General features: G+C 46.6%; 1 protein-coding gene and 2 pseudogenes across 1 annotated transcript; 2 read left to right on the top strand and 1 right to left on the bottom strand.

Annotated features, from left to right (window-relative positions):
• Positions 1 to 56,107: 56,107 nt before the first annotated feature.
• On the top strand, positions 56,108 to 66,998 carry LOC146188208 (ubiquitin-conjugating enzyme E2 S-like). The gene is made up of 4 exons (XM_084603082.1): positions 56,108 to 56,179; positions 63,641 to 63,829; positions 65,255 to 65,484; positions 66,860 to 66,998. The coding sequence occupies exons 1-4, from the start codon at positions 56,171 to 56,173 to the stop codon at positions 66,996 to 66,998; spliced, it is 567 nt and encodes a 188-aa protein (XP_084459208.1). The 5' UTR covers positions 56,108 to 56,170.
• Positions 66,999 to 82,299: 15,301 nt separating this feature from the next.
• Positions 82,300 to 143,038, top strand: LOC146188206 (putative sodium-dependent multivitamin transporter; annotated as a pseudogene).
• On the bottom strand, positions 87,040 to 91,494 carry LOC146188207 (uncharacterized; annotated as a pseudogene).
• Positions 143,039 to 144,179: the final 1,141 nt, after the last annotated feature.

The raw sequence follows: 144,179 nt of genomic DNA, 5'->3' as shown, positions 1-144,179 counted from the left end.
GAGGAAGATAGGAGCCTAAAATACACAAACATGCTGAAGGGAGTGCTGTTAGACATGCCAACGGAAGAGGCGCTTGTCCCAGGCTGGTTTGATGACATTGAAGCAACGCTGGATGCCTACAGCGTCCTAAATGAATGGAGAGCGGGCTTAGTATTGCCCAGACTGAACGAAAAGGCTAGGGGACTGCTCGGTCGGCTCTCAGCGGAGAAGCCCAGGGATTACGCAGCGCTCAAAGAAGCGATTCTCAAAGGGCTCAGGCTGTCGTCTGCTGAATACAGGCGACTTTTTAACTACTCAAAAAGGGTTCAAATGAATCATGGGACCAGTTCGCAACGCGACTGCAAAATTATTTTGCCTATTATTGCAACAGTTATAACGTTACTTCCCTGGAAGAGCTGCAAGAGGTCGTAGTGGTAGACAAATTGAAGGAGATGTTAAGTCCCGATGCTCGGGCCTTTTTTGTTCAAAATGAGCTACAGGGAAGGCGATGCGCCCGGATGAAGTGGCCAACCTCGCGGAACAATTTGATGAAAGCCAGATCGCTAAAGACCCTAATAGGAGCACAGAAGAATCGGTGGGTGGCACAGCGAGCCCGGTAAGGAGAGAGAGAAAAACAACTGACTCGGCTAGGACGCGCTATGACGATGCTGGACGATCGGCTCCATATGCCAGGGCACGTAGGCAATGCTACGAATGTGGCCTCCTTGATCATCTAGCCCGTGAGTGTCCGAAACGGCGGTCAGCACAGGCGAACTTCGTGCAAACGAACACAGATGAAGGAGGCTTAGTGGCTCGTGTTGCGGGTGCTAACTTCGGAAATGAAAACGTAAACGGTGGGGAACGCCCGTTCCGCGCCCTCAATACGGTCATGTTAGGTAGCGGGAAGGCCGAATTTGTGGGGCATTTGGATTCAGGAGCAGAGATTAGTGTAACCAGACGATCCATTCTGGGAGACCATGAACCACTTACAGGCTCAAAAATAAAATTAACTGGTGCATTTGGGGAGCAAGTGCTGGCAGAGTTGGTGTATGTGCCCGTGAAGCTATTGGGTACGCCTAAGGTCGTCGGTGCAGCTACGGCTGGCACCGAAATTCTTTGTGCCGGGACAGATAAATTGGCCCCAGGGATAAATGCACTTATCACGCCGGACACGCACGCACAGTTGCTGGAAGAGACACCTGCGGTGACAGCGGCTGAGGCAGCGCTAGAGAGCGGAAGCGAGGATGGAGTGCGCGGAGATGCGGCGGTGACCGCGGCTGTCACTACGACCAGTAGACCGCACAGTGATGGCGACGAGGTGGGAGACGGTGAGCGCGCAGGTGCTACCGAACATGAAGCATTTCGCCGCACGCTAATGGACGATTCTACGCTGAGGGATGCATGGGAGCAGGCCGGAGTGGGTAGCCATGGAATGGTGGAGAAGGACGGTTTACTTTATCACAAGGATGAGATCATGGGTCGCCCTTGTTTACAGCTTGTACTGCCAAAGTCGCGCCGTCCGGAGGTGATGAGGCTTGCCCATGACTCTGAGTGGGCTGGTCACCTAGGTGAGAGGAAGACTCTTCAGATGGTTGAGGGTGCCTTTTACTGGCCCGGGATTACTGCGGACATAAAACGTTACTGCCAAAGCTGCAAAGGATGTCAGATGAAATCCCGGGTGAGAACAAGTGACAGAGTACCGATCGTGCCAATTACTCGGCCTGACACGCCATTCCAGGTCATTAATATTGACTGTATTGGGCCAATCGAACCGTCTTCTGCAAGGGTCCATCGGTATGCACTATGCGTAATCGCTCTCTGCACCCGATGGCCTGAGGTGGTGTGTTTGCGTTCGCTCACTGCAAAGACGACCTGTGACGCCCTGCTCGACATCTTTTCGCGAATGGGGGTGCCGGAAACAGTGTGTTCCGATCAAGGGACCAATTTCACGGCACGCCTCACGCAGGAGTTCCTAGCGAGAATGGGGGCGACACCGCGATTCTCGACGCCGGAACACCCACAAACTAATGGCATTGTCGAAAGGTTTAACGGCACGTTCAAGAGTATGTTGTTTGATGTAATTCAGAACCATGGTAGTGACTGGGATCGGCACGTGCCTTTCCTGCTTTGGGCATATCGGGAAGTCCCGAATGCTACAACGGGAGAGAGTCCGTTTGAAATGATGTATGGCCGTGTACCTATCGGACCGCTAACTATCCTTCAGAAGACCTGGTCAGGAGAATGGGCAGTACCGGATGGCCTCAACACTCCTGGGGAGCAGTATCTTCGCGGGTTAAGGGATAAATTGGTGGCGACGAACGAACGAGCCACCGTAACAGCCCACATGACGCAGACAAAGTACGCAACAAATTACAACAGAAGGGCCAAGCAAAAGCATTTCCAGGAGGGCGAAACAGTTCTCATTCAGGGATCAGACAACGCTGGCAAATTCGCAGCGAAGTGGGTAGGACCCGCAAGTGTCGTACGTAAAGAGACCTCACAGTTATCTCGTGCAAACCGAGGATGGGTCTAGGAGGAGTATCCATGCGAATCGGCTCCGACCGTTTGTAACGCGGGTGAACGCAGTGGGCGTCATTTTCGAAGAGGACGAGGCATTCGGTGAAATCCCGTCATTTCCAGCTTTGCCCCACTTTGCTCGTTCGCGAGTTACGCTCGCAGTCGATCACCTTAGTGAAGAGCAGAAGAGTGAGCTCGGGACGCTCGTGGAGCAGCATAGCGACACGTTCTCACCTGGGAGATGCACAGTGGGAATGCACAGGATTCGTCTGAAAGGCGGTGGTGAGCCGAAGCGGGTTCATGCATACCGCGTCCCTTTGACGCTTCGAGATGAGGTTGAGAGACAGGTCAGGGAGTTAACGGAATGGGGTCTGATCTATCCAACTGAGAGCGGGTTTGCACATCCGATCGTGTGCGTTGCGAAAAGTGACGGCGGCGTGCGACTGTGCGTTGATTATCGCCGAATAAACTCAGTGACCGAACAGGATGCGTCTCCTATGGGAAGAGCGACTGAGTTGTTGTATCAAGTGGCCGGGTCAAACTTTATATCAGTGGTTGACATGCTGCGAGGTTACTGGCAAATACCGCTCGATCCGGTTGCCCAAGAGTATACGACGTTTGTGACTCACCGGGGACAATATGCATGGAGAGTGATGCCGTACGGTCTCAGAAATTCGGCTGCGACTTTCAAATGAATCATGAACGAGATCCTCAAGCCACATCAGGAATACGCGTGCGCGTACATCGATGATGTGGCGGTACATTCAAAGACATGGGAGGATCACCTAGAGCACCTGTCGAAAGTGCTGTCGGCCATTTCCGCGGCAGGGTTCACGGCAAACGCGGTAAAATGCAGGTTTGCGCAGCATGAGGTGAAGTACTTGGGACACATTGTAGGCTCTGGTAAACACGCTCCTGATCCTGTACGAGTGGTTGCCCTACAAGAGTGCCCCAAACCGACCACTAAAAGAGAGTTGCGGAGATTCCTGGGGTTGGCCAATTACTACCGGGATTATGTACCTGGTTATTCCACGGTGGTCTTGCCCCTCACAGATATGACAAACCGTAGAGTGCCTAGCGTAATACCCTGGACAGAAGAGGCGAATCGAGCGTTTGAGCAGGTCAGACAGTGTCTTGCGGAGGCACCTGTATTATTTGCCCCTGATTCAGACAAAGGATATGTACTCGCTACAGACGCTTCGGAGTTCGTACCGAATCAGCGTCGCTGGGCTCTCTGGGCTGGGCGATCATCTGGGCTCTCCAGTGTATGGAGACGTGGTTGTTTGGAGCCGAAATTACTGTAAACACTGATCACAATCCATTAAAGTTTCTCACTCTGACTTCCCCTCAGAGCGCCCGCCTAATGCGTTGGGCACTGGCACTGCAGAGATTTAATTTGGTGATTGTTCATAAAGCGGGATCACTCAACGCCAATGTTGACGCATTGTCGCGGTTTGTGGCATCAGCTCCATAGCTTCGGGTGTATGGCACGGGCGGGAGGGGGTTTGTGGATATGTTATATTTTGATTTGCCATGGTGTACTGAATATGGAGTTGCGAGGCATCTGCCTGTTTCAGTTTAGCGCGAGCGATGTTGAGCTCTAGAAGTGGGCTGCATTCCAAGAAGTCATGCATCACAGTGGCGATGGGGCTGTCGTGCGCGCTGTGTGTTGCCCCATGCACCGGGAGAACGAACGGTCGGGTTTTGAGTGTTTGTGTGTGCCGTGCGTTCCGCGAAGCGTTGGAGGACTGAACACATTCCCGAAACCAGGGCAGCCTTCCTTCTGAAGCGGCGGTGGGGATCCGAGAACCGGCGCCGGGAGGACGACAAGGAGGAGAAATTTATGGGCTCCCGCAGGGCGCACTGCCCGTGTCATCTGAGCTGGCCGCTGCCCGCGGCTGGGAGCGGGTGTCTTCAACGGTCGCCGGCTTCTGGGAAATGTTTGAACCTCCGATGAGTTGGAAGCTTGGGATGCGAGAACAGCCGTGGACCTGGCGAGGAGGACTCTCGGAGGGAGAGAAGGATCGTAGGGAGCACGGTGGACGCAACGAGGAGAGAAGACGACAGAAGGGACTGAAGCGGAGTGTCGTGCGGAGAGGCCGCACTCCGAGTGATACGTGTCATATGCGCGCAATATGTAAATAAATTCCTAATAATCAAGATATGCCAAGTGTGGTCGAGCTTCGTCGCGGAATGCCAGAGGGGCAGAGCAAGGGGCCTGCCTGACTATCGGCTATTAATTTTCACTAACATTAAAGTGCAAGTAGTTCGAAGACATCGTAAAAACAGCGCTTGGTAGCTGTCATGTTCTGGCAAAGAATTTTAAAGGCTTAAGGTTTTTTCATCATTGCAATTATTGTTGAGCAGTGTCTTGGGACGATTCTGTCATTTACTTCCAAAACAGGTGCCGGATATAAAACTATCCTGAAAAAAATGGAGTTCATCTTATCGTGTGACTATAAATATTGATTTATTACCGAACTACACACCAGTGTTAAAGCCTGTATGAAGCCATTCTACTCCCATTGTCAGAAAGAACCAGTTTGCTCTAAAGAGAGCACAGACGAAAAGGAATTTTACTGACTGTAATGGGCTACCAGTGTACATTGATCTGTGTGTATTATGTAATATTTAGTGTAACAGGTGCTGCAAAGATTTGTTGCTCAAGCGTTCGAGCATTTCTCTCAAGCGAAATGCGTTCATTACGACTGTTGCGGATGCTCAGAATCGTTCAACAGAAAAAGAAAGAAATAAAATGCATATATGGCTTTAGGGGCGGGCCTCGACGTTGTTGACTACGTGGAATTGTTTACCGTGCAGTCAAATCCCACAGCCGAGGAGCGCCTTATGAAACGGCGGCGATCGAACCCCCTTTCTCGAAATCAGCAGTCGAGTGCCCTACCACTGATAAACTTAGACAGAGGTTTAACAGCAAAAAACAAAAGTACTCAGACAACTCATTCGTGGATACAGAAAGCACAGAGTGGTTTGCTCAAACCAGATTATTCCATGAAGCCGTCTACGGTCGCATGTTTAAGTAGTTGCGGTATTCAAAGCAGAAACGAGAATATGCTATTTTTGAGCGTTTGCATTATGTTGTACTGACGGTAGCAACCTATTTTGCTTTGACATGGCGCCTAACGACAGCACCGCTTCGTTTGAGGCACCGCTTGCCAAAGAATCTCAAGCGCCGAAGACCGCGACTGATGAGGCCTTTTCCAGCATGGTATACTCGACATGGACCCAAGGGAGCCCTACTCAGGGGTCCGGGGGGTTCAAAAAGGAGGCTCATTTCGGTGGAAATGAAACGTTTTGATGACGATGATGATACTCGATATCGACAAGTATCATTTTTTAATGGGGCGTGGCGTAATAGCTTGTTCATATTTCTTTTGCAAGTTGCAGATAAGTAAGCAAAAGCGCACAGAAACCGCGAAACAAACAAAAACATTACAACGGTTCAACACTGCTGAACCAAATATTGAGCGAAAGCATTAGCTGCCGGTGACCGAGCGTTCTTCTCTTTTTTTTCTTGATGAGCCCACATGCTTTAACCAACCAATATGAACGTGCCTTAGTGGCAGCTAACTTTCTCCCCGTATATATATATACGGATGATGTGGTGTTCCAGATGGTCCGTTGATCCGGGGACACGTTGCAGGAAACGGACGGGACAACTTTTCGAACGCTACAGGCATTTTATTGCACTGGTCAAAAACACATTTTGCTTTCGCCAACACAGTTCGCGACTTCCTGCCACCAGTCGTAAGTCGGCAGTCAGTCTGTCTACCCGTCTGTCCGTCCCTTTTCTCCCAAACACCCGTCTTAAATATACATTTTCAACATCCTGGTTACCGACTTCGTGACCAATCGGAGGAAAAGAGCTTCTTCGAGCCAATCAGAATGGCAAAGCCACATTTCAAATAGCCAATGCAACATCGGCACCTCCGAGATTGGTCCTTCGCGAGCCCCGCGTGTCTCAAACCAATAGTTCGCCCTTTCCCCCTGTGGAGACGACGCAGATACTCTCTCAAAATCAGGGGCGAGACAAAACACATTAGCAGACACATGAACACCCTTTCACTTTCACCAGCAATGCATACACGTGAGAGGTCACACGGCTTCGCCCTTTCCCCCTGTGGAGACGACGCACAGATACTCTCAAAATCAGGGGCGAGACCAAACAAATTAGCAAAGACACGTGAACGCCACTTTCACTTTCACCAGCAATGCATACACGTGAGAGGGCACACAGGGCTTCGCCCTTTCCCCCTGTGGAGACGACACACTGATTCTCAAAATCAGGGGCGAGGCAAAACAAATTAGCACAGACACCTGAACGCCACTTCCACTTTCACCAGCCATGCATACACGTGCAAGGGCACACAGGACAGCAAGAAATACGAGGGTAGTGTCCGGACCCCGCAGGCCGTAAGAGCGGGAAAAAGAAGAGAATTTATTGCTACCACCTCATCAACACGGGCGCCGTGTGCTGCGGCGATGTTTCCGTCAACTTTAGAACCGACAGCAGCGGATGTGCCCTCCTGTTCTCCCGCGTCTTGGCCGGCTGGGCGAGAGCGCCGCGGGGATATTTATGTTCACGCGAGAGTTGAAAACTCGACGGCGCGGTGCGCGCCTTTCCGCTCGAATTCTACGAAGGCATCACATTAGAAACGCACCCCCGGCTTGCGCAGCCAGAAACACAAGACCGCTTGTGTGTAAACATCGCGCTCGCTTCTCGAGCGACCGTCCGTTTTCGTGTTTTGTTTTCACAGCTTACGGTTGCGTCGGTGCCGTCCCATCGGTAATGCGCTGAGCAGGTAAGTCATAAACCTTCGCCCGTGATTGGTCTGAGCTGACAGGTTAAACGACGACGCGGTTCGCTCTCCGCAGTCTCCGCGTCGCTGGCACGCCTGACTTGTACGGATCTGTCTTTGAAACTGAAACAACGTGTGCTACCCGTAAGACGACCCTGGGTTTCCCACGCGGCTGCAACAGCAACCAGCACACTCATCCGGTCGCACAGGCCAAAGGTCACTGTAGCGTGCACATTTGCAGGCCCCTTAAGTGGTACGAGCGGCAGATTCGGCGAAGGTTGTTTTTCTCGAGAGTCATAATTCTCGCGTTTGGCGCCGAGATGCCTATTCTGTCTCACGGTCCGACCAAAACCTTCCAAGGTCTCAGCCCCGAACTCCCGGTCAAATAACCTTTCCTCGCGTATTTCAAGTTCAACGAGCACCCGGACGCGGACCCATAAAATGCCCCTGACAACGAAGTTAACAACCAGAAAGAAAAGACAAACAGAACACGCGAGCCGGCTGTCATGGACCAGAATTCACTCTAATTGCAGAATATAGAATTTATTTACACTATATACAAATTGCAACACAACTTCAATAAGGGTGCGGCCTCTCGTCACGGCACCCGAAACGAGTCTCTTCAGGGTGTTGTCCTCAGCTCGTGCCCCGCAGCGCCGATGTCCTTGTCCGCTCTGCAGAAAGCCGCCGGATCATCCTGTCCGACTGCGCCAGTTAACTTTCTCCCCGTATATGTATATGGATGATGTGGTGTTCCAGATGGTCTGTTGATCCGGGGACACGTTGCAGGAAACGGACGGGACAACTTTTCGAGCGCTACAGGCACTTTATTGAACGGGTCAAAACCACATTTTGCTTTCGCGAACACAGTTCGCGACTTCCTGCCACCAGTCGTAAGTCGGCAGTCAGTCTGTCTACCCGTCTGTCCGTCCCTTTCCTCCTAAACACCCGTCTTAAATATGTTGTTGTTGTTGTAGTGGTTATTTATTGTATGTACAAAAGGAAAGAAAAGATGTTTGCCAGCCCCGGTATCTGCTATCTTATATCTGAAGCACCTGAACTGGGGCGGCGGAAATAAAGGGATAGCGAGGAGGAGATAGAGGAAATCAAAGAGGTGAGTGATAGGGAGAAAGAAAAGGGTAGGTAAAAATAAAAGAAATATATACACTATGGTACAGTATACAGTAGTTTGCTTGAGGCCCACCCGCAATGTCTTAAGTCACTGAGCACTCGGCCCATCGGGCGGGCCTCCGCAATAGCTCTGCGTCCAGGCAACTGTTCACAATGCACACACTGGCCAACTGTACAAAACACTGACGGCTGTCGTGGAAGATCGGCCGTTATTGTGGGAAATAGCACACGTGGAGCTTCAGTCCCAGCGCGCACTATCCGGCGAGGTGAAATATAGACGGGTCATCAAGCCCGCCTGTTCGATGTACTCACACAAGCTCACGTGAGCTCGCTCGCGGACGCGCGCACAGCCCGGCGGCCACAGGAGCACAGCTACGCTGTCCGGAATTACCCCCTGCGCTCTGTAAGCCGCCAGCAACTCACGTCGTGGTTCGGCTAGCGCGGTGCAGCGCAGTAGGAGATGTTCGAGAGTTTCTACCGCGCCACAGCCGTCAAACACGTCACAAGTGGCAAGTCCATGGCGCATCCGTCGTTCCCCAGCCCACACACATCCAATGCGTGCACGGAGGATCATTGCGCGTTGCAGCCGAGTCAGCGAGCGGCCGCTGACACTGTGAATGCGCTCACCTCTTGCGATGCGTGGGTCGGGGTGCTGCGTCCGGAGGTGATCGTCGATTACCGCCTGCACATCCTCCAAAGCGAGTTGCTCGTCGCTAGGAGGGAGTTCATGTGCTGCGGTCGCGAGCTCGTCGGCACGTTCGTTGCCCTCTATGCCGCAGTGCCCGGGGATCCACTGTGCCCGTATAGCGCAGCCACGCTCCGCCAAGCGTTTGAGACGCGCGCGAATCTGACACGGCAGCGGAGTTCCCCGGCCGGTGGTTCGAAGGCGGCTGAGGGCAGCTCGGGAGTCACATAGCACGGCACACCTGGGTGGCGGCGGAGTCAGTTCAAGCAGTAGATCCAGGCCTAGGCATAGGCCCAGCAGCTCCGCCGTGGTGGAAGAACAGAGGTATGACAGGTGCAGCTGTCTGTGCAGTTGCAGGGCGGGGATGGTTGCCGCCGCTGCTAGCGAGCAACTGTCTCTGGCCACGGAGCCGTCGGTGTAAACGAGGAGGTGGTGTTGGAGTTCCTCGTAGATGACGGCTCTGGTAAGCTGCTGCACTGCACAGGGTGGTGTGGTGCGTTTGCCCGCGATTCCGACAATCTCTCGCTGAACTTCCGTAGCAGCGGGCCAGGGCGAGAAGGCGTCGTAGGGGGGCGTTGCATTGGTGAGCTGCTCGTACTCGAGCAGCGCCGCTCCCATGCGCGAGTGGCGATGATGTCGCAACCGATGTAATAGCGGGCCGCCGTCCTTTGCGCGCTGTAGGCGATCGATGTGTCGGAGCGCCCGCCGCGTGGCCTGAAGTTGTAAAGGCCACGCACCTGCTTCGGCCAAAGTAGCTGCGCATTGAGAGTTCTGAGGAAGGCCGAGGCAAATGCGGAGCGCCTTGCGATGCTCGACCTCTAGCTTCTTCCAGCATGGTTTGCGCAGTGTGACGAGCGGTAGCGCGTAGAGTATTGCCCCCAGAGCCGCGGAGTTGTAGAGCCGTAACGCTGCTTGCTGGGAGATGCCCTGGCCTCGAGCAGTGAGCCTGTGTACGGCGGCGGTGGTTCTCTTCATCTGCAGGCAGGCCTTGATCGCCGCGGGTCGGAAGGAAAGGCGCTGGTCTATGTCCAACCCCAGGTACCGCACCGAACGTCGCCACGGCAAGAGGGTCGCGTCCAGTGTGAGCGGAGGTGGTCGTTTGCGCGAGCTCGGAACACAGGCCATTGCGACGGATTTGTCCGCGCTGAGCGAGAGACCTAGGCCGCGCAAACAGTCGCTCACCGCCGTCAGAGCTGCCTGCAGGCACGCGCGCACCCGTGCTGTCTCGCCCGGCGGTCCCAGGCACCACAGGGCAATGTCATCTGCGTATATGGAGATGTACACATGATGCCGGCAGCCTGCAGGCAGGCAGCCCGGCACCACCGACATCGCCACATTGAACAGAAAAGGTGACAGGACAGAGCCCTGCGGCACGCCTATCCCGACCGGGCGAGGCGCCGAGAGAGCACCCCCCACGCGAACGCGCATGGAGCGCGCCTGGAAAAAGCTCCGAACGTATTGTAGCAAGCGTCCGCCCTCGCCAGCCCTCTCAAGCGTCGCGAGAATGGGAGCGCGGCGGACGTTATCAAACGCGCCCGACACGTCCAGCAGTAGAAGCAACGCAACCTGCCTCACTGCCTTCGCGTGCTCGAGCGCGCTGACAACATCGGAGATGGAATCCGCAGTGCACCGCATTCCGCGAAAGCCCGTCTGCCGCTCATCAAACAAATCCGCCGGAGCAGCCTGCTCGTTAAGGCGATGTAAAGCCATGTGTTCCATGAGCTTACCAGCCGCAGATGTTAGCGCCACTGGACGGTATCGCGCGAGCTGGGTTGGTGGGCGTCCTGGCTTGAGGATGGGGCAGACGACTGCCGTGCGCCAGTCCTCCGGGAGTGTCCCGCGTTCCCACACTAGGTTGATCTGCTGCAGGAGAACCAGCCGTTGATCTGCGTCCAGGTTGCGCAGCATCTGGTAAGTCACCCCATCCGGCCCTGGCGCCGAGCGACGGTGGCAGCGCTGTAGCGCATTGTTGAGCTCCGTCACTGTGAAGAGGGCATCACAAGGGTCACCAGGAATAGTAGCGCTGGCTCTGTCTCCGGGACTCACAGGTGAAGTTTGGCTGCCTGCGTTCGCGGGGCTTTGCGGCGCAAAGCGGTCCGCAAACCGCTCAGCTAGCTCCTCGTAGCTAAGGCCGCTAGAGATGGCGAGAGCGGCCAGCGGCTGCGGGTTCGCTTGTGGCGTTGTGATGCGCCGCAGGATGGTAAAGAGCCACCGCGAGCTACAGTCCTCCTCCATCTTCCTGCAGAGTGATGCCCACTGCCGGCGGTAAAGTTTGTTGGAATGCCGCCTCGCTGCTGCGTCCAGCCGATTGTATACTGTCCAGTCGGTTGGTCGGTCCGTCCGCCGTGCTCGTCGCTCAGCTTTGTCGCGTTTTTGTCTCAGGTCGAGCAGCTTGTTGTCGGGCATTGGTTGCCCTGCCCGAGCCTCTACGCGGCGAGTGGCTACGAACGCGCTACGGACGAGACTGGAGAAGAAATCCGCGCCGGACGTAGCTGCGGCTTCTACTTCGCTCCGGAAGCGGTTCCAGTTGACAATGGAGTAAGTGCGCGTGGCGCGAGCTTCCTTGGCAGTGGGCTCAATGAGGATAGAGAAGTGATCAGAGCCCCAAAGTGATGGTGCGCGATTCCAGGTCGCCTCGATGCCGCTGGACGAGAACGCAACGTCTATGCAGGAGCCGGGTGTGCCACGTCGCCGGAAGGTGGGCTCGCCGGTGTTCAGCGGTGTGAGTCCCAGCTGTGTTGCCATGGCGTGTAGGTCGTCTCCTCGCGCGGTGTTTCGGGCACTTCCCCACGCACAATGATGGGCATTGAAATCTCCGAGGACGATTTGTCGAGTGGCACAACACGAAGAGACTGCACTGAACCACTGGGCATTCCACTGCACAGCTGGGCGCACGTAAACACTAGCCACAGACGTGTCCACGCCACGTATGCGGACTGTAACAACAACACACTCCTGCACATCACTCGTCGCCACCGCCGAGTCAACGAGGACATGTTGGACATCGCGCCGCACATAAACCGCGCACCGAGATTTCCCTGGTTTGTGCTGGGGATCACTGCACGGCACTGCAGCACATGTAACCTCCTCACAGGTTGTCGGGGAGTGGTATCCGACGTAGCCGGGCAGCCGCATTTGAGGGTCCGCCTCTTGTGCACGAACGTACGTCTCCTGCAGCGCTACAACCTCAGGAGACTCGTTAGACACTCGTAAGCGCAGCTCTGAATAGCGCGCGGCAAGAGAACGTACGTTCCACTGCAGGATGGAAGGAATTCGGGGAGGTGTCCGGCGACTAGCCATGATGTTGGACATCGTGTAAGGAGGCGCTTGCTGCTTCTAAGCAGACGCGCCTGTCGGGAGAGTCCTCCGGGATATACCGGGCGAGGACGCGAATTGCAGCCATCAGCTGCTCGATCTTTTTGTCTCGCTCGTCCGGAGAGGTGGTGTGGATGTTGCCCGCACCGAAAATGGGTTGTGCGGTGCGAGCTGTGGTCTGGGAGCCCCCGGGGTGCTGCTGGCGTTGCTGCTGGCATGGCCGCTGCTGACGCCCCTGCTGCTGGCGCGGTCCCTGCAACTGGCCCTGGTCCTGTCGGGGCTGCTGGGGCGGGCGCTGGTGCGCGCCGCGGGAGGCCATTTGCGCATAGCTGGGAGCACGCTGGTGCTGCTGGCCACCCGAAGGAATAGTTCCCTCACAGACAACCGCGCGAACGGCCCGCCGGGAGAGGGGCACTTCTGACATCGCGAGGATAGTGGCCACGTGCCTCTCTCTCTGCCACGCAGGGCAGACTGGATTCGTGGCAGCATGGCGGCCTCCACAGTTTGAGCACCGCGGCTTGGCTCTGGCACATTCCGCACTTGGATGTGGCCCGCCGCAACGGGCACAACGCTCCATGGAGAGACAAGCTTCGGTTGCGTGGGCCAGGCTAGAACACCGAGCACACTGTAGTGGGCGAGGACGGCATGGTCGGACCGGCAAGACCCGGCCGTGGATGGATATATGTGGCGGCGGGGCAGTAGCGGCGAACCTGAGCCTCAGGGTGCTGCCGTCCAATGAGGCCGCTTTCACTGTCACAGCAGAGTCCACCGCTGCAAGGAGCTGTTCGGCCGTGCGGCGGGTGTCGACACCAAATACCAGCCCGCTGCACTCGTTGAGCGGGGCTGGTTCCTTGGCCCGCACGGGCAGGCCACGGATGACCGTTGTGGCCAAGAGGGCATTGAAATTGCCCTCGTCGGCCACGTCCACGGCCACTACGTTGCGACGCGTGTTCACGCGCACTGCTAGCACGCCAGGGCGTGGATGAAGCTCCTCCGCCAGGTCCCAGCCTTGTTCTCTGGTGAACCCAGTACCCCGGACTGCAGGGCGGAAAAGCACCGTCTTGTGTGGCAGCGCGGTGGGGGCCACCACAGCCGACGCAGCCCTACGAAGGGCCGCCTGACGGCGCCGGTGGGCCTTGGTTGTCTTGATTGTCCAAGGCACCAGGTTGGTGGGGTCCACTGCTGCCTGTACACACGCGCTAGGCAGCTGCCGTTTTGTGCTGGTCTCCGCCGTGGAGCAGGTGCTGGAGGTTGCCGGTCGCTCCTGCTGCCCCAAAGGCATCGCTCCAGCAGGTAGGGTGCTGGATATGCCCATGACTGGAGCGGCTTCTACTGGGCCTGCAATTCCCTCCGGTGGGATAAAGCGGGAGAAGGAGCCAGAATCAGGGGGCCGGTGGGCCTCCTTCTTGCCACCTGCTGCCTCTAGACTGTCAGTGTCGCTTCGTCTGGGGCTGGGCGAACGCCGCCTCTTGCGCAACACGGAAGTATCCATTGCGGAACCTGCGTCTTCGTCTTGGGACGCCATGTTGTGCACTGAAGTGGGAACTGCAGTGTCTGGTAGTGCCTTTTCTACTTCTGGTGCGCCGCGCGAGGCTTGATCGGGGGCGCATACACTGAGCCCGTGTCGCGTGACGATAGCAGACGGGATGTTGGACGAGCGCAAAGAGCGGAGTGCGTTCTTGGCGGCCTCCGCTGACTGGGTCGCCAGCATCTTCCGTTGTGCAGCGACAAGGAACTGCTGAAGCAGATCGGAGCACTCTTCAATCGCCGGGCGGCACGCGCTCAGGGCTCTCCTGGCTGTGGTGACCTCTGCCTTGCTTTTGCGAGCCCTGCCGCGAGACGCCCAGGAAGGCTCCATTGGCAGAACTACAGGCTGGCTTTGAGCGAACGCTGCTCAGCTTTGCGCGAACGCCACGCCGCGCAACCGCAGTCGCTACCCTGCGTCTCCACAGCTGTTAGGGTTAGCACTTGTCCCGCTTTACGAGGAGTCCAACAGGTTCAACGCCGAAAATAAAGTCACTCACACGCTCGCTGGAGGTTCCTGGCGATGCCGAGTGCAGAAGGGAGCCCGCTGATCATGAATATTTGATGATGCACTGCTCCAATCCGCCAAAACAGATAATTTCAACGGAGCTCATCCAGAGCGCGCGTTCATTCGCGGCATATTTTCAACATCCTGGTTACCGACTTCGTGGCCAGTCGGAGGAAAAGAGCTTCTTCGAGCCAATCAGAATGACAAAGCCACATTTAAAATAGCCAATGCAACATCGGCACCTCCGAGATTGGTCCTTCGCGAGCCCCTCGTGTCTCCCACCAATAGTTCGCCCTTTCCCCCTGTGGAGACGACGCAGATAATCTCTCAAAATCAGGGGCGAGACAAAACACATTAGCAAAGATACATGAACACCCTTTCACTTTCACCAGCAATGCATACACGTGAGAGGTCACACGGCTTCGCCCTTTCCCCCTGTGGAGACGACGCACAGATACTCTCAAAATCAGGGGCGAGACCAAACAAATTAGCAAAGACACGTGAACGCCACTTTCACTTTCACCAGCAATGCATACACGTGAGAGGGCACACAGGGCTTCGCCCTTTCCCCCTATGGAGACGACACACTGATTCTCAAAATCAGGGGCGAGGCAAAACAAATTAGCACAGACACCTGAACGCCACTTCCACTTCACCAGCCATGCATACACGTGCAAGGGCACACAGGACAGCAAGAAATACGAGGGTAGTGTCCGGACCCCGCAGGCCGTAAGAGCGGGAAAAAGAAGAGAATTTATTGCTACCACCTCATCAACACGGGCGCCGTGTGCTGCGGCGATGTTTCCGTCAACTTTAGAACCGACAGCAGCGGATGTGCCCTCCTGTTCTCCCGCGTCTTGGCCGGCTGGGCGAGAGCGCGGCGGGGATATTTATGTTCACGCGAGAGTTGACAGCCCGACGGCGCGGTGCGCGCCTTTCCTCTCGAATTCTACGAAGGCATCACATTAGAAACGGCACCCCCGGCTTGCGCAGCCAGAAACACGAGACCGCTTGTGTGTAAACATCGCGCTCGCTTCTCGAGCGACCGTCCGTTTTCGTGTTTTGTTTTCACAGCTTACGGTTGCGTCGGTGCCGTCCCATCGGTAATGCGCTGAGCAGGTAAGTCATAAACCTTCGCCCGTGATTGGTCTGAGCTGACAGGTTAAACGACGACGCGGTTCGCTCTCCGCAGTCTCCGCGTCGCTGGCACGCCTGACTTGTACGGATCTGTCTTTGAAACTGAAACAACGTGTGCTACCCGTAAGACGACCCTGGGTTTCCCACGCGGCTGCAACAGCAACCAGCACACTCCTCCGGTCGCACAGACCAAAGGTCACTGCAGCGTGCACATTTGCAGGCCCCTTATGTGGTACGAGCGGCAGATGCGGCGCAGGTTGTTTTTCTCCGGAGTCATAATTCTCGCATCTGGCGCCGAGATGCCTATTCTGTCTCACGGTCCGACCAAAATCTTCCAAGGTCTCAGCCCCGAACTCCCGGTCAAATAACCTTTCCTCGCGTATTTCAAGTTCAACGGGCGCCCGGACGCGGACTCATAAAAAGCCCCTGACAACGAAGTTAACAGCCAGAAAGAAAAGACAAACAGAACACGCGAGCCGGCTGTTTTGGAGTGCTCCCCTCCTCCACAACGGCCCAGTAACTTAACAGTGGCCTATAAGGGTAACGTGAATGCCAGGGTCCTAGCAGACTGATTCTGACATAATGTTCCTTGGGAAACGAGAGACCCAAGTTGGCAGCTCCTGACAGCCCGTGTGTCACGTGGGGTATGACGTCACAGTGTCACGTGGCGTGCAGTGGTTACCGCCGGGACCACGCCGACGAGCCGAGCTGGTGTCCAGTTTTTCCTCCGCTCGGTATGATGTCACTACGGACAACGGGAACGAGAGACCCAAGTTGGCAGCTCCTGCCAACGTAGGTTCGCCTCTATGTTGCTTAGTGGCGACTCTGCTCTATCTCGAAGCCAATAGATCATATCTTTGTGTATTGCCGTGATGCAGTTGTTTTGTTTTTGGACATTCTTCAATGGAATCTCAAGGAGATTAATATTACACCCTATACTACAAGTTTTTTGCCTACAATGGAAACTCCTGAGGCGCCATGTGGCCTCCTTATGCTCATGGGACTTTTTAGCCTGTGATAGAGCCACATGACAGACCGCCACGCAGAGCCACCTCGTTCATTCAAGCCTCTGTTCAGAGATCAGTATGCTATGGGGCGGGTTTATGCTGCGCAGGACCGGCCTCCTGCTTGGTTACGTTTACTCGATGCATGTATATGTTACCCGGAATTTTTATGTGTGGGCCAAGTGAGAGCTCAGTGCTGGTGCCACTGTGTATGAAAGGCTGCGAGACGCGACCTGGTAAAATCGGTCCTGAAATATAGAAAGAAGCAGTAGGTGTTCGAGGTGGAAGAACAAGCGCTCCTTTATCGAACGTAAGGATGGTTGTCCGATTCCTGGCGGTAACACAATTTTGTTTCTTACGTGTCAGTTCGTGTGGACACGCTCTATTCAAAGGCTCTCTTTACAGGCTCTGTCCAAGCCGCTGATGATCGAAGAAACATTTTGTATCAAAAAGGATCTTTGTGACATAACTGTGAAGACCTCTGGCGCTGCATAGTTGCACACAAGCACAACACACACATAAGAGATTACAGCAAGACGTTCCCACCGATAATGCGCTCATTACCAACTGGCTGTTATTTGTGATACGAAGAAGAAGAAAGCATTACAAAAAGACGTATGCAATAAGAAGAAAGCAGAAAATTCAAGAAAAATGCGAAGGAAAAATTCACAAGCAAAAAAATAAAACAAAAATGAATGAATGAGTGATATCATTATTAACTCTCACAAGGTTACATGAGCAACAAAGCAGAGAGGACGCAAGGCAAAAGCTGCATTATTGCAGCTTGAGAGCCACCCTGCGCCCTCTGCCGGCCGATATAGTTCAGCAGCTGATCACAACAGCAGTGGAAGAGCGCACTCGCAAGCACAAAAGAAATACATCCACAGAATATATACATTAACATTTGCATAAAGTTATGCCTCTATTATAATTCGACATAATTTGACAAAAGGAACTACTCAACATGTTTATGTACAGAAAATGCATTTATAATCAACCGAGATACAAATCAAGTAGAATGAAGAGAAACAAAGCTGTACATATATGTTTTAATCACGATGTGAAAACTATGCACATTCAAACAGAGGGTATAAGTGTTACTAATTTATGCCGTGAAGTCTTTTCTAGTATGATGTTGTTCTTGTGCAGAATGTTGAGGTAATGGAGTAGATTGCATGTCAGTGACTGCTTACCGTTTGTAGTGCGGAAGAAAGGTACGGACCATGACATTTTGTTCCGTGTGTTATAAGATGGAATCGAGCGAGTCAGGTTGAGACTTGATAGGAAGAACTCATTCTTAGCTGAAACAGCGTTTTTATACATAGAGATTAACTTGAATGGGAATAACTCTAAGATTTTCATGATATTGAATCTTGCAAAGTAGGAACCAGTATGAGTACACCACGGCACATTAGCTATTAATCTAATTGCTCGTTTTTGCGCCGCTAGAATTTTTGTTTGGTTTTGCTTTGTGGTTGTCCCCCAGTCCATGAGACAATAAGTTATATGTGGCAATATAAATGCATTGTAAATTAATATTTTCCCTCTAGGCGGAAGTGGGTGCCTCTGGCGGGATAGGATGCCATTAATCCTGCTTATTTTAGCGCAGATATTATCAGTATGTTTATCCCAATTAAGTGATTCGGTCCAAACAACACCAAGACATTTTACATCTGGCACGACATCAATTTTTTTGTTTGCTAACCAAAGTTCAAATTTGCACCTACCATTCTGTTTTTCGCTCGAAATATTATTGCTTTGGTCTTCGTGATGTTTACCCTTAGGTAGTTCTGAAAGGACTATTGACGCAGGAATTCTAAAAACTGATTGCCGTGTTCTAGTAGGTCTCTTTGTGTGTTACCTGAGGAAAGCACTGTGAGGTCGTCTGCATACGCTATTATGTTTACAGGAAGGGGAGCAGAAAATATATCATTATTGTAAATATTAAATAATAATAATGGCAAATTGCCATTATTTCACATTGCCATATGAGAGGCTTGGAGAGCATGCTAAGTCCTTGAGATCATGCAGTGACTGAAAATATTTTCTCGGATGCAAACAGAGCAGTAATATTAAATAGAAATAACAGTGCCAACCTCTCCGTTCCACGGTTATGGTGCGCGCATCCGATCGGCTGGCCTTGGAAACCTCCTAAGATTAGGAAGACGAATGCTTGTATGAAAAATTCATCAGTGGAGCTTCCCAAGAAAGGAGTGCATTCCCTAAGTGGCCAATAACAACCGCTGTTCAGAGGCCTCTCTGTAGGTTTTATTGTTTTATTCCGCGTGTAACTGCTGAGCTTTATATGGTGCAATTTGAATTTGTGTCTATCACGTATGCTTGTTGTAATTAGGAGATCTGGGCCCACCGGTTTGTAAATGTTTGACTTGGCACTGTATGCATGGTCGTTATTGCTTATTAGGGGAATGTTTGGCTTCTGAAAATGTAGTTCAAAATTTGCGTGCGTATGTTCATCTTTATGTCTTTGGCGCCGTTTTCTTGCATATATGGCTTCACCAAAGTGTCCCAGTAATCTCCACTGCCAATCCTGGATCATTGCCCGTCCGCATACTATATGTTAGTAGTGTTGTTGTAGAGAACTGTAATAAATTATGCAATTAGAATGGATTCATTAGAGTTCTCTTCAACTGTGATTGCGCGATAGCCGGCACCAGACATACGCATAATTCTTGCGCCACCACCCTTGTGTATAATGCTGTTAGATTGGGTTCGTAAATATAAAAGAACCCATTGAAATGCGGTTGCACATTCTATGGCGAAGGCATCACTTAAAGATTCCGCCATAATTCTCCTCCTCACTTGCAATTACATTGCAGCGGTTTGCTTCCACAACGCTAACGTGCGCTGGCGACAAGCTTGCCTGGAGCAGTAAATGTTGGGGAACACAGAATTCACATTTCTTTGACGTCATACGCTGTCGCGTTTCAAAACGTAAAGTTCATCCTCTGTAAATCTACTTCGGCAGTTCTCCTTTTGCGGCTGTAACAGCCATGAACGGTTGCAAGATTAACCTGTAACATTCCATCACTTTAGATGTCCTGACACCGCATGTCCTCTATTTCAGGAGGTGCCTTGTGCAAAACGCATACCTTGCCAGTATAAATTTGCCTAGAGTGGTTGTTCTAGTAGTGACTGTTTCTAAGTTTGGACAAATGAAGTCAACAGCTCCTAACCCATGCATCATATTAAAACCTTTACAGCTAGCCTGACATCTGTTAGAATTGTTATTTGATTCTGGTGAAGCAAAAATTGATTCTGTATCAAAGTGTCCACTACTGTCTTGAATTAGTTTTTTTTTTTTTTTGCGGAATACATTTTTGAATATTCATGTCGGCGTCTTTTATAGGGCACATCGCTACAGTGTGCTACGGGCTATTCCTCGTGCTGGTACAGCATTGAGAAAGATGGTTATCATAGAAGAGCGCAGGACTCCACTTAGCAGACAATATTGAACTGAGGTATAACGGCAACACGTGCTTATCAGTCACACGCAAGGAGCCTCAACTACCCGCTCTAATCCTTGTAGCCCATTTCTATCAATTTTTTACAAGCCAGAGTTTTCTTATCGGCGAAATTGAAGCCTATAATATAAGCAGATATTTATTACACGACATCCACTGCTGCGAATGCGCGAGGGTACTGATCGCGCCTGCGCCCTCATTAGCTCGCCGCTTTCTAAAGCCTTTCTCCGTCCAGAAGTGGGTCGTAAGCCGGTGGCAGAGTCGTCCTAATGCACGGAGTACATTAAAATTTTGTTGCCTTTTCTAGAGCCAAAAACAATGCCTAAGATACAAACTAGGAAAAACTTTGGGGGACACATAAGCTCCTAATTTAAGCGTATCACGTCATAGTGCTAAGAGCTCCTTTTTACCGCCCTTCTTGCGCATCCTGAATTCTTTAAATCTACTTTGTTACTCGCCTAATTTTATACCTTAAATTTTTTGCTCCTATTTCTTAGCACATAAGTATTACCATACAGTCATACGCTACCACATCATGTGAAGGACTACCCGCCATACATATCTGCAAAATCTGGTTTCAACCGAGCCGTACGAGCTTTAATGCATGGCTTAGAGATAGCGTGCCCTACTGGCATAACATGGAAATTGATTCGAATTCCAGTCTGCCATCTCGAATGATCAACGCGAGTTGACAGCTGCGTCCAACTTTGCGAGAGCGTGCGTTCTTGTTATTTCGCACAGTTTATCGTCGAATCAGTGTTTGATCATACCACCAGGCAACGCACCATCTCCACAACCATGCCCGCAAGTTTTCGTTCACAACGCCAAAAACGCTGAAAACGACCGATATTTTTACGGAACGCGGCTTATAATTTTGTCGCGTTGAAAACATGGCGGAAAACTCCGGGCACAAAAGGAGGGAAGAACCAACCCTGAACCCGATGCGAAGCTTCCATGCCTTTCATGATATTGCTTACTAGAGCTTTCAGTCAGTTCGATTGCCACCAAGCAGTTTGAAAAAGTAAAGCACACCGCATACCAGGACGCGCAAAGTGCTGAGTTTTTTCGGTATCGTGAAGATTCTTATGAAAAACCTTATTACATCAGAGTTTCACAGTTACATTCCTTGCCATCCCAAGGTGCATGCCACAAGGCGAGTAGTTTCAGAGGTGCTTAAAATAGACGCACATTTAAACATATATAAACCTAACGCACGTGACCGAACCAAAATACTAAAAGTAAAGCAGCAAAGAAAGGCTTAAGACTTGTGTCTACAATACACGCTGAGAATGCATAGAAGTATGAAGAAGGGCAGGGAGCATGATTATTAAAGGTCCAAATGTATACTCGATTCGGCAAACATTACGAGGCAAAGTTCAAGTGTCCGTCAGTTCCGCTGTGCTGACAATTTCACCCGCGTAGACAGGCCAGGCTGTGAAACTGATGTTCTTGCTCCCTGATGATACTATTTCATGTCCGAGAGCGGTATATTCCATTGAGTCTGTAGCAATCCTCGAACCATTATTTTGCAACACATTGGATTCACCTTGAGTTTCCTCGTCGGCCTTAGTTGGGTTCCTCTGGGCGGACACAAGAATGTATATTATGGCTGAAACCAGCGCAAGCACCATAACCGACAGATAAACCACCACGCAGAGCAACCGCAATAAGGTGCCGCTTCGTTCTGCGCCAGCGTCCATTCCAGATGGCAGTATTCCTCCACAAGAGAGTCCTGCAGTAGCCACTCGTACTTGCCTAGACGATGAATGGGAGGGGGCAACACGGGTGCCCTGGCGGGCATCCTGAGGGACAGGAGAGGCACAGACCCCGGTCTTGAAAACGACCCAGGAAGACCGCCGCTTTTCATGGAGTGCACGGATGGGGCCCACTGCAGCGGAGGTTCCACCGACGCCAGGTCTAGGAGACTTAGCGGATGGTATTCGTGGAGGCAAGTGCTCTAAAGACGTCACATAAACAGTTCCTTGTGGCGTCCGACCTGCTGGTCTACCGGCCATCTTCTTCCTTAATTCGGCTCAAGCTTCTTCCTTTTTTACAATTGCGCGTTTATGTCCAAGTAACCTGGGGAAATGATGGCGAAATGATTATTGTAATATTCCCGAGTTTGTATCTATTCGCTCATTTGGCTATGAAGGATGCTGTAGTGGGTGGTGAGCAGTAGATGTTGGTACTGTTTAGGTAATAATGCAAAAAGCTGACTTTCCTTCATGCACACGTGTACTACGCGGAAACAAAGAGAAGCGTTCGTATTGTGTTCTTCTACTCTTGGTCCTCGTTTTTCGCGCTACCTTCAAAATGAACCAGATTCAACTCGCCCAACATTCACCTTACAACAAAGAGAAGCTGGCGAAAAGTGAAGGAAAACGAGGTTTTCGTGTTGCAGCCATGTGTCAAAGCAAGAATAGCCGTGCTTAGTACTTTTCGGTGATTGCTAATGGAAAAATATTGCTAGCGTCTGAGGTACTGATCATAAACATTAATGAGATATTTATTACCTAAGCGCGTAAAAGACGAATGCAAAAAAAAAATAAGAATCGCTGAATCAACAAAAAAAAATGCTGATGGTGGCAGCATTGATTCAACCTAGTTATATGACCGAATGCTCTGAGAAGCATGGTTTTCATTGTTTGGGAATGTTGTACACGGTTTGACAATTTTATTTTATTAGACGCTCGTTTCGCCTTACGAGTAGACGCGACAGAGCTTATGCGTTTCGCCCCAATTAAAAACCGAGCTTCAATGGAGGCGGAACACAAAGACGTCCTTGTCTTTTAGATTAGGGTGCACGTAAGATCACCAGGTCGTAGAAATATTTCTGAACGATTCGACTACGCTAACATTTTTTCTACTTTTCTGTACTTTTTCGTTCACCCCATCTTCTTCCCTTTTATTACGGCGCTATTTAGGTGTCCAACGACGATAGTGAGAATCATTGTAATCATTCCTGTAAAGGGGATCTAATTTTCTATTTAATAGTTTGGAGGCTAATTGAAGGGGCTGTGTTGGGTATTATTTGATCGTACAATCCATGAACAATCGCACTGAACATTCGCACAAAGGTTCACACAGGGTACCTAGAGCGAGATAAATATGTACACGAGCACATAGGAATTAATGATATATGACGGCCTAAAGATAAGCATAATATCTTGTTTAGTTAGGTTTATGGGGTTTAATGTTAAGCCACAAAGGCTATTTTTGCCGCCTAGAGATCTTTAACGACTGTCTGAAAAAGAAACCTCAGCACACAGGCGTCTTGCTTTTCACCTCCACCGAAAAGCGGCCGCCGAAGACAGGATTCGATCCCGCATCCTTGGGCACAGTAGCCGAGCGCCGTAACCATTGCACCGCCATGGCTTTAGTTTTCCTTTATTGGCTGTTCTGGATACATTTTTAGCGATTTTTGTGAACTGCACCACCATTGCGGGTCGCAATGTAGCCTAAACTCCAGGCTGAGACTGTTGTCGACTCCGAAAATAAAAGCACTAGACCATTTTCTCAAACGCTCCTCTTCTATCAGGAAAAAAAGTTCTGACAAGTAACTAATACGTTCACCAAGTAGACGACTGAAATGAAACAAAATGAGACTACTATCAAATGCAAAGGACAGATACATAAGAAGAGATGTTGGACATGAGCGACGCTATTGTCAACCATAAACCCTGACTGCTCATTGGAGGGTCAAATTATAAAGTTAAAGCTCAGCTACTTTGGTCATCTGATGAGAAGAGAGGAGTCGCTGGAGAAAGATTTGATGTTGGGAAAGGTTGAGGGTCGCCGGGGAAGGGGTAGGCAGCGAACGCGATGGTTAGATGGCATCCTCGAGGCACTGCAGATGAAGTTATGGGATGTTAGGAAGATAGTGAGAGACCGGAAAGCGTGTCGTGACATGGTCCATAGTGTCAAGAAGAGTCGGACACGACTGAACGACTGAACTTGACTGAACTGGTACTTAAAACTAAGTTTCGCATTTGTACAACTAAGTTACACAGTTGTAAGTACCGCGTCGTTCGTGTCTAACGTCTCATCTCGCTTACGCGTCTTCTGCATTTGATGGTAGTTCTATTGGGTTACCTTTCCAGAGGAACCAGCTAGCCCAACAGCTTACCCTTGAGACCAAATATGGCCGAACGGCGCTGACCCCACCAAATACGGCTTCGCAACGAATTCACCATAAACTGAACAAACCTACCAGTATTAAAGCGCCTAACCAAACTGCCAGTGGGACGACGACTACGTGAAACAAATGAGGCAATGTCCTGTTTGCGCAATCCTGCATGAACCGCGCCTAAATACACACGCACCCACGCAGGATTCATTCCATGTCCTTTAGACCAGCCGTTAAAATCTGACAGCTTTACCTAATGCGGGACTAAGGGCATTGTATAACAGCATATCAATAGCAATTCAAAGAACAAAATAAATATGCGAAATAAAAAAACAACGAAAAAGACGAAAAAGATACGAGCAGACTACTGGAAAATTTCAGCTATAACATGGAAGGTGACTAGTTGGTGTCAAAACGTTTCGCAATCTCTACATGAAGCAATATCATCTGGTAGAGCAGATCATCCGGCTGTCGCATCTGAAAAAAAAAAAAAGTTTTTCATTGCTGAAGTGTGACCAAGCATCAGTTATTGGGTGACAGGGCTGGGCAAGATACTTCGAAAACGTATCTTCGATATCGATACTCGATACCCTGAAAAATTGTACTTCCGATTCCGATAGAAGATACTGCATCGAAATCGAGTTTCAATACAGATACTCGGCAGTGTATCGTCGATACTCTGATACATCACTGAAGTGCTAACACAATAATTGTGTTGATACCAATAGCTGCATTAGAAAATTTTACCGTTCTTTCTGGAAAGTTTAGAGTATTCCTGTAGCATACTTTTTATGAAAGGCGTAAACAAATACGCTAGCACGGAGATATTTTTTGGGCAGCTGTCCTTGTCGGAACATCACATTGAATTGAAGGCATGGTTACAGTTTAGCGATTACTTCACAAGCAGCTTAGCGAATTTTTAAACTAATGATCTTCATGCGAACCGAAGACACCCTGATGGGCTAGTTGGTCCATATCAGTGAACAAGTAAAACTGCACTACGAAAGGGACAGAAAAAGCACACACAGGCACAAACGATGCGCAGACTTCCAACTAAATTTGTACACGAAACAGCTGGCTTGCAAAGCCTCTCAACAAATCAAGAATGACACTATCGCGAAAACTGCTCGACAGTTATAACAGCACATTATGGCAGAATCAAACAGCACACTATGGCGACCCCTATCTAGATAAAACCGCTTTCCTCGGTAGGGCATGGGACAAGACTGAAAGGGAGGTCATCGAGGCCTTCCTAATCGCCAGAAAAGGTGACAACGAACTGCGTGAGTTCGCCGGCAGTATACCTATAGAGACAGAAAATTGAGTATGTAGAAGGGCATGTTTGGGTTTCACAGTCGCTTTGATTCTGCCCTAATGTGCTGTTGTAATTGTCGAGCGTTTTCGTGCGGTCGTGTTTCTCTTGTTTTGATGACAGGCTTTATAAGCCAGCTGTTTCGTGAATAAATAGAAGTTTGAGTCTTTGTTTGTGCCTGTGTGTTCATTCTGTCCCATTTTTCGCGCAGTTTTACTGGTTCGCTTAACGCGAACCGATCTATGAGCACTTAGCTATACATACAAATACAAAGGTGTAACTTGCGTGCGTTTAAAAAACTGAGCAGTCATATTGCAATTAGGGCTACAACTTTTGCAGCTCTTTATATTGTTACAAGCTAGAAGGAAAACAAGAAAAATAAAATGGCTGAACATTTAATCCGGAAAGAGGGCGATGTGGCTAAAAGCGACGCAAATGCGAAAAGCCTCTACATACGCACATGAGCACACCGCAGTGTTGTATTATATGAATATGCCTTTTATCAGCATTTAAGAGTAAACCATTGTCACGTTGACCTAAGCATCCTGGAGGTAGTTAGGAAACTCGAGGTACACTATTGTCGCTGGATAAATATGGCTTGTAGATATAAGGTAGAATTATCTTTTTTTAACAGAAAGTGGCAAAGATGGTGGCAGTCAAATTGCAGATTTCAAAAATTACCATTATTTTAAGATAGATATATCTTTACAATTCTTATTCAAGGTTTGCTCAATTATTTTTCGAAAAAATTGTTTGACAACGCATATATTGTTATTCGAACTGTGCTGGAAAATTGCATTCAAGGCTTTCGTGTCGTGCCTTTCAAAAAACTCTAAAGACGATTTTTTTTTTCAGAAAAAAAAAGTCTTGTGGAGGCCTGTTCTCTGTGCAGTTACAAAGATTGTATTCGGTTTCCGTCAAACGCTGTAACTACAATATTGTGGTTACCCGACCGCGTCGTGGTGGACTGAGGCCTTGGAAGCTAGTGTTCGTGCCACCAAGTAGAGCCGTCACGCGGAGCCCAGGGGTTTTGGGAAGGGTTGTGCATAAGTTACTGCGTTCGACAGCATACCGAGGGCACGGCTTGGAGAGAATCAAACGCCGGAGAGACAGACAGGGGTGAGGATGTGAAAGGGTGGGAAGAGCGGAAAGAGGTTCAACAGTGTGACTGATCCCTACTGCGTGTTAGTCTTCCGTTTCCGCTTTGTTCATATCTCACTGTGTCTGTTGAAGGCTTAGCAGCTTCGTGGTACGCACTCGGTGCTCAAACGTAAAGCACCTACTTGCCGTTGCCTCCTTCAGTTATAAAGACAGGGAATCTGGAAATGTGGTTGATGAAGGGCCGGGCATTTCTAGGGAACGCAGGCAGTATCAGAAGCCTAGCTGTATCAGGGCCTGTACTACTATCTGAGCGAGTGCCGTCAACCCAGTCTCACAAGGGTGTCAATATGTGAAGTTTTCTTTAGTAGCGAGTATCTTTAAAAAAAAAACACGATACTTTAAAAATGTATTTTCGATACCTATACTCCAATACTTTTATACACGATACCTAATAGCGATATACAAAATGTATCTAAAGATAGTATCAAAGATACATGTATTTTCGATACTGCTCATGACTGTTGGGTGACTGCGGTTAATGCGACGGGGCATTCTTGGGAACATTGAAGGACAGGGTGCCGGTTATGAGGGTGATAGAAAAAGAGTGTAGAAAACAGAGGCGTGACATGCTGTGGCGTACGTTTACGTCACAGTAAGTTATGGTGCTGTCACGCTGGTTTCGAGTGAGTACTGTTACACTGTTTTTGATGGCTCCTTCATCATCACCGATATATATTAGCAAAGGTGCCAGATGGATTAAGCGTTTCCGGCACACATAAGTTTGGAATGAAAGCTATATTTATTTAAGCTGATGCTGATTATTGGTTTCTTCGCAAATTATTCAGAACACGCGAAATCGGCGAGCATATCGATTCAATAGGACTGAACTATGATAAAGACGATGTCAGGTTGACGCCAAAATATTTGTAAAGTGAAGTTCGAACAAAGGGAGTGTAATTTCTGTGGCATGTGTTGTTATCAGAAGTGTGCTTACAAGAGAATGGTATGAGTAGATATTTGTTTAGTGTAAGCGGCATATGCCATGATACCTTGTGGCGTACTCAATGTAGCGACTAATGTGGAGATGTGGCCAACCTTTCTGCCTTTCCTTTCAATAAATCCATCTATCTTAGTTTGTAGCGTAAGGGTCTTCTTAGAGCCTTTGATGATCTTTTAAATGGCACAGTCATTCACGAAAAGTCAAAGTATTGTTTCAGTGCTGGTTAGGAGGTCGTTTTTGTAGATAAGGCATTAGGTACATTATAGCTATGGTAAATGGGATTGAGGAATCGATCCAGCACCTCTCTGATCAATCTGACGACATTCTGAAAAAGCTTGATATCAAAACATTGAATTTGTGGATATGAGAAAGAAAGTCGATACGATCGAATCAGGATCATCACCAAGATCTAGGCAGATAATACAGCAGCTTAGTGAAGTTGAATCATATAGCCGTCGCCTGAACCTTGAGATACATGGTACTTCCCCGGAACTAAATAAAAACCTTCCTGGTAAACTAAAGGAATTAACTTTCAAATTCGATCTTCCTGAACTCGAGAAAACAGACATCGATTCTCTTTGTCGGTTATCTTTTGCCGAGATAAAGACCCGGTCGTGATAGCTAGATTTTAATAAAACTGCCTTAAGCAGAAGTGGATGCAGTCCCGCTCCCGTCAAGAAGGAGTCTGACCAGATGTTCCACGATAGCTTGACTCCCAAAAACAAGCGACGTCTCGGCCTGGCCCGTGTGAGGGTAAAGAAAATTATTATTATTTCGTGTGGCAAAAGAACACAAATATTTTTTCACGGAAAAGCAAAGGGGAAAGCGTCATTCGCATGAGCGACAAAACGACCTTGAAAAGATAACGGCAACAAGGATAGTGTGCCGATGTTATGAAAGCGGCAGTTTCTGTAAGGTCACATATGGAAGAAACAGGCATTGCAAAACGTTTTCTTTGTATCACCTAAATGCGCGTAGCTTACTCAGCAAAGAAGATAAGGTTCATACTTATTTATTTTCGTATTTATTTATTTCTTTCTTATTTATTTTTTCTTGTTCCATTCATACCCAATACCGTTTACTTAACTTTAGCACAATTTCATAATGTCCAACGTCTCCATCACCTCAGTAACGAGCCCCTCCTTTCTGTACCAGATTACCAACACCTCAGGTGGCCTTGGCGTGGCCCCATGTGTGTTTCAATGACATGTGAGGTGTCTATGACTCTCTTGCCCTGCAGATTACCGAGACTAAAACTGTATTTATGTCGTTCGGGGCTATCCGCTACTAACCTCTGTGAGTCTTGTAAAGAAATTGAATCCATCGATCATTTTTTTTCTCTTCTGCCGGAGGTTCGCATCTCTCCGCAAAATTTACTTAGCAACTCCCCTTTCGAGATTAGGCCTTCCTCTAACCATTCCAGTTCTCCTCTCCTTCGGAGCAAGCGTCAGGGATATGCCTTCAAGCCAGTTTGCGATTTCATTCATGATTACGTAATTTCAACAGGTAGATTCCTATGCTAGGTACGATTTCAACTTTTCCTTTCCTTTTTATTTTTTCCAAATTCTAGTTAAAGATCCATATTTATCTCAATACTCCAGTCCTTGAACATAATTATTTACAAACTACAATGCACCCTGGTCAAGCCCCCGCCGTGGGTATGTGCCATTTTGTCTCAGGTCATCATCAGCATCATCATCATGAATCGATGTTCCGCCTTCAGTGAGAGGTGGCTCACTAGCGTAAATGACGTAGTGCATTTAGAAGGGCACAAGAAAACATAAGAGCAAGAGTTGCGCTCTGTGTAAGAAACAGTATTTCAGACAAGACTGTTTCGGAGTATTACCATGTGAACTCTGGCTTTGAGTCTCCTCTTACCAGTACCAGTTCATTTACACTTAGCGTTGTTTATCGGTCACCGCTCGGCTCGCTGGACGAATTCTACCGTTTTCTTGACATTCGTAAACTACCTTTTCTCACTGAAGACGGCCGAAGTAATACTCGGGAATTTTATTATTGAAGGGACAGAACATTGAAATTTAGGCCTCAATTTTTTTTCGGCGCAAAGGAAAGATTAATGCCTAAAATGTTCGATTACATAGCGGTTTTGGTAAAAACACTAAAAATTGTACCTATATTTTCTATCAGTTAATGCGCCCATTTTTATATATTCTGATGCTGGAAAACTTGAGCAGCAACCGCAATGACCACTGGTGGCAAACAAAAATGAGCGTACCGAAAACTAATAGAAATTTCACTCGCGAGACAGTAATCAGATATTTTTTTGCTTAAAGTAATGTCCCTTTTTTTTACTTTCTCACTCAACGCTGTTCCGGCACAATAACGCACGCCTCGACGATGAAAGTTTTAGTGGGCACTGTCACTGTTTCATTCACGTGATTCCAAACACTGTGGTGCCATCTAATGGCAAAACCTGAAAGCATGCCTCTCGCGGTGCGAACAGAGGGTTGGTTTTTATTCCTAAACGCAGTGGAGAGAGAGCAAAATGGTAGTAGTAGTAAAGTACATTATTTTAGAGCCGGAATCAACTGCTCAAAATGAAGTTCGCCGGCCACACCAGACTGAGCTGGTCCTCTTCGTAAGGAGAGGCCAGCCAGGTATGCCAAAATAGAAGCCTGGGCGAGTTGGTATGTATACATTCTAAAACAGCGCAAAAGAACAGGGACGAGAGAACAAAACGTACAACACGAGCGCTGACTTACAACTGATTTATTGAACATAAGTGAGCAATATATAAGAAGAAAACTGGGTGATAAAACCAGAAGTAGTCGACGTCAAACACGGTGTAGGGGGCCGTAAAAGCGATAAGAGCGTGGTAGGTTGATGAGGGTAAAAGGCGATATAATCTAAAAAGAGATGATTGGAGTGAACAGATACATTCGAAAGATGGGAAGCAGTTAATGTGACAAGGTGTAAAGAGCCATAAAAACGATAAAAGCGAAGATTGAAACATGATAAAATTGATGAAATATACAAAAGGAGTGGAATGCATAAAATTGACAGGTTACTGCTAAAAACTGATTAAACTTTAACGGCGAGTTAAACGATGGCGATCAAAGTCCTGCAGATAGAAACCAGATAGTTGTGTAGTTGATTGCTGACCAATTGCCCGCCGCTCTTTCGGTCCGAAAACTTAGAGGAAATCCCAAACAAGCATAGGTTGACGCGAGACCATACCTTGCTACATTAGAGGAGCAGACAAAACGTATGAACGAAGCAGTACCTATTGCTGCTTTATGCGCGTGATAGCCAAACTTAAGTTCGGCTCAGCAAACTACGTTCGCAAAACTACGTTCAGTCTGGAGCGCACGAAATCATGCACCGCTGCCGTCGCTTCAGTCATATAATCGCAAAACCCAAAACGATTCGATTGCGCTTCACTGCTCACACCGAAAAAGAGCCTCTTATCTGCTGCTGTCTCCATCTCGCCTCCTCCGCAGCCGCGTGCGCTACTGCGACTGACTCCCGAGCCGAACTTTGCGTTTCTGTAGCGCCTGTCCAGCAAATGACTGGTGACTGCTTCATATTATTTAGTGCGAGCCCTAAACTTCTGCAGGAATGCGCCGATTCGCGGATTGCGACCACCAGCGAGCATGTTTACATAGCTTTTGTAATGACCGGACGTATGCTGAAATTTACGGCGGCGCAACAAAGGCACTAACAAGAAAGGGACACCACATGCGCACACTACTAACTATTGATTAAACGGAAACGTAGCATATTTATGCATTTAGTTCCGGCATGAGACTCATCGCATTTACCGCTCCAAACACAACACGTGGAAAACAAGCGGCAAGATCAGGATAACAGACAAGAAATCTTTAACCCCTGCCGATAAACTAACAGATTCTGATAAAAGAAATTAGAAACGAAAACAGGGCCATCTGTTAGCAAAAGCAGTGCCAAACAATTGTAGCAACAGCAGAGTCATGCATGAGAAGCAACAGTAGCCCGACACCTAAAACCAGAAATAAAAAAAATAGATAAGAACAAAAGACAATCGTAGCACAAGCAGCCAGGAGCCTAGAAAACACAACAAAAAATTTGTCGACGATAACTTTTCTTTCTAATCCAAAATTTGAGCGCAGTTCACCATCTGTTTCACCTATTTCGATAGATTGAGGCAAATATTTCGAGCAAGAAATGTGTGTATAATTGCAGACATTTTTTATTTTTCATACATAATTCTTCGAAAAACACTCCACTAAAGTTCTTGGCTGTCATGAAGGAAGCTTTTTGGTCGGAGAAACGAAGAGAGCAATTAAGTTATCAGGAGGTAGCGGGAGGCAGCGCGTGGGCTCATATAGGAACGTTGCGCGGTGAAGAGATAGCAGCGACTGACAGATGCCACTGACACCATGTATTTTTAGCCTCGGTATAACAAACAATATTTATCAAACTTTCATTGTAGCGAAATTTGGTGCTGAAAAATTGTGCCTTGAGCAAAAAAGTGTTCAGTACAGCGCGTACAGAAGCACACATCGGTGTGTGTGCGTAAAGATGCGTTAACCGCGGAACGCAAATTAAATAGGGACATGTCAATTTCGGGCTGAAGAATCGTAAAAAAATCATCTTTTCAAATCTATTATATTTAGATCCACGAGGTCATGAAGGTAAAACGTTCACCTATTTCTTATTGCATTCCATGGGGATTCTAGATCATTTCTGATTGCTAAACATTGGTGTGGCTTTTGTTGTTGCATAATTACGTTGTCCGTAGCACAGCTTTTGGATCATACGAGTTGCGAAACTTCGCTTCAAAAAATGACCGGATTTTGTACGGATTGTTTGAATGTTTATGTATTGCTGCGCCATCTGGAGGCGCTCAGTACAAGCTTTTTGCTATTGCCGGCATTGCCTTTTGGAAATCAAATTTTCTCTCCTCTTTTTCATCTTAATTAAATATATGGCCGTTATCTTAATAATTTTTACCGCTGCAAGTCTCCATCTAAGTTTATTTTACGTAATAGTCGTGCATTTATCAATAATCACAAAGTTTGGAATTTAGACGCAGTTCCAGTTAATGCCCACAGGTGCCGCCACTATACGTAAACGCCCGAATTTTGACCAATCAAAATCGTCGTTTGATACATGGGCCCATTGCAAGTTTCGCAACTGGTTTATTGAGGAGCTCTGGTCTGCATTATTCACACGGTGATTACGTAATATTTCGAGAATGGATTGTTTCACAGAAAAAGTAAAATCATATTTTAAATCGGCACATTTCAATGCCTAAGCTGGGAATGTTTCCCATAAATACTATCAAGAAAAAAAAAACATAGTTCTAAGAGAGGTGTTCCACCTAGAGAGCGCGTGGGGGCGGAGCACACCGCCGGCAATCTGGGTCAGTACTATTGAGGTTTGCGAACGTGGTGTGGGCGACGCCACAAGGCGGCAAGCAATACCTGAAAAGCTCTGGCAAAATGTTGCAATCTGTCGCAGTCCTGCACGAAACACGATATAAGCAGAACTCGGTCGGGTGGGTTGAGCCAAGAATAACTGGGCAAGAACTTCGCTCTGCTGCTTGCACCTATTGTGGAACTTTAGGTACACCATATATACTTGTCGCAGCACCCCCAATTCGGCAGCCAATAATTAGGGGAGGGGAAAAGGACAGAAACAAAAGTCTGTTTTCCTGTCCGCATCTAATTATGGGTACTTAGTTCATTCCACTGGGGGCCAATGGATGATAACTGCTTGCGAGGCTTAGTACGTACATGGGTGTACCATCTCGTGTACTGAACTCTGCCTTGAAGTGCGAACGCGTGATACTGACATCGTCGCTGGTTGAATGGGGGCAGCGCTGCTTTAAACCATTGGCCCAAGCCATCACAGTTGCCAGATGGTAACAGCCTTGGGTCGCTTGACATTTGCCAGTGAAGTAATACAATGGACCAGCCGATCCTTGTGTCCACTTTGCGACACACATCCATTGCACAATGCATCGATGCAAGGAAGAAATGCATCGAGGCTGTATCGAATCGTCATGAGAAATATCTGTTACTGCATTAACAGCCCACTCTTATGCGATTAAATATGGTAGCTACCCAAACAACGTAGCCATCCGTTTTTCAATAGCTACAACTTTTGCATTTACACTTTTTCTCTCAGGCCAAAGAAACAGCTAGTTATTTTTCACTAATTAATCAACTGTAGTCAACGAAAAAAATACTGGAGGTTAGCATAGGCGACTCTGAAGATCTGTGAATTTGTTTCACTGTGCTAAGGCGAACGGTATCTTTTAAAACCTCGATCCAAGTTAGATGGGACACCGAATATAGAGTAAGCGCCAAAAATTTCCAAGCTTCGCGCGCATGCCTTTCCTCTCTCACCGAATTGAGCGCCGCCATCTTGGTCTTGTTTTGTTTGTGAATTCTTGCGCTGTGTTTTGCCGCCCTTGGCGACGACGACGCAGTCGAGGCATGTCTTGCTTCCGTTTGGGAGCCTCGCAGCAGCCTTTAAGTTTCCCGCGCTCGAATTCAAGGCTGTGATTAGGCGAAGCAAACGCTCTGAGAAAACGCAGGGGATGAGGCGACTGCTATTGGCTGCTGCGCCCGCTGACACGATGGTCTCCACCGGCTGCCCCCACGCATTGTCTGCTCCGGCTCTTTGCTGTCGTTGACTGTCTTTGCACTTCGTGCCTTTTGTTCGCTTTCTGCCATCTTTTGTTATCTCCGTTTTAAGATCTCCTGTCGTGTCCTCTGAACCGTTTCGTGCAACGTGTCGAACGTTCCGTGGCCGCTCGCGAGGCCTCAAGATGCGACACTCTTTCAGTGCATATGGAAGCGAAGGCTATCCACATTGTGAAGCTCGTCGTGGCCGACTGCACCGATGCCTGCAGCGTCCTAGCATCTTTAAAACCTAAAAAAGGGCCTTGTCTTGCCCTGTGATACTTAGCCAGAAATTACAACAATGAATTTCAGAATGTCAACACATTCCGCAAATTCTAAAGGCCTGGACCTATGTGGCCCATATAATATACTCCTGTAACTTGAGAACCTACATGCATGACTTTAAGAAACTTCGTAGTTATTCAATTGTCAATGCTATAAGCCTACCCTAAAAATTTCATTGAGATATCCTGAAAAAAAATATTAAGGTAGCGTTCTCTCAATCTTCTAGGGCAGCTTTCTCAGAATCATCAATTTTTCGCCTAGTGGGACTGCTTAGGACAGCCGTATTTCGGGAACCGCTTATCAGATTTTCATAAGGTTTTTATTTCCATACCTGAATAAATTTCTGAGGACAAGATAATTTTCTTTAAACACATTGTGTCTGGAATAATGACAATTAAAATTTGGCTAATGCAAGTCTGATTAACAATACTGATTCTGCTGCTGTGCTAACGTTTTTCAGTGAGGAAACTTAAAAAAAGGGAATTATCTTGCCCAGCGATAACTACCCAGGAATGGCCATAATAAATTTCACAGTGCTAGCACATTTTGCAAATTCTTCATGCCTGTCCTAAGGAACCTATGTAAACAATCTTGATATACTCCTCTAACTTTAGAACCAGTGAGCCCGGCTCCATGAAACTTGGTAGTTCTTGAACTGTTTGTACTATGAGCTTACCCTGAAAAATTTCATTCAAATACCTCAAGAAATAAAAAAGTTGGTTCTCAGGTGTAGCCTCGCATTCAAGTGGGAGAGGTGGGGATGGGAGGGGAATGCTTTTAGTTTTTGGAGTATAGCAATGAAACTTGGCACACTTATTGGAAAGTGTACAAAATGAATAAATACAAAGTTTCACTGATATAGCTGAAGTAGTTTTGACATCAGAAATGTTTATTTGCGTCACTGTTATAACAAATTTGCAGAAAGCCTGGCAAGACGTCAAAACAAGGTAGGAGCCTGCAGTTGCTTTTAAACCTCAGCCATAAGAACAGTTCATGCGGTGGCATTCTCCAAATCCTTTTATCACAGACTTTTCAGAGGGAATACAATATCCATGCTTACATAAAGCACTCATTTTAACCATATCAAAATAGCTAAAAAACAACATTGAAACTATATTTTAAAAATATGGAAATGTCACTGCATAAAGAATTTACCATGGACTATAATGCACCAAACCACATGAAAATCCATCAAGCTACTGCCATGCTACGTTTTCTGCAAGCAGAACAGTCTGGTGAAAAGGCACTTTTGAGGTAACTGACACTAAAGTTGCACAGCCACTTTATGTCCATCAAAACGCCTCGGGGTTAAATTATGTATCACAGAGACTGCACGCTTCCTTCTTGGCTGTTTCTGAGTGCGCAGAATGAGGTAGGTAATGCAAATCTAGTTACGCAAACATTTGTCGTAGACCTGGCAGCACAGCACTCACTATCGCGAAAAGGTAACCTCCCCTTCTCAGAACTGCATCGCGGCTAGTTGATGGAGCCGGGGCCTCGGATTCACTGCTGCGAATCTATTATGGGTGCAGGTGCCGCAGAATGGTGCTATATTACAGTTACGCAAATGTTCGCCATCTTACTCCAGCTCGCACCGCATCAGCATCACTCGCCGTCGCAAAAACGAATCTTTCCCCGTGTTGGTGCTACCCCACGACGTCGATGTTAGTTGGCAAAGCCAGGTCTTCGGGTTCACTTCCTAGCGTGCAGGTCGGTCTTCCACGGCACATCTCCACGATCTTCACCGAGTGCACCAGCATATCTGCGTGGCTGCGCGATTGCATCAGTTGGCAGCTTGTCGGCACACGTAGAGACTTCCGTTAGCTGGAGCTGTGGCGTGTCGAAACAAAGTGCTATGCTTGTCGCTTTCTCCGCCACTTCCGTTTCTTTGTCTTTTGGACAGACTGCGCTTCTGCGTTGCTACTTTTCATATTCGGTTCATCCAAATAATTTGCTGCCGATCACTTGTTTTTCGGGAAAGGAGGCTTGCGTTTACACTTTCCGCATGCATACTTAGTCCTATACTTCCTCACCGCCCGCTGCTGCATCGCTGGCACATAGACGAAGCCTCACGCAACAGTGGGGTTGACGAGAAATGCAGAACAGCAGCCGCTTATTCACAAACTACCACGCAGTTGACGAAAGCGTGGGCAAATGAGGCGAGAGCAGACGCCTTCGCATTTTTAACGTATTTTGCTACCAGCGGTCAGGAAAACAATTTTTGGCTCACTTTGAGGCTATTAACAGCGTAATTTTTTCGCAATCTGATTGAAGGGGCATTGAAGATTTCGAATCTGATCTTTTCTAAAATTTGAGTTTTCGCGAAGTATTTGCGATTCGATCCCCGCGTCTCCCCTTAAACGAAAAGCAGGGTGAAGGTGTAGCCATAGAAATTTAATGGAGAAATTGTAGTTCTGTGTAATGGTTGGACTCTGCCAGCAGCACCAAAAAAAAAAAACAACTATTGGATCTCTAACATATGTGCACATATGCAATCATTTGATTGCCACTTTCTGGACCCTCTTTCAGGAACCTTCTTCATCAGTTGTGTGAAAACTCTCTTCCCTGTACAGGAAGTGGCCCAAGGCGACATCGCGTGGCCCTCCCCCTGGCCAGGTGGCTGGTGATGGGCCACCCCACCCAGGACCAGGTGGTTGAGCCCCTCCTCTGCCCCAGCAACAGCAGACCCCGCCGTCGCCTTCCACCGAGATGACCGTGATTGGCTACTGCTACTCGGGTGAGACGGTCCCCTACCGGACTACGCTCGCCGGACGCAACAAAACACTGCGCCAGTTCAAGTGCCTCATCAGCAAGAAGGGAAACTATAGGTACGCTCACTCCTCATTGCAAGGGGGCAAGGGGGACATGTCATAAATGATACAATGCTGAATGAGTGAATGAGGCACCTTTTTTTACTATTTGGTACCTCGTAGTCAGCCGGGGAAGCACAAAATGTTTTTGAGGCGTGGAGTACGCAGCAGACGCCATGCTGCAACTGCACTCACGCGTGTGAGGCCAGATGTTGGCATAAACGAGATGCTGTTGTGCTGAGCCAGAAGCTGATTGGCAGTGTACCAGGACTGAAAAGTGGCGGTTGATGAAGAGCCTTGGAGCAGCGAAAGCAGCACCTGTAACAATGCTAGAGGATGGACTTTCAACTTTCGTAACTGTCTGCTCATGTGTGGTTCATGTTAGAAGGGCCACTTTGGAGTGACGGCGTAGGCAGCATGACCATGAAGCGGCCACCTGCACGTGACACTTGTTTAGGCCGTTGCCTTGTTCAGCCAATTAAATAATTAAGGGCACCATTCTCCAGAATGTCCATTATTGACGTCAGCATTGGTATTGTGAACGAAAAATCATGAACATGGCTCTGACAGGTGGCATGGCCAAGTACTTATTGGTCGGCAGGTTGTGCGAGAAACTCAGCTTTGCCCATTGAGACGGGAGGGTAAAATGGGGATTGAACGTCCCTTAGCCACAGACGACGGGTGACAATTTCGTGTCTGATTCGGTAAACAAGAAACCCGTACACACATCCGCAGTGCCTACAAGAGCTTCAGTTTTGCATAGTGACTGAGAATTGCTTTGTGGAATGCCTGACCTTATTCGTAACCTCTAGGCCCCGCATCACGTCCATATTGTCTTATACTGTGCTGGGTGACCTTTTATATAGATTAGTAGCTAGCGGCTGTATGTACCCTGCCGGGGTGGTGCAGTGGTTAGGGCACTTGACTACTGTGCCGAAGGATGGGGAATTGAATCCCAGCTGCTTTTCAATAGAGCCGAAAAGCTAGGCACCTGGACCCCTCCACTCTCAATGCCCGAGTCACTTTGCGTTGTTAAACCCCCTAAACCAACGTTATGACTGTAAGTTTATAATATGTGGGACTGTAGAGGTACGAAATAAGGGATTAGCGATTGCCATAAAAGCCTGCATTTATTACGAGAGTTGAATCCCGTTACAATGAACACCGCTTCAACGAAATTTTCGCCACAACGAAGTATATTTTGCAATCCCCGTAAAACACCCATAGGACTTAATGTATTAAAATTTCCTCAAAAACAAAGTGCTTTGCGAGCACATGTTCGCTTCTACGAATTTTGTTCGCGAATTTGTTCTAGTGAGTGGCCCCTCCGGCTTGTCTTTCTTCAGAAGGTGGGTGCTGGAGAGCGACTTTCTCGTTCCCGCCGTTCATTTTTTTGCATTGCAGACCGTTGGAGAGGGGGGACGCACCCATACCGCACAACCTCCTTGCGTGAATCGCAGACCGCTGGAGGAGGGGGGCCGCACCTATACCGCACATCCTCCTTGCGCGCACTGCTCGTTCGCTTTTCTTTTTTTTCTTCAGATGCCACGTGATTTTTGAAGTGACGTCACGATCCGCTCATTGGCCAACTTCGTTCTCGGTGTAAAAAAACGAGTCGGCCCTTGCCTTTGCTGGTCTTCTTCGATTGATGCAGCTCGCGGTGACCGTGCTCGTGGTTTCCTGCCAAGCAGGAAAGCACGTCATGATCACGTGCGAGCGGTGTTGGCTGGCAAGCGTTCGTTGCCTCCAAGCAAAGTGGGGCTGCTCGAAAGCGCGCGTAAAATGCACCAGCGCGTAAATATGACGTCATCTGCTACCGTCTTCTGCAGCGTCGTCAGCTAGGAACCGAGCACGTTTCAGGCAGACTGAGGACTGGTGGGCGGAGCTTCGTGCCCTGTGAGAAAAAGAAAAAAACATGCGAGGCGGGTCCTTGTCGTTCGTGAGTGCATCGTTCAGGGTGGTCTTGTCTCGTCTTTGCTAGTCGCTACTAACTTCGTAGGATGTCAGTGATGTCCGCCAACGAAGAAGCGGACGTTTTTTTGCTACAAGAAAAGGCGCATATTATTGCTAAAGCAGAAAGCGGGAAGAAGGCGAATATTGCCGCAGATTTTGGCATCGCGCCGAATTTGTGGTCTCCGATACTGAAGAGCAAAGAAAGCATCGGCAAGACACTTGCGTCGGGCATTTAAGCTCAACACAAGAGGGCGACGCAGCCAACATGCGAGGAGCTTGATAAGGCTTACTGCGCCTGGTTCGTCGAAACACAAGCCAAGAAGTCCCACTTAGTGGAAGCATTGTTCAGCAGAAGACCTTTATTTATGCCTGTGTGCTAGGCCTGAATGACTAAGGCCAGCACAGGTTGGCTGAATCGCTTCAAAGCGAGGCACAACATCGTGGGAAAAGATTTGTGAGGTGAATCAAGTTCCGTGGACACTGGCGGCCCATCGGAATGGGTGGTAGACAACGTGGCTGATATGAGCGGTTACATGCCATCCGATGCTTACAACGCAGACGAGACGGGCCTCTTTTATGAGGTGCTGCCAGCGAGGACGCTAAATTTTAAAGGGCAGCGTTGCCAGGGTGGCAAGCACAGCAAGAAAAGGGTGACTGTGCTGCTATGCACAAACATGGACGGATCGGACAAGCGTCCCGCGTTAGTTATTGGCCAAAGTGCCAAACCGCGCTGCTTCAAGGAAAACAGAAACCTTCTCGTCAAGTACGTCGCTAACGGGTGGTCGTGAATGACCCGTGCCATATTTGCAGACTGGCTTACCGCATTTGACCGCGACATGAGCAGGCAGAACCGAACGGTTTGTTCGCTCTTGGACAATTGTTCTGGCCACCGAATTGACGACGTCAAACTGTCAAGCATCGAAGTGCGATTTTTCCCACCGGGCTGCACTTCGATCATTCAGCCGCTGAATCAAGGCGTCATCCGAAGCGTGAAGTGCGCTTATAGGGAGAGGCTGATTCAGCGGATTCTCTTGAACCTCGAAACTGGCAGGGAGACAAAAGTGGACCTATTCATGACTCTTCAGATGACGGCTGCTGCGTGGAACGTGACCCGGTCCACCTTGATCTACAACTGCTTCCAGCACGCTGGGTTTGTTGACCAGGAGGTGACCAGCACAGCTACAGCCGCTGAAGATGACGCCCCATGATCGTCAATTCCAGGTTGTAGTACGGCCTGGAAATCCCTCCAGGGTGCAGGAAACGTTCCTGGCGATATCAAACTGGACGATGTCTTCAACGCTGAAGCTGATGTGCTTGTCGACGAAGAGCTAAGTGCTGAGGACATCATTAAAAGTGTTGGCGAGCCGGAAGAGCCGCCGTCCGATGCTGAAGATGACTCCGGCCAGGATTCACCAGCCTTGGCAACCTCGTCGCAGGTGATGGATGCCTTCAATGTTATTATGAAGTTCCTGGGCTCTCACGATGACCACGTTGCGATGGCTCTCTTAACAGAGTGTGATAGTCGCGTGACGCTGCTGCTGGCAATGCAATGCAGGCAGACAAAGCGTTTTCTCTTTTTTTTACTTAAGTTGTCTGTAAAGGTTCCACAACGAAATGTTTCTTACGCCCCACCGATTTTGTTGTAGCAGGATTCAACTGTATATTTTTCCCAATTTTATCGTGTAATATTACTGCCTCGTATTGTAAGCGGACCTGAACAAAATTCAGCTTAAATTCGCAATTCCGGACTCGTTAATAATAAGCGCCATGAGCACCAGGCTTCCAGTGAGAGGAGACTTTATTTAGCGGGGGTGTCAGCTGACTGTTTCGGCGGTTTCTGTTTCACCACGCTGACCTCACAAACCTTGCGACCAGAGTGCCCGTGATGCGCGCTCGACCGGAAGGGGGTCGATTGCACCTTGCACAATGTATGGATGGAGAAAGGATCCCGTGGCACATTGCACGGATCTCTCACGTGCTTTTCTAGCTGTGCTGGCCATGCCTTACGGCCGAATCTCAGACGCTTCATTAGTATTCCCAAGGAGCTCCTTGGTCACGCTTTCGAGAAATGCGGGATACCGAACGCGTCTATAGGTAGATAGAGTTTCTGCTGAAAGGTGTCTCCAGCAAGGGACTCTCGGCAGGTGATACGTGTTCCAGATGGTGACGATCACCCTGAATCTGAAAACATTTCCTGGGCGCACATGTCATGCATCCGTGCGGTGGTAAGCAAGCAGGCGCGAGCATGGCGCACGAAGGCCGCAGCTTGTGCGCTGCCATCCTGCATCCGAGCTGGAAGCGGCCTGCTGGATTTAGAACAACCGGAGGACCATGTGGCTTTTGTGATTGCTAGGGTCAATGTGAGCTGCTCTTCTTACAGTCCAGGAAATTCTCCGACTAAGCGGGTCGGCACGAAAAGGGGGGCGACCACGTAGCAGCGAAATGTAATGCAAATCAGTTTTGATATCCCGAAATTACATCTTATATTTATGTGGGTTTATGTTATACAGTAGAACCTCGGTGATACGAACCGCTTGGGGTCGCGAGAAAATTCGTATCATCAAAACGAAAGAAAATAAGCATGCACAAGCAAAGGTAAGGCTCTCACGCATGCCTGTTTACCACCGAAGTTTGTTATTGTTGGGCGGTCACAGCTCGCCACTCGCGGCGCACACAGGGCGACAGGCGATCATGAATGCTGACGATGCGTACAGCATCACTAACGATCGCGAAGTCTATGATCTGTGGGCATGCCGCGTGCGCCGCTGCAAATTTTTTGCGCCGTGGAAACAATCGCGATGCTGGCGATGAGCGATCCGTCCTTCTCCAGGTACTTCTCGCGGCGCATACTGCATGGCAGGAGATGGCGACATGCGGGCCGTACGGTGCTGCAAATTGCCCATAGATTGCGATTGTGGAGCCAGTGATGTGCGGTCCGTGAGTGCACGCCGCGTACGCCACCGCCAACTGCTGTAGTTTCGACGTCTGCGGTTTGTGGGCCGCACGCCGGTAAAAATTTTCGCGCCGTGAGCCCGAGAGAGAATCGCAACGTCGGCCTGGTGCACACCACGCGTCGCCGCAAACTGCTCGTGAAGCATACCTATAGCGCGGCTGGTGCTCGCGGAGTCAATGATGTGCGGGAAGTGCGTATTGCTCAAGGTTGGGGTCGCAGTTTGCGTGTTTGTATCGTGTAGTGGCGCGTTGTTCGGAATGAACGAAATTTGCGCATTGCACACAATGCACTCCGGCCGGGGAATTTCATGAAGTCGTAGCAACCAGACTATCATCTGAGATTTTACCGTACGTGGGTTCTTACGACAAGTGTGCAGCAAACTACATGTGTGCAAACGAGAATATGCAAGAGGAGCTGGCAGTTGGTGGAAATCATTAATGTTGTCGGTTCATACCCTGAAAGGCGAAGCTGAAGTTTTAATTTTTTAAAGCTTAGCTTGTGGGGGAAGGATTATTGTCAAATGGAAAAAAAAAACATGATTTCATATCAGAAGTATAACGTAATCGCTTCCCTTGTGCCATCACTCTGCTAGTCGAGCTAGAAGCTAGTTGGCAGCAAGGGTTCAAACGGGCGACATTTGTGTCGTTTATTGTAAATGTTCTGGCCCACGGAGAGAGAATAGCACAGTAAAAGCTTTGTGGAGCCAGAAGGAAGTTCTTATCGAGTGACTCTGAGGACAGCCAACGCATCTCCTCCCAGAATCTCGATAGAATTGAACGGGAAAGAAATTGTGCAAGTAGATGAGATCCGAATTCTGGGCATGCTCATAAGCAAAACAGGAAACAATCCCACGACTATAGCTAAGCTAGACACGCATGCAAACCAAGTGGTAGGCATCATTAGAAGAATCTCGGCCAGAGGTAGAAGGCTAAAGGAGAAGAAGAAGTTGAGGCTGGTACAGGCCTTTATCTTGAGTCTGATCTGCTACTCAACCCCATTCCTTAACATCAAATAAACAGACAAAAAAAAGTTAGACGCCATAATAAGGAAATGCACGAAACGAGCACTGGGACTCCCAATCTCGACCTCAACCCCGGCATTAGAGGGAATGGGGGTGCATAACACATGGGAAGAGTTAGCGGAAGCAACGAGAACGGCGCAACTCGAACGCCTAAGTCTAACTGAGACAGGGCAACAAATTCTAAGCTGGGTAGGACTACAAGGGAACAGAGGCACTAAACACCAGACGTTCCACATTGAGTCCAAAATTAGGAAAGCCCTCACGATCTCACCGATACCCAAGAACATGCACCACAACACGATCAGAAAAGACGCCAGCACAGAGCCAAACACTTGGTAACAAAACTAAGCAGAATGCCACCCGAGACGGTTGCCTACACAGAAGCCGCTTTTGACGATGACGGGAACTCTGTCTCGGTGGTAGTCGACGGGTCCGGAATAGAGCAAGGCAAAATATATACAAGCGGAGTAGACGCCACGGCAGCGGAGGAAGCGGCGATCGCCCTAGCGTGCGTTAGTACGAACGCGAAGGTGATCATCAGTGACAGCAAATCAGCTATAAGGAATTTCTGCAAAGGCAAAATATCACACTACGCGCTGAACATATTATCGAAAAACATCATAGACAGAGGGATCACCCTAATCTGGGCCCCCGCTCACACCAACATACCAGGAAACGAAGCGGCCAACACCCTTGCCCGAGCGCTCATTATCCGGGGGGGGGGGGGGGGAAGCCGGCCTCAACCTAACTTTAAAGTCGAGACGCTCGCGACCTACAACGAAGTCATTGAGCACTACAAGTTAGGACGGCGGAAATATCCACCCCCAGATAGGTCCCTCACATCCACAGTTGCAGTCACCTGGCGCCGCCTACAAGCCAAGAACCACATGTCTCCCAGATGGAGATACCTCACGCAAAATGGTAATCCGGAGGACCAATTCCGCAGATTCTGTAGTGATATAGGAACTTTAAAACATATCCTCTGGGAGTGAAGCCACTCCCCGGGCTACAATTTATTCAAGGATGCAGAAGCATGGGAGACCGTGCTTTATAGCGAAGACCCGGCGACACAGGCCAACATTGTCCGACTGGCAACCAAAGCGGCGAGCGCTTTGTCTACTAGCCCCTGCCTCTTGGGGTGACATCGGGCTCCCTGAACGCCTGCGAGCGGTGCCGGAGCTCCGGTGTCGCCTCTTTAGGACAATAAAGGTTTTCACCACCACCTGAGAAAACAAAGGAAGAACCACAGAAGAAGCATTGCATTCCATTTATTTGATGAAATATTTGGTAGCGGTCGTATGCTTTTTAGACAAAAACAAGTGTTACAATGACTAGTTTTTTTCCCCATTCATTTTGATTAATGCTTTTATTGCACACACAGTGTAGGGGCGGCCTCCGCGGCATCATTCAGGATGCATCGTGGTAGCGACAGTGCCGGACCACTCCAAACACTCCTTTCGAACATCTTATCGGTTTAAGTGGAGCTAAACTCCCACTAGTTTTATTTTTTTTTACTGAGGTGATGTAGACAGTCCCCCTTTATCGGGAGAGAGAGAGAGAAAACTTTTAATAAGCATATAATCAGTAAATATTCGCAGGAGCTGGGTGGTCGGTGCCCCTAGTCCAGGGCTCCGCTGGCAGCAGCTGACTTGCGGACTAGCTGGATAATCCAGGCTTGCTGGTCCAGGTTGTCGCTGCTCAGGGCCGCCTCCCACTGCTCGTGTGTCGGGCATGGCACTATTAACGTTGGGTCAGGTTTGTCCTGGCATTCCCAAGAGATGTGAAAGAGTGTGGGGCTTGCACCGCACCAAGGACAGTAACTCGTGTATTTTGTTGGGCTTATCTTATTTAAAATTTGAAGATTAGGGAATGTGTTTGTTTGTATTTTTCTCCAGTCTATAGCGTCCGAGGAAGGAAGGTGTTTGTGTGGTGGTGAGAAAATTCTTCTTTCTAACCGTAGGTGTTCCAGCCTGTCGCCGTAGGGTCCTAGGAGAGGGGTGAGGTAGGGATAGGGATCCGCCCGGTTTGTAAGAGCTCGGGCTAGATCATTCGCTACCTCATTTCCTTGTAGGCCTTCGTGTCCAGGTGTCCATGTAATTGTGTGCGTCTGGGAGATGGAACGTAATATTGCACACGCTCTTTTGTGAGGTTTTCCGGCCAGATAGTCCCTGCAGGCTGGTTGGGAGTCCGTCACTACGTGTGATGACTTATTTTGGTTGTCTTGTGTTTTTATGGTGATGGCTATTGCCAGTGATTCCGCTTCCGCAGGATCCTTGGCATAGATCGAAGCCTGAATAATTGGCCTCTTCTTGTGGTCAACTGCAGCTATTGTGAACTTGCCACGTTCGCCGTAAGCCCCTATGTCCACGTAGACAACTTCCGCGTCTTTAGACAATTGTTTTTCCAATGATTTGACTCTGGCTTTCCTTCGACCCTTCTGTAACTCATGGTGCATGTGCCTGGGTATCGGGTTCACATAGATGTTGTTTCTTGTGGATGTCGGAATTTGTGATTTGATCTGAGAAATTCTTAGTGCCTGCCATAGCCCTAGTTTTGACAGGATTTCCCTACCCGCCTGCGTTGTTGTTAGGCGTTGTTTCTGACTCTCTAGAGCCGCCCCCTTGAGCTCCTCGAAGTTGTTGTGCACTCCGAGTGCCCAAAGACGTTCCGTTGATGTTGTTGGCGGGAGGTTTAGGGCCGTTTTATAGGCTCCTTTTATGATAGTGTCAATGGCCCTTTTATCAGTGAATCTAATTTCGTGATATGGGAGCCCGTAGGTAATTCTGCTAACGACTAGGGCCTGTACAAGGCGTAGGGTGTCCTCCTCCCTCATCCCTTTCCGGTGGCAGGTCACCCTTCTAATCATTCTGGAAATTTGGTTGACTGTGGTTTTGAGTGTTTTGATTGTATAATCCACTCTCAAATTGCTTTGCAACCACAGCCCCAAAACTCTGATCTTGTCCTTCTCTTGAATTATCTGATCTCCTAGAGAGAGCTGAATTTCTCCTGGGGACTTGTAACTTCTTCTGTGTAGCCTGATAAGTTCGGATTTTTCTGGGGAGCATTGAAGACCACTCTCCCCGGCAAATTTCTCGACTAGGTCTATAGCGGCTTGCAGAGCTTCTTCTTTTTGCGCCAAGGATCCCTGAGTAGCCCAGATGGTGATGTCGTCCGCGTATAAAGTGAAGCCAATATCAGTGCGGGTCAACAGTTTTTTTGCTAAATTTATCTTTGCTATATTAAATAGCATTGGAGAGATTATTGAACCCTGCGGTGTACCTTTGTTCGGCATGGGTACTTTTGGTGATCGGATCTCTCCAATTCCTATGGTGGCTGTGCGATCTGAAAGGAAAGCCTTCACGTATTTGAAAATTTTCTCTCCGCAGTTGATATTGTTTAATTCTTGCAATATGGTTTGGTGGCCAATGTTGTCGAATGCTCCTTTGAGATCTAGTGCCAGAATGAAATTTTCGCCTTTTCGGGGTATGGTGTTGATTACCTCTTCCCTAATCCGGAGGAAAGCATCTTGCGTGCAGAGTCCCTTGCGGAAGCCCAGCATGCAGGAAGGAAAGATGTTGTTTTCGTCGATGTAATTTTGGAGCCTTAGGTGGACTACTTTTTCATAGAGTTTTCCCAGGCAAGAAGTGAGGGAGATAGGACGGAGACTCTCCACAGCCGGTGGCTTTCCAGCCTTTGGTATGGTGATGATATCCGCGTGTCTCCAAGCTGATGGGACCTGTCCCTTCTCCCACAGTTCTTCGTTGATGTACTTCGTTAGGTCTTGCAGATGTTCGGTGCTTAAGTTCCTAATCATAGCGTAGGTGGCTTTGTCTCCTCCAGGGGCAGTGTTTCTTGTAAATGTACGGGCGGCTGAGTAGACCTCCGCCAGTGTTATGGGGGAGTCAAGGGAGGGGTTTGGTTGACCCGCATATGAAGTTTGGCAACCCGGAGTAGGGTCTTTTATGTATTTCTTGTGCATGGCGGTGATCAACTCTGCATCTGTGCCCGGGTATTTATGGGCTATGGTGTGGAGGGTTCTTCTTGTGGCCGTTTTGGTTTTTGATGTGTCTATCATGCTTCTTAATATTGACCATGCTTTAGCCGTGCTTAGGGTACCTTTCAGTGAATTGCAGAAATCTGCCCAGTTTTGCTTGGCGAGCTTTATAGCATACTCTTGTGCTTCAGCCGTAACCTGTGCTATCTTCATTTTAAGTTTTCTATTTAATTTTTGCAATTTCCACCGTTTTAATAGACTTTTTCGGGCTTCCCATAAATGTAGGAGATGTCTGTCTATTTCTGGGGTTTTTGTCGTTGTGTTGATAGTCTTGGTCGTTTTTGCATGAGCATCCTTCAGACTTTGAACCCAATCTTCAATTGTTGTGATGCCGTCGTGTGGCCGTCTAATTTGTCTGAACTTATCCCAGTCTGTTAATTTAGTAGAGCCAATGTTCCTTTTCATACGGGTTAGCATTAGGGATAAGCTAAGGATTTTGTGATCGCTGCGAAGTGTTTCTTCTAGATTGGTCCAGGTGCAATGTCTTATGTTTTTGGTGAAAGCTAGGTCTGGGCAGGTGTCTCTGCTTACACTGTTTCCTATTCTAGTGGGGGACATGGTTTCCGTCATAAGACAGAGGTCCAGCTGCTCAGCCGCTTCCAACAACTTGGTTCCCTTCGGGGTGTCCTTGTGGTAGCCCCATGTCGTATGTACAGCGTTTAGGTCCCCCATAATATTAAGGGGGTTCGTTCCCGCTATGCGTGTGCATTCCAGTAAAAGTGGCTTGAAATCTTCGTGCGTGTTGCTTGGAGGACTGTAAAGGTTTAGAACAAACACACTCTGCTTTCTTCTTTTTTGAGAGATGATCTCGATGAGAACTTGATTAATTTCACTGAAGGGAAGGTCGTGCGGTATGACTGTTAGTGTGGGGGCCACTAGTGTAGCTATTTTAGGTGCCGTGTCATGGGTGTATGTAAGGTATCCTTTGAGGTATGATGTGCATCCTGTTTCTTGGAGACAGATGACGTCCGGAGGTATCGGTTGATTTTGAATAAACATCTGCAGGGAGCTGCGTTTCCTCTTGAAGGAGCGACAGTTCTACTGCCAGAGCTCTAGGTGGTTTGGTTGCCGGTTAGGGGAGGCAGCCATCAGCGTTACTCGCCACTGACTCGCAGTCGCTGAGATCTGTCATGCCAGCGGACCTTCGGTGGGTTTTTAGTCGAGGGTCATCGGGGATTCCCGTGCGTTTTTGCACCCCCTGAGTTATTATTTGGATTTTCGAATTGAATTCTTTTTGAACTGCCGCAAATTGAGTTTGCGTGGCAATCGGGAAAGACTGCCTCAGAACAGCACTTTGAAATGAGATTAAACAGACCACATTTGTGCAGCTGGCATTGAATTTTGAAGGCTGAACATATAGGCTTATTTGCGTGCAACTTTATGAGTCCTTGTGCTAAGAAATACATGTGTCACAATATTTCTACAATTGTGCAATTCCCAGCCTCCAGATGTCGCCTGTAGACGAAAAAAACTGAATTCGAATATGACATTAGTAAAAGATAAATGCTTGCTATTTCTCAGCTTATGAGACATAGCCTGTTTAAAAAGTATTAGTCTGTAAATCATTTCGGTAATATAAGCCTGTTGATTTCTAATGCCATGTTCTACGCTTACAGACAGATGAGAAGTCATGCACTTGCGAAAGAAACACGCACAGTATGTGCGAGCTTGAGCGGCAATTCGCTGATTGTAAAGTCTGTTTTTAACTTTGTTTTACAATGCTACATGCTTTTATTTCACTGAACAAGTATAGGGAGCAAACTGTAAGCCTTCCTACTCTTTCTCTCTCGATTCTAGGTACGTCTTTCGGCGCTCGTGCCAGGAGTTTGGGACAGACGTGGCTTCCGAGGAGATCACTGATGACAACGACATCCTGCCCCTCTGGGAGGGCAACAATTCCGCCATGGTCGAGCCCATTGACTGAACAATGATGGAAGCGAAAAATGCCAATCACGTCATCTTTTTCACTGCTGTGGTTGCCATCCTTTTCCCCCTGCCTGCCATGACGAGGGTTCGTCGCTGCCAGCACAACACTGGAAGTGCTCATGCAAGCTCTGTTTGTGCTGCCACTGCCGCCAAATTGTGAAGCGTGTCGACCGTCCGGTTTGCCGTTTGCTGTGCCATGGTGCGTGTCACAAGTGCGGCGTCGTCGGTGCCTGCGCTTCTGCCCTATTGTCTTCCACTTAACAAGTGCTCCTGTGAATACCCTCAGTTTCTCTACAATATGTTTTGTTGCAGAGTAATTCATTCGAGTGTTGCAAGGCTGGGACAACTCTGCGCGCACGTGGAAGAGGCCCGTCGCTTGCGTCTGTGACATTCGTGTACAATGGCTACTTCCTCTAGAAGTCCCAGAGAACGAAAGGGAATTTCACGCTTTTTGTCTGCTTTGGGGAACTGGCTCTGTCCACTCGCTTGCACAACCTGCCCAGTCGCTTGACCTTTAAAATTGTGGTACGACCTTGACCTGAATAATCAGTGTAGGTGTCTACCCAAATGTATACCGTGCCTTCCTTTCCTCAAAACCAAACGTAAAGCCCGCTGTGGTGGCGCAGTGGTTACGATGACTGTCACGAAATCGGCGAACATTTTTATGAAGCCGGTGTGGCGCGAGGCCCACGCGGCACCGCATCGAAGGTTCTACAATGTTCCAGCAAAATCTTCTTCCCCAAGCGAAGTGTCTGTCCCATTCTCTTGTGTAGGCTTCGAGCCGTTGCGATGCACCACTTGAAGATGTCAGACCAACAAGCCCTCCAGTTCATGCTGTAAAGCGAAGCTAAGTGTGCGTGCGCGCTAGTCTTGGTGCGCTTTAACAGACAGACGCGGCACGCCTTCTTTAAAATGGCAGCGTTTGGGCGAGTTGGTTAGACATGTTAAACCTGGAAAGCGCATAAAAAAGACGCGGACAACAGCAAGAGACAGACACACGAGCGCCCTCTTTCAACTCAAGAGACAGACACACGAGCGCTTACTTCCAAAATAAGCCCTATTTATGGAGGCCGCGCCGCTTGTGCAGTCAGTCAGTCAGTCAGTCAGTCAGTCAGTCAGTCAGTCAGTCAGTCGGTCGGTCGGTGGGTCGGTCGGTCGGTCGGTCGGTCGGTCGGTCGGTCGGTCGGTCGGTCGGTCGGTCGGTCGGTCGGTCGGTCGGTCGGTCGGTCGGTCGGTCGGTCGGTCGGTCGGTCGGTCGGTCGGTCGGTCGGTCGGTCGGTGATTTCGGCGTGTTGGCTAGTGCTTCGGCTGGACTCCCGGGGATCACCCGCTGCTGGAAAGCCCACGGACCTGCGAGGGAGCGGCGCTCGTCTTGCATGGCGGCCACATCGTGACTATCAAGGCGTCGGACTGCAACAGTGCCCGGTGAACAATTTTGTTTCTTTATTTGACTGTCTCGTGTGTTGTTCTGTATTGTAAGCCTCTGTGCTATTGAATACCTCTTTAGTTTTATGCTTAGCGTTTGTTTTTCTGTGAACCTCTCGTCTGTCATCATCATCATCATCATCATCATCCTGATTATACCCACTGCAGGGCGAACGCCTCTCCCATATTTCTCCACTTAACCCGGTTCTGTGCTAGCTGCATCCACTTGACCCCTGCGAACTTCTTAATCTCATCCGCCCACCTAACTTTCTGCCGCCCCCTGCTACGCTTTCCTTCCCTTGGGATCCAGTTTGTTACCCTTAGCGACCATCGGTTATCCTCTCTTCGCAGTACATGTCCTGCCCATGTCCATTTCTTCTTCTTAATTTCTACTAGAATGTCGGTAACTTGAGTTATTTCTCTGACCCACTCTGCACGCTTTCTATCTCTTAATGTTACCCCTACCATTTTTCGTTCCATAGCCTTCTGGGCTGTCCTCAACTTAAGTAGAACTCTCTTGGTTAGCCTCCACGTTTCAGCCCCATAGGTGAGTACAGGCAAGATGCAACTGTTGTATACTTTCCTCTTGAGCGATACCGGTAAGCTGCTAGTCATAATCTGCGAGTGCTTGCCAAATGCGCTCCATCCCAATCGTATTCTTCTTGTTATTTCCTTTTCGTGGTCCGGATCTGCGGTTACTACCTGTCCTAAGTAGACATATTCGCCTACTACTTCCAGTATTTCGCTACCTAATGTAAACTGCTGTTCCTTCCCGAGGCTGTTGAACATTACCTTAGTCTTCTGCATATTGATTTTCAAGCCTACCTTTCTACTTTTCCTGTCTAGGTCATCAATCATTATTTGCAGTTCATTCCCTGAGTTGCTTAGCAAGGCAATGTCATCAGCAAATCGCAGATTACTGAGGTATTCTCCATCTAACCTTATCCCTAACTGCTTCCATTCCAAGTCTCTGAATACTTCCTCTAAACAAGCTGTGAATAGTACTTGGGAGATTGTGTCTCCTTGCCTAACACCTTCCTTTATGGGAATTTTGTTACTTTCTTTATGCAGAACTATGGTTGCGGTGCAGCCACTATATATATCTTCCAGCACTTTCACGTACGGCTCGTCTACCCCCTGATTTCGCAATGCCTGCATCACCGCCGAGGTTTCAACTGAGTCAAATGCTTTTTCGTAATCAATGAATGCTATGTATAACGGCTGGTTATATCCCGAGCATTTTTCTATCACCTGATTGATGGTATGGATATGATCGATAGTAGAGTACCGTTTCCGAAACCCTGCTTGATCCTTTGCTTGATTGCAGTCTAAAGTTGTCCTGATTCTATTAGCGATTACCTTAGTAAATACCTTATACGTAACAGACAGTAGGCTGATTGGTCTGTAAAGTTTAAGGTCCTTAGAGTCCCCTTTCTTGTGAATGAGGATAATGTTTGCATTCTTCCATGGTTCAGGTACCGTCGATGACACCAGGCACTGCGTATACAGGGTGGCCAGTTTTTCTAGCACGATGTCCCCCCCCCCCCCCCCCCCCCCCGTCCTTCAGCAAATCTGTAGTTATCTGATCCTCTCCAGCTGATTTCCCCCTTTTCATAGTTTCTAGTGATTTCTTGACCTCGTCCTTCGTCACTGGTGGAACATCTGATTGTTTTTCCCTACCGCCAATCTCATTACGGTCCTGACTACTATTGCTACTGTAGAGAGCTGTATAGAACTCCTCGTCTACATTGACTATCTTTTCCATATTAGTGATGACGTTGCCCGCTTTGTCCCTTATCGCATACATCTGGTTTTTGCCTATGCCCAATTTCTTCTTTACCGCTTTAAGGCTTCCCCCGTTCTTTACAGCATGCTCAATTTTCTCCACGTTATACTTTCTTATATCGGCCACCTCGCGCTTATTGATTAGCTTTCATATCTCGGCCAATTCGAACTGGTCTGTTGGATTGGAAGCTTTCATACTCTGGCGTTTCTTAATCAAATCTTTCGGCTCCTTAGACAGCTTGCCGGTATCCTCTCTAACTATCCTACCGCCTACTTCTACCGCGCACTCAGTAATGACACCTCTGAAATTATTGTTCCTTGCCTCTAAGGTAATGTCGCCATCCTCAGTTAGAGCTGAAAACCTATTCTGTAGCGAGATCCTGAACTCTTCTGCCATCCCCCTCACCGCTAATTCGTTGGTGGGTTTCCTTCTTACTAATCCATCGTTCCATACATCGTTCTTAGCGTTCCATCGCCAACTCATCACATTATATCACTGAGCCTTCATTTTGCCTTATTTGTCTTATATATACATTTTTATTAAATTTGTTGCAGCTGTTAAATGTCTTGATGGGTTTTGTTTACTTGTGTTTGCCTATATACTCTTTCCGGTTTTTTTTTTCCTTACCATTTTTTTAAGCGCCATTCGGGGCACTGTGTGCCGCTTGCTGTTTATTGTGCCTAATCTGTGTGTGTACCATTGTGCTTTAATCTGTGTCGCGTATTTCTTTTTTTAATGATATAATAATTTTCGCGTCGTACTATTTTGTTTGTTCATATATCAATTACCTTTGTATTTTTTGCCTGTTTCCTTACATTTTATGTATATATTGCACTGTATAGATTTTATGCCCCCCTTACACAATGCTTAATGGGCCTGTAAGGTATTTTCAAATAAATAAATAAATAATCTGTTGCGTTCCTTCTTCAGATTTAGACTAATTCGGGACCTCACCATCCTGTGGTCACTGCATTACACTTTCCCGATTACCTCTACATCTTGCATAATGGCGGATGTTGAACACATTATGAAGTCGATTTCATTTTTAGTCTCTCCGTTAGGGCTTTTCCATGTCCATTTCCGATTCTTCGTTTGCTGAAGAAGGTATTCATGATTCGTAAGTTATTGCGCTCTGCAAACTCAACTAGTAACTCCCCCCTGCTATTCCTAGAACCAATGCCATAGTCACCTACTGCCTTGTTTCCTGCCTGTTTTTTCCCTACCTTGGCATCGTCTGTACATTTGAACTGATCGTGTGTATTCCTCTGTATCATCTCTTGCTGTTTATAAAGTTTGTTTTGTTTGTTACTTTCGACTCCGACCCTTACTCTGCCTTGAACCGGCGAAAGCTGGGCACCAAACGACCATCCCCTTCTGTCACTACAAGGTAGTTGAATTCCGGCTGAGCTTGCCACGCAAGTCGAGGGCATCTCCTTTGCGACCGGAATAGCTACCCCCACTCATTCTAAGGCCCTCTGGGAGTGTGCGCACCGTTAAGGGCGCATCGTTAATAATCATTATAATTGTTAACGGGCGACAATGACCAACTACTATTCCGGGGTACCCTGGTTCAAACGAAACTGCTGGCAGATGAGGCATTCTTACGCTTTGCAATGTTGGTGGTTATTGAAGATTCTCAAGTGGTTGAAATTACTCCGTCGATCTTCACTATGCAACTTTTTCCACTTTTCTTCCCACCTTCCTCCCTTCCCTAAGTTCCTAAACATGCACCAGAGAGCCGAAAATACTGCTGCACAGGTACCATGCATGTATTTAGCAGAATCAGCCTTGCAATGCATACGCGTTTTGTTCTGCCGGAGTACCCGGGTTCGAACCCGGCCTCGGCGGCTGCGTTTCGTTGGAGGCGAAACGGAGTGGTGTCCGTGTGTTGTGTGATGTCAGTGCACGTTAAAGAACCCCAGGTGGTCGAAATTTTCGGAGTCCTCCACTACAGCGTCTCTCGTAGCCTTAGTCGCTTTGGAACGTGAAACCCCACAAACCATGCCCGTTTTGTAACCAGCAAAACGCAAGGCGACCGTGCCCCGTGGCATTTTGCAGCACGTTAAGGAATCTCCAGTGGTAGAAATCATAAGAGACATTCACTGCGGCATCCCTAGTAACTGATGTCCCATATACGATATTATGCCATACCAGCTATGCTGTTGGGGTTTTCATTTGCGTTAGAGAGGTAGACTCGTTCTAGTGTGTCTAGAATGCCAGCTTGGAAGAGTGAATTCTAGAATTTTAATGCATGGCCCCTTTGTGAAATATGAGAGATTATAAGGTCTCTGATGGCAGACTGTCATGTAATGTCCTCAAGTGCTTTTTCGAAGTTCTCTGCCACGGTGGGGCAGGGGTTCTCAAGACTGAACTGCGGCTTTATACCAAATGCGATGAAACAGCAGTGCGCCAAGCCTTGACCATATCTTGTTTTTTTTTTATATAGTAGTGTCCTTCATGGTCGTTGTAGCTTTGGCACGTAAGCTCACCCCAGAATTGTATGAATATCTATTCACTCACGGTGGAAAGGCACAGGTTGAGTTGGCCGTTGTAACTTTTATGCAGTAGGGTGCAACTCGAGAATCGATGGCAATGCCCATCTAACGAAAGCCTTCCAGCCGTTAATATCGGTTATGTGGGCGTATCGTGATGAACTCGAGCACGCCGTGCGGTAGTATAGTGAAGGTAGTGAAAAGATAGAGGCAAGAAAAAATACTGACCACCTCTGATTTTTGAAGTGCGTTAATATCGCCGATAAGGGCTACTATAACAGCGGCACGCTGTCGATCACTTTTACCTCCCGTGAGTCTGCGAAGTGCATAATTTCGATTGCCTGAAAATTATAGTGCGATATCGGTTCACCCGGGCCTTAGAAGTCAAATTACTGCAAGAAGGTGAAAAACTGGACATGTTGGTATAGATTCACCTTATTGTGGCACCACAGGGACATATGACATGTCCAAATAAAAGTTTGTCAGTTGATAGTAGAGCACGTGTTATTTCTCCGCTTCTGTCCTCGTCCCTGTGATGTCACAAGAAGATCAAACTACAGAGCGCTAACCCTCCTCCCCGAGACTGAAGCCACCGTGCGGAGCCCTGGCCCAGCCCTGCCCGAAAGAAATTTCTGATGTGTCGTGCACTCATTGCAGCAAAGGCCATGCATTGGTCCTCATAAGGAAGGTACCGGACCTTAGAAGACGTACGTCAATTAAGACCTTCCAATATCTGCGCTATTTCCTCTCCTCGAACAAACTTTCAAGCGTTTCCAAGGTCTCGCGGAAAGATCCCAGCACTCCTGCGCTCGGCTGAGAAACAGCCGATTGTCACATTTCAAGTTAGCGAAACGCCCGTCTCACGTGCACTGGGCGATGCGATGCCCAGGAGGCTCCTAGAAACGCCAACACTCAAGCCTCTCACTAAGCGCTTCGTTCTCGTTTCTTTAATCATATTTGAAATCGCGCGCTATTTTGAAGCAACAGTTTCCGGAGTGCGTTCACCGGCCAATCTTATTGGTTCGGTTCAAACTCGACTTCCTGTCTTCGGCTCGCTTCGATTTACAACGGTTTCTTCTTTCACCCGTGCCAGGTGGTGCTGGCGGTTCGTCCGACGCTGTGAGCGTAGCTGCTCGCTGTACCGAAGGTGCTTGTTCCGAAACAGACCGTCGTCGGTTGGTTGGCTGGTTTCAACATGTCCAGTGTAAGTGGGCGTACTTATTTGTTTTCCAAATTGCGTAGATATACGCGCGTGAAGCTACTGTGCTGCGCGAGTAATGTGCGCTTTTGGTTAGGCTTAATCACCGACAAACTGTTCATCAAACTGCAAATTTGTCACTTCCCCGTTGTATCGAGTGCATTGCATGTTGAAACTTGATTGCAGCTGTTGCCCAGTCAAGTTTTAACATATAGGTTTTAAAATGCGCCTGTCGTCGGGTTGGCCGCTTCAGCGGTTTTCGCAGTCTGCTCTGAATCTTTTGGTCGTCGGTGCTACGTTTCGATATTTTTCTCCGTGAGACGTCGAACTAGCTGAAGAGTGCCGCAGCTAACTATGCGTGCATGAACCCTTGCGTATCGGTACAAGCGAAAGTGTTTGTCGAAGGCTTGCGCCTCATTTTCTGTGTCTTCCTGCTCGCGCTTGCGAAGCCATTCCTTCCCTAAGTTCGTTACGCGTCCCGACTTTCGCCGCTTTAATTTTCGCGCGCATCTTTTGTCAGAATGTTTGCTGCAGCGCATGTCGGCCTTGTGATAAACCGCCTCCCATTTGGTTTCAAATACGTTGCAAGGATGCTGATGAAAGTGCTTTTTGTGGAGCAGCCGGAATAGTTAACGAATTGATGGACTACTGATTGCTTCATGCTTTTTGGAAGTCCTCATGCAGTCCATAGTTGGTGCGCCGTGTTTGGTGTTTCTGTGACAGTTTTCATTTATTGGGTGATAAGGATGGCACAACATTTTAGCAAGATGTCCTTTGCAGCCTTACTGAATTTTTCAAATGACCAGTGGTAGCATTGCTTTCAAATACTAGGCTTGAATCGATTCAGTGCATTTGTGCTCCTCTGCGGCCATCTTACCTAAACGCTTTGCAACAAATGATGAGAAAAAGCATGTCAGATTGGTTGATATCTCCACTCATAACACTGCAGTACACAAGTGTTGGCGGGAATAACTCGGACAATGTGTAGACTGAAAGCTGAGGTTCAGCACTGGCAAGATTCACAGGCATTTTCGTATTTGTTAATTGTATATTGTGACATTGTTCTGCCGGCAAAGTGCAGGAAAATGTGCTACAGCCTGTTATCCTGTTGGATTGAGCAAGTAGTTTTCAATTGGGGCCAGATATGAAGGTGGGTGTGAGGTCCAAGAATTAGTTGCAAGGAAACTGGGGAATATGCGTCAAATATCAAGACCATAGATTAGATAAATTAAAGTTATGATCAACTAAAAGGGCTGCATTTTGAACTAGTCTGTAAAGTGATGTGAATAAGCTGCTCACAGCTGAAGGAAGGTTATGGTCACTGCTTGCTTCCGAAAACAGCTAATTCAAGGTAGAGAGTAGCCGTACTGCCATCATTTCTGAGAAAGGTAAACTTCATTTTCTCCCTGAATACTAACTTGAATTTTTTTCTGCACACTGATGCCCGGTTTTTTGGCTAAACTGCAGTGACCGTTGAAAAGAATATCTTAACCACCATCATTTAAAGCACGTGTTTTAGGTTAACTACATTATTTATATAATGCACAAATGCAGCCCGATAAATATGACGATACAAATAATTAATGAATTGGCAGCAAATGAGACCACTTTAACATAAAGCAGACTGGTATATAAAAGTCTCTAAGGAATCAACACACAACATCACTGCGTTTCAATCTCCCGGCATTGTATGTTCAGTGTATTTTCTCAGCCCTCTGATGCATTACCAATGAGTCTAAACTCTGTAACATCCTTGAGGGCTCACGTAAGCTGCCTGTAATTTCTGACTTCGGATGAGCCCAACCCATGTGATTTGTGGCATTTTGATTCGCAGTGAGTAAGGCTTGTCCCTCTTTTTATTTTTTTTTTCAGCCTACAGGTTATGGTACTGGCACTGAAAGATGATTTTGGCTCAAGCTTCGTTAAAGGTTTAAAGATTGGCTCCGTAGTTTTTCCATCATATTGAGTTAAGTGTTGTGTCGCATTCTTTCGTGTCCCCTTTTTTCATCATATTGAGTTAAGTGATCACATTATTTGGAGTCACCTGTCTCCAGCACAGAAGCTATTTTTCAAAATTTCAAGAATTATTTTAAACAGACTGGAACATCATATTGAAACTGAAGCTCTGTTCATGTTCAGAAACTATTGATGGTCCGGTTGACAAATTGATGATGTCACTTACATTGTTAGTAAAACACTTGCACAATGGTTGAATGGCTGAAATAGCCGCTAGAAATGATACAGTTTATAAAATGCCTAAGACGTCCAAATACAAGCTCAGACTTTGTTGTTCATGATGGGAGCAGGCGATAACGCAAGGATAATGTTTGCAATGTTAAAAAGGCACCATTACCCACAGAACTTTTCAGAAATGAGGTCACAGAAGCGGCATAATTAATCTCTTTTGCGCACTAAAGAAGTATCGCATGGCTCCCAAAGTTCTTTAGATAGAGTGAAGAAGGGGGAAACCCTGCAGTAAAGGTTTGTGATGTTGCAAAGTAACAAGAAAAACATTTGTAAAGCTCCAAGCGCCACTTGAAACCAGCATTTGATTTTGACCAATTTGCGGTGTTCTGGATATTTCAATACAGCTTGGGTTCACCTTGATAGGCTTAACTGGTGAGTTTGAGACAGTTTCAGCCATTATTTCTTCTTAAAGTTCGAATAAGAGGTATAATTTTTATTCCTTCAGCGAGTGTAGAGTGAATATTGACAGGTGTATGAGTCGTGATGTGGCCACATTCTGTGGTGCCCGCACAAAATCACTTTTGATCGACACCGTGGAACGGAAAAATCTTGTACTGAATGGAGATATCTCCTGGCCATGAAATTTTGTTTATGTGATGCCCTTCGTTGCAGCTTTTGTTTAATATTGTGGTTCGTAAATGGGTTGGGTAATTTAAGGGCACCAAACACGGTTTTAATTTTCATGCTGTATGGGCACCTGACCTGATTCTCTGCACATTTCTTATAAGCAACATGCATGCATGGGAAACGTAGCACGAAAGCTGCATGAAGATGAGAAATTGTGCTGCATTGGTTGTAATGACCCAAAGCTAAAGATCAGCGATTGAAGACTCTGCAGTGGAAGTCGGCTGCAGAATTATGTAGCATATTAGAACCAGCACCCTTGCCACCTTCCTGAGAATGTGCATCCCGCCCACTATAAGGGCACGATCCCTCCGGCCTGGACATGTTCACTCTGGCCACAGTAACTGGGACCTCACTCACTATTGCAACCATATACTCATCATCATCAGCAGCAGCAGCAGCCTGACTATACCCACTGCAGGGCGAAGGCCTCTCCCATATTTCACCACTTCACCTGGTTCTGTGCTAGCTGCATCCACTTGACCCCTGCGAACTTCATCTCATCCGCCCACCTAATTTTCTCCTGCCCCTGCTATGCTTTCCTTCCCTTGGATACCAGTTTGTCACCCTCAGCGACCATCGGTTATCCTCTCTTCGCACTACATGTCCTGCCCATGTCCATTTCTTCTTCTTAATTTCCACTAGAATGTCGGTAACTTGAGTTATTTCTTTCACCCACTGTGCACGCTTCCTGTCGCTTAATGTTACCCCTACCATTTTGCGTTCCTTAGCCCTCTGGGGTGTCCTCAGCTTAAGTAGTACTCTCTTGGTTAGCCTCCACGTTTCAGCCCCATAGGTGGCTACAGGCAAGATGCAACTGTTGTATACTTTCCTCTTGAGCGATACCGGTAAGCTGCTAGTCATAATCTGTGAGTGCTTGCCAAATGCGCTCCATCCCAATCTTATTCTTCTTGTTATTTCCTTTTCATGGTCCGGATCTGCGGTTACTACCTGTCCTAAGTAGACATATTCGCCTACTACTTCCAGTACTTCGCTACCTAATGTAAACTGCTGTTCCTTCACGAGACTGTTGAACAATACCTTAGTCTTCTGCATATTGATTTTCAAGCCTACCTTTCTACTTTTCCTGTCTAGGTCATCAATCATTATTTGCAGTTCATCGCCCGAGTTGCTTAGCAAGGCAATGTCGTCAGCAAATCGCAGATTAGTGAGGTATTCTCCATCTACCCTTGTCCCTAACTGCTCCCATTCCAAGTCTCTGAATACTTCCTCTAAACAAGCTGTGAATAGTACTGGGGAGATTGTGTCTCCTTGAATAACACCTTTCTTTATGGGAATTTTGTTACTTTCTTTATGCACAACTATGGTTGCTGTGCAGCCACTATATATATCTTCCAGCACTTTCAGTACGGCTCGTCTACCCCCTGCTTTCGCATTGCCTGCATCACCGCCGAGGTTTCAACTGAGTCAAATGCTTTTTCGTAATCAATGAATGCTATGTATAAGGGCTGGTTACATTCTGAGCATTTTTCTATCACCTGATTGATGGTATGGATATGATCGATAGTAGAGTACCGTTTCCGAAACCCGGCTTGATCCTTTGCTTGATTGCAGTCTAAGGTTGGCCTGATTCTATTAGCGATTACCTTAGTAAATACCTTATACGTAACTGACAGTAAGCTGATTGGTCTGTAATTTTTAAGGTCCTTAGAGTCCCCTTTCTTATGAATGAGGATAATGTTTGCATTCTTCCATGGTTCCGGTACCGTCGATGACACCAGGAACTGCGTATACAGGGTAACCAGATTTCTAGCACAATATCCCCCTGTCCTTCAGCAAATCTGTAGTTATCTGATCCCCTCCAGCTGATTTCCCCCTTTTCATAGTTTCTAGTGCTTTCTTGACCTCGTCCTTTGTCACTGGTGGAACGTCTGACTGTTTTTCCCTACCGCCAATCTTATTACGGTCCTGACTACTTTGGCGACTGTAAAGATCGGTATAAAACTCCTCGGCTACTTTGACTATCTTGTCCATATTCGTGATGACGTTGCCCGCCTTGTCCATTATTGCATACATCTGGTTTTTGCCTAAGCCCAATTTCTTCTTTACCGCTTAAAGGCTTCCTTCGTTCTTTACAGCATGCTCAATTTTCTCCACGTTATACTTCTTTATATCGGCCACCTTACGCTTACTGATTAGCTTTGATATCTCGGCCAATTCGACCTGCGGTGCGGTGGCGTAGCGGTAGAATGTCCGCCTCGCATGCAAGAGGACCAGGGTTCAAATCTCGGTGCCGCGCGATTATCCACCGGATGAAAAAAAAACAAAAAATCCGCGTGTCGATGGAATTGTATAAACAGGTTTGGGGTGCGACCTGATGCCGGTGAACACCTCTGGCAACGCACTCTCTCACCAGAACAGGAGTTGGCAACCCTGGTGCAGTAATTGGCATCAACCTCTAATGATAAGCTCCATAAAACCCCGTCCCTCAGTCACTAGCGGCTGGGGAACAACTGACCACTGCGGCGGTCAGACCTGTGACGCAGCAGGGGGTTCTAAGAATTCCTGGCTCCGCTGGACAGGCCGCCATTGGAAACTGACCCTGGCAACATTTAATGCTAGACCCCTAGCTAGTGAAGCTAGTTTAGCAGTGCTGTTAGATGAACTAGAGGGTATAAAATGGGATGTCATAGGGCTTAGTGAGGTTAGGAGGCCAAATGAGGCATATGCTGTACTGAAGGATAGCCATCTACTGTGTTTTCGAGGTTTACCAGATAGGCGACAACTAGGAGTAGGTTTCCTTGTCAATAAGCATATAGCGGGTAATATAGAATAATTCTATAGTAATATTGAGAGGGTGGCAGGCATCGTAATTAGGCCTAATAAGCGGTATAGACTGAAGGTTGTACAAGCATACGCACCTACATGTAGTTATGATGACCAGGCAGTTGAAAGCTTCTACGAAGATGTAGAATCGGCAATGCGAAATGTTAAGACGCAGTATACTGTACTAATGGGTGACTTCAATGCTAAGGTAGGGAAAAAGCAGGCAGGAGACAAGGCAGTAGGTGACTATAAAACTGGTTCTAGGAATAGCCGGGGGGAGTTACTAGTTGAGTTTGCAGAGCGCAATAACTTACGTATCATGAATACCTTCTACCGCAAACGGAAGAGCCGGAAATGGACATGGGAAAGTCCTAACGGGGAGACTAAAAATGAAACCATATACTCATCTGTCCTCCAAACAACGGAGGAAGCTGCAGTGGTTTCCAGCGCGGCGAACGGGCAGCTCACGCAAGGGCAGCAAGGAAGCGCTGGCCGGGCCATGGACGCCTCTACCTTGTGGTCTGCAAGACAGATTAGTTGCATTTTATATTACCAACTGCTATTTGCTCAGCATTCATCTTTACCAGCACAAATCCCTAACGATGAGGTATCAAATCCCGGCTGCGGTGGTTAGATAGAGGCGAAAAGCAAGCTGCCCATGTACTGTGCAGTGCACATTAAAGAACCTCAGGCTGTTGAATTTTCAAAGCCCTTCACGGCGGCTCCACTCATGGCCATAGTCGCTCTGGGGCGTTCATGACCAAACCAAATCCCTAATGAAGGCCTAGAAAATTGTTTTGCGATGGTTACAGACTTGCTCCTTACCCAACCCAGCAGTAAATTTTTACATATATACCCCTCAATATTCTCACACCTCACTTGTGAACATAAAGACAAACTAGATGATATACTTAGAATTGTCCGGAATGACTACCTGTGTTTCATTTCTCAGTCCCTTTTAGCTGAGAGGTGAAAATTTTTGGTAATTGTGCTCTCTTCTTGATTGTAATGTACGCCCAGTCAGGCGAGCTTCTATTTCTCACTGACAGGAAAAACAATGCAATTGGTACCATCTCTCCCAGTTTGAAAAGTAAACTGCATGCGTTGCTGGAGAAGTTTTCGCCTGTATTCCAGGGGCTTTTGCTCTGTCCTTCATTCTAACATTGCAGGAGCCCTTGTTTTTGGCAAGGATGTCCCATGTTTGAGCAGACTAGCAGGAAGATTTTTTAATGCAATCAAAAAGAATCAACTTTAGAAATGTAATTAGATGTAGCTGTCCTTTAGATGCACCCATCGTCATTGCCCCTTTAGCAGTTTAGTAGAACACGGAGAACACACTAGGCGCCGAGCTGGAGTAGTGCACTCTGGGTGGTGCTGGGGTGGTGAGGGCGCTCGACTACCTTGCTCGAGGATGCGGAATCGTACTTAAGCCATGGCAGCTGCTTTTCCATGAAGGTGAATAGCTAGGTGCCCATGTCCTGTTTGATGTCAGTGCAGATTAAAAGAAACCCAAGTGTTTGAAATTTCCGACGCCCTCCACTACTGCGACTCTCATAGCCACTACTGCGACTCTCATAGCCAGAGTCGCTTTGGATCATTGACCCCATCAAGCAAACCAGAACACAGTAAGCCAGTATAATGTCAAAATTTGTCGGTAAAACTTCAGGACACAAGGAGTCCAAATTGAAACCATTTTGATGTGACTGTATGGTGTGACAAGTGTTTTTGGTTTTGCTGTATTTCCCCATACACACCATTTCTTCGGAGTGGTCCGGAGTGAGGCATATGGCTTTGCTCTGTCACGTGCAGAGCTCGAACGTCGAAAACCTTCCACCGCAAGTTCTGCGGCAGGTGTCGCGGGAGCTCTGCGAGCTGGTTCGTCAACCACCCGAGGGAATCCGGGTCATCGTCAAGGAAGAGGACGTCACAGACATTGAGGCCACCATCGAGGGACCTCAGGGCACCCCCTACGCTGGCGGTGTCTTCAAAATGCGCCTGGTAAAGTACAGAATTGGTGCACTTTATTCGTGAACTTGCTTGCCCATTTTGATGCGTCTTGGTTTTCCTTGTATCTCCTGGTAGCAGGTAGCGGTCATTCCAGTTTCCCTTGTGTGTCACGTCGCTAATAGTGCTCGGTTTCAGACATAGCTCGAGACTTCAGGGAAAATATTGATGCCCCTCAGTGAAGGTACTCCTACCAGTGGCATTGGACGGTGGTCGGCACTGCCAGCTGCTTTGAACCTATTACTTTGGCGCTACCAGAGGGGGATGGCAGGTGAAAGGTGATCAAATGTAACATAACTGGCCTGTGCCATTCGTTGAGGGCCTTCAATGATGAGTGTTTGCTGCAGGGCTTATTTAACATTTTGTTTACTTCCACCCCATTCAATGGCCGTAGTTGAGTTATATTAGACTGTAAGCTTGACAAGATTTATCGGAATAAATCTGAAAACTAGGTCTTTATATAGCTGCTGCGTTCTGAGCGGTTTGTCTTTCTGACAGCGAACAACAGCAAGACTGGTGATTGCTGGTAGGTGTACAACACCTCTTATGTAGCTTGTAGAGAAACAGATCGGACAAATTTAAACTAGTTGCATCCAACCACTAGCGTGTATTATGATGTTTCCTGGTGTACCCTGCTGTTGTCGGAAACCAGTTTTGAACAAAAGGGCAGCCTTCATTGCCAAGGGAGAATTCTAGGAGTAAGTGCAAGGAGGACTTCCAAGTGAATGCCGTTAGTGTGCGCGTTGATGTCGCACCATTATGCGGTGCTTAGGTAAGGAGCAAATTACTGGGACACAAGAGAGGTGTGAGGGCAGCACTAAAGCATAGAGTGCTAAATTCAGCTGTGCTCTAGTGCCAAGTGCTCAGCTGGTCCGCATGGCACTCCAGTTTGCTAGTCACTGGTGGGTTTGCAGCAGCAGCAGGGTCAGTTTTTATTTGGAGGCTTCGTAACGAGCCTTGTGAAGACGCCAAGGAATTGTCATTACGTTAAGTGCATAATTAATTCATTAGAGGAATATATCTTTTCACTTTGGCTTTTAGTGAACCTGGCTTGATTGTGTGCCTTGGCAGGTGAATAGTTTTAATATTTTTGGTTTTACGTGATTGTTATGGCAAACTAGCCAAATATTAGCTTGTGCAGGTTGAAATTTTACCTGCTACTTTGGCAGCACGTTGCCTTATCTCAGAATGTTTGATTACTGACGACAGGTGGAGATGTGGGAAGATTCAACCCGTGCTCAGAACCTTTAGAGAGGGCTTGGAAAAAAGTGACCCTGTTGCTACTTCACGCGATTCCGTTACACACTCAGATGCATACATGGTGCCCAGCCAAGTGAAAGAGAGCCGGTTCAGAGTGCATTGGCACAAGCTTGAGCAGTGAGACAGATTGGAACGAGAGCATGTTGTCGTGCGGTGTAGATGCTGCCGAAGGACTTCCCGGCGTCGCCGCCACGGGGTTTCTTCACGACACGCATCTTCCACCCGAACGTGGCCGTTACATCAGGCGAAATATGCGTCAACACCCTGAAGAAAGACTGGAAGCCAGACCTGGGCTTGCAGCAGATCCTGCTCACCATCAAGTGCCTGCTCATCGCCCCCAACCCAGAGTCGGCGCTCAACGAGGAGGCTGGCCGCATGCTACTCGAGAGGTACTTTATACTTCCGTGAGGTTTTGTGGGTACCATTCTGTTCTCTAGTTAGGCGAGGAAGAGTTCGTCAGAAGTCGCCTGATGTAATTCTTGGCTTATGACATCTTATTATGTGTGTTGCAGTATTCTGCATCCGGTTTGCAGCCACTAGTGCTTATCTACTGCAAATTGACAACACTCATGGCAGGTGGTTGCACGGGCACGGAAAGGCCATTTTGTAAACAAAAATGTCCCCTAATGCCCCAGGTGCTGTGCAGTTTAAGTGACCCTGCTAACAAGTTGAGCTCTGCCTATAGGCGACTTTAGTTTTAATGCCTGAGTGCTACATCGTCATTTCTTGGATGCGCCCTGCAGGAGCCAAACAAGAAGAATCCACACAGATTCTACTCGACATCTTGGGCTGTGCGTGTGCCGTTGGTTGTGCGGTAGTGGCAGTGTACTGTGGCTGCTGCCTGCTGCTCGTGAAAGCTGTCTGGCACCTTAATTTTATTTTGTGTTTTGTTTGAGCGTGCCAGCAACCCTTGAAACATAGGTCTTTTATGGTGGAAGTTGTTGACTCCAGTAGTAGCAGCCAGCGCACCTCTGAAAGACAACGCTCCACTTCCACAGACCGAACTTTCATGAGCGATGAGTGCCACAGTTAACCATGAGGATGTCTCAGTTTACATTTATAGTTCGCAACTATAATGGTAACTGTAGACACAAACGCACAGCGAAGAACTCGTAAAGGCAGCTACCAAACGCTGGATTTGCTACAAGAGATGCTTTCCATTCATTGCCGCACGGGTTTGCCGTGAAGTGACGCATTACGTGTCTTGTATTTTCTCTCAACAGTGCCTTTTTGATATTGCGCTGCCTTGATATCGCATTAAAGGATTTGGTGCTTGTTACGGAGCTAACCACTACTATTGCGAACCAAGGTTGGCGAATATTGACGTGTATGGTGTGCCGACTCCCGATAACGTAACGCGTACGATTAAGCTGGCCCACTAAAAAACTTGTTTTTACGCAAAATCACTTTTCAAGGACTGCACATAAAACAAGCTTGTCTAGAGTACCGTCCAATGTTTTCAACCTGTGAGCATGTCCAGCGGCACGGCAACAGCGCAGCCCTGTACCGTTGTTGCAGCATTGTTTGTGCGGTGTGTTGAGCTGAATGTCTTACGGCTGATCTTCCCAAGCCCTCCACTACGGTGTCTCTCATAGCTAGAGTTGCTTTGGTACGTTAAGCCACATAAACAATACCGAACGTCTGAAGCAAAGTGGCACATCTTGCGCCTTTTTTCAACATTCAGAGTTTTGAATATGCCGTTGCTAGAGTCGTTCCACCATTGATCGTTTCTCGATCACTTCTTCTGTCCCCTTTTCTCTGCAGGTATGATGACTACTGCCGGAGGGCACGGATGATGACTGAGATCCATGCGCAGCCTGCGAAGCACAAGGGCGGCTCCTCACCACAGAGCAAGACTGTCAAGCTGGCCAAAGAAAAGAAACGCACCCTGAAGCGGCTATGATGGCAGACACGCGCGCTCTTTTCCATCTCACACCTCTGTAAATACCGTATAAACTAGTGCCAGGGCCAAGCTGTTCCGTTTTGAAATTTGGGTATCAATTTTAAAGGTGTGTCTCACGGAAAGCAGCTCTTCTTTTCTTTCTTTTTGCATTGCAAGACAACACTAATTGTGGCCGTATGGAGATGTTCGAACTTAAGGTTTTTCTCTCGGTCAGTGTCGGTGGCCTCGGGGCTGGAGGCCGTCTGGTCCGTTCCCCTTGGAAGCACACTTATTCGAAGGCAAGCTAATTCTCTGTGCCATCAAGTTCATTTGGGACTCCAGTCACTTTGAATCTCTTTAAAATGCTGCCTGAAGACGCTAAAGTTCCACATGCTGAAAGGATGCTCTCTTTGAGGTGTCTGGTAGAGTGTTTTCATGGCGGGCACTTGCCATTCATTTCTTGTCGCCCTGATAGAATGCAGCCTTGAACAGTTTATTTACATCCACATCCAGGTTTTGCAACGTACCAGCTGCTGTCCTTGCACGAGATTATACGTTAGGATGGGACATTCATGGCCACCACAGCAAAAGGAAAAAAAGAGTAATAAAAACAGTGCATCAGCAGTAGATCTGCAACAAAAGTGCTAGTCACGTGGGGTTGGAGCTTTTCTTTACGGAGGCCGTATCATTGCAGTCAAGTTATTGTCATATATTCGGAGGATAGATTGGTAGTGGAACTACTGTCGGTACGGGAGAGGGCCACTTCATCTTAGAAGAGCGTCTTAATGTGGGAACTCCAATGGTGAAAGCAGATGGTCTGATAACATCCCACAAAGGGAAACATGCACAGGTGACCACCAACTAGTAGCCATGCTTGCATGGGCAGGAAAGCAGCAGGTGAATCACGGTGGATGTAAATTAGCGTCATGTATGATGCTTCAAAGGGTGCTGTGTGGCAGTTATTGGCTTTCCAGGTACCTCATTCTCTACTCTGCGAACATGACTGTGGCTTAGTTTTCCAGTGGTCATGCTGGCAGCTGCCATATCCATGTGCCTAGCTTGCGATATTGCAAGAGGGCACTCCTCGAAGAATGGCACCTTCGCTCAGTAGTTTTTCCTCTACTGTGGCCACTTTGCGAGATGGAGTGAAGTTCGTGGCCCCCTAGCAAATGCGGCCGGAACATGGCACCGATGCAGGATTTCCTCTTCTCCGTAATTTCGCTTGCACCAGGGAGTTGGGTGCATTGTGGGGAGTTGGACGCCGGTTGTGTGACCACCTGTTTTCCTTCTTGCCCTGAGTTCTGGGACGATTCATTTCTCTTGAGTTTTTTCCCTTCCTAGTCGCAGGGGCGAGCTTTCTTCTGTTTTGTACAGCAGCGATCTACTGTCCAATTGTAAATTCAGCAAGTTCTTCATTGTCTTGGCCATTGACTGTTTTTGTGTGCTGCTAAATATTTGTTAGCTTTTCGTTCTTAACCTTGAGTGCGTCTCATAATTGAGATGCAGGGGCAGAGAAAGTTATTTGTTCAGGCGGTGTTTGTATGTTTATTTTTACTGTAGGGCATTATCGCGGCTCGAGAAAGTTTTTTGGGTAAATAAAGTCTTCCACGGTCTGTGCCTGTATTTGTGGCTCATGTGTTGTCTGCTTCGTCGTACGAAGGGGGAAGTTGTCTTCTTTATTCGGCTTTAACACTGAAGCTTCTTTAGTTCTGTTTTATATACGCAATTGTCTTCCTCATCGCACAAGAAAACTGGGAACGCTAAGAAGTCCTGCACTCTGTGTAAACAGTGCTCAGGGGTGAAAGTGCTGCCCCAATCGCACCATTCTGTGCCAATCTGACTTGTTGCACCAAGCTGCGCCATAACTGCATTTTACGCGATGATTGACCATCGCAAGTATACAACGCCAAATTTAGCCTAATATCGATAGTTGAGCAACACTGCGCTCTCACTATAGAAAAGCACGCAGTCGCATCACACATTTCTTTCATTCGAGGTGTTCGTCATAAAGCTGTTATCGCCACGGCTTCCACAAAAGGTAGGTGCATTGAAATCAATAACAGCTAATCTATTCCACTGCCGCTTGCAGTAGCTATCATTTCTCTTTTTCTTACATGAACTCAAGCAAAAATCCTTCGAATTATTGCAATCCTACATAATTCTGGTAAATGGGATACAGCATAAATGTTCATGCAGTTTTTGTACTAAATTCTTTTTGCTTCGCCTCTCGTTAATTTCGAAAGTCAGATAATTTGAAATAGGAGCGTGATTGCAGCTGATGCCCACTTAAGGGAACACCTGTGTTGTGTTCTCGCTCCGTCTTGTGTTGGCGCTGTTCCCACCATGACGTGCGAAAAGCGAGCGCTGTGTTGTCGTTCTCTTCCTGTGTCTGTTTTGAAGTGCGCTAGTTTGATTTCCAAGATGAATTACCAACTAGCCCGTTCTTCCACCCTTGCGAGTTCAATTAGATGCGGCGCAACGGCTGATCGCAGCTCTTCGCCTGCGTTCAGCAGGCTAGATGTTAATCATGGGCGGCGCGGGGCAGACATACCGGTGTTCGGCGACACGTTGAGGTACGCCTCGCTCCGCCAGCAGTCACCCTCTCTGAACCTGAATTGCATGTAACTGTTGTGCCTGCGCATATTGTGCGCGCTGTGTCATCAGGTGTGATGATGATCGGAAGTTCGCCATTTCCGAAATAAAGCTCAATCGTATAGTTTTGGATTCGCCTAGACTGCATGCTATTCCGCGGCTGCCATTGGACGTGCTCATCCGAAGCTGCTCGGGCCGTCGCTGTTCATTTTGTTTCAGGATGGCGTCGCATTGTTCTAACACATACGTCCCACGTGTGCATCCACATTTTGCTTCCAGCTGATGATACTCAGTTTCACCGCAGAAAGCACATAGCCGCAGCGCTTTCTGCAGTGAAGCATCCTCAAAACGCAAAGGGTCGATTTGTGCAGAAGTATCAATGCAGCCGAGTAGCACTGCGAAAGGATAGTGTCACAGCTCCGGAAGGGGTGCGAGACACCTTCTCGAACCGAGGCAAAGGGGTTGGAACTTTGACGTCCAGCGTTGGCCGGTTATGTTCAGCGTTGCGAATGAGAACAGAGCCACGATGTCAATATTGGAAAAACAGCGATATATTCTGAGTATTATACACAGGATTATACGACGGAAGCCTTTACAGGCATTTAAAACAACACAATTAAGGTAGCGTACCTGGACATCTAGCAATTACAAATACATCCGTCAAAATTGTCACTATCAAGCTACATGCAAATTGAACATAGACGTTTAAAATGAGATAAGACGACTGTACAAAAAGTTCAGAGGAAATTAGGAGACGGGCATATTGTCCGACGAGCGCGGCGGCACTCAGCTCACAAATACGACGCAGATTGGGAGCTTTCGAAGGCGATTGTCCTTCCGGAGTCCTGACAAGAAGTCTTCGTGGTACGATGCGGCGGCGGTTCGGGAATCCCGGAGTGCTTGGAGACGAGAGGCACACTTCCGTTGGGCCCGAGTCGGCTTCTTTTCTAGCCGTTGGTTGAAAATGCACAAGACACGCCCACTAAATATTTCCCTCCCCAAGTCAGAGTCCGCAAAAACAAACACGCACAAGTGCACACACAGGAAGGGGCATGTAGGTCCCGCAACTTCCGCACTGCATGGCCGCCACGTTGCGGATGAAAAAAGTACGTCACAACCAAAACAACCAAAACAGGATGCACGTACGCCAACAACTTGGGTCCTGCTAGGGGTCACTTTGTAAAACAAGCAAGAAGAACGCCCCGCTCGCGCACTGCGAGGGGGTTTGTCTAACTGTGCGGAAACTACCCAGCGAGGAGAACGTGCACGTACGCGTGCTTTTGACATGGCCGACAAGACAGAGGCAAACAGAATACAATGACATATCTGAATCAACTCTTCTAGAATACTACATATGGTTGATTGCAATATTATAAAAATATAAATGCTGCCCCTTATTTGAAAGATAGGGAGGCTTTTACCGTTTTGAAGCAATCCTTCAACCCTCCCGCCCTACGAAACAGGGAATAGCTGTATTTTTTGTACTTGTTTTTTATGTCAAATGCAGGCAGCTGTCATGTAGGCAAAATCACTGTAGTACAAACAGTTTTCAGCAATTTTTTCGATTCGTACTTTCGGCTAAATTTAGCATTTTTTCTGCTTTATTGCAGGACAAAGAGAGCTTTCTTTAGGTATGAGGAGAAAATGCGCTCAATAGCATTTAACACCGTCAGCCTACTCCGATATAGCCTATAAATTGGCCTGCTCCGAAATCTGACGTTTGCTGCTCCAAAAAGAAAATTTTTCCGCTCCCGTGTCTGCTCCAAAAGGACAAAGTCTGCCTAAACCCCTGAGAGTGGGAATCCGGAGCAGTTTCTAAAAAAAGAGGGAGAATCTTGACTTTGCGCTGGACTTGGGACTTGTGGAGGTATATCGAGGTTGAATCTGGGCTCCGCACAATTAGATGATTCTGACTCTGATTCTGATGGAATGGTATGGATTTTGTTTCAGAATTATCCGTTATGGCAACCCTGGTGCAGGCCTTATATCTCCCCAGCCCGTCGCTGATGCACAGAATGTATCCCGAGACGCACCCGACAGACAAATGCAGAGTCTGCTGAACGGAGATGGCTGGCTTCTCACTAATTCTGTGGAATTGCAACAAGTACCAGGAAGACGCTAAGTATGGGAGGATACCGCCGCGACTGGAAGCAGCCGCAGGGGGCGACAATCAAGAGGAACAACTCTGGGCCGTCCAGCAGGTCATCAAGGCGCTGGCCCGGCAGGGAACCAGCGAGCCGGTCACGGCGAGCGGGGACCCAGGCCGCGCGGCCGGTGCCCAGAGGACGACGTAGGCCCCGTCCGATGCGCGCGCGCGCTAGCGCCCGTTCTACTGCAGGCCCAAATAAACGTTTTACCAATCAAAACAATACCACTCGCAACTCTCATTTCTCTTGTAAACAGAGTCCAAACTTCCGTCTATATCACCACTTCGTTTTGCAGCTTCCCAAGCTACCGATTTGGAATCGAAAGACACAGTATTTACTGTAACAACAGGCACGCAGTCAATACAATCGTAAATAATTTGAGAGATAGTATAGTTTTAAACAGCCGGGGAAAAACTTTACAACGCAGCGAAGTTTCAGCTGCTATCTGAGGAGTTCCTGAAGATGGCGTTTTCTATTGCTGTGCGATACCGATGGGAATAATGCCCCATAACTGTCCCGATCCGTTCTCATTAAACCTTCCTACTTTTCTCTACCTTTTCATTGCTTAGCGACTGGCTGGTAAGCGGTACCTTTGTGAGGATTTAATTATGCAAACAGCGATCACATTACCGCTCCCCCCCCCCCCCAGACACCTCCCCAGAAGCTGCAGAGAAAGCCGCCATTGTAATAGTCATAACCCACCCAGTACATTTTTAACATATTCAAAAAGAGCGATTATAAATTTTGTACAAGATCGAGTCCATGTCCCTGACTTTAGTGTACTGGGCTCACCCGATGCAGCCCCGCCCCGCCATGTGGAGCTGATATGGGTGCTTGCGCACCCCGGAAATCCCGGAAACGAGGCTGCCAACCATTTGGCTCGAGGTTCAATAAACCGCGATAGGTGTCCTCTAATCCAGGATTCACGAAGGAGCTCATGCATTCGTTAAGCGACCTGACGCGGGCCCCCAGAGCCTCGCGCAAGCGCTATCCCCGCCCCAACCCTCTATAGAGATAATAAATGCGCACCACTATGGCGCGGACGGCAAACACACTCTCTTCCTTCACCCTTTACTCTATCCCACTACCAACCCTCCTTCCCCACACCTGCCTGTACCCTTTGCCTCTTTCCTCCACATCCTCACCCTCTGCCCTGCGGACTCTCCCCCACGGGGCCTAGAGCTTTTTAAGACGTGGGAGGAATGGGAGTCACTGCTGCGCTCGGAGGACCTGGCCGTGCAGACCATCGCCACAGGCCGGGCTGCCAGTGTTATGAGCCTGAGCCCTGAGGGACATAAACACGAGTACCAGTGGGGTCGTGCAGGGACCCAAGGGAAAGATTTTCTCTCTGTCTGCGGCAGGATGACAACGAAGTTTACTGTTTTTTCAAGACAGGGATGACGCCACATCTCGTGGCGTCAATCAACTCCAAATACGAAGCACCTAAGGATGGAAGGTGCTCCTGGGAGAAATAAAATTCTAGGGGTAATTTGGATCACTAAACTGAGATGCGGTGGAAGTCTCTGTTTCTCGGTGGTCCGAAGCCCTCCGCTTCGGCACCACTTTCTCTCTATTTCACTCCCACTTTCATCTTTTATTGCGAAAGCAATACTACGCCAAGTCTAATAGCTCATCGCTGCTTGCCGTGTCCGTGGTCCCCGAGCCGGCGCTGCGCCTAACAGGTGGTGTGACGTCAGAAGAAGAACAGTCGGTCACGCGCAGCTAATGCTTTCGCTCCATATTCGGTTCAGCAGGGTTGAACACTTCCTTATTTTTTCCTTTCAGGCTTTGTTAAGGTGTCCGCGGAGAAGTGTGACAGATACTGTACCTCTTTTTCCTGTAATAATAAAAATACCAATTTGAAACACCTCCGATGTTCGCTGTACTGCGTCTCCTTTTGCATCCTGTGTGCTACGCCTGGTGAAGTCAATCCAGTCGTTTCGTCATCATAACGTCAGTTCCGATTATTAGACATGGCCGGATATGCCGTATGCCGTCACATCCGGTCATGACGTCACGACTTGTCATGACGCTACCAGGTGATGACGTTATAGTCAATCATCTCTGTCATTATCATCATCACAGTCACTAACTACCAATAACTATCATTACCGATCACTATCTGCCACCAACTAGCGGTGGCGGTCTCCATGGCAAGGAGAACTAAGATACGTTTCTCATGTACTCGGCGTGGCTGTCAGTATAATTGACAGATACAGTGGGACAGGACGCCGGACACCGTATGAGGCATCAAAGGCTTTCGCCTTAAAAAATTGTCCAGTGGAAATGCAACCACTGCCCTCTCGGTCGTAAACCTCTAATACCAGCCAGAAGAGCTCGTTTAGTGCGATAGCTGGACGCCTTATGCTACTGCCTAATAATAATAATATTTGGTTTACTGGAAAGGTAAGGCGCAGTATCTGCCAAACTTGTTTCTGTGGGCACCTCAACCGCGCCGTAAAGGAAGGGAGGAAGGTTGCAGTGAGATTACGTTGGAATAAGACCGCTAATTAGCACTAGTAATTAGTGCGACTAAGTAATACTACTTACCTGTGCATTTCGCATTTGTGAGGAGCACTACTACAGAGGCCTACCAATTATCACTGCTAATTAGTGCTGCCACTAAACACCGTTAATTTTAATGAATTATTTCTATACGGCAAAGTTATTGTATCAACTCTAAATGATACTTAAGCATGCCCTAATTTTTGTCAAGGTATTCCTAGTACACCATTCTCTATAATCAGGCCTTAATCTTTGAAATCCTTCATCCCAGCAGCATTTCACTGCCGATCTGAACCTCTTCTTTAAACAATAAATCTCTCCGAGTCAGGTACGAGGGCACAGTTGCCCCTAAAATTTAGACAAAACTTCCAGGTGATCGCTATTTAAATTTGTTGCATTTTTGATACGAAGTGCAGACGCAAGATCGGGGATTTGAACCCGCGACTTCGACCTGAAAAGCCGAACGCCGATGGCATTGCAAAAACGCGGATCTCCGGAATTGACTTGTTTCCTTAGTAGAGGTTACAAATGTCCGCTGCGTAGCGGTCAGTGGCGATGGGCTTCAAATATTTTAACCGTCAAGTCTCAGATACGTTCCAAATGTAATCTCTTTGAAATTAAACAACCCCCCTAACCCCTCCCCCCTCCCTCCCTCCTCGCCCTACTCAAGCCGGCTTTCATGCCTGCTTGATGGCACGAATAAGAGTGGGCCGCTTATCAGTGAAATAAAGAAAAACCTGATTTGCTTTGAATACTCAGGATGCGATGCCTAAAGCGAAAAGCGCAACGGAGCAGCTGTAGCATCTGCGTCGGTCAGATACGTCGAGCGAGAAACGCGTGTCTATGTTATTGAGCAAAACGAACACGGCTAGCTGTTGTGCACGGCGCGTGTTTGCGTATCGTCGCTTGGCGGACTCGACTGCTTATCATTGCCATGGCTACCAGCGCCGGCGGTTTTAAAGACTTTTGTCTGTCTTACGTCTCTGAGCCTTGCTGAGTGCGAACAGTACTTGCCAGCGGGTCGAATGTTTAGGGGAATCCCCCAAGGTTGAGTAGATTCGTAAAAAGACAGCAATTATTCATTGACATCCACCCGATGCACAGCCATACGAATAACAGGCAAAGCTACACAGCTTCTTCAGCCCCGCCGGGGTGGCGCAGTGGTTACGGCGTTCGACTACTGTTCCCAAGGATGCGGGATCGAATCCCGGCCTCGGCGGCCGCTTTTCGATGGAGGCGAAAAGCAAGGCGCCCGTGTGCTGTGCGATGTCAGTGCACGTTAAAGAACCCCAGGTGGTCGAAATTTCCGGAGTCCTCCACTACGGCGTCTCTCATAGCCTGAGTCGGTTTGGGACGTTAAACCCCACAAACCAACCAACCAACCAACCAACAGCTTCTTCAGAAACCTCGTAGTTAAAGAAGAATTCGTCCTGGTGCAGGGCTGGAGCCAGGAACCATAACTCTGCTGAAATCAGCGCCCAGGGTAAGCGCAAAAGTATTGCGAGGTAAGAAACTCTTATTTATCCGCAGATTTCACTTAGCGCGTTTCACCTTCTTTCAATATTTAATTTAACTTGGAGCAAATTAAAAAAATGCCCCGATTTTTCGTGCGTTACGTAGCATGTGGCATCGTTCAAGAGTCCCGAATAACCTGGTCGTGGATAAACAGCCATTGACAGTAAATGAAAACATGCACACGGGTTAGGAAGAACTCATGCAAACTTTTGCAGAAACTTAAACTCTTCAATGCGACTTGAGATTTACGGATTGTGAACAGTCATTTTTGTATTCCTCGATGTTTGTTTATTTAGTCATTCGACGTAGCACTGCCCCATGTGTGTTAAGCATAGTAACGGTAAGGTAACTACAGTCTTTGGTGACTTCCCCGAAAACAGGAGTGGCTATGAGTTCCATACAAAAAGTTAGCGGGCAATAAGGTGTTCTGACTAAGCGGCCATGTAGATTTTAGGAAATAGCCATGTACACTAATAGGCACGTTATTGCGATTTCCACCCAATCGAATAACAATGCGGGTTTTGTTTTAAACTGAAGTGGAGTCAAGATGTAGGTGGGCTATTTCTACAGGCTATGAAGGCTTCTATAGCCCCGTATGTTTCTCTCAAAACAAGCGTTGTATGGAAAATACAAAACCGCGATAATTTTTGGAAATTGGTCAGTGGCCGCTTTTAGCTGTTGGCCAATTTCAACAATACTGTTTCTGCTCACGGTCAGAAGCACGGCATTTGATATGAAAACACATCTGTACGAGAAATGCGACAGACCGTTTCCCCAGTTATTTGTAAAATATATCAGAGTCCTTGATTCGCAAGCTGCCCTTTCCCGGGTGCAAGCGAACCACTTGTAAAAGGAAGTATTAACACCTGATGCCCTCGCAAGGACGTCGCTAGAAAGAAATAAAATTTGGAGGACGCTTAAGCTTCACCTTCAAGAGTGGAACGCGATAGCGTTATTGCACCTCGTTCGCACCGCCCACTCATTCGCTAGGTATACTCTTGAGTCACACAAAGACATAGTTTTCATACTCATTACTTCTAAGTGCACTGTACAACTTTTTTCTAATTATTTGTTCAAACAAGTGCTTCTCACAACCTACATTATCGCACTGTGTTGTGCGCACTACAACGTTTCTTGCTCCCGTGTTCCTTTAGCGTTCACACGCACTGAGTATGTCGGTCAGTCACACATCGCAGGGGACGCTTTCCCAGCAGAAGCGCTACGGCGCAACGACCACGTCAGAGGCGTCCGGCATCAGAGGATGCACCTAGCAATAGCGCTGTGAGCGGAAAGAGGAGCCGCGTCGCCTAAACACCACTGTTCGAGTGACGCACGCTGGATGTTGGAAGGGGAGAGAGCGAGAAAACTTATTAAGCGCAAGGGTATTGGGGCATCCTCGCACCGGTAGCTGCGCGGCCCGAAGGGGAGAAGCGGGTGAGCGAAGATAGTGATCTAAAAAAAGGAAAGACGCTTGATTCTACAACACGTGAGGGTGCACGGCGAAACGACAGGGGCGAGTGGCGCGCCACGTGTCGGGGCAGAGCCGCACATTGCGAGGAGGGCAGAGCCGCAAGATGGCTCTGCATGTGCGCAGAGCGCAGAAGAAATATAGCGGAAACGTACTTCGCTACTCGTGTAACTGCGACTTCTGTAAGTAAAATGCTCATAATTACCGATATACACCGCAGAATAACGTTCTACGGCACGTTTCTAAGGCAACACCGCATTCACTAGAAGCGCTTTTGTACCGCTTTCAAGCATCGAACTCGTGGCTGAGGAACAGTAGTCGAGCGCCCTAACCACTGCGCCACCCCGGCGGGGTAGCGATGTATGTCTCAGCAGGCAATAAAAAAACAATCTCGTGGCTGAATGGTAGCGTCTCCGTCTCACACTCCGGATACCCTGGTTCGATTCCCACCCAGCCCATCTTGGAAGTTGCTTTTTATTTATGAAGTGCATGCCGGGATTTATCGCTCACGGCCAACGCCGCCGACGACACCGGATTTTCTGCGACACGAGCTCCTTAACGCTACCGCGTTAAAATGCTTTGGCAGTGCACGTGCCGTCAGACCCATAACACAAGTTACGAAACGATAAATACATATTAAGCGCTACAGCGATGCACCTGTACACTTAATACGGCAGCCGCCACCCATGGTGCCGTGAATAGACGATTTTCTGGGTGTATCACAACAGCCTGAATTGCAGTATGATTCGACCCTCCTTATTTGCATAATTTTCTTTTGCAGATAGTTTGAACATACGAGCTTTACACGTTTACAAAGGGAAGCCGTCACTGAAGGTCTGTCTAGAGTAATTTTGTCGGTTGTTTCTCAGGACCACCAAAGTCACATGACCCGTACTGACTCACTGCCACATATTTTAGCCGCAACACATGAATTATACACAAAATTGCAAAAACAACACATGGTAAAACAACCATGGAAATGGAAGTAAAAGCAGTAGTTTTGTTCGTGAATCTCATTTCTTTCCCTGAAGAGAAATGCCTGCAGAGCGCACTGCCAATGCAGTGTCGAGTATGTTCCCCTATACACCAGGTGTGCCTGCTAAATGTAAGCAAACATTTAAATTTGGCGGGGGTCGTAGCCCAGTGATATCATCTGAGGCCTGTTAAGAGTTTCATCGCCTAGTCATTGGCACTTTCTCGTTATGCAAAGATTAATTATTTTCAAACAGTACTGTGAAACATATTTATTGGTTAAATACAAACAAAATGCGAATTCAGAGGTTACACAGATTCAGAAAAAAACACCTGACGACAGTGCTTACTCTGCGGCATCATTTAATTAGATTAGTTGTCTTAAAAAAATAGTGTCGCGTAATTAGCTGATAATGCATACCTCTCCCTCAATAGCATACAAAGCGTACCTGTAATGTAGTTCACAGATTCACAACACTATACTCAGGCAAAGACTTTCTTTCTAGTAAAAAGAGGAAGGTTTATATATGGCGCGTTGAGAGACGAGTTGAGAAACTTGCCTAGAACTCTTTTTCCTTAGTAAAATTCTCAAAACGCTGACAACTGTGAAAGCTGTACATCAAATATGGTGACGCAGGGCACTGGAGCGCATAAAATAGGAAGCATTTTAACCCTTTTGAAGTCTAACGGTTTTTCAACATACGCTAGTTCATGGAATGAATTATGCCAGGTGCATGTATTTGATGGAAATGAGATAAGCACGGACAGACGCTTGCAAACTCAGTTTGAGGCCTGCATTTTCAGGTTCCGTTCAGCGTTCGCTCCTGCCTGTTTCATTTTGTTTTATTGAACTATTAAGTGCGAAGTAAAAAATAAAACAAAAAATTAAAGTGCCACATACGTTTAGTTCTCTATGAATCCAAAACGTATTCAACTTTGCATGGATTTTTGTGAAAACTGATAATTAAGCGAATTAAGTGCATCTCTAGTAAGGTATAGTTGGGGTAACTTAATTTTAAAAATGCAATAAGGGGAGAGCAAAACTTTATTACAGGGGCAGTAATTACATCGCGTGAGAATTCAAACGGTTCCGGACGGGTTTCAGCACTTGGAAAAATTTGCCCACGCAAAAATACAAAGCAGTCGACCATAAGCATTCTGCAGCTCACTTGGGTAAATAAATACTATCGGAAGAAAACAAAACTTTCTTCACATTCACCGCTACGAAACGTCCTTAAATACCAACCGCATTTCTTTGTTAACGACATGTTTTTGTTTATACAATAATTTAACGTAAGCGTTTAGTCGTTCTGCTTCTGCTGTAAATATGTTTTAAAGTGATGCAACCAAAACATCTGCTGCTACAGCTTACATTAAATGGAATGATATTGAACTTACTGCGGTGTTCAAAGGAGAGATAGTTTCAGACTGTAGGAGCTCCAGTGTGCGCTTCAAACGGAGTGTCAAGATAAATGCGTTCTATCTTTTTGGAGCCTCAGATGGAGCTGGCGTGGAGTGAGAGGTCCATGACATGTGTTAACGACCTGAACGGGAACGGTTGGCTGGTGTATTGAGTTTCATCGCTTGTCAGACCCGAATGCTCCGATATGGCTCCCGTGAACTTTGCAGACAACGCCAATTTCGCTTACCTGACGTCTTTTAGCCTGGGTGAGTCAAAAGAATTGTCCCCGGCCATCTGGAACCCTCACCAAGCATATCTAACAAACGCCCTCGAAGCTGTGCAGAACAGGGCCACCAGATTCATTCATTCCTCGTATTCATACGACGTTAGCATATCATCTCTAAAATTGCAATCAGGTCTATCTAATATTTCTGCTCGCCGTCGCACTGCCACTCTCGTCTTATTTCACAAGTTTTTATATTCGCCACTACGACAAGAACCTTGACATCTGCGCCCCCCCGCCGCGCAGATCCCATCGCATCAGTCACCGTCTTCAAGTTTTGCGCCCACGTGCCCGTACCACTGTTTTCTCTAATTCATTTTTTTTGCCGAGTAGCAGCTGACTGGAACGGCCTTCCCCACGATATCGCTGCCATCACCTGCCCTGGAACATTCATGACTGCTTTGAACACCTGTACTTCATAAAACCCCACCGATTATGTAACACCCCGCAAGGGGTCTTTAAGGAAAATAAAGTGATGTGATATGATGGGCATAGTGCTGATTTCAGCAGCATGGGAAGGGCAAATTCTACCTCTCATGATTGCTATCCTTTTCTACTACGATCGGTGAATCTTTTAACTAATTGTAGCTTTAACTACAACTGATAATTATGACCATGTTTAAAAGCAATAGTGTTAATTGAACATCCGCCCGAAATTCGTGGCTTCCGCGCTCTGAGCGACAAATTGCGGGCAGGAGGTGGATGACAGGTGGTGGCAGGTGGCAAAGCAGTGCATTGAGCAGTCTTCGGGTTGAGTGGCCATACGAGACAAATGATGGCTTGACCGAGTTGGCAGGTGCAGACAACTCGCCACGCTGCCTCTAGGCCTCGCAGGCACGTTTGTGTGGCTTTGGTTGAAGCCGGGGGGTTTATATATCTATTTATTGGGCTCTTTCATATAATGTGGTAAATTGCTGCTACATGCTAACGAGTAAGGGGGGCTAATAGATGCTCGGATGAAAATATTAACAATATTGTTCATCAAAACGTCGAAAGCCCAGCTCGGACATTGTGCAGATTGTGCGGCTGAAGCCGTACTACCAACGATAACGTACGGCCACGCCCTGTGACCACTCTCTTCCTTTTCACACCGTTCTTACCGGCCATCTTCTTCTTTTATTTCATTCTTCTTTTTTTCGGAAGGGGGGGTAATTTCACCTAGCATTGCCAGGTGGCGCATGACTGAGTGAAGGAGGACGAAGCTGGAAGGACGACGAAGTGTCGCTTGCGCGTTTGCGTTTGCGCTCCTCGCTGCCGTTGTGTCTGGGCTAACCCTTTGCTATTCTTGGTATCCTCAATCACCGTGTACGTGACAATATCAAGCAAGTAACAAATTACATGTACGCGTAAGAGCGTCTGAAGGAAGATTCGGCAAACAGGAAGCATTGAACTGTTGCGTCATATCCTTAAAGATGGAGCTTAAGTATCCCCTCGGCTTTTTTTTCTCCCTTCGATAGAAATACAATGATATGCTGAACAGTGACAAGGTTTAACCCTTACTGAACAACAAGAGGTAAGGAATAAATACATGTCCCAGGAAAGTACCCTCTAGAGTTGGCCTTCCGGAACGCCAAAGCAACCCAAATCCGCGCTAACAAAAACGAATTCTAGCTTCCACGTTACTTTCGGAGGATGTAAATGCCACATATTTGCAGAGTTTGGCGCCCGACATGGGACCTCATCATTGCATGTAAGGTTATCATGTTCTGTCTTCACTAGGCAGTCGCAAGGACAAACGCAAGTACGAACGTAGTGATGCTAGTTGTGAAGACGCAAATGCAGAGCAGCGGGCTAACGTATGCTAAGGCCGCCCGAGGGAACGTGAACATCCGCAAAGCTAGGCGAAAGTCAACAGTCTAAATTATGCTTTAATGCCCTTAGACTTCGCCCTACCTGTTCGAAGTTTTATGGCCTGAGTGGCCAAATAATGCGCACAGAATTTGTAGACGTCGTAAGTATTAGCCATATTCGTTTTTAGACTTTCGAACAGTCTATTACCCTCCGCGTTGGAGACCAGGAGTGTTCGTCATAATTTTTCAAGTATGGGCATATAGACGAATGATGTGGTTTTGGTTGTGGGTGGCACTGGATACATCCAGTGACGCTTCCAGCGATTCGTTTCTGAAGCGAAAGCTTCACTATGCCACGCAGTTCGAGCCGTCCGGCATGCAGTTTTCACCTTGACGGAGATTTAGAGGTCAAATTTACTTGTTAATCCTGAAGGTCATAATGTGACTTTGGGGCATCTCACGAAGCCGCCAAGCGACCCGTGACCACTGCCTGGGTCAAGGTCACGTGACCCTGTGGTCGCCATGTGACTGGGGCATGATCACGTAGGCCACCAAGTGACCTGTGGCCAATGTCAAGGTCAAGGCCACGTGAGGTGACGACAGTGTGACGTGGAAATAGAGGGCGCTAGAGGGGCGACACGTGTATAAATGAGCCCCCGGGCTCCTACCAAGGTTGCATCACTGCGCGAGATGGAGGAAGACGAACATCCTGCTACAGTAGCGGGTGGGAACGCGAAGGCACGCCGGAATGAGGTCCTGAAGAGGCGGCATGCCGGACACCGATGAAGAACGACCTTTACGTTTGGAGAAAGGGACAATGTATTTTAATCCAAGTTTGGCAATCAGCGTAGCCATGCACATGAAGCTTTCGCTTCCCTCTAGGGTTAACCAAACTTAAAGCACCAGCTAATATTTTGATGATATGCTTGCTGTGTAATTCATATGACCGCTTGATACTGACGCCTTAGTTGTCTTGGCATCACTGAAAAGTTTATAATTATCCAGCGAACACTACAAAGGTGAAAATGGTGGCTTTTGTCGTAATGGACAAGATGCTTATGGAATAAAAGAAAAAACCTGACCAAAAAATGTAGCAACCAATCAGTGACGAAGATTAAGGAGTGAAGTTGTCATGGATGCCCATGTAGAGCGGCTGCTACTGTTTCTTAACCTGCGTTGACGCAAAACGTGGTTCCATCAAAACAGAGCTTATGTGCAGACTGCAATTTAATTATTACTTATTTCACTGCGTGCCACTCTGCAGTAATTTGAAAAAACAATCAACGACATTTTCGCACTTTACTTTTTGAATTGAAACTGTCGAAACAGTTCAGAAGACAATTAGCGCTTTATTGTGCTCTTGATTCCTCAGTCATCCTGGGTTGAGAGTCACTAAAGGAGGTCATCCTGGGATGAGAGTCACTAAAGGAGTCAGAAAAAACGATTGGTCTGAAATATGAATTAGTGCATTTCGAATAACTTCTTTTGATAAGATGACTTCATTTTTCAGTCGTCCTATGCGCGAACAATTTTAACAGTACATTTGACAGTGGCACACGGCTAAGCAAAGGACCACAAATTGATGTGCCAAATAAAGCGACTGAAAACATCATTTTCTTTTCTCGCTCATTCTACTAACTCACCATGAGAACCATCTAAGACATTTTGACAGCTAACTCGTGCACGAACCGTTGCATCCTGCCTAAAATAGCTAAGTAGAGGGACGCTTGGAAGAAGCTTCGTGGCCGGCAGAAGCCGGGGAACCTGAGGCGACACTTCTTTCACGCGCCCTCCCACAGCATCATGTGCATACACAATTTTAAGTTTTACTCTTGTAGTGTTGTATTCAGATCTTCCAAGTGTACTGCAGCGCCTGGAAACCATGGCCCTGACTTGTTCTGTTAAAAAGTATCTTGATGTTCAGTTGATTTTGAAGAACTATAACGAACTTTACTACATAGCTTGACACAAACTAACTTATTTTTGGTAACTGACAAGCATGGTAGCGATTAAGCAAGTGGCATGTAATCAGCAATAATGATGCAGCGTTGAATGTGATCAGATTTTCATTGGCCATACGTTCTTTGTATCGATGTCTGGGGTTTTTGAGTTCCACAAGTGACGGATGGGCTACAAAGGGTGCCATAGTGAGGAATCCGGATTAAATTAAACCATCTGGGTTCTTCAAGATGTCCCGACATCGCAAACAACAGGCACTTTTGAGTTTCGACTCTACTGAAATGCGGCTTTGCTGCAGGAATTTGATGTGTCTACGCTTGGATCAGCACCTGAATGCCGAAACGATTGAGCCATCGCTGCCCGAAGGAGCGAAGGTTTCTAGCTATTATAAAACTATTTGACTTCCAGGAACTGGCCTCTACATGTCCCTATGGAAAAGAACGCATCACATGAGCCGTGATGAGACGTTTCTAGGCAGCCGCAGCTTGCTTATGATTCCATTGGCGCTCTCCATGGTGGCGTCTAACGTCACTGCAGTGGGCCTCATAGGGTTCGTGGCCCATTACTACATCCATGGCATGCACACGGTGTGGGCGATACCTGCTTTCATACCAGCAACGCTCATCATGACTTATCTCTTCTTGCCCGTCATGTACGAATCATGTACGAATTGAAGGTGACGTCAATCTTCGAGGTAAGGAAGCAAGCCCATTTCACTTCGTTCTCTTGTAACGTTAAGTCCGAAAGAACAAACGGCATAGTGCGCCTGTCTCTGACCTGCCTGGGTTTAATCCGTTTGAATCCGCACCAAGGTGCGGAATTGGTAAAGAAATATTGACGAACGTTTTAGACACATTACGTGTGAAAACGCTATCCCAACATCAAATCTTGAAGAATGTGAGCTGAAATGCATAGAATTAGTTCTTTTTAGTCCCAACTTCCATCACTTACCTTGCTTCAACTTATCTTTTGTATACAGCAGATATTTGAATGAAGACAGCTGTTGCTGCAGAGACAATAAAAGGGCGTCTAAATGTTTTGCTCATTCTTCCCTACCAAATAAGTGTATTATCGTGCTTCGAAACATCGATTGCAACCTAACCCGTGATTTACTACAGAGAGCAGGTAACGTGAATTAAATCTGTTTGCCATATAAATGGATTGGAAGGCCTGCTATCAAATTTCTTGTTCAGTATACTGTCTCTAGCTGTGTACAGACAAGCGTAACTCCGAATGGGGCTTGTTCCTTATTTATTTCTTTTTTGTTGCGTTTACTCTTGGTATGATTCATTGGAATATATTGTCGCGTATTGCAGTAAACTCAGAACAGAGTGAAATGCGTTTTTAATCCATATTAATTAGCTCTGTGAACAAAAACATAAAACACTATAGAGTCTTGCAAGCAAGTTATTTTTTTCTTTTCCTGAATGCCTAAGGAATACAGGCCTGCTGAGTCCTGTTTAAGAGCATGTATAAGCAGTAATCCAATGTGCTTTTGCAAGAAACATAGTTTAATTGTTAACCGCTCTAAGTGAGCCTTCGCCTCTACTACTGCCCAATTATCATAGTTTTCCAAGATTTCTACGAAAACCTTAGAGAGGTACTTTTCTTACTCAAACACTGCATACAGATGTTTCTTCTTATCCTGAACAAATGAAAAGCTGCCGAGTCAAGGTTCCTGTGGTACTTGAACCCGAAGTTGTAATCTGAAGCACATTGTAGTCCAAGCAAAAAAGAAAACATGCAAGTATGGTTTTGACTTGGGCAGAGAAAGTAAGAAAGTCAACGTGTCGCTGCAGTTCCTCAGGAGATGTTTTGTTTATGGCATTCTCGTTTCAAAACGCAGTACCTTCGAATGCGCTACGAAAACAGCGTTGGAATCGTGTCTTCCCTGATGTACTTCGTGTTGAGTGTAAGTAAAATTTTTTGTTATGCAAGATTAGCTACCAATCGTAAAATGAAGTGACAAAAAGCTGACTTGAAATATTTTTTTCCAATTTAGGAAGGATTATGAAATTGGTAAAGCTTCTCTTCGAAATGACATGACTATGGAATAATTGGCGATCGTAAAACATATTGGTGCTCATCGTTTTCGCTATTTCTTTGTGGATAAAATCTTGATTGCATCCTCTGTAGCCTGGGCTGATGCAAGACACGAAGATGTAATCACTTCACTCTCATCGTTCCTTCCAAGCAGCAGCTAATCCCAGCCACTCTGGGGCTAATCTGGTCATATTAGGTACGTCACCGTACTGATTATGCAATCCTCTCGTCGACTGCATGTCTGATACTCACGAAAGGTACAGCGTTTATAAAAGTTCAATTCACTGATCTTGCGGGAATGTTTATGTAATCTGGTTTTAAAGACCTAAACGCTTTGATGTTGCAGTGGAAAAGCAAAGAGTAGGAAAATTTCACACTAAAGGTACAGAAAGGGAGTATATGTGATATGGACAATAAATTTATGCAAAGATCTAAGCCACTCAACGCGAGCTTGTATGCTTGTTTACAAGTCGTGCGGTCAACGAACGCAGCAACAGACCTCACGACAAAAAAGTCGGCCTACAAGAAAAACTTTTAAATATGAATACTTACAAAACAAATGCAAATAACGAAAATAAACTAACCTCACAATAAGGCATTCATGCTAATGCTTTCCCATCTAAAACAGATTCAGGTGCCCGCCGGAATTTGTTTCTGCTCCCTGTCGTGCGAAAAGATTCACTCAACCTGCTGGTGCCTCACCTAAATGGGGAGTGTTGTGATATGTCGTTATAACTTCTTCACAATTATGTCTAATCAGAGCCCGCTCATGTGAATTTCGTGAGGCATAGACAAGCCTCAAAAATATGGTTTGTGGCTTAAAAACTATTCTCACGTGGTGGTGACAAGGCTGTAGGCAGCAAAAGAGAAGACAGGCATAATTTCACGTAAACCAACTCTTTATTGAGCTGACTTGCACCCTCAGAATAACTGAACAACTCCAACAATTGTCCAATAGATACATGACAGGGGTCAGCATACACGCCTAAACAGAAGTCTCGAGTCATTCAACCCTGGTGGCATGTTAGCCCAGCCGGATTGTTCCTGGTTGTGTCTCAGGGTGCGAGGATAGGAGTAGAGTCTAACTAGAGCTCTCTGCTCTAGAATGACCTATAAGGCAAGACATTGGTCTTGCACAGCATATAATATGCCATTAGAGCACTTACTGTTCTTCGGACAGACATAGTTGGATGCAGCAGATCAATCAGAATGTTCTATCTTTAACAGAGAGAACAGTTTCATCAGCACATTTATTTATTTATTTATTCCTCAAAGGTCTCTGATGAGACATTACATAAGGGAGTGGGCGTTACAGGGCATATAAGCATAACAAAAATCTTAATGAGATGTTTTCGATGATGCGCTTGAAAATTTTGAGATCGATGATCAATATGAGATGTTTTCATTGAGCCGTTTGAATATTTTGGGGTCGATGACTGTAGCGACTTCGGTGAGCAGGCCATTCCAGTCCTGTGCGGTGCGCAAGAAAAAAGACTGCTGAAAAGTAGTAGTGTGAGCTTGAGGGGGATACACTGCATTAATGTGGCTGGAGCGGGAGATACGGTGGGCTCTCTCTATGTACGTGTTATCAGATGGCAAAGAATAAAAAAAATTATGAAAAAGGTTAAGACGCGCGATTCTACGCCGTGAGGCTAGGGAGGGCAAGTTTAATTGTGCTTTTAGTGCCGAAATACTCGAATAGTAGGAATAATTTGACAAAATGAATCTTGTTGCTCTGTTCTGAACTGATTCGAGGGCATTGGTAAGGTTATTTTGGTATGGGTCAAAAATAGCATTAGCATACTCTAGTTTAGGACGCACAAACGTTTGGAAAGCAAGTTGTTTAATAGGGGGAGAAGCGATAGAAAGGTTACGTCGTATATAACCTAGAGCGCGGTTAGCAGAATTTATTATCTGGTTAGTATGCTGTATCCATGTTAGGTCACATGAAATATGTACACCGAGGTATTTCACTGATTCAGTTTTTGCAATCTGGATGTTATTGATGCAGTAATCGGGAGCAATGTAGTTACGACGGCGGTGAATGGGCAAGTGGACAGTTTTAGAGACATTTAAAGACATGAGCCAAGTGTTACACCAGTCCTGTATGCGAGAAAGATCCCTTTGTAACGAGAGAGAGTCAGCGGAACTTGTTATTGCTCGGTAAACGACACAGTCATCAGCGAAAAGGCGAATATGAGAAGAAATATTGTTAGGCAGGTCATTAATGTATATCAAAAAAAGAAGAGGCCCAAGCACCGTACCTTGCGGTACGCCTGAAAGCACTGGGGTTAAGGAGGAAGAATGTGAGTTAGCATACACGAACTGTTGACGGTTAGCCAAAAATCCTCGAATCCAGCTCAGAACGCACGGATGAATGTTAAGACGTGATAATTTCAACAAAAGACGACAATGCGGAACCTTATCAAACGCTTTTTCAAAATCTAAAAATACCGCGTCAGTCGGGATGTTGCTGTCCAGGTTTAAATGTAGGTCGTGCAGGAAAAGAGCAAGCTGAGTGTCACAAGAATGATTTTTGCGGAAACCATGCTGATTAGGATTTAAAAAATTTACGGACGTTAAAAATTGGGCAATCTGAGAATATAAAATATGTTCCATTATTTTACAAGAAACGCTTGATATTGAAATTGGGCGGTAGTTACTCGGTGATGAACGGCTTCCTTTCTTGAAGACTGGGATGACCTTGCCCAGCTGCCAGTCACGTGGGATTGAACCGGTTTCGAGTGAATCCTGAAAGATGAGTGACAAAAACAGGCTACATGGATGTTTAGTATTTTTTAAAACTTTGGCGTTAATGCCGTCTATACCAGTAGATGACGAGTTCTTCAAGGATTCAATGACTTTAACAATGCCCATGGGATGAAATGTGACGTTTTGCATCAGTGGGTACGTAAGGTATGGTGTATCTGGAAAAGTGTCATGCGATTCGTTAGTGAAGACTGAACTAAATGTTTTATTCAAAATATCTGCGACCTCGTTCTCAGGTATAGGAAGCCCGGAGCTGTTAAGAAGTGAAATCTGAGTAATTTGATTAGGGTTATTGGTCTTCCAAAAGCGTTTAGGGTTATTTTGCAACATAGAGGGTAAAATGGTAGAAAAAAAACTGACGCTTAGCTTGAGCAGTTGACTTGTCGTATTCTTTTAGGACTGCGTATTATTTCTGCCATGCATTTGGGGTGTTAGATCGTTTAGCTGAACGGAAAAGGCGTTTTTTCTTGTTGTTCAGACGTTTGAGGGATGCGGTAAACCATGGTGATGTTACTCTTTCTGCTATTGTAATTGTGGGAATGTAAAGATGCATAACCCGATGCATCTCTGATTTGAAAAGTAGCCAGTTTGTCTCGACAGAATTCAGAGGAAAGTTAGCGGCGAAGGTGAAGAAATAGTCAGATAATGCTCTGTTCATGCTGGCATAGTCCCCTCTATCATATAAAGTAAGTGTCTTTTTGTTTTTTTTTTGTTTCTTTTGTATGTTGCAATGAAAGGAAGTGTGTACAGCTAAATGATCACTCAGACCCCGCAGCAGGGTGATAGCAGTAAAGTTATCCGGGTGAGTTGTTAATACAAGATCTAGAATGTTGGACGAGCTATCGGTAACGCGTGTGGGTTCAGTTACAAGTTGTGTTAGGCCAAATGTTATACACGTGTTCAAGAAATCGCTGGCAGCATTGCTTTTAGATAATGAGGAGGCAGGGTTAGAACAATTTATGGAAGGAAAATTAAAGTCACCAAAGAGAAGGACAGGACTATTTGGATACGTTTGTGTTAATGTTGTTAAGGTTTCATGAAGTAAAGGCGTGAAACAACTGTCAGCGTTAGGGGGCCGATAGCAAATACCTATGAGTGTGTGCGGGTGCGAAGAAATGCAGCGAAGCCAGATCATTTCCAGGTGGGATGAGATGTTGATAAGTGAACAATTCAGACTCTTGTTAGTAGCGATAAGTACACCCCCGCCCCGGGAATTATCAGGCCTATCTTTTCGGAATATGTCAAAATCTGAAAGGAAAGGAAGAATCTCGGCATCATGAATAGATATGTTAAGCCAGGTTTCAGTTAGTAGCAAGACATCGCATGAAGATGAGCCTAACATACTGCACAAGGTATCGCGCTTTGGAATGACACTTCGAATGTTAGCTAGCAAAAATGATAGAAGGTGACGTTTATGTGAATTCGGTTTTTGACGTTGAGTTTGTGATGGCTACGAGTATTCCTCAACTACTTGATTTGAAGTTTGGTCAAAGCGGTAGGTCTTTCCATTTGCAACAAGTTTGTCAAGCCGCAGTTTTTACCGGAGATTTCTGGCCTTTCCAAACCCGATAAGGCGTTTCTGAGCTAGGCGCGTGCTTGGGGCGACATCTTGTGAAACAGCATAACCTGTATCCTTAAATTTCCTGGCTGAAGATAGTACTTGCTCTTTGTCCTTAAAGTGAGCAAACTTCACAATAATAGGTCTGCATTTCTCAGCTTGGAAAGCCCCAATACGATGCGCACGCTCAATGTCACGCGGTTCAAGGTGAAAGCCTAAGTATTGATCACAGTGAGCAATGATGATACTTTCTGATTCGAGCCATGTTTCGTTTTCTTTATCCTCAATGCCATATAAAACAAGGTTGTTTCTTCTGGATCGGTTTTCTGCATCAATGATCTGGGTAAACAGTACTTTTATCTGAGCAGTGTGTTCACTGGTTGTCTCATGCAGGCTTTTTATTTCGGTCTGCATGTCATCGATACAAGCACAGGCGGTCTCAATTTTTTCCAGCCTTGTTTTAATTTCGCCAAATGTTTTATCATGATCAGCCAGTTTCAGCTCTATACACTTTAGCTGCTCTTGTATTACGGTCTGCCCGGATTGCAGCTCTTTCAGAACACTAAGTATCTGTTCAGTGCCAGGGCCGGGATTGGATTCAACATCCCCAGATAGCATGAGAAGTTTTAACAACATATGAGCACAGTCACATCCAATATAGCAAAGACGGCGTGGGCTCGGCAGCACTAAGAGTGGCTAGTTGGCTTAGCATAAATGCAATAAGAATTCATTACCTGCACCAGGAAGAAGTGCGGAACGTAAGCACGGGTCATCGCTGGCGTGCTGCCGAGCCCACTAAAGGGCACGCTGCTCAGGCCTGGCTTTCAACCCGATTCCACGCATGCGCAGAAAGTCCAGGGGCGGTTCCGGGACTCGATACGTTGTGGTTAAGGCACGGTGCTTGCAGATATGGTCGAAAACAGGTGCGGGGTGCGTTGTCCGGGATGCGCTGTCGAATGGGTGTATCGGCGATGAGAAACGATCCACCGAAAGATGCCAGGAAATCGAATGGACGGCACCTGGGTTTAGCCAAGCGACAGGTGCTGGGTACGGGACATGATGGCTGGAAGGCTCCAGTAGCTGCAGGCTCCAGAGTCCAAGAAACTGCACCAGGAAGAAGTGCGGAACGTAAGCACGGGTCATCGCTGGCGTGCTGCCGAGCCCACTAAAGGGCGCGCTGCTCAGGCCTGGCTTTTCAACCCGATTCCACGCATGCGCAGAAAGTCCAGGGGGGTTCCGGGACTCGATCCGTTGTGATTAAGGCACGGTGCTTGCAGATATGGTCGAAAAACAGGTGCGGGGTGCGTTGTCCGGGATGCGCTGTCGAACGGGTGTATCGGCGATGAGAAAGGATCCACCGAAAGATGCCAGGAAATCGAAGTGACGGCACCTGGGTTTAGCCAAGCGACAGGTGCTGGGTACGGGACATGATGCCTGGAAGGCTCCAGTAGCTGCAGGCTCCAGAGTCCAAGAAACTGCACCAGGAAGAAGTGCGGAACGTAAGCACGGGTCATCGCTGGCATGCTGCCGAGCCCACTAAAGTTGCCCCAGCTTTTCAGAACGAATGTTCAGCATTGCTTTAGCATGCGCCATAGCATGAACGGTGAAAATGAGTTTTGCTATACGCTGTGCTGACTGAACGTGTCAGTTTTCCAGGTGAAGTAGAAGTTCCGCGCTGTGTAAAGCCGGAGTAAGAAAATGCTTCATTTTCGCCTACTCACTTGTGCATATTTTGCTCAACGCTAGCGTAGAAACACCGCCATGAATGGTTATTCATGTTAGCTTTTGAAATTCGTTTATGAAGTCTCACTTAAGCATAAAATTATGAGTAGAACAACGTTATTACAAAGTGAATAAAAAAGGCGGTTGGAAGTCTGAGTTTGTCTGGCCACAGATATCTAAGTGCTGTTGTCAAGGCGTAAGTTTTGCAGATTGCTGCAAATTTAACGAAATTCGTCATGTTAGTCACTGAGGATCTTAGGACTAGAGACGAAGTTCTTAGGAGAGTAACTGACATTAAGAAATAGTAAATGGTAGATGGTCATTTGCGGATACATTGTTTAGTCTCCCAAACTGAGTTCAACTAACCTTTTAAGACTCGGTTACCTGCGATAAAGTGGTTGACTATTTTACCAGCTAATATATTTTTGCAGCAAGCCACAGGTGCAGCGGGGATTTTCAGCGCGGCAGCCGCTATGTCGACAAGTAAGACATGAAACTCAACTGTCTTTGTGGATTCTGCATCGCAGAACGACGACGGACATATATGGGCATAAGCCTGCCCTGAACTGTCAACTATATTATTCTATGCATATCATTCCAAATATTAGTCAGTGATGCCGCAGGTACGCGTGGTTATTAAAATAATTAAGAAGAAACAGTGATGTGGGCACGCATAGGTTTGCTTTACCTGAAGGAAACCGACAGCAACAAAAGAGTGGTGATAACAGGTTAAGCGTAATTTGTTACCTGTGCCACAAAAGCATGTAAACTAGTAAACTAAAACCCAAATCTTCAATAGAGGGAAACAACAACAACCAGCCTCACAAGAACAATGTAAACAAGTACCAACAATTTACACAGATAAAATGGCGACAATATAAAAATAAAACAAACATAAACGATTGCATTGAAAAACAGCTAAAAAAAAACTGCCACACGATTTTTGAAAGAATTGTAAAAGGTATAGCTGCTGGCCGTGAGACACCGTAAAATTGGGAACGTGATATCGAATAAAGTTAGGTCATTGCACTCTCTGAACTCCCAAGTTTACAGCAATAGCCCTGACTGGGATAATAAGGTGTCGTTCGCAAACAGATAACAGCGCGAAAGCAAGCAGACCTCGCTGTTCTCGCAAGGAACGCCGGACAGACCAACGCTACTTAAGGTATATGTTACAAGTCTTCCCGACGTGCCCGTCAAAGTGGAAACAGACCTCGTTCGTTGAAGCGTTAATGATCTGTGAAGTCATCACTCCACTGCAGCTAGACATCTATACCTGTACGGACTCGACGTTTCGAACACGTACAGTGTACACCAACAGGATATATCAAGGCAGCTGCATCCCGTTTCAGTGCCTTTTGTCTGATTTCATTGATGGCATCGGATGCTAGCAGGTTCGTAGAAATATATCCGGAGCGGCAAGGCGAACAGTGATATACGGTGCACCTGCATGGGCATTGCTGGAAGGAAATACACAGCTGCAGTTCCTAAACAGCGGCTTCGTCGCTATGAAATGAAGCTCTCGCGAATAAACAATACGAGTAGTCTTGTTGAAGGTACTTTGAAGCTATGTGGTGAAACCTTTTATTACTCGCGGAGTCTGGGCCAGATTCTGCAGACCTTATTCATGTTGTGGGCTATTGGACTTACAGATGAAATGCTGTACAAGAATCGATGGGTGCACTCCAGATTGGTATCGATTTGTAAGAGGTAGCTATGTGCCGGTTTATGCACATGTTCTACACGCTATTTCAGTCTTCCTTTACCAGAACCAGCGTACGTCCTTCCATAACCAGTTCAGTTATATACTTAGGGTAAACATTATGCTGCAATGTGTACCGACCTACAACAACCATGGTACATCTTTTTCTCAAAGTCATTAGATGGGGCTACATACGTACCTTCGCTCAGTATGCGAGTCATTACGCAGTATGACAGGGAGATTAAACGCTAGAATGTCCGCTGACGTCATGCTACGGCGAAGCTATATGAAAAATATGGCGCTGATATGCCATACTTTATAAGTCTTTCGCAAATTTTGTCCTTGTTTTCTTCCATCAAACAAAAAAGACAAAAATTAAGACTGAGATATGGGGAAAATAAAATGTGAACCAGTCCAAACTTGTGACTTGTTCTATAAGGTAACATGTGAACGACCTGTATAATTGCACCAAAGAAATCTTGGAAGCAGCCATATACTAAGCAGCGTTCTTCAGTGCGGCTGCGCTGTTATATATTGTTCTTTCCTCTTTACTGCCACCTGGCTGAAAGCAGTGCTGCTAATGGCAGCTGCTGTCACTATACCACATTTCTATATGCGTATTGCTCGGCTTTAAAACATTGATTATGCGCCATCGGAAAAGGTAATGAAACTGCCTGTGCGGCCGCGCTATTGAAGTGAGAACGCTTGAAGAACAATGATTAGCCTGATAGAAGTTGCAGATTTAGAGCGCTTCGTAAACTACAGTAAAGTTAATCACAGTGGATAAGCATTTAACCGGGTTCGATATTCAGCCTAGGCCGACAGCAAAGAGGTTGTTTTGAAAGCGCTACACTCAGGCGTGCCTGAATGACAGAGTCTATTTGGCACGTTAAGTTCTATAAACCAAATCAAACATAGTTTTCGTTCCGCATCACATTTCTTTCTCCGCATCTGCACTCGCAAACGCATCTCTCCGCTTCCACTTTATGCCTGAAATAATTTTGCTAGTGTGGCTTTGTTAAGGAGGTCGGCTAAGTATTTCAGTAAACACTGCTAAATGCTTCACGATAGAATAGCAGTAAATGCGAAGCCTTCCGCTTTGATTACAATCTGGTCTCTCTTGGTTGCCCATCACACTCTATTTCCCTCATGTGTTTTCTTCTAAAGAATACGTGTAGCCGATATGTTGTCTTGAAAGCACATGCAAGATATCGTCGTGTCATTGAATATCTGCACCACAAACGAGGGAAGAAGTAACTGCCTACACAATTAAAATGGTTTTACAGTTATTCGCCCATTACAAGCGTAAAAATTAAAATATGAACTCCAGTAGAATGAATAATAATAATAATGAGATCTGGAAAAGGGACGTATTTACAATTTGCTTTATTTACATACTATTTCATCTTCTAGTCTTTGAAGTGTCACTGGAAGCTTCGAGCGTTCTTATCGGTGTCGCCGGAACCTTGTACACTACCCTGGTAAGCTCCTCATTTTTTCTTCGCGGTGTGAATGTAGGCGGTGAATACGTCTAAAAATAAAATAAAAACGAAGCTCTCAAATTCATTTGCGCTCTACCAGGGTTTGAAAAGAGTATGCAGTGACAAATTTATATGTCATCTCCTTCCGTCTATCGTTGATGCTCACAACTGCGATATGCTTTCTCTACATTCTGCTCGACAGGCGGGCTTTGTTTGAATCATGGCGAAAAAAACTAAGAAAAACGGATTGCCCTGCTAACCATGCGCGGCCAAAAAAAGATTTGCAAATAATTAAACTGTGCTGCAATTACCTTATTCAATGTCATGGAAATCTTATGGATTGCACAACCAGCTGCCTACAAAAATATTACTTTACATTAAATTTTCTCCAGAAACTAAGGTGTCTACTGGTAGACTATTCTTCTGTATTTATTACAACAGTAAGTATAAAGATTAAAGCTCTTAAATGCGTTTGGGACTCAGTTATTTGTTTTAAACCACAGGGGCTTAATGTGGAAAGAATCATTTTGCTCCGGTTGAAAAAGAGAAATGTTTTTCAGACTCTGTCCACTTTGCTGAAGCACATTTCAGTAATGTACATGGAAAGTGTTTTCAGTTATTCTGTTACAAACTACATTCGATCAATAGCTCACTTTTGCTCTGGTGCAATGGTGAAATTACCAGCTCGATAAGTCATCACGCTGCGTGTCAGGGCCTTTCTGCGACCGCACACATTTGTACTAAACGCTGATTTCTTCCCGCACTTAGCATCCACATTTGTGGGTATCGGACAGGAGAGAAGATTGTCGGCATCAAATTCGCAGTCGTACCAATTCTGTCCATGCGTTCTAACAGTTCTCATTTTTCAATAATATAATTTCTTCGGTAATTAGGTTGTTTTCCTCCGAAATTACAGCTGCTAAACCAAACACTGCATGGTTAAATTATTACACCAGAAAATAGGCTATTACCTTACAGAATGCAATAGTTATGATTAAAAATTAAAGTCTTCAAGCTATCCTGTCTACTCCGAGCGACATCTATGAAATCGTCACTGTTAACTCTGACGATGTAGCTATAATTGTGACAGTAAACACTGCGCACGTTTGAGCATGGGTATCTGTGTAGTGGCGACAGGGGTTAATGCCTAACACCCCTAAAGACATTACCGCTACTAACCAAGTGATAATTGGGAGCATCATAAAGTGAAGCATACAAGGTGGTGTAGAGATGACAGATCCAATGTTCGTAACTATCATGCAGGGCCATATTACCGCCCTTAGTAAAGACATACGTCATGCTAAATGTAATGGGTCGTATTCATAGGGTGGGCTTCGAAGCGTGGTGTGCGCGGACACTGTTCAAGCGCTCATCATGTTTCCGTCTCCGGTCGTGATCCTGGCAAACATTTTCTATGACTCCCACCACAGCTTGGTATCGCCGCGTCCTCTAAAAGGACTTCAACATCACACCGTATATCTTTCGGTAAGCTCACCGAGACCGTTTCTTTCCGACTTACGTCGCAGGGACATTGCGCATATATACTCTGGTTTACGCTAGTCTCCTGCTATTAGACTCTCTGACCTGATGTAACCCATTGCCCTTACCATAGGTTTTTCGCTATTCACATTTATCCCCCACTTCCTTGATTATGTATATTTTAGCTAAACAAGTTGACAGGATACAAATGTCACAAGTACCAGTAAACATGCGTGCGTTGTCCACCTGTACGATTTTTGCAGACCCTTATTGCTCCCGTATCCGCAGGAGAGGTCATTAAAGATGCCAAAAATCTTGTGCTTACATCCGGGAAAATAAACATACTAGCTTCGATGCTTCAGGCAATTATTTGTCTGAAGTGTCTTGGTCATGTTCATTATGAAAGAGAACTCAACAAGGGTTGAGGGGGATCCTCAGTTCGCAGGCCGAGCCAGCGTTTCCTCCTTGTTGAAGACAAGTCCCCTTGTCTAAACGTTGGCTCGGCTTGCGAACTCACGCTTCCCCTCAACCCTTGTTCAGTGCTCTTTTTTACTGTGTAGCCATCTTCGTTATCCCGTTCTCCCTCTGCTTATTTTCACACGTTTGCGCCTAACACAAAAACTTTGTCGCAGCGCTATGTGTAGTACAAGACAGCGAACGTTACTGCAAGCTAACCCTTAGTTACGTGCACTATACAGCGTTACAGAGGTAAATAGTATTGAAAAATCCTCCTTTAAGCAGTTATGGGTAGCACGTTTTATTTGTGTTGGAGGTCGTTATACAGCGCGATATTTTATTCAGTGATGCCATTTAGTCATGCATATCGAATGTACACAAGAATGACGAAGAGACATATTTATTTCTCAGCAGCACTGTATCACTGCTGTACCCGATGTGAGCATCTACACGCAAGGCACAGCGGGCCGTTTTCGGCCCAAGCGCCCAGGCAGAGCGAACTATTTTTTGTTTGCTTGTGAGGAAGCCTGTGTCCCTTTACGAGTTCTTTTGCTTTTTTTTTTCTTACGTAGATGGTAACGCGACATGTAGGTTTGGCGTTTAGAAGTCATAGAAATGCCCGGTTTATTTTAAGAAAACTATGCTATCGTTCGGGGAATGGCTGGGCAGCATTACATTTCAAGCACCACAGTTTTCCGCATTGCATTGTTTCTTATTTTAGACATCTTCCACATTGGCACCAATTTCCCCGTTTTCTTCTTCAATTCACGAGCGATCCTAGATAAAATGCGAGACAATTTGTCTATACCTCAGCAGCAGAGGTGCTATTTGTATTCCCTATAAGTTGATACTTCGGAATAGGTCGCGATGTCAAATTTTCCTTATACTCGTTCTCTTCAGGTAAACTTCCGTACCAAAATAAAGAAGCAAGCCACCGTACCGATCGCAAAATCGATGAATTCAAACGTAGAAAACTTCACTAAAGCTATCTGAAGAAGGTTGACTTATAAGGCACTTGTTACTGGGCCGCACTCTTTCAAATCACCTATCATAATACAGTGGTATCTGTCTGTGCAGTGGGCATGCCTTTAGCAGAGACTGGTTAGCTTTTGCTCTTTTGCTTAGCTTTCGTAAGTAAAACGATTTCAATAAATTTATAGTCAGCCTCGATGCGTACTGAGTGTTGGAAAATTTATTAGTCTTTACTAGTGGTTATGCTTCCTGTGGCACTTTTCCAATACAGCCCCATTGCTTACTGATTATTCCGCCTATTGTGGCAACAACACAAAAAAGATTCATTTAGTTTTATGAAGACTGAGCCTCACTGATAAGGCGGAAAGTATTCCTCAACAAAAACTCGGCAATCGTTACACAGCCGAACAACGAGAAATAAAAGTGATTCCTTCTGGTGTCAAATGCAGAATAAAGTAGTGAAGCAATCAAATTAAACGTCGAACACCTATGGTCATTTAATTAACCTCTGTTGAAAGCTTGGCACACGGATTTTACTGTAGTGTGACCACTTGCTTTCAAACACAGACAAACCTAATGATAATATAAATAATGAACTTGTGCTGAGATGCAACCGAAACGAAGCAGCAAAATGCTAAATGCAAGGATTTATGTCTGTATTACATATACAGCGTGAAGTGCGACAATATACAGAAAGCGCCAGTATGTCTACAGGTTAACCCACGTTCACGTTTCCGAGGTTTAGAAAACAGGGCATATGAGGTCAGACCTTCTGGCAGATATTATTTTCGTCAATGCTAACGTGCCGTGCCGGGAGACCGGTGATTCATTTTGCAGCTGACTTGTCTTCGCGTGTGCTTCAACTGTAGAACTGAGGCGGACGTCACTGAAGACGAGACTGTGTAGGCGGCCAGTTTCGGAGCCTTCCCACTCCAGCTCATGCGAGTGGGCCTGGACCTGATGATCACACAAAGATTTCTGGCTGCTAGATCACTGCCAGACGCAAGGGTGTGAGTTACTCAACATATTGAAAATCCCCGGTATAAAAAGGAAATTACTAAATGGTCTAAATTTTGGACCAAACATAAGTACGCTAAACCGCCTCGGTTAAATTAATAAGCAATGACTTTTCTTCGTAGGTTATTTTTCATCACGCCATTCGCTGGTCTTACGTACGGGCCAACTGTCCTTTGCTGTACCGCAGAAGCATGACCTGGAATTGTAATTCTTATCGTTCTTCGTCTTATATTTGCTGCGATATACGGCGTGGCACAGTAAAGCCTATCTTTTCGCTGAGCTAAGGGTATCTTGGAGTGATTTGCACAGCTGATCATACTTCCATAGAGGAAACGTTCGCGCGTACTAGAGCAGTAGCAATTAATGATGTTAGTACTAATAATTTCCTTTGTTGCAGCAGGTTGATGGTCAAAAAGCGCACAGACATTCTTTTTTCTCACAAGAGGAAAATGTTTGCAATTTATTTCGACTGAGAGCCGACAGAATCTACAAATTTGAGCCACTTATGTGAGATGGGAATAGGACCCTGAAACCTTGATCACGAGAAATACACTTCAATTAAACCACACAGTCATGTTTAAACGGCTTTCCTGGTCAGAACGGAGCTTTATACCTGGTGATCTTAATTTGCTACCATGTGACTGTATCCAAATAAGTATAGGCGAGACAACATAGAGATAGTAAAGGGATTTATGATAAAGCGAGCAGCCAAGTGCGCGCAGGTCAACAACGATCAACAAACGGAGATGCAGACGTGATCAATTGGCTGAATGCTTGTGCGCTTTGTACCTTACACACAAGAATGTGATACTGGTCAGGATAATATTTGCGCAGCGCCTGAAGTGAACCGTTTTAGGGAGTGTCATTTTTATTTGCTCTAAGCTTGTTTTCGGTATTTCGTTAGTATTTTATTGTTTCTTGTTCTTCAGGGTAGCTTTCGCGGGCGTAGGGCTGCTGTCGTTCTTCTACATCCTTCATGGGCTGGTAGCATTTGCACTCACTTTCTGGTTCAGAGACTGCGACCCCGTACTCTCCGGCTCCGTTCCTCACTATGATCAGGTACTGCATATTTTTCATTACTTACTTAAAGGCCCAACAGACTAAATATAAGTAATATTTATTGCTCTCAATAAATTATTGCATGCATTAATTTTTATGCAAATATTTTACCGATACATACATATCACAACCTTTTTTCTATTCCAATGAGTTAGGTTGTGGTATGCAAACAAAACAAAAAGGTCAGTACTGTAGCGAGGCGATGATGGCGCTGTTTGCGAACAGTACGTGCAGAGTACAACAGTATCAGTCGTGCATACACCAATAATATCCACTCGGCGCAGGCGCATAGGCCCATAGCTGAGCCAATTTAAGGTAAATCATGACTTCAATCCGGTTAGCAGGCGAGCTTACCGCCAAGGATGTGTAGAGTAAGATCATTGTATTTTTATGTTCAGGGCACAGTTACGGCCGTGCTGGGAGTATTTCACATCCAGACGTGGCAGACAGCCGGTCGATTCGCAGCCCGAATTGAGCTACCACGGATGAAGTATAGCACAGACGGATGCCCCCGCTACGCTACAGTCTTTAGCACCACTTGAAGAGGTTTCTCAGTAAGACAAGCTTATTACTTCTCCAAAAAATATGACCAGGGCACGTCCGAAATCCCAGCGCCGCTGACTATTATTAAGCAGAAACTTCGTTATATGCCATGCGTTGCGGTTATTACTAGGAAAACGAGTTCTTGCCTACGGGTGACAGAGGGACCAAACCTATTCTCTAGTCTATGCGTTAATTTATAGTGAGGAAGCTTTTCTTCATCGTGGACATCCTCCAACGTAGAAGTGCTCAGATTTATCGGCATTCTGAAAGTGCAACCTGCCTTAGCTTCGAGCAAGCTGACACGAGGAACGCTTGCGAAACCAGGTAGTCAATACGGACGTGAACTGGCTTTAGTACATTACGTCACGCAGTAATAAGAGACATCCCAACTTTGTCAGGAGGTCGTTTGTTATATTGTCAATGCTCGCAATATCTGGCATGGAACAGGATTCGCTGCTGTGTGTTTTATTTTTATTGTATACTGTTGAAACACTTACATATTACACCTGTTAATATTGCAACAATTAAGACGTCTATGTTCATCACTGTGTTGTTTATGGTACCATAATTGATAATAAGGCTGTTGAAAAGAAGAACCTACATTTAGGGCGCAGTACCGTCTGGGGTATAGTGGTGTACACTTAATAGCCTGTGCATGTTCCTTTTGCATGAAAAAAGTCCCATAGACCTTCTGAATACATTATAAATATTGCTAATCCGGATAAAGCAAGTGTATTCAACGTTTAGCTGTATATCTAAACGCTGGTGTCTGCTGTGCCGGACACGTGGTACAAAATAATGAAATGAAAGGGGCCTCGGTCGTCAGTTTTCTGCGACGAAATTGAACACTTCCAAATAAAAATCTGAAACAGAAATAATGTCTTACATATATTGTTTTTGTTTATTGCCTGCATTAGATAGCACCAATACGCAAACATATTCAGTTCAGTTCAGTCGTTCAGTCGTGTCCGACTCTTCGTGACACTATGGACCATGTCACGCCACGCTTTCCGGTCTCTCACTATCTTCCTATCATCACATAACTTCATCTGCAGTGCCTCGAGGATGCCATCTAACCATCGCTTTCGCTGCCTACCCCTTCTCCGGCGACCCTCAACCTTTCCCAACATCAAATCTTTCTCCAGCGACTCCTCTCTTCTCATCAGATGACCAAAGTAGCTGAGCTTTAACTTTAGCATTTGACCCTCCAATGAGAAGTCAGGGTTTATGGTCGACAATATCGACTGATTTGATCTTCTGGCAGTCCAAGGAACTCTCAAGAGTCTTCGCCAGTACCACAATTCATACTCGTCGGTTATTCGGCGGTCAGCCTTTTTCACAGTCCAACTCTCGCATCCATACATCACAACTGGAAAGGCCATAGCACGAGTTATACGGATCTTCAGCCAAACATATTATTTGGCTGAAAAAAAAGAATAAAACTAAGTGAGTCTGTTTTCTAACCAATGTTCACGACAGGCACCAACTTGTGAGGAATAGTAGATTTGGAGATGTTCACTTAGGCCACCCTACCATATATCGCGAGCGTCGATCATCACGGCTCATGCGCAATGTCTCTGACCGTTGGTAGAGGAGGTGTGTGAGGTCGCTCTATCAATTTCGCTTTAACATTCCCGCGCTAAATAGGAAATGATTGGTATTATAATTTTGTCAATTTGTTAAATGCTTCTACATCGAATCTGCTTTGTGAAGCGCTCTCTCTGCATAAAGTCTGCAGCAATAATTTCCTGCGTCGTGATGTACTTATGTTGCCCGATCAGTTTTCAAGCCGTGCCGTAGTTCGAAACTAGAGCGACCGGTTACATATTGTAGGCAACACCACTTGCAGCTTTTCAAGTGAGTCATTAGTGTGCTACTGACGCAAAATAAATTTTGAAGATAGAACGCCTGATTGACTCCGAGATGCTCACAACTGGTGCCACCGAAACGTGCATTTTTAGCGGCTACAACACCTACAATAAGACAGAGAAACTAATTCGGCTTAAGAGAATAGACACATTCACCTGTCTAAAACAGTGTGCTGGGCATTGTAGCCGTCATGGGTGGTTTTGCGCGCTTGTGACAAAATTATTAATTTTCATAGATTTGGCAGAAGAGCTTTACACTTGATAATTTGTCTTGCATTATCATACCAAGAAGGAGCGCTAACAAAATGCAGAAAGACGACACAAGACACAACCACAGTCTCGTATTGTGTCGTCCTTTCTGCATTTTGTTAGCGCGCCTCTACTTTATCATAAATTTGTACACTATTTTCAGCTATGGCACATCTGAATCTGCTTTTAAGGCTCGCCTTGTCCTTGTGTGTGTGTGTGTGTGTGTGTGTGTGTGTGTGTGTGCGTGTGTGTGTGTGTGTGTGTGTGTGTGTGTGTGTGTGTGTGTGTGTGTGTGTGTGTGTGTGTGTGTGTGTGTGTGTGTGTGTGTGTGTGTGTGTGTGTGTGTGTGTGTGTGTGTGTGTGTGTGTGTGTGTGTGTGTGTGTGTGTGTGTGTGTGTGTGTGTGTGTGTGTGTGTGTGTGTGTGTGTGTGTGTGTGTGTGTGTGTGTGTGTGTGTGTGTGTGTGTGTGTGTGTGTGTGTGTGTGTGTGTGTGTGTGTGTGTGTGTGTGTGTGTGTGTGTGTGTGTGTGTGTGTGTGTGTGTGTGTGTGTGTGTGTGTGTGTGTGTGTGTGTGTGTGTGTGTGTGTGTGTGTGTGTGTGTGTGTGTGTGTGTGTGTGTGTGTGTGTGTGTGTGTGTGTGTGTGTGTGTGTGTGTGTGTGTGTGTGTGTGTGTGTGTGTGTGTGTGTGTGTGTGTGTGTGTGTGTGTGTGTGTGTGTGTGTGTGTGTGTGTGTGTGTGTGTGTGTGTGTGTGTGTGTGTGTGTGTGTGTGTGTGTGTGTGTGTGTGTGTGTGTGTGTGTGTGTGTGTGTGTGTGTGTGTGTGTGTGTGTGTGTGTGTGTGTGTGTGTGTGTGTGTGTGTGTGTGTGTGTGTGTGTGTGTGTGTGTGTGTGTGTGTGTGTGTGTGTGTGTGTGTGTGTGTGTGTGTGTGTGTGTGAGGGTGTGCGTGGGTGTGGTGTGTGTGTGTTCTGAGCATTGAATTCTGAGCATGGGGGACACTAGGGCCCTTTGCTGGTGACGTCAAGTGAAAAGCTCCTATAAAAGGTTTGCCTAATTTACAGGACCATCTAACCTATATCCGCTTCAGGCGATTTTATAGTATCTACCCGGGTCATTCTGGTTTAGAATGCAACCGCTATCGAACCTACCCACCTAAATGTCACAGAGAAGGGACCATAATTTGAAAGCAAATAAGCTTTATTATTACGTCAGTGGAATAGTCTGCGGCAAGAAATTGTTACGTTACATCAATGAATACAATTTTACAAGCGTTGAATCATAATTTAGAATTGAGCTGGTTGTGCTTTTTCTGCTATAGTATTTAATTACAAGGGAAACAAACTCGTGCTGATTTTGAGACAACTTCTGTAAAGTCACGTGCCATATTATTTCAGTACGCTAGTAGAAATTTTAACGTATATTAATACGGCAGGTTAAACTGAGGTATGCTTAATACCAACACCCACTCTGCGCAGTGACCAGGTGTTCCTTCTGTACCTGCTGTCTGCCTACTGGTGCTGCCTCATATCCGCTGTATTGACGGTTGCGTTAGGGCTGGCGCTCAGTCTCTTACTAAGTAAGAAAGAGACAGAAAGCACTTTATGTGCACCCGTCAGAGAGTATGGATGATCGGGTGAGACGCAGCTCCCCCTTTTACCGTCTATCTCCCTCCTAGATGTTGGCTGGAATCAGTTGGCACAATCCCACCTGTTTCTAAACGCGCTTTTTCTTCGGGTTAGCGTTTGAGTAGAATATACTCTCTACCAAATAGCAAGAATGCGGGGATGGAGAAGTGTATTTTTTAATATTACGAACCAAAGAAAGCATAAGAAGAGGGAGGGTGGGATTTGTAAAGGAAGTTTGAGAAGACTAAGGTATACTGACGCATGGCGTTACTTTGGCACAGCAGTTAGAGGTCAGAGATGATAGGACAGAACCTTTGTAATAATGTCTTAAGATGCAGTTGTTTTGATATTTCTATGAAAACTACCTTCAACCATCCGATATCTGGCATGAGGCGAGCGATACGCTATCGTATCGTTTCGTGTATATTTGGCGCCGCGAAGAGGGATGCTGTCTACTGTGTTTACGGATGGCATTTTTCATAGGCGGTAATAGCACTAGTAGTAGTAGAAGACTTCATTGAGGTTAAATCCTTAGGCGCCTAATACATCGATGGCCTGCTGTAGGCGCTGTTGTTTCTCACCCTCCGCACCAAGCCAGTCCACCCATGTCCAGGTAGTATGGGAGGGGTTGGGAAAGAATCCTGATTGCATGCTACCGGGCATGAAAATAGCAGTGAGAAAGGTTGGCATAAGGGGAAGGCAGTTGGGGCCTGATGAATCACGACGGAATTTGTACAGATATAGTCATGCAGGGGTTATGAGTGTATTCAGCTGTATCTGCCGAAGGACATGAGCATTCCGAACGGAGAGATTAGGATGAGGGTCGCGATAGAGCTTGCGGTATAAGCGAGCAGCATTACATTATTCGCTGATGGTGGCGCGAAGAGACAGTAATTAGTGCCCATAATTAAAATAATTACAAGGATCGAGAATTAAGACCTCTTAAAGTCAGTGGGGTCCCAGGCCTTTGAATCAAGCGATTTTAATAGGAAAAGTGTTTGTTTTCTGTCAAACAGCACTCGAAATCCTTGTCTGCTTAAGCGAATCGCTTTGTTTTTGATAATATAAGAATACAGGTTTAAGATGCAGTGCATAGGTCTAGTCTGAAAATAAGAATGTAGGTTTAAGATGCAGTGCATAGCTCTAGTCTGGTGAGGTAGGGGGTCGCGAGGTAATCTACCGCTCCTTACACCTGAGGCATCACATTGTGGCAACATTATGTGTGCCAAACATAACAGCATCCAGCAGCGCTCAACCTGTGGTATGAAATGTCTGCCCGATATTAGTCCAACTGTGATGTTTGAGCAGATTTACGGGTGAGGAGAGCAATGCTGATAAAAGGAAACATTCTCGTGCAGGGCAACATGAGAGTGATCTACAAAACGCTATCAGCCTATCGAACCATAGCGTGCTGAAGTTATGGCAGCGGATAGGCCTTCTTCGCCCTCCAGATAAGGTTTGTTTCGCTCAAAGGCTTCGTAGTGTGCGCTTTTAAGGCGAAAGCCTTTAATGACTCATGCTGTCGTGGACAAAATGTGTCCCGCTTTTACAGCGTTCTGATTGGCCGAGGCGGGATGACGTCATAGAGATCTCGACCAATCATAGAGCACCACCACAGTACGCGCGAATGCGTGCCTTATATGGCCAGATCTAAATCAATGATCAGTTACTATTAAATGAAATAGTTTATTACCAATTGACAGCGGTTTATGTAATTGATTAATTAACTATATAGTGAGCAATTATTGCTTAAGTAAACAATTACATACCTAAACTCCGATTACTATTTACTAATTATAATTAATCAATTACTAATTAGTGCCAGTTGCGTAGCAGAATGCGGCACTCAAGCTTTCGCCTTTCTCTACTTTAGTCGCAAAAAGTATCTCGTAATTTTATTAGCATTAATGGATACGACTCATAAAATGCCTGCCATGCATATATAGCGTACTTTGCTGATACGTAGAATCAGGGATGATACCCATTATTGTTTGGTATTTTGTGACTGCGCCGTTATTATATATATTTTTTCAGGAATCTAGGATTGTTAAACTCATCGAAATAGACGAAAAACTATCATCTTTCGAAATGCAGCCCTTGCAAACGAAAGAAGTCAATGTGTAAGCTCAGCTTCAAAGTGAGCGACTGAAAAGGTACACTGCTTCGCCGTTCATCTTATTTGCAGAAGTTGCGACTACCGACCAGAAGCTTGCCTTATGTTCGTGCTTTCTTAAAGGTTCATTCACTTTCTTTTTGCAAGCAATGCAGCTGGCCCGAATGCAGTGTTTTCATCACCATCAAGAATTCCTACAGTTTCTGACCTATCTGGAACACATCTCGAAGTCTTTACTGTTCTTCCGTAATGAAATGAACAACGGCTGCGCCAAGGTTGCGCATCGGTAGCAGGGGCTACCATTTGTTGAAGCAGCAGACTTGAAATGCCCGTCGCGCGTCCAGATTTTACGCTTGACTCCTCAGCAATGAGTGCCGCGCGTCTCATGTTTATGCATTCCTGAACAGACTTCCCGATTGTCGAAATTGTCCTTGTACTTTATAAAAATCAGAAGCTGCCACGCGAGTCACGCGTAGTCCTTCTGTCATGAAATTTGCCAACTCTTGAAGAAGCTTCTGGACGCAAGTTGGTTTAGCTCTTTTCCACGGCTTGCTCATCACTCAGTCTAATAACCTCATCGTCACACTCAATGTGACCCATCTGAAATCGTCCAAGCCCTGTCTTTATTTCCAAGATAGCTAGAGGTGAATTATGCGAATAAATTAACGGCCGTGAAATTGTGCATCGTTTAATGAATATTGCTGCCTACAAAGGACATCATTTGAAAATTAAGAGTTTATACAAGGGCTTCATTTTCGATGTATGCGTCTAAAGCAAAAGATTAAGGCAGAAAGCTCATTTAAAACAAATTTGAGATGAATACAGTCAGTGCGTTTGTATAAGCCATTCATTTCAAATGACATGGTTTGTCTGAAACTAGCAAAAAGCATGTGTTCTCTACATTTTCCGAAGCAAGCTGGCGCGCTGGTCTCATTCAACTACACGTCTAAATGTCTGCGTTGTTCTACTTTCAAGAAGAGCATGGCTATAATGATTTACAAACAAATATTACTAGCGAGTTATATATTTCAGAGCATCCTAAACGAGGGAATAGGAAGGTGCCACTGTCAGCTATATGCAGCGAATGCTCATAGTCAAAAGGGTCTCGGGGATGTTGGAGCCCTCAGCGGTACTACACCGTTAGCATAGTACATAGCTGCAGGAAGGGCTTCCACATAAATTCAGTTAGAGGTCCTTCCTCAGTCAAAATTCCTAATTTTGTCTTAATGCTGAAGACAAATAAACTGATGAAAATATATGGCTCTTCGTGAAGGGCTATTAGGAACGCCATAGTGTAGAGCTTAAGAAATTTCATTAACGTCTATTGATATTGCACATAACACGGGGGCCTTGTTTTCTGCATCCACCGAAAAGCGGCTGCCGCTCTGGGGATTTAACCGGCTTGCTTGGGTTGAGTACTTTGAACGCCCTATACTGAGTCACCACGGTGAGGCACGATATGCGGTCTCGGATCTCACTGACTCTCGCTAGACGTTAAATTGGGAGGCTGCTCCATCACAAGTGCTGTACATACTGCGTATGCAGTTCTCGAATCATGTTCTTGCTTTCATGACCAGCTTGCATTGCTTGAGTTCCTCCTTACGAGAGCGTTCTATCGTGTTAGCAATATATTTGTTTTCTTTTGTATAGTAAGCAAATTATAAGTAGTCTGTTTTTATGGGGTAGAAGTGTATTACAGCGACTGTGCACTCCCTTGACTGTTAATTGTCATCCCTCAAACCACGTGTCAATACGCTCTTCAAACAAGTCAGGCTCCCTAATGTTCCAGCTGCTTTCTCCCATTTGCCCGGAGCTGCTTTGAAAGATCTGTAAAACAGAAGCCTCTATTGCTCCCATTTTATACGTAATGAAGTCAAAGTGCGCACCTTTTTTCTCCATCATCAAGCCTAGCATTAACAAACCTGCAGCCACGACAGATAGTTTGGCACCGATTTCGGTGCTCAGATGCATAGATCCAAACGTTCTGACCTTTGGTAAGGTACATGGTGCTTAACACCTCCCCTGTGTCACGGAAAAGAATTGTCGTTCGTGCCACCTGAATGTCTTGATGTTTGAGTTCGTACATTGAAGCCAAATGTTCATTACTGAATGGTACAAATTCTGGCCGTTAAGCGTTATTTTCATATCTTTGTCCCCCGTTGGCTTTCTGGACTCGTCGGGTCCAGGCTTAGCTGTAGCATGGTGGTGTCAACAAATATTTATTATGCACTCCAAGACTTTCACTGCACTAAGGCATTACATTCAGCGTTCGCAACAATTGTTTGCGACGTTTATGTTGTCCCCCAAATTCAAGCCGTTACGTTGTGACAACCTTTTTTCGCCTCTTTGCGCAATGGGATAGACGACATGCGAAACTGCTTGGCAGTCTGGCAACATCAAGGCCACAGCTTTCGGTCTTCACATTTGTTCGGCCAAGCTGGTGCCCTGGTGCGTCTTCGGCATGGTCCTTGGCTGTGCGTGCTTTCTCGATACCAGGTTTCGGGATTAGAATTTGAAGACCCAATATTTAGCTGCTCCCCTTTGGCACAGGTAGGCGCATACCCATTCTCTTTCCTTGACGAGCGCTAGCGTGCTTCCTACCGTATCCTCTGTTTTGCCTAAAGTTTGGCGCTGATGACAGCAGGAATCGGCTCTGGAGAGAGCATAAAAAAGTCTCTGTCTGGTGTTTTTTTTTTTGTTGTCCGAATTCAGACACGGTTCAGCATACACTCGTCATTTATCGCGTAATGTATATAGCGGTTATCTTGCGTTGCGGGTACGTATCTGCTGACCGGACCACCTTCTGTTGCGCGGCCTACTTTCGTGCGAACCAGCAATATAACCGCAGCATGCACTGCAATACAATATACCGTGACTCTTCGGTAAGCTGGGTAATGCTAATATACCTTAGCCAACGATGTGGGTGGCATCCGCTTTTCCCGACACTGTTACGGAACGCGACACGTTTCCTGTGTTGGTTGTTACTTTTAGGTTAAACGGAGCCAGATGTGTACAGTTTATGAAATTACAAACAACGCCTGCAATTGGTTCTTTGCTTTTCTAGGTGTGTCACTGCTGCGGGCCTCGTTTTCTTAAATCGATATTTGTTGCCTCAAGGAATCAGTAGGCTAAGAGATGAAGGATGAATAAATAATTAAATGAATAGAAAAAGGTTGGCTCATTTTGTGAAGTCCAGGAGTGAGCGATGATGAGGTCCCTGCGTACAAGCGATATATGAGACAGTATTGGTTGCTGGAGACACCAGCTATCGTCAGGTGCCGGATTCGTGTTGGTTTTAGTGTTGAGCAGTCCCACAACAAGTGGTGAACGTCGGTTTCAACATTTTTGTTTTTACAGATCGGGCACCCTGGACGGGGATATAAGTGTCGGAAGTGAGACCCGTCCTAGCGACAGCTGGTGTGAGGGCAACACTAACCGGGATCTAATTCCATTTTCTAAACACTTTTCATTTTCACTCACAAAGAAGCTCAGCAACCTAGTGTTTGGCGCATGATGGCCTTAGCTGCCTATGTGCCAATAAAACCAACACAACAACAACAACTAACCCGGATCCTCCTATGCGCAACCTCCTCTGCACGGGTGAGACCGCGGGCACGCGGGGAAGGGATATCGCTCAAGGAGAAATAAGTGCACGTGTGCGGCGCCGGAGGTGTTCCTTTCTTGACAAAAGGAGAGTAGCGTCGTACACTTCAAGGAGCTGGGCAATTGATGCGTCTTGGTTCACGAGGCGGGCCGCTAAATCTACTTAACTTTGGGAAGGAAGCAGGTCCCGTGGGACCCACTCGATGCGTACTGACTGCGGGATACGCGCAGCAAGCTGGTGGATGTCTTGGCATATTTTAGGGCAGCGGCTGACACATCGGAGCAAACGTATTGCTTGAAGTGCTTCAGTGCGGATGACAACGTGCGCTACAGCGAGCATGGTTATGGAAGCCACAGAGCAGGGTGCCTCCTGAACTGCCACGAGCTCAGCGCAGAAAGATGTAAGTGGTTCCGAAAGCTGAAACATAGAGGTTTGATTTGGGCTAGGTCTTTAAGGTCTGTAGACTGCTTTTTTTGGCTACGCAGCCTTGCAGGCTTGCATCCACGTACACTACAATGGACCCTTGAGGGAGGTGAGTATCTTAAATCTCTGGCGAAGCAACGATAGCCGAGTTGGCAGACGTTGGTCTGCGGATATCAGTTGGCTTGTTGTCTCCTAACTGTACAAATTTCCAGGGAGGGAGAACTGGCACAGGTGGCTGAAGAATATTGTGTGACATTGCATACGCCCTAAGAGCATGGGTGGAATGTGACAAAGTTGCCTTGGATCTGCGAGCATCCCGGCGCTGCTGCACAAGCTCATCAATAGTATTGTGCTGCGCATTCTCTTGTAACGCTACAACCGGTGCGAGTCGTGGAAAGCATGTTATGGTCCTTATAGCTTCTCGGTTTACGGCTTCAAGGTGATCCCTTTGTGCTCTTGGAAGATGCTGGAACTGGGCTTGATGAACAATACGTGGTTGCAGAACTGCCCTCACTAACTGGCGTGCAACAGACGAGCTAGCGACACCAGTTCTAGGCGCAATTCTTCTTATCAAACTCATAGTTTGAAGTGCCTGCTTTTTTGCCTGAGAAGGCCAAGGAGTCGCTGATCCCGTCTGCTAAATTGTTAAGACCAGAGATTTCATGCTCAGACTTTCTTGTAGTGGGGTGCCTGATAGAGAGAGACGAATTGGATTTGGAGTAAGTTTACGGCGTCCCCATCGGTTGACGACAGACGTGTAGGTAGGTTTACGCACAGAAAGTTGAAGGCCAATAGAAGATGCATAATCAGAGGTTATGTCTAATGCTGATTGAAGGGCGGCCTCTTGAGTGAGCAGATCATGGTGAGTGCTCCATACTCTGATATAATCTGCGTATTGCAAACACTTGATTTCAGGGATATCATGTAAGCTCCACGCCAATGGGATGAAAGTAATATTGAACAACGTCGGTGACAATACTGATCCCTGGGGCACGCCACGTAGTGAAACTAACGAACCAACTGTGTCACCACTGAGGCGTATTGCAAAGTTTCTTCCGTCCAAAAATGATGCGATAAAATTGCGTACTCTCGGAGGAAGGTGAAGCCTGTCAATGGCATTCAATATTGCAGCATGACTGATGTTGTCACATGCCTTTTCAACGTTCATTGCTAATACAGTACGTACATTGCGGTAGAACTGCTAATGTCAAGACCACCAACCCGTCCTTCGTACCTATGTATGGACGAAATCCAATTTGAGCAGGGTGATAAAAACCATGCTGTTCACGCCACCAAGAAAGTCGTGTGCCTAGCATTTTCTCTGAAAGCTTGCACAGCGTTTATGTTAAAGAGATTGGTCGTAAGTTGGCGAGGTCTGTTGGAGGCTTTCCAGGCTTGGGAATAGGGACCACGACAACGGTTTTCCAGCTTTTGGGTACTACACCATTCCGCCACACTTTGTTTATGGGCTCTAGTAGTTCAGGGAGTGCAACAGTACTGAGGTTCTTGTAAACCTGATCCTGAATTTTGTCCAGGCCGGGCGCTGTTGTCCGTTTCGCATCGCCAACTGCAGCCAGCAGTTCAGGCATCGAAAAAGGACTCGCAATTCCATCTGCGTCAGCAGCAGATGGTAGTTTCCATACGTCTGCAGGGATACTGCCAAATTAAAATTTGCAGCTGAAGAAGACAATATATCGTATTTCGGGAAAAATGTTCGAGCAGCTTCTTTGGCAAAATCGCCTGGCGACAAATTAGCCGCAAAGCATGCTGTTGCTGCTGCATCAGTAGAACGACGACCGTGTTCCATTGCACGAAACCTTCGCCAGAGTGAGGCATTCGAGGATTTAGCAGAAAATTGTTCACGCCATGCATGCCACTAGCGTCGCGAGAGATCGCTTTCATATCTCAGAGACTTCGCAGTAAGATAATGAAATCGTGTACGTGCCCGCGCTGAAGTAGGGTCTCGCGTAGCAGCCAGCTCAGCTTGACGGCGGGCAGCCCACAAGTTAAGCAGGCCGAGGTCTGATGCCGGTCAACCTACATCAATCCAGGCAGTAGTCGTAGCGCTGTTTAGTGCTCTTTGTATACGGTCAACAAGGAGTGACGACGAATCTGAAGACATAATGTCGAGACATGAGCAAAAGCTGTCCCAGTTGATCACAGAACATTTGCGGCGTAAAAGGCGGAGACGAGAGAGATGGAGACCAATGTTGATAGGGTGGTGATCACTTCCCCAGCAGTCTGGCTCCATGTGCCATGAGCGAGTTCCTGCGCCCAACCACCACGTCAACTCTGGAGCATAGGCAGCACTACGTATGTGACGCACAGGCCGTGTTGCTGTCCGAGAGTGATTAAGCCTAACAAACAGGGCATAAGTGAAGGCGTCCCGCATACGCCTACCACGAGGGCTTGCAGTAGGATACTCCTAATCAGGGTGAAGGGCGTTAAAGTCGCCTCCGACTAAAATTGGACAGCCGGGATATTGCCGACGGACACTTAATAACCAGCCAAGATTAATAAGGGAAGAGGCGCATCCATCTGATGTAACGTAATATTAAACAAGCAGGACGGTGCCTTTCAGAAATTTCTCAGCAACTAATACTACCTCTTGATACGATGTGAACCACCGCCTTTCCCGGGGGAGAAGCAGTCTGCACGCGACGGTCGGTCATTGAATGAGACACGTAGCCGCTGAAGCCCTGAATTGATGGCAAGGCGTTTGTTTTATGTAGTAACATAGCCCATACCTGAAGCTTTGTAAATCGCAGTCGGGTCTGGAGCTCGGCCAGCTTCATAGAAATTACGCCACAATTCCACTGTTGTACACCAGGACGACCGGTATTCGCCATTTTCGGGTACTAGTTCAAGCGCTGCAGTATCACAGATGTCAGGTTGAACAACTGGTTGACCATATAGCGGAGTAGCGACGTTGCAGTGTTATCATTGGGCGTTCTGGTACACTGGGAAGAGGCAGCGAATGGCCCTGTTGCGCGGAATGAAGGCGGCGGGGCTGGGCAATTGCTAGATTTGGCGGTTAATTCTGCAGCTCGCCGACGTCGAGCAACATTTCGCGATGTTGTGGAAGCTTAGAGACCACTACTGAAAGACGATTGATTGCTCATCCACTACAGCCATAACGTCGTCCGGTATATCAGTACGCTGCTGTATTGGCTGTTGTCGACGGGCTTGCTTGAGCAACGTACCGCTAGATTTTTTCTTGTTGGAGGGGCATTCGAAGCGGGCTCAGGAAGCTCTGGCCACTCATAATGACCTCACTGGAGAGCTGCGAAGCGATTGGATGTCTGCACTGGTGTAATGTCTTCTATTGGCCAATGCGTAGCGTTCCGAAGACGAGCCTTCTGCGTTGCCTTTTGCTTTGTCGGACAACTTGGAGATGTTATCTCGAGGTCGTCCGATTTGCAGAGGCCGCATCGATATGTAACTTTTCCTTTAGACGCACCTTCATTGGCAGTAGCGAAAGGGCAAGACTTGCGCATGCGCCCTGCCCGGAAACAGTTGTAGCAGTAAACCACATTCGGTTTATACGGCCGCGGTCTTAATATGCAGCCGTAGTAGTACAGACAGGCTGGGAGTGTCGGAGAGTCTTGCAAGGTGATCATGAAAGAACATCACTTTGCCATGTGTCGGGCCTGGATGACGCGGTGCGTGGGGCAGTACAGCTCACCTTGAAGTGAGGCTTGATCTTCGTGTATGTCGACGTTGTAAACGACGCAACGCTGCAATTGGGAACCTTCAACTAGATACACTTGCACAGGCGCTGAGATCTCACTTGTGATTTAAATACACCAAGCGTTTGAATACGTTCCACCGCAGTGAGTATCGGGAGCCACACAGCTATAGTGTTTGACTTCTTCCTTGCCTTGAAGCCCCGAAAACCTCAGTTTCCGAGACACGCGTCCAAGTTGGCCTGGATGCTCCTGCTTGGTATATCGGTCAGACGTTTGTTGGCTAGATATTTAACCGCCACTTTATAAGATGTCGATCCCGGTGTAGGCGCAACCTGGTTTTTGATCGTTAGACAGGAGCGCTTTTCTTGATAGCCATCACTTGCCGAAGACGAATTCGGTTGATTGTCTACCGCAGGACGCTTGTGAGAGGCACGGGTGCTCGTTGACACGGATGGTGGTGCCGATAAGTTCATTGGAGAGCACGTCTCTTCATGTCGCATTGTTGAATGCCTATCTCGGCGTGTTACCCGAGTGGCCATTGCCGTGCTCCGTCCAGAGAACAAATCACTTACGGGCTGTTGGGTGTTTTGGGAAGGCTGGATGGGCGCTGGTGCTGATGAACCGGGAGCACTAAGCTGGACCTGGGGCCGATGTTCAGGTTGAGCAGTCGACTGCGGGGCAGGCGTTGCAGCGAGCAACCCCGGCGAAGATACATCTGCCAACGTGGTAGCGGCAGCACTAGGCCCTCAGTGCCCACCTGAGCTGGAATCATGCATGGGTACCACGCACTGGAGGTTTCGCAACCTGACGCTGAGAGGACGTCTGGAGCTTCCTCGGAAGGCGGGGATCCACTTCTCTGGAGACAGGACAGGTATTTACAAGGACGGCGAGAATTTTCAGAGCGATGCGAAGCCACCTTAGCAGGAAGACACTTCCTCTTTCTGGTGGTGGTGGTGGGCCTCCTTGATGCCATAAAAAGTACACTTGACAATGAGCCTGAAATAGTCACTGTTTCGGTCTACTCTGCCATTCAAATGTGAGTGCAGTGCAAAATCCGCATGATTTGAAATATTCCGGCATTTAATTTGCTTGCTACCAGAGTTCGACAAATGCTCTATCAGAGTGGTTTTGTTGTACAGCAAACTGTTGACGCTCTCTGAAACAAAAGTAAAACATTACGGAGACACTAGCCCACCTTTAAGAGTATGTATGACGCGACAGCGTAGAGTGTACAAACTGACGTATAAAGCCCCGCTTAAACCATGTCATATGTGATTATCTGGTAAGCCTAGGAGCTTGCCTGACTTGGCATCCAAGAGCACTGGAAGGTTGATTCTTGATCCACTTCCCACCTCAAACGAGAAATCCGGGTTGGCAGCTCCTCCCCAACTTACTAATACCATGTGGTCCCATTACGTTGTACAAACCAATGAAGAATCAGTGCCCGGCCATTCCAGGTGCTACCTGTATCACGTATCAGCGTCATGCCCGTGAGGGTTTGCTGGCGTGCTGACGCCGACACCGAATTTTCTGAGCAGCAGGATCTTTTACGCTATCACATTAAAACTGGGGAGCTTTGGGAATACTGTCATGCACTAAAACGCATCCCTCCGCCACAATACGACGGCTTATTCTGATCTCTTTAACAAACTTGAATTGCAGGAATAGCAACTGCAGAAAATCTAAAAAAAAGTTATATGTAGATTAGCTTGTGGTTAAACCTGGAGTTACGCGAGAGCTATCTGCTTGGCTACGCTTATGTTCGGTTTGAAAGTAAGGACACGGCTTTTGCACGTAGTAGTTTACTCTTCGGTTCCAGCTTTATAAAGTGCGATGAGGCGAAAGCGTCTGTTGCGTGGTGGTCTTAGGCAGCGCCATCTTAGGCCCTCCACTACGGCACCAATTTCTCTCTATTTTCACTCCCACCTTCCTCTTTTTCCTTACGACTCGATGAAGGTGTCCGCGGTGAATCGTGACAGATACTGGGCCTTTTCTTTCCTGCAAACCAATTTGAAATGCCGCCGATGGCTGCTGCACTGAGTCTGTGTCGTGCAGCGTTCGACGAAGCGCCAAATGAAAGGGGCCTCGCGAACGCCTGGATCGAACGCCCAGCAGGGCCGCTGTCAATTTTAAACTCAAAACAGTTCCGCAAAGATCACGGCGTTCAAATGTCAAGTGAAGGAACTAAACACGCCACAAATGAGACCAAATCTTACTGCAAGGCTGCAAACGCGAGGGTCATACGCGAAACGCAGCGATTGCACGAACTTGCGAGATCCTATGTAGGTTCTTGTGGGAATCTGCCTTAGTTCTCGTAGGGTCCAGTAAATGTCTAAGTAAAAACCACGTGTTCTTGTTGCCCAGTTGCCCATTAAGGCGGTCGCAAGTCTGATGCCACTGTTCTCGGCTAAGTTCCCACGAGTAAGCCTCGATTTCCTAGACTCGCCCCAGCCCGAAATAATTCCTTTCATTTCGTGGCAATAAAAGTTGTTACCACCACCACCCACGAACTTGCGAATTCTCAACCAATGCAGACGGCGACGATGGCGTAGTTTATGCATCTTCGTCCATGTCTTGTATGCGAGGCACTGTATTGCCCGTTTCTTCTTTTTTTTGTCTTAGCTGTTCATATCCGATTACTTGAATATACTCCCTAGTGAAAAAACCCTATGAGTCACAATAACCTCATACAAATTCTCATACTAGACTCATACTAATCTCATACAAGTCTCTTATAATGTCATACTAAACTCATTTATCATATGAGAAATATATGAGAATATAATGAGATTTGTATGAGTTTAGTATGATAAAACTGTATGAGGTTATTGTGACTCATACGGTGTTTTTCACTAGGGCTCTCTTTCAAATTAGCGCCATGACTCTCCTTCGTAGAAACGTAGCTCTTCTAACATTTATTGACACTTCTTTTCTAGATTTATACAGAACAATTAGACTTTTGTAAGCTTTTTAACATTGTGGTTTCTGATGTGTAAAAACCCACTGATAGCTGCACACGCTAGCGCAACATATCGGATAAAATAATAGACTGTAATGGCACCACCAGATTTAAAGTGTTTTCTATAATAAAATAAATCACTTATAACTGTTCTTTCATAGAACGTTATCAGTTATAACAATTAATTCTGGTCAATGAGAGCCAAAGGTAAACTAAAACAAGAGTATCCTACAAACCCAGCAGCCAAACCATACTCACAAACAAAATCGCGGGCATGAGAAGTTGGTGAAAGCCACTGATGGATCGATTCGGGGCTGTTTTTTATTTATTTATTTATTTCGCCAGTGCAACTAGAGGGATCTCCTGGCAGAAACTACTGTTGCAGCTTGACGGGGCACGGAAAAGCCTTACAAAGTGTTACAAAGCAGTGACATGGACATGTAAAAGAAATACTACATGAGAATGATGCATGCAAAAAAGAGAGGAAAGTACACACTATAGGACACATAACATTAATACACTCGATAAATGCAATTTTTGATGTAAACTATGCAGGTTTTAGGGTCCCCTACTACAAACAGTAGGAGTATGTGTAAGGACATGTAGAAAATTCACCAAGACATGATGACTGTTGTCTAGCGTACAGTTTAAACAGATATAATTCATAACAAGCAAATTAGACACATCAAATAGTACGACACAATCAAAACTTTATAAAGAAATGCATGAAATTTGCTTTGTACGTCAATGTGCACCCTTAAAAACCAGAAGTAACAAAAATACAAATGTCTCACAGCTCAACAAAATAGTTCCGCAATTCTCTGAATTTGAAATTTGCAGTGTATTTATATTTGTTGAGTATTTGAGGAAGGTTGTGCTTTAGTGTTTGGAGTTTATAATTAGTTCTAAATTGATGAACAAACCAAGTATCGACGCTGCGAGTATTAGCAGAAGTATGTTTACTTATTAACGGCGCCGTTTCGCTAACGAAACCTTGTAAGAGCAGTTAGAGAAAGAAAACAAACGTAGCATGCGGAAGACATACATGTGGTCAATTTTGACAATTTGATACATTTGAAAGAAAATCTTTGTTAGGTATAAGTAATGCACATTTGCTATGTGACGTAGGGCTTTCTTCTAGAGGCGGATAATTTTCGCGATATTTAAAAAAAAGTTTAAACTACAATAAATAACGTGAGATTTAAATAGTGCATAATAAACTTGACGCTTAACTTTTGAGAGCAATAGTGTTCGGCATCGTGACAATGCTCCCATTATCGCAGCAAGCTTTTCACAGATGTTATTCACTTGCGCATCTCAGTCCAGGTTAGCCGAGAAAACAATTCCCGGAATTTTGCGCTCATGCACAACTTCAATTTCACTAGTAGCGTGCCTAATATCGCTTTGATTTTTAAATGGAATATTTTTTTTCTCGAAAAAAAAATTCTTTTGTTTTTGCTGCATTATTATTTATCTTGTTGCGTGATGACCAGAGCAAGAGCCTTCCAAGCATGCTATTACATTTTATTACTAATTCGGGTGCATTTGTACCGGAAGATAATACAGTGCTGTCATCTGCATAAATTACGAGCTTGGCTGTTTGGCCTAGTGTAACGATGTCATTTATATATAAGTTAAATAATAAAGGCCCCAAAATACTCCCCTGCGGTACGCCATGTGTAATGGTTAAAAACTGTGACTCTTCTCTATCGACGCATACACTCTGAACTCTACCACACAAATACGAACGAAACGGTTCTAGTGGGATGCCGCGAATTCCACAAAGTGAAAGTTTGTGTAATAGCGTTTCGTTATCAAGACGATCAAACGCCTTCGTGAAGTCAATGAATAAACCAACGGTATAATCATAATAATTATTATACCTTATACAATATATTGCAAAGTATATTTTGCAATATATCTTCTTTAAGAGTCAATAAGGCTGTCTCTGATGATCTGTTTTTCCGAAATCCATATTGGCATCGGTTTGCACTTTATGCTTATCTAACAATTAGGCATTACTCGATTATAAATTAGTTTTTTTAGCCCCTTAGAAAATACAGGGAGAACAAATATTGGTCTGCAATTCGAGGAGATTTTTATCGCCCCCTTTATACACCGCAGTTAACCTAGCTTTCTTCATGGCATCTGGAAATGCACCCGTCTCGAGTACCAAGTTATATATATGAGTTAGAACAGGAATAAGCTCCAAGACATATTTAACAGGTTTTATTTGTACCTTATCCAAATCTAGTGCAGTACTATTGTTCAAGTGAATAAGTGAATAAATGTTGTGTAGATTTCTGATTCACCGGTTGGCTGCAAAAGCAGACTTTCAGGAACGCTATCGTAGTTTCATCTAAGTTCACTGGCTTATTGTCCCGTGGTATAGTTTGAACAAAATGTTCAGTGAGTGCCCTTCCAGTCAACTCAAAGTTGTTAAATGTAATTCTGTTTGGCTAGGTTCTTTTTGTGACCCAATACTTTATCTACTACTTTCCAAACAGTATCTGGGCTCTTTCGCACGATATAACCGAATAATTCGTGGTAATTCCTGGTAATTTCTTGGCCCATCTCAATTCGGCATTCAGTCTATGTCTTGCTGCTTTGAAACTGTCTAGATCGGCAGGCGAGTGAGTGCGCAGAAAATCATGATAAAGCTTATTTTTCTTTGTTATCATGCTTGCGTCAGTCCTAAACACTCGCGGTTTCCGTATCTGTTTTGGCTTCTTAAAGCTCCTAAGTGGAAAGTGTTTCATGTAGATCTTTACGAAAAATTCAATAAATGCGGTGTAGGCATCACTTGCATTTTTAATGTGAAAAATGAAAGACCAATCACGAATGGCGACGTCATGTTTGAACGACTCTAAAGCCAGGTCTGTTATATACTGGAAAATAGTCGGCTTATATTTATCGGTTTTAGTATTTGCTTCTGCCTTGTAGACCATAGAGACCGAAGAGTGGTCACTAATATCTGATGTGATAGTCCCACCATCGCAAATGACCGTCTTTACGTTGGTTATAACTAAATCAAGTATAGACATACTGGATGTCGTGACGCGTGTCGGTGTTTCAGTTGTATTAGTGAAACCAGAGCAATGGAGCATCGCACTGAGATCATTTGCAGCAGTATTTTTGTAGCAATGTTAATTATAACATCGCCTACGCAAACTAGTCTGTAGTTATTAACACGCACGTAGTCAAGGAATATGTCAAAGAAGGACAAACAATTTGTTACATTGCCATCAGGGAGCCGGTGCACAACTGTTACCACTTCTTTTTTATATCTCAATGTAAGTATTTCAAAATCATCACAAGTTTTTGAAAACTCCGGAACAATTTTATAATCATACGCGGCATCAACATACATGGCAATACCACCACCGCGTTGACCAGACCGATTAACAAAACAATTTCTATACCCATCTAAGGAAAGCATATTACATTGCTCATAATATCAGGTTTTCGTAAACAATATTAATTTAAACTTGAAAATGAACTCATTCAGAAAGCTTGCTATGCACTCATCCTTATTACAAGCAGAACGCGTGCTAACGTGTAAAACAGCGTTTTCTGTGGGCTTCCCAACCTGTATGGTTCGTGATAGCGCATTTTCGATAGATGCGGTATCTCTGCTTTGCACTGAAGGAGGCCTAGCAGATCAGTTCAAGTTCGTTTTCGTTCTTTATCTGCACAGCATTAATGCCGTCTGGCTGCTTAGCGAAGATTGTTTCATTGATCGACCAGACGGACTTCCATTGATGCTCTCTTTTCCTTTTGCTAGCCAGGCCAAGCAGACGTTTCACAGCAGGGCAAAGGTGTTCATTAACACATATAGAGTCCGTGCTTTCGAATCCTAGATCAGTGTTAGTGCGGCGCATTTTCTTCGCTTTTATGAGCGTCACATCTCACTTTGCTCGTGACTAAAACTGAACAAGAATATTTGGCGTTTTTCCTGCTCGGGTGGGTAAACAAGGGCAGTTCTTTATGTCAGATCCTATAATAGGCTCATTGATAGCCTTTCCAAGCTCTTAAACTATATACAGAACACTTTCATCCTCTTTCTGCTCTACACCCTGGATTTCGATGTTCGCGTTTCGCGAGTGCACCTATAAGTGAATAAGGCGTTTCTGCAATTCTTCAGTGTTCCTCCATAGTGTCTCATACCTGGAACGAAGTTTTTCATTCTCTTCCTCTACATTGTTTTTTTTTTTGTTTTCAGCTCTTCGAGTGTCTCGTTCGCATATTCAAGAGCTTTGTTTGTTTCGACCTGCTCAGAACGTATTTACCGAATTTAATTTCTCCGCTCAACTGACTCCTTCATCGTCTTCATTTCTTGCCGGAGCTCCTCTTTCAGCTTAAGAAACTCTGCTCGCATATCATACTTCAACTTAGACAGGTCCTTCGACATCTTTGAACAATAAAAGATTTCAACTTGGCATACAGACTACGTGAAGAAATTTAAACCAACAGCAATAAGCTGTAAGCAGTAACCTGCCGTAAGGCAGCGAAAGCGAAAAAAAAGCGAATACCACGAAGACAAAGCACGAGAAAATGTTGAGGCTTTCCGTAGTCGCCTCCAATGGAGAAGTCTGTTATTACCGTGTTTGAGAACGTGCCTCTAGCAGAAAACACGCCGCTATCATCTGATTCGAAACGTCACACAAGCATGCTGTGAGAGCAATGACACACCAATTATCATTGAGATTTAAGTCACTTTTTTCACTTACTACACCAGGGACCCCCGCCTCTCCCCCATGCTATTTCTTGTTTGTCTCTCCTGTTTTCTCCACTAGCGACAAAAATATTTTACATACACCTGTTTTGAAATATGAATCATATATTTAGGTTTGATTCATATCATTTTCATTTTTTTTTCATTCCCGAATCAGAACCGGAAAGGAGGACCCTGCTTTAGTGGCTCCCCGTTCGACTCGCTTTGCATGTTATGGTTATGACTGTGCGATCTTTGTAATGTTTTGCCTGCTGTGTGCGCCAGCTGTGTTGAGCAACGGGGTGACGAATGTCGACTAAAACGGTATATAAAAAATGAGAAAGTCAACTCTGCAGCTGGCAGCTGGGGGTAGCAGAGTTTAGTAGCTGCTGCCGCTGTGCTGCTATCAGATGTGGACTAGACTGAGTGAGCAAACATTTATTGTTTGAGCAGAGCTCCAGTCGTCTATTCCAGCTCTAAACGTCGCCAATGACTCCTACCGTAGGCGTGGGCACTTTGGACTACGTCATTTTTGTCGCCTTGACGCTTTTGAGCTTGGGTGAGTAGCCGATGCGCCTCAAATGTAGAAGCTGCCAGGTAAGAAGGCAGACCAAATGTTCCGAAGATGGGCAGGATATTACGCGCGTGTTAACAAAAAGGACGACATTTTACTTTCAAAAACATAGTGACTACTCAGACTAGCAATCTGTGCCTGGTGATTACTCACTCAAACGTTCTCGTCCTGAAAGCGCGTTACCGGCCTTGGCTGTTACTAGCAACGAAAAGATGAATGTGAAAAAGACCACATCTTGGCGAAAATGTAAAAAACAACGCAAATTTGTCTACGGGAAAGGGAAAACGCAAAATTTGTCACAATTTCTACGTATACACTGCAACCGCGCCGCAAGGAAATCGAGGAAGGTGAGGGAGAAAGTGGAGAGAGATAAAGAGCGTAGTGGATGGTTAAGGAGTAATTTCGACTACAGGCGGATATTTAACGTGCACAAACATCGCACAGCGCACGGACGCCTCACCATTCCACCTCTATCGGAGCGCAGCCGCCGGCAGTCGGGCTCAAAATCTGGTCCACAGGCACAATAGTCGGGCGTAAGCACTGCGTCCCCACAGCGGGGCAACACTCAAGCGAGTATCCGGATTCGTACGTGACCCCGGCGGTGTGTTACCACGGAGGCGAAGCGCTAAATCGTCCGTGTGGTGTGCGATATATGTGCACTTTGAAAAATGTTCCAGTTATAAGTGAAACTTCTTTTTAAGTTCCAATTATAACTGGTACCTGTGAGGAACCAGATTAAGAGTATATATATATATATATATATATATATATATATATATATATATATATATATATATATATTTACTTCACGACTGCCAGAACCGAGACCCCCGTAGGCTACAAGCAGATAAATGAAGGAGAAATGTCTTGAAGTCTTGAAGCCATAGGTAGCGTAAGAGGGTTCTAGCACAGCTTTCGCCCTCGCTCTCGATCGCGTTGTACGTGACGCTGGTGAGGGCGGCGCTGGTGAACACTCTCAAGGTTCGTATATAGAAAACATTAATACCCAAGGAAGTAGCAGGTGGGAACGCGGCCGATGTAGCTCAGTTGGAAGAGCATCGGACGCGATATTCGGAGGTCGTGGGTTCGGTCCCCACCATCGGCACGTTGTTTTCCCTTCTACTTTGTGTTTATCTCTCTCTCTCTTTCTCTCTCTTTCTCTCTCTCTCTCTATATATATATGGGGGGAAATGAAGGTGCTCGTTATAATAAATGAAGGAGAGAAGCCAACAGTCGGCGAGGCCAAGGAAAGCGTAGGGGATGTTACTTTGTCTTTTTTTTAATATTTGCTTGGATAATCACAGAAATTAGTAATGTAATCTTGTTTAGGGGAAAGATAATTAAACACAAAGTAGCAGAAAAAACAACGTGCCGATGGTGGGATCCGAACCCACGACCTCCGAATATCGCGTCCGGCGCTCTTCCAACTGAGCTACATCGGCCGCTGTCCCCCCTGCTACTTGCTTGGGTATTTATGTTGTCTGATATACGAACCTCGAGAGTGTTCACCAGCGCCACCCTCAACCATAGCGGCGGACGTAGAACGTCCTTTGTTACCGCCTGCGTCACGTAGAACGTGATCAAGAGCGAGGGCGAAAGCTGTGCTAGAACCCTCTTACGCTGCCTATGGCTTCAAGGCTGCCAGAACCGAGACCCCCGTAAGCTACAGCAGATCAATTAAGGGGAAATGAGGGCGCTCGTTATAATACATGAAGGAGAGAAGCCAACAGTCGGCGAGGCCAAGGAAAGCGTAGAGGATGTTACTATGTCTTTTTTTTAATATTTGCTTGGATAATCACAGCAATTAGTAATGTAATCTTGTTTAGGGGAAAGATAATTAAACACAAAGTAGCAGAAAAAACAACGTGCCGATGGTGGGATCCGAACCCACAACCTCCGAATATCGCGTCCGGTGCTCTCTCAACTGAGCTAAATCGGCTGCTATCCCCCCTGCTACTTGCTTGCGTATTTATGTTGTCTGTATACGAACCTTGAGAGTGTTCACCAGCGCCACCCTCAACCATAGCGGCCGACGTAGAACGTCCTTTGTTACCGCCTGCGTCACGTAGAACGTGATCAAGAGCGAGGGCGAAAGCTGTGCTAGAACCCTCTTACGCTACCTATGGCTTCAAGGCTGCCAGAACTGAGACCCCCGTAAGCTACAAGAAGATCAATTAAGGGGAAATGAGGGTGCTCGTTATAATACATGAAGGAGAGAAGCCAACAGTCGGCGAGGCCAAGGAAAGCGTAGGGGATGTTACTTTGTCTTTTTTTTAATATTTGCTTCGATAATCACAGGAATTAGTAATGTAATCTTGTTTAGGGGAAATATAATTAAACACAAAGTAGCAGAAAAAACAACGTGCCGATGGTGGGATCCGAACCCACGACCTCCAAATATCGCGTCCGGTGCTCTTCCAACTGAGCTACATCGGCCGCTGTCCCCGCTGCTACTTGCTTGGGTATTTATGTTGTCTGTATACGAACCTTGAGAGTGTTCACCAGCGCCACCCTCAACCATAGCGGCCGACGTAGAACGTCCTTTGTTACCGCCTGCGTCACGTAGAACGTGATCAAGAGCGAGGGCGAAAGCTGTGCTAGAACCCTCTTACGCTACCTATGGCTTCAATGCTGCCAGAACCGAGACCCCCGTAAGCTACAAGCAGATCAATTAAGGGGAAATGAGGGTGCTCGTTATAATACATGAAGGAGAGAAGCCAACAGTCGGCGAGGCCAAGGAAAGCGTAGGGGATGTTACTTTGTCTTTTTTTTAATATTTGCTCGGATAATCACAGAAATTAGTAATGTAATCTTGTTTAGGGGAAATATAATTAAACACAAAGTAGCAGAAAAAACGACGTGCCGATGGTGGGATCCGAACCCACGACCTCCGAATATCGCGTCCGGTGCTCTTCCAACTGAGCTACATCGGCCGCTGTCCCCCCTGCTACTTGCTTGGGTATTTATGTTGTCTGTATACGAACCTTGAGAGTGTTCACCAGCGCCACCCTCAACCATAGCGGCGGATGTAGAACGTCCTTTGTTACTGCCTGCATCACGTAGAACGTGATCAAGAGCGAGGGCGAAAGCTGTGCTAGAACCCTCTTACGCTAGCTATGGCTTCAAGCCTGCCAGAACCGAGACCCCCGTAAGCTACAAGCAGATCAATTAAGGGGAAATGAGGGTGCTCGTTATAATACATGAAGGAGAGAAGCCAACAGTTGGCGAGGCCAAGGAAAGCGTAGGGGATGTTACTTTGTCTTTTTTTTTTAATATTTGCTTGGATAATCACAGAAATTAGTAATGTAATCTTGTTTAGGGGAAATATAATTAAACACAAAGTAGCAGAAAAAACGACGTGCCGATGGTGGGATCCGAACCCACGACCTCCGAATATCGCGTCCGGTGCTCTTCCAACTGAGCTACATCGGCCGCTGTCCCCCCTGCTACTTGCTTGGGTATTTATGTTGTCTGTATACGAACCTTGAGAGTGTTCACCAGCGCCACCCTCAACCATAGCGGCGGACGTAGAACGTCCTTTGTTACCGCCTGCGTCACGTAGAACGTGATCAAGAGCGAGGGCGAAAGCTGTGCTAGAACCCTCTTACGCTGCCTATGGCTTCAAGGCTGCCAGAACCGAGACCCCCGTAAGCTACAAGCAGATCAATTAAGGGGAAATGAGGGTGCTCGTTATAATACATGAAGGAGAGAAGCCAACAGTCGGCGAGGCCAAGGAAAGCGTAGGGGATGTTACTATGTCTTTTTTTTTAATATTAGCTTGGATAATCACAGCAATTAGTAATGTAATCTTGTTTAGGGGAAAGATAATTAAACACAAAGTAGCAGAAAAAACAACGTGCCGATGGTGGGATCCGAACCCACGACCTCCGAATATCGCGTCCGGTGCTCTCTCAACTGAGCTAAATCGGCTGCTATCCCCCCTGCTACTTGCTTGCGTATTTATGTTGTCTGTATACGAACCTTGAGAGTGTTCACCAGCGCCACCCTCAACCATAGCGGCCGACGTAGAACGTCCTTTGTTACCGCCTGCGTCACGTAGAACGTGATCAAGAGCGAGGGCGAAAGCTGTGCTAGAAGCCTCTTACGCTACCTATGGCTTCAAGGCTGCCAGAACTGAGACCCCCGTAAGCTACAAGAAGATCAATTAAGGGGAAATGAGGGTGCTCGTTATAATACATGAAGGAGAGAAGCCAACAGTCGGCGAGGCCAAGGAAAACGTAGGGGATGTTACTTTGTCTTTTTTTTAATATTTGCTTGGATAATCACAGAAATTAGTAATGTAATCTTGTTTAGGGGAAATATAATTAAACACAAAGTAGCAGAAAAAACAACGTGCCGATGGTGGGATCCGAACCCACGACCTCCGAATATCGCGTCCGGTGCTCTTCCAACTGAGCTACATCGGCCGCTGTCCCCCCTGCTACTTGCTTGGGTATTTATGTTGTCTGTATACGAACCTCGAGAGTGTTCACCAGCGCCACCCTCAACCATAGCGGCGGACGTAGAACGTCCTTTGTTACCGCCTGCGTCACGTGGAACGTGATCAAGAGCGAGGGCGAAAGCTGTGCTAGAACCCTCTTACGCTACCTATGGCTTCAAGGCTGCCAGAACCGAGACCCCCGTAAGCTACAAGCAGATCAATTAAGGGGAAATGAGGGTGCTCGTTATAATACATGAAGGAGAGAAGCCAACAGTCGGCGAGGCCAAGGAAAGCGTAGGGGATGTTACTTTGTCTTTTTTTTTTAATATTTGCTTTGATAATCACAGAAATTAGTAATGTAATCTTGTTTAGGGGAAATATAATTAAACACAAAGTAGCAGAAAAAACAACGTGCCGATGGTGGGATCCGAACCCACGACCTCCGAATATCGCGTCCGGTGCTCTTCCAACTGAGCTACATCGGCCGCTGTCCCCCCTGCTACTTGCTTGGGTATTTATGTTGTCTGTATACGAACCTTGAGAGTGTTCACCAGCGCCACCCTCAACCATAGCGGCGGACGTAGAACGTCCTTTGTTACCGCCTGCGTCACGTAGAACGTGATCAAGAGCGAGGGCGAAAGCTGTGCTAGAACCCTCTTACGCTACCTATGGCTTCAAGGCTGCCAGAACCGAGACCCCCGTAAGCTACAAGCAGATCAATTAAGGGGAAATGAGGGTGCTCGTTATAATACATGAAGGAGAGAAGCCAACAGTCGGCGAGGCCAAGGAAAGCGTAGGGGATGTTACTTTGTCTTTTTTTTAATATTTGCTTCGATAATCACAGGAATTAGTAATGTAATCTTGTTTAGGGGAAATATAATTAAACACAAAGTAGCAGAAAAAACAACGTGCCGATGGTGGGATCCGAACACACGACCTCCAAATATCGCGTCCGGTGCTCTTCCAACTGAGCTACATCGGCCGCTGTCCCCCCTGCTACTTGCTTGGGTATTTATGTTGTCTGTATACGAACCTTGAGAGTGTTCACCAGCGCCACCCTCAACCATAGCGGCGGACGTAGAACGTCCTTTGTTACCGCCTGCGTCACGTAGAACGTGATCAAGAGCGAGGGCGAAAGCTGTGCTAGAACCCTCTTACGCTACCTATGGCTTCAAGGCTGCCAGAACCGAGACCCCCGTAAGCTACAAGCAGATCAATTAAGGGGAAATGAGGGTGCTCGTTATAATACATGAAGGAGAGAAGCCAACAGTCGGCGAGGCCAAGGAAAGCGTAGGGGATGTTACTTTGTCTTTTTTTTAATATTTGCTTGGATAATCACAGAAATTAGTAATGTAATCTTGTTTAGGGGAAATATAATTAAACACAAAGTAGCAGAAAAAACAACGTGCCGATGGTGGGATCCGAACCCACGACCTCCGAATATCGCGTCCGGTGCTCTTCCAACTGAGCTACATCGGCCGCTGTCCCCCCTGCTACTTGCTTGGGTATTTATATTGTCTGTATACGAACCTTGAGAGTGTTCACCAGCGCCACCCTCAACCATAGCGGCGGACGTAGAACGTCCTTTGTTACCGCCTGCGTCACGTAGAACGTGATCAAGAGCGAGGGCGAAAGCTGTGCTAGATCCCTCTTACGCTACCTATGGCTTCAAGGCTGCCACAACCGAGACCCCCGTAAGCTACAAGCAGATCAATTAAGGGGAAATGAGGGTGCTCGTTATAATACATGAAGGAGAGAAGCCAACAGTCAGCGAGGCCAAGGAAAGCGTAGGGGATGTTACTTTGTCTTTTTTTTAATATTTGCTTGGATAATCACAGAAATTAGTAATGTAATCTTGTTTAGGGGAAAGATAATTAAACACAAAGTAGCAGAAAAAACAACGTGCCGATGGTGGGATCCGAACCCACGATACAGACAACATAAATACCCAAGCAAGTAGCAGGGGGACAGCGGCCGATGTAGCTCAGTTGGAAGAGCACCGGACGCGATATTCGGAGGTCGTGGGTTCGGATCCTACCATCGGCACGTAGTTTTTTCTGCTACTTCGTGTTTAATTATCTTTCCCCTAAACAAGATTACATTACTAATTTCTGTGATTATCCAAGCAAATATTAAAAAAAAGACAAAGTAACATCCCCTACGCTTTCCTTGGCCTCGCCGACTGTTGGCTTCTCTCCTTCACACACACACACACACACACACACACACACACACACACACACACACACACATATATATACATGCGAGAACATTTAACGTACTTGGCCGCTTAAAAATTATAGAGCGAAGGGTACGCTTCATTTAAAGAAACATTTTATTAGACTCGACGTTTCGACCAGAAGCTGGCCTTCATCAGGAGTGTGAATGCACGCAATGGGAGTAGGTTTTATATGCAAAGAGTGGAAAGAGAGACAGGTGCGCAGAGTACAATGGCATTGTAGTGATGGGTGGGGTAAAAAGCAGGTGCAGGCGGGGAGTGGAAGAAAGTGCAGGTGGGAAAAAAAAAGACGGCACATGGAAGGAAGCACAGAATACAGTAATAGGTATGACCCCAGGCGACAAGAGCAGGAATTGTGTGACCTTCATTGTGTGTATGGTGGGGGAGGCTGACATTCCGTTTGGGCCACCTGCAGTAAGCTTGACTTGGCCATTTTGGGTGTGTTTGAGGAAGGAATTTACGGGGTAACTGAACTTTGAAGTGGAGAAAGAATACCAGGGCTCTCATGAATACCGGCATGCAGGGCATTAAATTTAAATATAAAGTACGATTCTCGCTGTGAGGGAAAAACATCTGGATTTGTACATAAACGCTGTACAGCGGGACATCCTTCGCGCTTTCGAGACCTACAGGCCCGGACCCTCTAACATTTCAAAAAAAGAACGTAACGCCTTAACATCCCTTAGGCAGCGAACGGAAATCGTCATCAAACCTGCCGATAAAGGAGGGGGTATAGTAATTTTAAACAAAGACGATTACATTAACGAGGGATATCGCCAACTCAACAACTCAAATTTTTATGAATTACTCCCATCAGATCCCACTGCCGAACACCAGGAAATTATAACACAAACTCTAAAGCAACTCACCGAGAAAGGGGAAATACTACCACGAGTAAGAAAGGCACTAGAGGCAATAGATCCGTCCCCAGGGCGTTTCTACATGCTCCCGAAAGTGCGCAAAGAAAATCATCCCGGTCGACCAATCGTATCCGGCATTGGCACCCTCACAGAACCAATATCTCTCCGTGGCCTAGTGGTTAGAGCGCCCGTCTCGGCTGCGGGAGGTGGTCAGTTCGAAACCCACCGCCGGACACCCACCGGTAAAAATGGGTACAAGCGTCCCCCGGCCTGGTGCTCGGCTTTTACAGGGGTGTGCGTTTGGGAGAAGCTCCGTAAACCCCGCTGCGCGCCCCTCCTCCGCAGTGGGCCCAAACCCAGTTTCGAACCTCGCAGCCTGCAAAGGTGGTTCTGTTTGTCTTGCAAAGGTACTTCCTTTGACCCTCACCTGAAGTGCTCCCTTAGAGCCTCAGCTGCAGCAGTCCTTAAAAAAAAAAAAAAAACGAAAAAAAAGGGCCACATAATGGGCTGTTGCCGCGCAAGGCGGACTTATTGTTGTCCGATGGCGGAACGAATCACTGCCACATCGGCGCAACTATTTGGGCCGTGACCCCTTTTCCCAAGCATTTCACCCCAGAAGAGCCGAGCACCAGGCCGGGGGATAGCTTGTACCCATTTTATAACCGGTGGGTACCCGGCGGCACCAGGGATCGAACCCGGTACCTCCCGAATGCGAGGCGGATGCTCTACCACAAGGCCACCGCTTTTTGTATTTTGAGTGTATTTGAGTTGCTTTAGAGTTTGTGTTATAATTTCCTGGTGTTCGGCAGTGGGATCTGATGGGAGTAATTCATAAAAATTTGAGTTGTTGAGTTGGCGATATCCCTCGTTAATGTAATCGTCTTTGTTTAAAATTACTATACCCCCTCCTTTATCGGCAGGTTTGATGACGATTTCCGTTCGCTGCCTAAGGGATGTTAAGGCGTTACGTTCTTTTTTTTGAAATGTTAGAGGGTCCGGGCCTGTAGGTCTCGAAAGCGCGAAGGATGTCCCGCTGTACAGCTTTTATGTACAAACCATGACAGGACGATTAGGCCATTTATCACCCGCTGTAACACGTTTAAACATTCCTTCTTTCCGTCCATCATAGAAGTCTGGAATAATCTGCCACTCGACATTGTCTCCTCCACATCTGCAAATGAATTCATCACCAAGGTGGAAATATTTATTGCCCAGCAAACTGCAACAATGTGAGCAGAGGCATTTATGCGGATTGCCCTAGCAAATCACGGAGTGCTTTGAGTGTATTTCATGTGCATATATTGTCGGTACTAAAATGTTCCTTGTTGTCCAATGTTCCTTGTTATTCCTTTGTTTTGTTTTTTTTGTCTTATAGGATATATTGTACACTGTCTGTGAAATTGTGACTTTTTTTGCCCACTCCTGTATGAGCCTGTCAAAAGGCTTACAGTATAAATAAATAATATTAATAAATAATAATATCTAACTACATCGATTCCCTCATCAAACATATCCCTCCCAAACATACATCTGACATACGCGACACTAATCACTTCCTGAAAGAGTTATCTAAATTTACTTTCCCCAAAGGAGCCCTTTTAGTGACCCTTGACGTGGTGTCCCTTTACACGAACATTCCGCACGAGGACGGGATCCAAGCTCTGATCACATCATATGAAAAACACAAAGCCCCAAACTCCCCTATTCTAACCGCCATCGCATCACTCGCTAATCTGGTTCTAAAACTCAATTCCTTCGAATTCAACAACTCGTATTACCTACAAATCAGTGGTACAGCCATGGGAACGAAAATGGCGCCAAACTATGCTAACATATTCGTGGATCACATTGAATCTGACTTCCTACGCTCGTATCCAAAAAAAAACAGCTTTTTATAAACGCTTCCTAGACGATATATTTATCATATGGACAGAAAACGAGCATGAACTCATCCAATTCATTACCTCATTTAACAACATACATCCCAACATCTCATTCACACATACCTACTCCTCCACTCAAATTAACTTCCTGGACGTATTAATTCAATTTGAAGACGGGGCACTAATCACCAATGTCTACAGAAAACCCACGGACAGACAACAATACCTTCATTTTAAAAGCTGACACCCGCGCCACTGCAAAACATCAATTCCATACTCTCAGGCAATAAGATTCAAACGAATCTGCTCACGCTCAAAAGATTTCGAGGAAAATCCCAACCGTATGCGGGAGGTTCTGAAACACCAGCACTATCCGCCAACTATTATTGATGATGCCATCCAAAAAGCGGGATTAATTGATCGCAATGAAACATTTAGGGAAGACCGGCCGGCAGCACAAAATGAACACCGCTCTAACCTGGTCTTAACTTTCGCAAACAACCTTCCGAACATCAACAAAATACTAAAAAAACACTTTAACATCATCGAACAAAGTGATCGCCTCTCCATAATTTTTTTTGTGGTTCCGCGGGTTACATACAGACGACCAAAAAATTTACAAAATTATGTAGTACACTCTACTATCGATAAAACAGATATTGTGGGTTTTATGCCGTGCGGAAAAAATAGGTGTCAAGTTTGCAAACACATGCAAACAACGACCACGGCACAGAGCACACACTCTGATTTTAAACACTCCATCCGCGGAAATTTGAATTGTGACTCCAGGAACGTGGTATATATGCTCGAGTGTGGCGAGTGTCAAATGCAATACATAGGGCAGACCGAGAACCCCTTCCGAATTCGTTTCAACAACCATCGCGCACACAGCAAATCTCTCCCCCACCTTCCCCTGTCCAAACACCTGCAACAGAAAAGTCACAAATTCGACAAACTTAAAGTTTTCCTGCTCCAGAGCGGCTTCCATAGCAAACCGCGAACGGGAACAGCGAGAATCGTACTTTATATTTAAATTTAATGCCCTGCATGCCGGTATTAATGAGAGCCCTGGTATTCTTTCTACACTTCAAAGTTCAGTTACCCCGTAAATTCCTTCCTCAAACACACCCAAAATGGCCAAGTCAAGCTTACTGCAGGTGGCCCAAACGGAATGTCAGCCTCCCCCACCATACACACAATGAAGGTCACACAATTCCTGCTCTTGTCGCCTGGGGTCATACCTATTACTGTATTCTGTGCTTCCTTCCATGTGCCGTCTTTTTTTTTCCCACCTGCACTTTCTTCCACCCCCCGCCTGCACCTGCTTTTTACCCCACCGATCACTACAATGCCATTGTACTCTGCGCACCTGTCTCTCTTTCCACTCTTTGCATATAAAACCTACTCCCATTGCGTGCATTCACACTCCTGATGAAGGCCAGCTTCTGGTCGAAACGTCGAGTCTAATAAAATGTTTCTTTAAATGAAGCGTACCCTTCGCTCTATATATATACATATATATAGATATAGATATATATTGCTACGTGCTTAGTACGCAGAGGGGGTTTATTTACAGAGGGATTGATGGAAATAGGACCGCGACTACAAACGTCCTTCTGACCCTGGTTAATCTTCTTCCTCTACCGATCATCCGACGGTTCTTCTTCTTCCGCCGATGCGCTATGGTGCATGGCATTTCCCTCCTCGCAGACGAAGCCTGTAGGGCGAGTCAAATAGATCATCTGGAATGAAACCGCTTGAGGCAGGCGACATGCACCACCTGAGACTGGTGTGATCGTCGACCACTTGCAGTTAGGCGTGCTATAACGTAGTTCATGTCACTGATGCACTCTAACACTACAGTCTAGTCTAGCGGGACAGCAGTTTCTGATACAGTCCACGCTTACGTAGAGGTGTCCATAACGTCACAATGACACCAGGAACATAAGAAACCTGTTGGTGTCGCGCGTCGTAGCGGTTCTTAGAACGCTCTTGCGAGCTTCTTCAGCTGCGAGCTGCGAGCTTCTTCAGCTCTGAAGAGCATGGTAGCATCTTCATGTATGAAAAATGGCAGTATGGCAGTGTTAGATGGGAAATAAATAACAGTAATATGCGTTGTGGGGCTAGTTGGTTCATACTCAGATAGGTTTTATGCGCACAAAAAGACGACACAAAATACAAGGGAGACAGGACGGAGCGCAACTTTCAACTGTTTTATTCCGGAAATGTACACGACATTTATACCAAAAAAATTATCATTGCATAATCATCAGTGCCACGTGCGAGCCCAGGAAAAGCACAAAGGAGGGCACAGGTCACTCACCTCTTATCTAATTTATCTAAAAAGACAAATTCTTTATCATACATTGTCACAGATGGTGCGCTTATACATAAACTTCCGCTTTTTCTAATATGGTAGGCCTCAGCCAATTCTCGCGCAAGCGTGTCAGTGCTCCTGCACAAGATGCCGGTGCCTTGTAGCGTTGCATCACACAGTTTTCCTGCTTTCTGTTTTTGGTCGTTATTTTTTCCACACTCACTGATGTGCGCCGGCAGGTGCAAACCGGTACCGTTCCTCAAAGACAAATTGTGCTCCCTTAACCGGTCATTAACACATCGGCCCGACTGCCCAATGTACACCTTCCCACACTTCAACGGAATCCTGTACACCACCCCTTTTTCACACTTCACAAACTTATTAACATGTTTGATTTTGCAGTCTGAGTTACGGCTATCATCTTGCGAAACCAGACGACACAAAGAAGAGAGTTTCCTTGGGGCCGAAAAAACCACGGGTACCTTAAACTTGTTAGCCACGCGTTTGAGGTTATGAGCCACTTTATGCTGATATGGAATGACTACCGGTTTCACTTTCCTCTGTGCAACTGCAATCGTTGTCTGGTTCTTATTTCTTTCTTGTTTAATCTCCTTGAGAAGAGCTTCAGCCACTGAACTCACTATTATCTGGGGAAAGCCTGCCTGTTTCAGCTTCGCGATCTGACCGTGGAAGCTTTCCTGCGCCATGTGACAACAGGACTTCCTTAGGGATGACTCAAGGCACATCAAAGCGATAGCACGTTTAATCGTTTTTGATTGCTTAGAATCAAAAGGCAACAGTTTCTTTTGTGCACGTGGTTGGTACTTCCAGCAAAAGCATCCGTCCTTAAGGGTTATATTCAAGTCTAAAAATTGCAAACGGCTGTCATTGGCGAGTTCACAAGTAAAATTCAATCCTTTGGAGAGTCGTCTAAAATTAGAAAGAACGTCCTCCACGATTTGTGGATAAGTTAAAGATGAGTGTTTCTTCAAAACAATGAAAAAATCGTCTACATACCTAAAAATCTTTAGAGTGCTACCGTTTTCAAGCGCCTCGGCCAATGATCTGTCCACACCTGCTAGAAAAATGTTGCAAAGCACAGGTGCCACGCACGACCCGATACAGATCCCATTTCTTTGTACATAATCATACCCTTTAAAAGAAACAGTGGTGGAACTAAGGTAATACTCCAGGAGTACAAGGAAGTTGTCAACCGACATACCAGCGCTGTTTTGAAAAGACACCACTCCGTTCATTTCTATGCACAACCTGACGGCATCCAACAGCTCTCTGCGCAATAGAATAGAACAGGTCAACAACATCTATAGAAAAGATGTGTCCTGCAGAGTTTGTTTCGTGCAAAAATTCAACAACCTCAAGACTATTCTTAATGGCAAACGGATCGTCTACTACCAGTCTGTTAAGTTCCTTCAGCAGGAACCGGCTAAGTATGTTCTGCCAGGCACCCCTTTCGCTCCGTTCCGTTTAGGTGCATAGTTAGCGAAAGGGGTGCCTGGCAGAACATACTTAGCCGGTTCCTGCTGAAGGAACTTAACAGACTGGTAGTAGACGATCCGTTTGCCATTAAGAATAGTCTTGAGGTTGTTGAATTTTTGCACGAAACAAACTCTGCAGGACACATCTTTTCTATAGATGTTGTTGACCTGTTCTATTCTATTGCGCAGAGAGAGCTGTTGGATGCCGTCAGGTTGTGCATAGAAATGAACGGAGTGGTGTCTTTTCAAAACAGCGCTGGTATGTCGGTTGACAACTTCCTTGTACTCCTGGAGTATTACCTTAGTTCCACCACTGTTTCTTTTAAAGGGTATGATTATGTACAAAAAAATGGGATCTTTATCGGGTCGTGCGTGGCACCTGTGCTTTGCAACATTTTTCTAGCAGGTGTGGACAGATCATTGGCCGAGGCGCTTGAAAACGGTAGCACTGTAAAGATTTTTAGGTATGTAGACGATTTTTTCATTGTTTTGAAGAAACACTCATCTTTAACCTATCCACAAATCGTGGAGGACGTTCTTTCTAATTTTAGACGACTCTCCAAAGGATTGAATTTTACTTGTGAACTCGCCAATGACAGCCGTTTGCAATTTTTGGACTTGAATATAACCCTTAAGGATGGATGCTTGTGCTGGAAGTACCAACCACGTGCACAAAAGAAAGTGTTGCCTTTTGATTCTAAGCAATCAAAAACGATTAAACGTGCTATCGCTTTGATGTGCCTTGAGTCATCCCTAAGGAAGTCCTGTTGTCACATGGCGCAGGAAAGCTTCCACGGTCAGATCGCGAAGCTGAAACAGGCAGGCTTTCCCCAGATAATAGTGAGTTCAGTGGCTGAAGCTCTTCTCAAGGAGATTAAACAAGAAAGAAATAAGAACCAGACAACGATTGCAGTTGCACAGAGGAAAGTGAAACCGGTAGTCATTCCATATCAGCATAAAGTGGCTCATAACCTCAAACGCGTGGCTAACAAGTTTAAGGTACCCGTGGTTTTTTCGGCCCCAAGGAAACTCTCTTCTTTGTGTCGTCTGGTTTCGCAAGATGATAGCCGTAACTCAGACTGCAAAATCAAACATGTTAATAAGTTTGTGAAGTGTGAAAAAGGGGTGGTGTACAGGATTCCGTTGAAGTGTGGGAAGGTGTACATTGGGCAGTCGGGCCGATGTGTTAATGACCGGTTAAGGGAGCACAATTTGTCTTTGAGGAACGGTACCGGTTTGCACCTGCCGGCGCACATCAGTGAGTGTGGAAAAGATAACGACCAAAAACAGAAAGCAGGAAAACTGTGTGATGCAACGCTACAAGGCACCGGCATCTTGTGCAGGAGCACTGACACGCTTGCGCGAGAATTGGCTGAGGCCTACCATATTAGAAAAAGCGGAAGTTCATGTATAAGCGCACCATCTGTGACAATGTATGATAAAGAATTTGTCTTTTTAGATAAATTAGATAAGAGGTGAGTGACCTGTGCCCTCCTTTGTGCTTTTCCTGGGCTCGCACGTGGCACTGATGATTATGCAATGATAATTTTTTTGGTATAAATGTCGCGTACATTTCCGGAATAAAACAGTTGAAAGTTGCGCTCCGTCCTGTCTCCCTTGTATTTTGTGTCGTCTTTTTGTGCGCATAAAACCTATCTGGGAAATAAATAAACTTTGACTGACTTTGGTGTCGAAGCCACATCGAGGCGAGCGAGCATAGAGAAGGTAGAAGGGGCCTGTTGTCTCATGTTGCGCTGTGTTGTATGCATGAGTAATGAACGGTAGAACGCCATCCCAGCCCTTATGATAAGCAGCGACGTACATAGCCAACATGGTGGTAAGCGTCCGATTAGTGCGCTCTACCACACCGTTGGTTTGGGGATCGATGATATGGTGTGGAGTGGCGAAAACTGCAGGCGCTGAGGCGAAGAAGTTCTTCGATAATGTCCGCTGTGAATTGACGTCCACGGTGACTAATGATGACTGCAGGAGGGCCGTGCCGAAGAATGACGAATCGAAGTAAGAAATGAGATACTTCAGACGCAGTAGCGGATGGTATCGCGGCTGTCTCACAATAGCGGGTTAAATAATCTACGCACGCAAGAATCCATTGGTTGCAAAGTTCCAAGAAGGTCAATGCCAACGTGCTCAAATTGGGCTGTTGGAGGTGTGACTGGTCGCAGTTAGCCAGGTAGACTTGAAGTCGGCAGCTTAAAACGCTGGCATTGCACACAGCTGGCTACATATCGCTCGATTGTTGAACGCATTTTCGGCCAGTAAAACCGCTGCTATGTACGGTGGAGTGTTCGGGCCACTCCTAAGTGACCAGACGTGGCGTCATCATGCATCATTTCTAAAACTGTGATGCATAGGCTTTCCGGAACGACACAAGCATGTGTGCTCCCCAGAGGCGAAATTCTTTTTGTAAAGCACTACTTCGCGAATGCTAAATGTGTTCTTCATGGGATCGTTGGCAGAATCAGAGAGGCTAATATTCGGTCTTTGTGTTGCTCGGTTGTTAAAACTCGGAGATCCGGGGGAGGTTTGCGAAAGTGGAGCCAAATATTTATCGAAGTTGTCTGCTTCGTCATCAGTCGTTTGAAGCGGCAAACGCGAAAGACAATCAGTATCTGAGTGTTTATTGCCGTTTTTATGCACCACAGTAAAATTAAACTCTTGTAGGTGCAAAGCCCATCGAGCGAGCCGCCCACATGGGTCACGAAGACTAACGAGCCAGCAAAGTGAGTGGTGGTCGGTCACGACGGTGAAAGTATTCCCGTACAGACAGGAGCGGAAGCGCTTTATAGCGAAAACAATGGCGAGACATTCTTGCTCAGTAACTGTGTAATTTCTTTCGCTCTTACTCAACGAGCGGCTGGCATATTCTATGATGTGCTGATCACGGCCATGGCGTTATATAAGTACAGCGCCGATATCGATACCACTTGCGTCAGTGTGTACTTCAACTGGCGCTGATGGGCAGAAGTGGCGTAGGATGAGGCCCGAGGTCAAAAGAAATTTGAGATGACGGAAAGCTGCGTCACATCCGCTGGTCCAATTGAATGGTGCGACTTTATGCAGCAGACACGTCAGCTGGTAAGCGATATCTGCAAACATTGGCATAAAGCGCCGAAAGTACGAGCATAGACCTAAAGGTTCTGCAGCTCTTTTACTGATTGGGGCACCTTAAAACATTTGACAGCTTCAATTTTCTTTGGATCTAGTCGAGAACCTTCTTTGCCAACTAAGTGACCAAAAACAATTGTTTCGCGATCCCCAAAATGACACTTCTTTGAATAAGGTATAAGTCCAGATCGTTCCATGCAATCAAGCACGATATCCAGACAATTGTTGTGCTCACGAAATGTTTTGCCAAAAATTACAACGTCGTCCAAATAGCATAAACAAATTTGCCACTTTAGTCCACGCAGGACTGTATCCATAAACCACTCGAATGTGGCAGGCGCATTACATGATCCAAAAGGCATAACATTGAATTCATGGAGACCGTCTGGTGTTACGAATGCCGTTTTTTCTTTATCTGCATTGTGCATTGGAATTTGCCAGTAGCCTTATCTCAAGTCAATAGAAGAAAAGTATGTAGCTGAGGGCAGACAGTCTATTGCGTCATCTATACGTGGAAGTGGGTAGACATCTTTCTTCGTTAATGTATTTAAGCGATGGTAGTCAGCACAAAACCTCCATGTGCCATCTTTCTTCCTAACAAGGATGACTGGAGCTGCCCAAGAACTAGAAGATTCTCGAATAATTCCGCGCTTTAGCATCTCTAGAACTTGATAATCGATTACCTTACGTTCAGCTGCTGAGACTCGATAGGGCTTCTGGCGTATCGGAGGTGCGGACCCGGTGTTGATCGTTTGATGAATACGACTGGTAGGCAGCGGTGTTGAGTCGGCCTTGACACAGTCGAACACTGTCAAGTGTTTCAGGAGCAGGTCCTTTAGAATGCGATGATCAGATGTTGAAAGAAACTTGTTAATAATTGCCTGAACTTCGGTATCCAAAACTGGTTGCACGTGCTGCTCTGTGACAGAGCTGCTTAACGCCGCGACGGAACCTGAGACGCCTTCCTCGAAAAGGGCGAGTTTTAGGCCTCGAGGAAACACAGCTGTCTCTTCATAGTGGCTGACTGTCCACAGCTCATTGCGGCCTCTAGTCACGGGAACGACGCAACGAGGCACGAGGATTTTGTTCTTAGAGCAGGTGAGTGTTGGTCCTACTACAGCTTCAAACGATTCAGGTTGATTGCGGATAGAGAAAATCAGCACGAATGATGCTGATAAAGCTGGTACAATTGTGCCTTCTTCCACCGCAAATGCTCCAAACTCAAGTGTCGAATCACCCACAAGAGCCGAAAGTAGGGAAGAATTCAAATTAATCTTTCCCGTACGACAGTCTAAAGTTGCGCCACAATCTTTCAGAAAATCAATCCCCAGAATCACATCATGCCTTGACCGAGGCAGCACTGCGAATTCTGTTCTAAACTTTAGACCACCAATGGCAATATCTGAAGCACACACACCAACTGGAACCAAAGGTTCACCACCGACACCACGGAATAAAAGTGCGCAGTCACCACTAAACATTACTTTCCTAAATAAACGGTTCTTAAAACTCAAACTGATAACAGATACTGTAGCTCCTCCAGTCTCCATAAGAGCCATTGTTCTCACACCATTAATAAACACTTCCAATTTGTTCTTTAGCATAAACACGGGTAGAGGTATGGACGTCACTGACTCGTCGGCGACCTCACCTCTATTGGCCGCGCCTCCTAGTTTCCCGGAGGCGGAGGGGAAAAACGATGTCGCGGGGAAGGTGACCGCTGCTGGGGCTGGAGTGGCGGCGTCACACTGCGATCAGATGTAGGTGATGAACCTCGCAAATGGGTCGAATGGTATGTGTCCCAAGCGGACATAGTCGGAGATCGCTGCTGTTAGTTGTGCAGTCGACCGCGAATGTTCGCCGGGGGTCGATAGTCTTGAGCAGGGAAGCGGCGGCGGCAATATCTAGCGATGTGCCCTGCAATGCCACACCTGTAACACACAGGTTGAGGGCGCCAGCGATCAGCATAAGAGTCCTGACTAACAAAGTCGCGACGTTGGTTGTAGCTAGGCTCTCGCTGCTGACGGATCACGTCTCTAGGATAGGCGGATCTCCTTCGCGTCGGCTGATGGACGTAACTTTGGGCAGAGTTGTTACGATCGTCCATATCCGAAGCGCCTCTAGGCTGTACCCACGGAGTGGAAATGGTGGCGACATCTGCCTGCGGTGCACTACTGTGCCGCAGATATTCTTCACGGCAGATGGTATCCCTGGGCCTGGACAGTTCCTCACGCACAATTTCCCGTATCATATCAGCCATTGGAAGTGTAGAACATGCTTAAACACTGGCTACAGAGCTTACATTGGCCAGTCTTCCGAATTTAGGGGCGATTCGACGCTGCTTGAGAGCTTCAAATGTTGTGCAGTGTTTTATAACGTCGGCGGTGGTGTTCAGGCTTTCTTTGCTAATCAGGAAATTGTAAACATCTTCCGCTATTCCTTTTAAGGTGTGGTCGACTTTATCTTCTTAGTGCATGCTGGAATTCACAAGCTTGCATAGCTTTAAAATAGCCTCGATGTATGCAGTGCAAGTTTCTCCGAGTACTTGCTCCCGGTGAAGCAATGTCTGTCCCGCACGTTTCTTCTTGGCAGGTTCGTGCCCAAAATTTTTCATTGTCTCACTTGTAAATGTAGCCCAGGTAGTTAGGCAATCTTCATGTTGTCGAACCAGTCGAAGGCAGTTGCAGCAAGGAAGAACACCACATTAGCCAGTTTAGTAGCCGCGTTCCAGTGATTGTATTTGCTCGCCCTTTCGTAGTGATTGAGTCAATCGTCAATGTCTTCCTCAGGTTTTCCAAAAAGGTTCGGGGCTCTCGGTAGTGTGGCCAGTTGCTCGCCTTCGATGGTCCCTGTTGCACGCTACTGCCGCCTTCACTCATGTGCAATGGCACCGGTGGCAAGCCAGCGAGTCTACGGCTCCTTCGATGGATGGAAGGCTCCGTGGTCGATACCCCAAGCACCTCTCACCACAACTGTTACGTACTTAGTACGCACAGGGGGGTTTATTTACAGAGGGATTGATGGAAGTAAGACAGCGACTACAAACATCCTTCTGACCCTCGTTTTTCTTCCTCTACCGATCGTCCGACGGTTCATCTTCTTCTGCCGATGTGCTATGATGCGTGACGATAGATATAGAACAAGCAGAGATACGGCCGTTTTTTCGAACGCCCTACTTTATTCTGTCTTCATCGTCTTCTCCTGCTTCGCTCCTGGACTCTTCGCTTCGTTCGTCGCCTATTGCACCACATTAGGCCACGACTGCGTTCGTCATTAAATGTAGAACCACCACATCGCTGACGTCGCATCTGTTGCACATGGCGTTCTTTTTTTTTTCTGGCTGTCCTCCTGCGGAGCCATGATGATATTTGCACCGATAATCTTTGCTTATTGTCTGGTTCAGCGAGCGGCGCGTTGCTCTCTTTGCGGGACTCTTTGGGTAGTTGCCTCTTGGGCGTTCCGCCAAGGTATTGATGATAGTCATGCCCTCAAAAGTTTTTCCGACGCCAGTTACTTGCTGTTGACTTGCTTTGCTTGCGCGGTATCCTATGGTTCTCCTTGATCTAGAACTGCTCTCGTGAGGCAACCACAGTGGTGACGGAAATGGAAGAGGTGACACCGCAATGCTTGTTGCTGCTGCCACAGTTTCCACTGCTTCCACCGGAAGCACCTTGCTGCCAGCCTCAGTGCGAATGCAGAGATCGACTGCACCAACGAAAACGGCGCTTCCCGCAAACCTTGCAGTGGAGACGAGGCCAATTGACTCAGAGGGACCGGTGCATGACGTTGGAGCAATGGCGCTTGCTGAGCACCGGTACCAATCAATGCGGTCAACTCCCCAATGCCGTCAACATGCACCGGAAGGAAAGGAAAAGGATGGTTCCGAAAATTTATGCATAGGCGGGCAGCATGCTGGGGTGCTGCGGATGTCCCGGCGGCAGCAAGAACTCCGTGCCGACAGGCGGTGTCATGCAAGGCGACCGCCCAGTGGACAAAGGTGGACAGGCTGTCGGTGTCCAGTGTGGTCATAATGAATGCGTGGGTGGCGAAGGCGGTTGACGATGTACTGCTTAGCAGCTGACGCGGGCCACTCCATATTGCAGGTCTGAAGAAGACGGACCTTGTCGTTAATGTATAAGGCGAATCATCGTGAATTTGACGTCGTACGCACTGGCCAAGGGTGTAAAGGCAGCAAGGAGGGCAGCGGTCCAGGCCGACCAAGTGGTGCAGAGGCGCCCTTCGTATAGGTGCCAGGCGTGCGCGGCACCATGGAGATGGTCTTCCGCGACGGCGAGCAAGGGGGCGGGAGACCAGGAGGAACGCCGGGCGGCAGCGTCGATAAGTTGAACCCCACGCTTCGGCGACATCAGAAAAACCACGGAACTCCAGAAGCGGTACCGGCGGTAATGGCCATACAGTGGGCAGCAAGGCACGACCAAGTGCTGCAGTGAAAGAGGCGGATAACTCCCGGAGGTTGGAGAGGGCTTCGGGAAGGAGGGCCAGGGCCGAATCCACCGAGGAGGCATGGACGCCGTTCTCGGACGGAATAGAAGTCCCAGGCGCCGAGTGAGCCGGCCATGTGACTGGCCGACCGCTTCTAAGGAGGAGGTCCGGGTCTGGCCTCACGTTAGTCGACTGTGCCTTTGTAAAGGAGAACAAGCAGAGACACGGCCGCTCTTTCGAACGCCCTGCTTTATTCTGTCTTCATCCTCTTCCCCTGCGAGGGTAGCGAGGGTGATTGGTTTTAATGAGAAAGACGTGCCTGTAGTGAAGGGCTACGGAATATTTCTGACCATAAAGTGGTGGAATTATTCCATAGCCCTCCATAATAGTACCACTTTCATCTTTCACAACCACCTTCCTCGTCTTATGGTGCTATAGCTGTTCACAGAAAACAATGTGACTAATACTGCGCTTTCCTTTACTACAACTCGATATGGTGTATATTCTCCCTCTGACGGCAGTTTTGAGGCATCCACCGAGATGTGAGATAGTTTTGCGCCTTTGCAATTTGGCGCCAAGAAACCAACGCGGAGTGAAGGCACAGACACTCATACGCTGTTACAAGGGTAAGCAATATTAATATAAACAGCGCGAACACGAAGACAAGGGACAAGAAACAAGAAAGCCACAGTACATGCGCTGACTCACAACTAAGCCTAAGCCGTTTACTCCAAGGCCCAGAAAAACAAACACGAAGAAAACGAAACAGTCACGTGAAACAACCCCTGGGTTCACCTGCTGCATAAAAAATTACTTTAAAAAATCACTTAAAAAAGATGAGGCATAAAAAATTACTTTAAAAAATCACTTAAAAAAGACACCTCTTCTTTTTTAAGTGATTTTTTAAAGTAATTTTTTATGCAGCAGGTGAACCCAGGGGTTGTTTCACGTGACTGTTTCGTTTTCTTCGCGTTTGTTTTTCTGGGCCTTGGAGTAAACGGCTTACACTGTAAAAACAAAAACACCTTATTAGGTGTTTTCGCATGTCTATAACTAACACCCATGCACCTTTGAAAAAGAGTTGCTTCAGAGTGCCAGTACACCCTCAAAGATGGTGCTTCGGTTGGTCATAACACCCTTCTATGGGGC

The sequence above is a fragment of the Amblyomma maculatum genome, chromosome 5 (genome assembly GCF_055883805.1).
Source record: "Amblyomma maculatum isolate TAMU_Amacu chromosome 5, ASM5588380v1, whole genome shotgun sequence".
Taxonomy (NCBI): Eukaryota; Metazoa; Arthropoda; class Arachnida; order Ixodida; family Ixodidae; genus Amblyomma; species Amblyomma maculatum.
This window is presented reverse-complemented; position numbering and strand designations above follow the sequence as displayed.

What these genes read in the sequence shown, in the direction of transcription:
- LOC146188208 (XM_084603082.1), top strand. An exon ending in GTGTCTTCAAAATGCGCCTG is followed by an intron (nt 63,830 to 65,254) that starts GTAAAGTACAGA and finishes CGTGCGGTGTAG; the next exon opens with ATGCTGCCGAAGGACTTCCC. An exon ending in GGCCGCATGCTACTCGAGAG is followed by an intron (nt 65,485 to 66,859) that starts GTACTTTATACT and finishes TTTTCTCTGCAG; the next exon opens with GTATGATGACTACTGCCGGA.